Source organism: Dipodomys merriami, unplaced genomic scaffold (genome assembly GCF_024711535.1).
Source record: "Dipodomys merriami isolate MVZ:Mamm:240054 unplaced genomic scaffold, mDipMer1.0.p SCAF_26, whole genome shotgun sequence".
Lineage (NCBI taxonomy): Eukaryota > Metazoa > Chordata > Mammalia > Rodentia > Heteromyidae > Dipodomys > Dipodomys merriami.
The window spans coordinates 2520537-2664715 of record NW_027204048.1 but is presented as its reverse complement, the minus strand read 5'-3'; the positions used below and the strand labels follow the sequence as shown (position 1 = coordinate 2664715).

Here is a 144179-nt window from a genome sequence, read left to right as displayed (position 1 = left end):
ACACATGGCTTTAACCATAATTATTTCAGTATAAGATTTAAAGAACACAAAATTAATACCACAAGTAGTTGTTCAGTAGAGTTACAGTTCAACATGTCCATTTATGCCTACACCACCTCTTGATCAGTGTCACCCTTCCATTGTTGTCTCCCTCTCTCATCCATGCCATCCCTACCTGTCTCTTCAAGTTTTGTAGTTCCATTTTCACATGTGTACACTGAGTGTGATGACTGCATTCACTTGCCATTCTTCTTTCTATCTGTCCACCTGCTTGCATTAATCTCTGCTCACTGTGGTCAAGACACATTTCAGTTTCCTGAGCTATGTATGTATTTACATGTTTGGAAATGTGTGCTTGTTTTTCTGAGCCTGGTTTACTTAGCTAAGTATGATATTTTTCTAATCAATCCATTTCTCTGCATATGATGTAATATTCTTCCTGAGATAAATACACTTCCATGATATATATGTATATGTACGTATACATGTATGTATGTCACATTTTCTTAATCTATCTGGGCTATTTCCATGAGTTGGAAAAATATTTAACAATAGTTCTTAAAAAAAAACAACAACAAACAAAACAATAGCCAAGAGCCAGTGACCCATACCGGTAATCCTAGCTACTCAGGAGGCTGAGATTTGAGGACCCAGGTTCAAAGCCAGCGCAGGTAGGAAAAGTTCGTGAGACCCTTATATTCTTCGCGCCAGAAGTGGTGCTGTAGATCAAGTCGTATAGCACTAGCCTTGAACACAAAGAGGCTCAGGGACAGTTCCAAGACCCTGAGTTCAAGGCCCAGGACCAAAACCAAAATGAAAATCTATGTGAGCTGGGTGCCAGTGGCTCATGCCTATAATCCTAGCTACTCAGGAGGCTGAGATCTGAGCATCGCAGTTTGAAGCCAGACTGGGCAGAAAAGTCCCTAAGACTCTTGTCTCCAATTAACCACGAGAAAACTGGAAGTGGAGCTCTGGCTCAAAATTGTTGAATGCTAGCCTTGAGTGAAAAAGCTCAGGGATGCACCTAAGCCCTGGGCAACACTTATTATCTTTAAGTAGATGTGCAAAGGAGTTAGCATTCAACAAATCAATTTATGAATATAACACTCCTTGATCAATATCACCTTTTACATCATTCTTCCTCTCCTTCCCTTACAATAGTTCTTAAAACATTGTTAAGTATCTCATCATTTAAAGAGTTTCAATGGTTTCAAGAATGGTCACATTTATGAAAATAACTGAAAATTTGAACTCTGATTTGAGAGTTAAAAATATGAAGAAAATATTTTCATTTTGTCTTAGATAGAATAGTTATTCTTATTATGCATAAATATATATTTACACCAAAATATTTATGCAGGAGATAATAGACTTTATGAATCAGTGATCATGGTAAGTGGGTGGGGTTTAGGTGGAATGAGATTACTGTGAATTAATTATTATTGTGTGGCAGAGATGTGGGTGTTTATTAAAGTGCTCTATTAACGTTCACATATATTTGAAAATTTCCATAGCAAAAATAAATAAATAAATGAGTAAATGACACAAAGTTGAAGTATACATTCTAGCCTCCAACACACAGCTCACATGCAGGGAGGAGCTTCTCTGGGTGTGAATACTGGAGTGCTACTTCAGCTTTGCTAGGTAGCACCAGGTTGCTACCCCCAAGTCCATTGGCAGCCTTGGAGAGAACAGAGGTTGCCACATGTTGAGGACTATGAACCACATGTGTGGGCACAGCCTTTCTTGTGCTTTTTATTTTGTCCTATTGTAGATGACGAAGAAAGTGATTACAGAGATTACAGAGAAGTGGGAGAAGGTGTAATTGGGCCAGGACAATAGTTTCTAGAACTTTGTCTATTGCTTATTGTCATATGCTTATGTCATTTGTTGTAGTCTGCACCAATCAGTTTGCAACAGTATACATACAGCTGTTATTTTTGTTTTGTTACAAAAAGGAAAACAACGTATTTACCACAGAAACTTAAGACATTACAAATCAATAAAAGAAAGACAATGAACATCAACCTAACGTATCATAGACTCTGCATCTGTCCATATCCATTATTTTCAGTCATGTCCCCCCCCCACATTGTATATTTTTTGTTTTCTTTTCTTCTTCTTATTTTTTTCTGTTGGTCCTGGGGCTTGAACTCAGGGTCTGGGAGCTGTTCCTCAGCTTTTTTGCTCAAGCTTTTTTATACTCAATCACTTGAGCTGCAGCTGTATTTCTTTTCTTTTCTTTTCTTTTTTTTTGGAGGGGGGGCAATGTTTAATTGGGGATAAGAGTATCACAGACTTTCCTGCCTGGGCTGTCTTGGAACCATGATCCTCACAACTCGGCCTCCCAAGTAGCTAGAATTACAAGTGTGAGCCACTGGCACCCAGCCTATTTTCTTCTTGAAATGTATTTTCTTTCTTTTTATTAATACATTTTTTAATTGTGAAAATACCATACAGAAGGGTTACAATTACATGAGCAAGGTAATGAGAATATTTAAAAATTTTTCACTTTAAAAATTTTAATTTTCATAGTAAAGGTGATGTACAGAGGTATTACAGTTACATAGGTCATGCAATGAATACATTTCTGTCTTTTTTTTAATTGTGAAAATACTGTACAGAGGGGTTACAATTACATGGGCAAGATAATGAATACATTTCTTATCAAGCATTGTTGCCTCCTCCTTTGTTTCCCCTTCCCATCCCTTCCCATCTTCCCCCACCCCACCAGCCAACGTTGTAAAGTTCATTTTTCAACATAACCATTTGTACATCTCATTGTTGCAATGGGTCCACCTGTATCCCTATTAAACGATTTGTTTTTTCCCTTCTCCTCCACAAATTCTACCCCTGCCCTCCCATTCCCCCTCCCCCCTGCCAGCCAAAGTTGTAAAGTTCGTTTTTCGACATAGCATCTTTCTTTACTGAAGACTTTTTTAATACTACTGAGTTTTCTTTTACAATATAGTTTTTGATGAGGGGGTTGGGTGTTTTGTTGTGTGGAAATGACATGGTTTATTTAAATAATTCCCAATGTTCAACACAGATGGTTTCCCATTTTTAAAATTTTTGTTTTTTTTTTAAATTTTTGTTTTGGGCGCAAGCTTTCATTTGTCTCCAAATACAACCCACTCATTGTGAATGAGAAGGTGATGTTTCATAGAAACCAGTAGAAACTCAGGATCACTGGCTGCTTGGAATTAGTATTTCTTCTCTTTGTTCTTTCTGGACAATAGCCACTTCACTCTTCTCAGACATGGCTTCCAAATGCCCCCATGATGTCTGGAGTTCCATCCCTTCTCTCTGCACACTCACTCTGCAAAGCAAAAAGGTCTGTGATCAGCAGAACTAACAGTTAACTGTCTTGATACAGTGACTCAAGGGTCATTTATTTCAGCTGAGACATGTCTCTTGAAAATTTCAGTCATGATTGATCTGTAACTATTCCCTTGCAATGAATTCTTTGGGGTAAAAAGGCTGGGTCTGAGAGAGTACTAAGAAGTGTGTAGAATTTGATGACTGTTAGGAACAGGGTGTGCTGATTTGCCCTCTACCCATAATCCTGAGTGCCGGACTGACCAAGGTAATGAGCTGATTTAGACTGGGAGTAATATTTCTGTGGTTCATTTGTCATTCTATCTCTTATCTGCTCACATAAAAACAGAGAATCAGAGTTCAACCTGATAGCAGGACCATTATGTGGGGTGCTATTCATAGTATTTAGTGAGGTTTTAAGGGAATAATTAGGGTGAAAGGTCTTGAAGATGGGGCCACATGATCACACTGGTTGCTTTTTAAGAAGCATGAAGAGGAGGAAGAGGAAGAGAAGACAGGAGAAGAGAAGAACAAAGAAAAGGATGATGAGGGAGAGGAAGAAGAGACCCACATCACCATGCTTGCTCCATGATGGGCTCCTTAGCTGCTTTACATCATTTTATGCAGCAAGAAGGCCCTCACCAGATGTCAGCATCATTCTCACACACTTGTCCTTTTTAATCTCTTGAACTGTGAGTCAAATCAGCTCCTATATTAAAAAAAATAATTTAACTTTACAACTTTGGGGGGTGGTAGTTGTGGAGGTGGGAGGGAAGGGATGGTGGGGGAAAAACAAAGGCAACAATGCTCTATAGGAAATGTAATCATTACCTTGCTCATGTAACTGTGACCCCTCTGAACAGTATTTTTGCAATTAAAAAAGTACAAAAATAATTTACCTGGGATAGGAAATTTTGTCATAGCAACAGAAAATAGATTGAGAAAAGTGTTATGGAATAAAAGGGCTGTATAGAGACCAGACTGCATCATTGTGGATTTCTATGCCTAATGGCTGCTATTTATCCCAAAACGAGTAAACCTCCTTCTTATTTCCCTCATACACAATCTCACATTGGGATCATATGAGGAAAAGGGAAGGACTTGGGTGGGAGTGGCTGGAAGAGGTGCCTTACTTTCAATGTAGCTAACTTGACACAGCAGAAATGCACTGTGTATAGGACTCAGGGTCTTAACTTTTATGCCAGGAAAGAAAAGTGAATGCATGTATGAAAATCTATATACTCAATCAACAATAAGAAGCCACTGACAATGAAGGTGAAACTCGTCTGTGGTAAGAAGCACTTCTGCAGTTGCCGCAATTGAACTTAGTCATTACAGAATTTCCCTCTACAGCCCACCGCCTCGATTTCCTCCTCTTGTGGGTATTCGGCACCCAGTCCCGAACAGGCAAAGCACGTTCTGCTCTAAGGAGGACATTATGTTCAATGAGGTAAGTCAGCCACAAAAAGCCAATACTGTATGTTCTCATTAGAAAGTAGAGAATAGAAGCTTATGTAATTCAGGGACTTTGGAGAAGGATAATACTACAAAATTACCAAGATTTAGTTGTTAAATACTTAAAATTGAAAGAAAAATGATGACAAAGTACAAATTCAAATAAGCTGATAAATATTACAGACTTCACCAAAGTACAGGAAGTAACCTGGTGTGCTGTTAGTTGTGTGTTAGATACTCTTTTGTTGTTGTTGGTGGTGGTGGTGGCGGTTGTAGGGCTTGAACTCAGAGTCTGGGCACTGTCCCTGAGTTTTTTTGCTCAAGGCTAATGCTGTACTACGTTGAGCCACAGCACCACTTCTGGTTTTCAGGTGGTTAAAAGTCTCCTGGACTTTTCTGCCTTGGCTAGCTTGAACCATGATCCTCAGATCTCAGCCTTCTTACTAGCTAGGATTATAGGTGTGAGCCATCAGTGCCTGGCTGGATATTTCTAACACACCTTTCCCACTATTTTTGCTTACACACTACTAAAAGCAAGTGGCAGAGTCACTGAATCCATGAAAACCTGGCAGCTCTGGTCCTCAGGCTGTCCCATCCCAGCCTGTGTAAATTACACCTTCTCTTTTAGTAACCCCCATCTTTCCTTCCTCCATTTTAGTGTCTCCTGTCTCCTAAGCACCTAGATCTTTTCTAATTTTCACTTGCACTTTATTAGTTTTTGTGATTGGTTTAATAATCTGTCTTTATGATTTTGCTTTTGGCAATTATTGGCTTTCTGAACTCAGGGCCATTTGTACCTGCATGTCTCTCATTTGAACCACATTCCCATACACCCATTGGTGTCAATATGGAAGCTTGAACTCAGGGCCTGAGCATCATCACTTAGCTTTTTTTGCTCAAGGTTGACATACTACCATTTGAGCCACAACTCCACTTCTAGCTTTTTGGTGGTTGATTGAAAGCAAGAGTCTCACAGACATTTCTGCCAGAGCTGGCTTTGGACTGTGATCCTCAGATCTCAGCCTTCTGAGTAGCTAGAATTTCAGGTATGAGCCATGAGTGCCCCATTCCCCCTTCTCTTTCTTGCTTTCCTTTTTTAAATAGGGCTTTAAAATTTTTTTTTAAGGGGCTGGGAAGTTGGCTCAGTGGTAGAGCCCTTGCCTTGCATGCCTGAGGCCCTGGGTTCGATTCCTCAGCACCACATAAGCAAAAAGAAAAAAAACCTGAAGTGGCGCTGTAGCTCAAGTGGTAGAGCGCTAGCCTTGAGCTAAAGAGCTGAGGGACAGTGCTCAGGCCCAGAGTTCAGGCCCCACAACCGGACCCCCCCCCCAAATTTTTTTAATTAAGTTTTTTATTGTGAAAATACTGTACAGAGGGTTACAGTTACATTAGCAAGGTAATGAGTACATTTCTTATCCAACGCCTCCTCCTTTGTTTTTTCCCCTATCATCCCTTCCCTCCCACCTCCTCAGCTACACGCTGTCTCCCCCCCGCCCCCCGCCCGCTTAAATTGTAAAGTTCATTTTTCGACATAGCGTCTTGTACATCTCATTGTTGCAATGGGTCAATCTGTATCCCTTAATAGGGCTTTTATGGTGTGGGGGGGTGGAGGGTTGGCGGGCTTGGACTATTATATTCTTATTTACATCCTGAATAGCTGCGATTATAGGAATACACCACTATGCCCAGCTTTTATTAGTTGACATGAAAGTCTCCTGAACATTTTTGTCCAGATTAGTTTCAAATCACAGGCCTTCTGAGCTCTGCCTTCTGAGAGGCTAGAATTATCTGTGTAAGCAACCATGTCTAGATATATGTCTTTATAACTTTAAACTATTGAAGAATTTAGTACCCAATATTTTATAATAGCAAGAAAATTTTGACAATTTGAAGCTTTTTACCAATTTTCATTTTTTGTGATTTACATTATTGGCTTTCATCAGGATGATTTCTTTCCTGTAGTATTTGTTTTGATGTGATCAGTTACTCTGAAAATAGTGTGTAAAATTAATCTGAAAATAAGACTTTCATGAGCAGTACAGATGCTTTTGGGAAATTGCTAAGTCCAATTGAGTTATGGAGTCAGGCATTCAAAGTACACATAAACTGTATCTACTGACCTATTAATAAATATGCATAGGAATTTTTGTCTCCCAGAACACTGTGTACTCTAGGCCATTTCTAAGCATTGGTGGTAAATTTGCATACCAAGTTTATATATTCCCTTCAGAGGAACTCGGATCTCCTCAGGACTGGATGCTTTAGCTACCTACATGATAACTGACACCTTGATTGGATAAAGATGGGAACCTCACACCACCAACTGTTTTAATTATTGTTTGTGCCTTAGGAACGTAAGCATTCTGATAACTTCCATTTACACCATTTTCCACAAACAAACGTTTTGAATGGCAGATTTATTATTGTACCAGCTTCACTGTGTATTTTCAATGAAAGGAATTTTACCTAAGTATCCTCTGTATACAATGTTACACATCTGGCCTTGGGAAGAATTTCTCACAGATTGACTTCTAGTTGTTTCCTCTACTCTGACCATTCTTTCAGTGCTGAGGACTGTGGGGCCTTTTCATTTCCCAATGCTCTGTGGCCAGGAGTCTTCATGTGTAAAGTATACTGTTCAGTGGTCAATAGTTTTATTTTTTTGTTTTTGTTTTTGTCGGTTGTGGGGCTCGAACTCTGGGCCTGGGCATTTTCCCTGGGCTCTTCAGCTCAAGGTGAGAGCTCTACCGCTTGAGCCATAGCACCACTTCCTGTTTTCTAGTGGCTTATTGGAGATAAGAGTCTCACAGAGGTAAGAAATGTACGCATTATCCTGCCCATGCAATTGTAACCCCTCTGTACAGTATGTTCACAAATAAAATTAAATTAAATTTAAAAAAAAAGAAAAAAAAAAGAGTCTCACAGAGTTTCCTGCCCAGGCTAGTTTTGAACTGTGATCCTCAGATCTCAGAGTTCTTGAATAGCTAAGATCACAGGTGTGAGCCACTGGCGCCAGGCAGTCAATAGTATTTTTATGCATGCGCACATACAAACTCATGGCTGTGACTGTGAAATGTATAACTATGTCCTGAGCTCAACCAAAGTCCATGGAACCCCAAGATCCACTCACTGGTATCCAAAGTATCTATGGCCATGCCCAAATTACCCTAAGTAAGGGGAAAGGAGAAGGAGTAACAATCAGAATAGAAAGAGAGTGGAATTGACCAATGGAAACTAAGAAAATATTATTTTTTGTAACCTTTGTAAAACATATACCATATAAAAGACATTGCTAGCACTCTTCCTTGGGAGCCAATGCGTGGACAATGAACATCCTTAGAGCTTAAGTTTTATTCACCTTGTGATAAACCTAATTTGCCTGACTCTGGTTTTAGTCTCTTCAAGTTTCAGAATGTTAAAGAAATAACTAGATACAGCCTGTTCCAGAAATGAGAAGTACTTTCAAACTTGTCAGGCCTTGAAACTGGGAACTAACTTCTTGAGGCTCAAATTGATACACATCAAGAACCTTAAAATACTCTAATTCAACTCAGATTATGAAGGTTATGAGATATCTGTAGAGAACTGTACAGCTTCTATCTTAGATAACAGCTGGATATTCTGTTTCTAAATACCCCACCCCCACAGTCCTTTCTCTCAATTTAGAGGTTCCAAACAAGTTGTTATTGTTTTTTTCATGCTCTTGCACTTTGAGCAGGACTTAGCTGAGCAGCTTGCCTCTGTTCTAGTTAGCACCCACTAGGCTGACTGGACTGGGGTCAGAGGCTTCCTTTGTTAGAGGCTCACTGACTGTTAAGTTGTGCTGGCTGTCCCCTGGAAGTTGACTTCTTTTCCTTGGACAATTTAGGCTTCTTCGCAGTATAGTAGATTCCAAGAGTTTTAGTTAGCTTTCTGCTACTGAGACAAAATAATCAAAGTGATGTGTATGGAGGAAGTTTATTGCAGAGATTTCAGTTCACAGTTAGTTGGCCCTGTCACTTGTGGGTCTTCTGACAAGAGCACATGGTGGAGCAACCTACCTATCTTCTAGGAGCCAGGAAGAGAAGACACACAGGAAAGAGCCAGGGTCCCAATAGCTACTTCAAGAGCACATATATCCCCCATCACCTAAAGACCTCCCATTAAGCCACACCTCCAAATAGTGCCAAGATAAGAACCAAACCTTCACTCATGAGACATACATAGGGTGGGGGTATTCCAGATCCAAATTATAGCAACATCCAAAGAGAACAAAGTAGGAGCTGTGTATCTGGTATGGTTTGGATTTTTAAAATCCTGCAATGGCTCATGTGCTAAAAGATTTATCAGTAGGTTGATGCTACTGATAAATTGGAATTTTTAGAGGTGAGGCCTGTAAGAGGTATTTAGGTCCTAAGAATGCCAGTGATCCTTACTAGACTTAATTGAAGATATTTCCTGACCAACAAGAAATGGGCTGTTTATCCAGCAGTATGTAGCTTATGGATTCCTTTCATCCACTGCAGGGTTTTCAACATTGTTAGTCTTTGTTTTATTCTTTGACATGAAGGAAGTCAATTTAGGGACGTTTTTAAACATTAATTTTAAGTGTCACTTACAAATGGGTTTTCCCAGGCTACATTGGGTGGAGTGGTCAGATACCTAAGAAAGTGAGGATAAGGGCAAATATGGCCTAAGTATTATATGTGCATATGTGAAAATGGAACAATGAATCCTTTTAAAGTTTAAGAAAGAAGCAGTAAGCCAGGTGCCAATGGCCCACGCCTGTAATCCAAGCTACTCAGGAGGCTGAGGTCTGAGGCAGGAAAGTCTGTAAGACTCTTATTGCTAATTAATCACAAAAATGCTGGAAGTGGAGCTGTGGCTCAAGTGGTAGAGTGCTAGCCTTGAGCAAAGGAGGCTCAGGAACAGTGCCCAGGCCTTAAGTTCAACCCCAGAATCAGCAAAAAAGAAAGAAAGAAGGAAGAAAGGAAGGAAGGAAGGAAGGAAGGAAGAAGGAAGGCAGGAAGGAAAGAAGGAAGGAAGGAAAGAAGGGAGGGAGGGAAGGGGGAGGGAAGAAAGAAGGAAGAAAAAATGAAAGGGAAGAAAAGAAAGAAAAAAAGAAAGGAGAAATGGGGATTATGGAGAGGAATAGAGAGAGTAAGTTTGGTCAGAGTACATTTTATGTTTGTATGAAAATATACCAATGAAACTCTCATGTACATTAATATGTGTTAATAAAAATTGTTAATAGCAAAACAACAAAGATTTTCCTCTGGGATGAGGGGTGACAGATGGCTTCAGGGGCTGATGAATCTCCTCCATGTGTTTCAGTGTCCTGTAACTACCCTCACCTCCATGCATAAACCTAGAATTATAGGATTGACAGCCAGAGGGAAAAACCACATTGCATAGAGCTTGTGCAATTTTGAGACCCCTATTTAAGGGGAAAATAAATTCTTTTGTGGTTTTGAGGATGTAGCTCAGTGGCAGAGTACTTGCCCAGATGCTCAAAGTTCTAAGGTTCAATCCCCAGCACTTCAAATAATAATAATGATGATGATGATGATGATGATGATGATGATGATGATGATGATGATGATGATGATGATGATGATGATAATGATAATAATAATAATATAGTAACAAAATAAATCAGAACCCCAAACCCTGAAAACATTTATTCAGAATAAGAAAACAGATCCCAGTGGATTGTGGATATAAGAAAAATGAGACAATCCCACTTACTAATTAGAGCATGAATAAAGGGTTACACCTTTAACATGCTTCTGTAAAGCCTCACATCAGTGACTCACACCTGTAATCCTAGCTACTCAAGAGGCTGAGATCTGAGGATCACAGTTCAAAGACAGGAATGTCTGTGAGACTCTTACCTCTATAACTACCAGAAAGCTGGAGATGAAGCTGTGGCTCAAGTAGTAAACCACCAACCTTGAGCAAAAAAGCTAAGATATAACACCTAGGCCCCGAGTTCAAGCAAATCCCCCCTTCCCCACACTGGTATACTCTCTCTGTCTGTCTCTGTCTCTGTCTCTCTCTTTGTTCATGCAAGTGCCAGCCCCGAGCTTTATTTGTTTCACAGTGAAAAGATAATTTCACTCTGACGTCCATATACTCACTCCTTTCCCCTCCTTTCCCCCATCAACTGAATATTTCCTACGTTCTTTGAGTTTCCATTAAGGAATGGGAAGTTTTGTGGTTTAGGGGTGAGCAGCTACTGGTGATGGGCAAAGAGTTAGACTTGGCTCCTTTCCCCTTCCCTTGAATGAACACTTTTCATGGAAATTAACTTCTGTGGGCTTTGAGCTATTTATTTGTACAAGTAATTATGGGATGGGAGAGCCTCCCACCTGTAATTATGTACACGAAAGATTTTTTTGGTAGCTAAAAGTCTGTAAAAAATGATTCTTGGTATGAGATTCTACCAGGTTCTATCCTATTCTAGGTGTTGGTAACTCATGTCTATAATCCTAGCTGCTCAAAAGCCTGAATCTGGGGATCGAGGTTTGAAACTAGCCTGATTAAGAAAGTCTATATAACAGCAAACTGTGGGAAGTGGAGCTGTGGCTCCAGTGGTAGAGCACTAGCCTTGAGCAAAAGGTATAGGGACTAGGCCCTGAGTTTAAGCCCCAGGACCACACACACACACACACACACACACACACAACACAGACACACACACACAGAGACACATAGACACAGACACACACACACACACACACACATACAAAACACAGACACAGACACATAGACACACACAGACACACACACACACACACACATACACACACACACACACACACACACACACACACACACACACACACACACACACACACACATAATTGCCTGGTGCTCCTGGTAGCTCACACCCATAATTCTAGCTACTCAGTAAGCTGAGAGCTAAAGTTGACAGTCTGAAGTCAGCCTGTGCAGGAAAGTCCCTGAGACTCTTATCTCCAAGTAACCACTAGTGGAGCTGTGGCTCAAGTTGTAGAGCATCACAATGCTGTCAAAGAGACAGTGTTCAGGGCCCTGAGTTAAAGCCCTAGTACTGTGTCGACTGGCACAAAAATAAACAAATAAAAAATTAAGGGAAGTAAAGTAGTCAACAGGTAATTTAAGACATGGAAAATATGCTATACATCTAGGGACAAGTATTAAATGGTTTTAAATGAGGACCAGTGGGTTTTCATCAGTGGGTAGGAGCAGTTTCATTGATGGCTGTTTCCAGATACTAATTGCAAACTGGCTGTGAGTAGGTTTTGTGTCTCATCTGTATCTCCTTCCTCTAGCATTTTTCTGAGCTTATAACCAGCCCCATAAACATTTGATAATATAGATGGTACCTAAAAATGTTAGTGAATGAGCTCCCTTCCGTAGCTTAGTCCACGCCTTCCCTTCTCCACAGCTTAGCATGCTCCGTGCCTAGGCAACCCTAGGCCTATGGAGTAAAGGCAATAAATAATCAACTTCCAACCCCCTTTACCTTGGGATGGCCCTTCTTTGGGGGCAGCTACCACCATATAAGGCAACAAGAGCCCCTTAGAGTAACCTTCAGGTCTGGGCAGCTGCAGGACCCCTTATCTACTATTTGGATAGCAGCCATAAATCCTAGTCTGCCATGATGAAGCCCCTGGCCCATACATCCACACCAGGGTCTCTGCCTCTGAGCCCCTTCTAGCCCCTCTTAAACCTCCTAGGTCATATAGGTGACCCCAGACAATAGCCGGTGCATCTTCTCATTCCTCCCTTGTGAGAAGGAGTCTTGCTGACCCTCCCTCTCCCAGCAATAAACCTTTTTTTGTTCTCTGTACCTGGATGTCTGTGTGGTTCTCTGGCAGAGTCTATTAATCTTTTTTTGTCTTAATTTCTTTTTTTTAATTTTAATTTTAATTTTTATTGTGAAAATACTGTACAGAGGGGTTACAATTACATGGGCAAGATAATGGGTGCATTTCTTATCAAGCATTGTAGCCTTCTCCTTTGTTTCCCCTTCCCATCCCTTCCTATCCTCCCCCCCCCCATTAATCTTAATTTTGCTAACAAATATCATTCACATTTTACCTAAACCTATCTTGTTCCCTACCCTTCCTCTCTTAAGAAATAGAAACAACTTTCCCTCATTCTGGAGTCTAGAGTCTGGTACTTTGGGACCATCAAGTGCTTCTTATTGGTAATTAAGCCCCTTTATTTAGAAAAAAGAAACTAATAGCTTTGTATTTCCAGGGTTGGTGGGCTGGGCCCTGGGTGGGGACTGGATTTTAATTTCTGAAGGAAACTGGGAGCCTGGAAGACTTTCCCAGACTTGCCGGGGACACTGGTTGTGAGCTTGTGCATGATAGAGCAATGGCAGTGGGCAGATGGTGACCCCACCAGACCCCTGCAAGGAGCAAGGCAGTGGAGAGGCCATATGCTGAGAGATGCTCCATCCATCCAGCTTCCCTAAAGGCTCTGATAATTGGAGGAAAGGGAATGATGTTGGAAAAGGCATGGACAGCGGACTTCCCACCAAGCTGGAAAGTAAATGCCTGGGAAGGGGGAAGGGCGGGGTATAGAATTTTATTTGAGTTAGGCAGTAAAGACTGTGATGACACTCAAACCCTAATTCCAAGCACACTGGGAAGAGTAGACATAAGAGCGCTTCCTTCTTAGGAAGCCTCCTAATTGGAGGCTGCTTTGTTGTTTGGAAGGCGGAAATCTCTGGCTTGGTACAGCAATCCAGAGGTGATGGAGGAAATCCTGTGTGGTGAGTCAAGCATTGGGAGTGGGTGACAGGGACAGACGTGAAGTGGAGGAGTGGGGCGAGAGGGCGAAGCCCTTGGCAAGACATGAGAACTTGATCCAGGGTGCAGGGAAGAGTCAGGGAAAGCTTTTAACCAATATCTCCCAGGACCTGAGGGTCTCTGGAAGCAAGTCTTGGAGTGCTGGGTTGTTCTGATCTCTTACAGCTTGTACCATGAAATCTTTAAGATGGATTTATGCTATGGGAAGTGATACTACTTTATTTTGGGGGCCTTTGAGGTTCCTCTGCCCCTTACCTTGTCCCGGGACCATGTGAGTCATCATGAAAAGACCCTTTTGGGCAACGTTTTATAGAAACACTAGAGGATGTTTCCAGACCCCTCATCCAAACTCCCCTAGGAACATGCTCTTGAGCGTTAGACCAGGCATTCTGGGGAACTATCCAAAATTACGTTTTCACTCTAGGCAACCTACTAGGGCTGAAAGACACTAATCTTGGGTGTTCTCAAAGTCTCCCCTAATTTTGGACCATGCTGTTGTGGGGTGATTTGGGAAGTATATGAAGAAGACCAGACATGAGCCCTCTATTTTGGTAATCCTTGGCAGACACTCTCTTGGTGCTGAGATTCTGTAACCCCAGAGCTATCTTCCTGTTCTTCCCTCTCAGGACAGAGGTTGTCTTGCCCTTGGTGGTCTGTGGGGTGTTGGGCAGTCAGACTGGTTTTGTCATAGCACTTGTCAGCTGTGATTCCGGCAACCTTCCATTTGGAGAAATGGCATTACTCTAAGGCTCTGCCATACAATGACACGAGCTGATAATGTATTTTTAAAGTACTTAAGAGAAAATTATAGACACAAATGAGGTCACATGTGTTAATGCTGCATCGAGCAGTTGACTGTCTACATTAAGGCTTTTGTCACTGAAATAAATTACAAACAAGGGAACAGATTCCATCAAGTCATTTACCCACGTGAAATTTCCTACAGTACTCAAAGGAACCCAGGGCCTTGGCAGCCTAAGCAGCTTTAGCCACTCCCCCAGGCCTTTCTTTGTATTTTGGCTGGCTTCAAATTTGAGATTCTCCTACCTCTACCTTTTGATGTAAGAATAGTCTTTACAAAACCAATAGGCTTTTATTATTATTTAATTATTACTATTATTTTATACAGCTATACAGTATATGATGACCACATCCTATCAGTGGGTTCTACAGTGATTAATTTTATTTTCCAAAGAGTCAATTACATGTATGTGTGTGATAAAGTTTGCTCACCACTTCTCAGCCCTGTAGACCTCTCTGAGACTTAAATCCTTTAGCTCCTTATTGGGCCAGCTGTATTGAACACAGGCACATTAGGGCTATGCTTGACACCACTGAGAGACTTTTCTGGGCCACTCTTCTGGTCCTGTTTTCCTGAATCTCATGTCTTCATTCTCAGTTTAGTTTCTGCTAAGTTCTATCATGGACTTGCAGTATAGGAACAAATCAATGACGTGGTCTATGCTTAGTCTCCTCACCAGTAAAATGGAGTTATTAATTGTCTTTACTTCCTAGGAGTCTGGAGAAGTGGAGGTCAGTTAAAATACTTTGAACAGTGCCTGGTACCCGAAGTGCTGTACACAAGTACCTATAGATTGTTAAGGCCCTGCTATCCATTAGCTTCTCTATAAGGAAAGAAGTCATGTCCAATTTCTTCCAGTTCCTTTCCTTGATCCCTAATCAATCCATTGATCCTTTGTCCTAGGTGAAGAACAAATTTCTTGAATTTTGAAGGCACTAGGTTTTCCATTTTCAAGCTGATGCAATTCTGAGAGAATCTTCTTTGCACAAGGTCATTCATTTTCTCTGGAAGCTATTGGAATCTTCCCTTCAGCTTTGGAATTCCATTTAGAATAAATTCTTTTCCATTCATTATGGTGAAGAATGTTCCACCTGGAATGCATTGCTATTATTGTCATGGTCATTCATAATTTTATCATCTGTACTTTTCTGTTCTCTTTTTAGAACGATTTATTTATGATTGTGCTGGGGATTGAATTTAGGGCCTTGTACTCTAACACTTGAGCTTTTTTGTGTTTTAGTAATTTTTTGGGGTGTAGGACCTTATGTATTTTTGTCCTCAGCCAACCTCAGACCTTGATTCTCCTATGTATGCCTTCAAACAATTAGGACCACAGGTATGCACCACCATGTCTGGAGTCTTGTTGACTTTTTGCCTGGGCTAGCCTTGAATCTTTTTTCTTTTGGCAGTACTGGAGTTTGAACTCAGGGCCTCATGTGTGCTAGGCAGGTGCTCTACCACTTGAGACAATCTTCCAGCACTTTTGACACTGGTTATTTTTTAGGTAGGGTCTTGAAAATTATGCCTGGGATACTCTGGGCTTCTATACGTGTTCCCCAACTTGCTGGGATAACAGCTACAAACTATTTCACCAAGCCATTGGTTGAGATAGAGTCTTGTGAATTTCTTTTTGTCTAGGCTGACTTTGAATTAGGATCCTTTCAATTTCTACCTCCTGAGTAGCTAGGATTACAGACTTAAACCACTGCACTCAGGAAAGAACCTCTTTTTAGAAGTATCAGATGGTTGGTTCTCAGGAACACTTATCCTTTGCCTTGTCTAATCCATCTTCTTAATTTTCTTTTTGGTACTCTGGGTAATTGTCATGACTCTTTCTGAATATTTCTGGTTAATTTTGATTTATGTTCTGATATTGTCAGCAGATGATTTGCTAAAAGCAATCTTGATGCCTGTAATCATGGGTGTTCCAGAGGCTGATATCTAGAAGATCAAGTTTCAAGGACATCCTAGATGGAAAAGTTTGGTGGACTTCAATACTAAAATAAATAGCAAAAAAGGTGAGCTGAAATGGTGAAAAACTAAAAGCATTTCCTCTAAAATCAGGAACAAAACCGTGTCTACTCTCTCCATTCTTTTTCAATATAATACTGGAATCCCTAGCCAGAATAATAAGGCAGGAAGAATATATAAAAAGGATCCAAATAAGGAAGAAAAAAGTCAATCTATCCGAAAGATTACTAGACTTTGCCACAGAACCATGAAGACATCCAGGTACAGAGAACTAAGGAAGGTTTATTCCTGGGAAAGGGGGCCGGGAAGACCCCTTCTAATAGGGAGCAGTGAGAAGAAGCATCAGCTACTGTCTGAGGTGACCTATACAACCTAGGAGGTTAGGAGGGGCTAGAAGGGGCTAGGAGGTAGAGACCCTGGTATGGACCTGTGGGCCAGGGGCTTCATCATGGCAGACTAGGATTTATGGCTGCTATCCAAATAGTAGATAAGGGTCCTGCAGCTGCCCACACCTGAAGGTCACTCTAAGGGGCTCTTGTTGCCTTATATGGTGGTAGCTGCCCCAGAGGAGGCCATCCCAAGGTAAAGGGGGTTGGAGGCTGATTATTTACTGCCTTTATTAAATGGGCCTAGTGTTGCCTAGGAAGGGAGCATGCTAAGCTGTGGAGAAGGGAAGGAGTGTACTAAGCTATGGGAAGGGAGCTCATTTCGTTAACATTATCCCTATTTGCTGATAATATGATCCTATATCTAAAGGATTCTAAAGGCCCTACCCCTAAGTTCTAAAGCTGATAAATGCTTTTGGTAATGTAGCAGGATATAAAATCAACCCATAAAAATCAATAGCCTTTTCTGCATACTAATAATGAGCAGACTGAGAAGGAAATAAGGAAAACAATTCCATTTGCAATAACTTAAAAAATGAAATAAAACATCTACAAATAAGCCTAACTAAGAAAGTAAAGGACTTCTACTGTAAAAACTATAAAAATTCGAAGAAAGAAGTTGAAGAGGACACCATAATATATTGTACTAATACCAATTCAAAATGGGTCAAAGACCTCAGTGTAACTTGAAACTACTTTAACTACTGGACCCATAAAGTGAAAGACCTCCAGGGTTCGTGGTCTGGTAGAATTAGCATAGTGAAAATGGCCATACTGCCAAAGGCAATCTATAAATTCAATGCAATACTCATCAAAATCATTCTTCACAGAAATAAAGAAAACAATTTTTTAAAATGCATATGGAACTACAAGAGGCCCCAAGTAGCCAAAGCAATCCTTACCAAAAAGAAAAAAATAGCAAACTTTACTATAAAGCCATAGTAACAAAACCACTTGATACTGGCACAAAAACAGACCTGAAGACTAGTGGGACAGACTAAAAGACCCAGAAATAAACTCATATACCACTTCTCTGATATTGGAAGAGGGAGCCAAAAATGTATGTTTGAAAAAAGACACCTGCTTCAAAAAACGGTGCTGAGAAAACTGGATATCCATATGTAGAAGACTAAATCTGGATCCCTGCCTGTCACCTAGTATAAATATCAGTGGGGCAAAGACCTTAGTATAACTTAGGACTACTAGAACTTTGGAACTATTGCAGGAAGGAATAGGAGAAACAGAACATAGAACATTGGCATAAGCAAGAACTTCCTGAGTAGAATCTTAGCAGATAGAAGAGAAAAATTTTAGTGGAATTATATCTAGGTAAAAAAATTCTGCACAGTGAAGGAAATAATTACTAAGCCAAAAAGATAGCCCATGTAATGGGAGAAGATCTTTGCCAGATATATGTCTGATAAGGACCTAATTCCACACTATATTCTGTTCTGTGATGAGCTCAAAAAACTAAACCCTCAACTAAATAACTCAATTCATAAATGGGCAAAGGAACAAAAGACTTTTTAGAAGAGGTAAGAATGGCCAATAAATGCTCAACATCTCTATCCATAAAGGAAATGCAAGTTGAAACAATGCAGAGATTCCATTTCACCCCAGTAAGAATAGCCATCATCAAGAATAAAAACAACTACTAATGCTGGTGGGGAGGGGAAGGAGGGAAGAATCCTATAGGTGGGAATGTAACTAGATCAACCACTCTGGAAGGCAATTTGGAGATTCCTCAAAAACTAAGCATAGAACTCCCCTATGATCCAGCAATACCTTCTTGGGCAACAGACTACAAGTCAAGATTCAGTAAAGACATTTGCATACCCATGTTCATTGATGCATATTTCACCATAGCCAAATTATAGAAACACTCCAGATACTATACAATGGATGAGTGTATCAAGAAAATATGATATGTATATGTGTGTATGTAGATATATACACAATGGAATATTACTCACCTGCCGAGAAGAATATGTCATTTACAGGGAAATAGACAGACTTGGAAACAATTATGTGAAGTGATATGTCAGGCTTAGAGATACGAAGGGTGGATATATTCCTTCATATGTGGAGGTTAGATCTGAATTATAAACATATACAGAAATATATGCCAGATTGTATGTAGATATACACAAATATTGATAGATATACACAAAAAATTGACTCATGTATGGTATATACAGGAGAAGGGAGGTATATGCAGGAAAAGAATGTAGTGGTGTAACTCCTAAGAATGATGAATTTACAGTTTAACAAAATGAATATCAAAAAGCAGAAGCATGTGTTGTTTGGGTGGAGGGAAGTCAAGAAAGGGGTCAGAAAATGGAGAGAAGAAGGATGGGCAAAAGCAGTCATAATATTCATCAAATGTATGTGAAAATGGAACAAGGCAACATTGCATAAGGGATGGTTGGAGAGAATATGGAAGGGGTAATATTAAGATACATTATACTAATAAACTGACATTGAATTGAAACCCCTCTGTACATATACTTAAAGATAACAAAAAATAAAGTGTATTTCTTCTTTTCTAATACTATAGAAATGAGAATTTTTTTTTTTTTTGGTGCAGTCGTGGGGCCTGAACTCTGGGCCTGGGTGCTGTCCCTTAGCAATTCAGCTCAAGGCTAGCGCTCTACCACTTAAGCCACGGCGCCACTTCCGGCTTTTTTCTCTTTTCTTATGTGATGCTGAGGAATCGAACCCATGGCCTCATGCATGCAAGGCAAGCACTTTACCACTGAGCCACCTTCCCAGCCCGAGAAATACTTTTTGAACTTATATTTGTTTGTTTGTTTTTTACCAGTCCTGGGGCTTGAACTCAGGGCCTGAGCGCTGTACCTGAAAATTTTTTTTTTTTGCTCAAGGCTAGCACTCTACCACTTGAGCCACAGCACCATTTCTGGCTTTTTCTGTTTATGTGATACTGAAGAATCAAACCTAGGGTTTCGTGCATGGCTAGGTAAGCATTCTACCACTAAGGCACATTCCCAGCCCGTGTGTTTATGTGTGTGTGTGTGTGTTGAGGCACAGAAATCTTTATTGGCACAGAAAGCAAGTGCGCTCCTCCAAACTCACCAACAGGTTTACAAGTCACAAGAATTCAGACCTCACACAATAAAATGGAAAATGGTCCCTCAGACTATGTTGGCTATAATACTGAGGTAATCAAATGACTTCTAACACAATGAAAAAATCAAGGAGTTATAACATCTAATTCCTGTATATACAAATATACATCTAATTCCTGTATATTCAGATATATTATATATAATATAATATTATACATATTATATATTATATATAAATATATATTATTTGCTTTAATGTATAGAAAGCTTAATACCTTAGTGTTTACAAAATAAAATTTTATTCTATTGAAAAAGAAAAAGGTAAGCTGGAGATGTGACTTAAGTGGTAGAACTCAAGCATGCTGAGCAATTCAAGGCCCTGAATTCAAATCATAATACTTCTAATACTACTACTACGAATAAAAAAATTATGGCTCATTTGTTTATCATGAGGGTAACTTATGCAAGATTTGTCTATTCAGGCATTCCATCAGTGGTTATTACTATTTTCAGTAATTATTATTTTTTGCCTAGTACTCACTCAGCTTGCTTGCTCACAGATGGCACTCTACCACTTGAGTCCAGCTTTTTGCTAGTTAATTGGAGATGAAGTATTATGGACTTTTCTATCTGAGCTGAGACTTTGAACCATGATCCTCCATGTTTTGGCCTTCTTTGTAGCTAAGATTATGGACATGAACCATTGGGGCCTGGCTATGTTTTTGCTTTTAAGTTGCACTTACACAAATCTGGAGAATCATCTGTATGTTTTATTTAACAATTGAAGTAGGAGTTGAAGTAATTGTGGATAATTAATTTAAATGCTAAAACCTGGAGAATGTCCCCAGAGGGGACAGCTATGAAAGCACACTAGTTAGCCTCTACACAGGTGATGAGAATGTGTGTAGCTAAACTTCTAGCTCCTCCTAGGCTTTCCTGATGCCTGTAGAGTCTGTCCCAGCTGACAACCAAGGGAGCTCAGCCTGCAGAAGCTGAGTATATAGGCTTTCTGAGCTAGGTTGTAGAGGAACACACTCACCACTCCTTCTATTTACAAAAAGTGCTGGGAAGGGGAGCAGAAAGCTAGTTTCAGGATTCCTGGGGTAGTCCTACTATTTCTCTAGCCTTCTAAGGGGGAGAGGGAAGGAGGGATTGGTTCATGTGATTATGAGGTGGGCCAGTTGGAGCTCCATAGGCAAGGGAGTGAGGAAGCAGATGTTTCAATTTGAATTGAAAGCAGAGAAGAAGCTGACATCCTGTTCAAAGCTGTCAGGGCAGAAGGATGGTCTCTTACTTGAAGGACAATCTGTCTCTCATTCTACTCAGGCTTTCAGCTGACTGGATGAGACCCACTCACAACAGAGAGGGCCAGTCTGCTTTACTCAGTCCACCTATTTAAATGTTAATCTCATTCAAAGCATCCTCAGAGAAACATTGAGAAAAACGTTTAACCAGAATATCTGGATACCTAACCAGAATATCTGGATACCTCTTAGCACAGTCAAGTTAACATACATAATTGTCATACCCTGGAACTTAAAAGAGTTGCTCTCTTCTTCCAGAGTTGCTGTCTTATGCCCAGATAAAGATCCCCAAAGACCACCAAGGAGCTGATACTGATGTAAGCACAGGAGAGTTGTTTATTACAAACTCAAGTCTGGATTCACAACCATCACCAAGGGAATAGGTCAGAGAACCTTCAGCAGGGTTTTTATAGGGTTTCAGGGCCATTCTATACACCATAGCATCACTTAGCAAATCATATCACACCGCTGGAAATTCATAAAATAATTCTAAAAGATGATTAACCAGTGGCATGAACCTACCAGGGACTGGCGGTTGGCTGGTTCATGGGGCTGATGCTCTTCGAAATGATTGGCTAAAGCAGATGATCTGAGCTGCGACCAAATGGTCTTTATCTTGCGGGAACATTTGGAACTTAGCTGTAGCTAGTGGAATCTACCCTAAAGGGGGTTGTTCCTGGAATTTGGGCTTAAGGGGAGTTGTTGATACAGTTCCTGGAGTTTCAGTTATAGTGCTTTAACAGGATGGAATCTAAACCTAAAATGGCTATATTAGATTTTGTTCGGGCTTCACAGCTGATGGCTCAGGAAGGAAATTTCCTTGTTCTGTGGGGTTAGAGGTACCAGGTGAGACTTCTCAGTTCACCCACTACTCCCACAGAGGAGGTAGCAGCTTCCATTCAGGCAAAGAGGAGGCTGGGTGGTGAGGGAAGCACCCTAGCCAGGTGGGAATCATATAACCGTGAAGGGGAGCATCATCTAGCACTGGGAGGACACAGAAGAGAGGAGAAGCAAAGTTCCCATGCCCTGAGCCAAACCAACATCAACTAGTTGCCATTCACTGAACCAAGAATATACTGGCTGAAGTCTTCACAGGGAGGTTGGGGATGGGAATGGCAGAGAGGGACCCACAGTCCAAAGGGCAGAAGCAGCTTTCACCTCTTTATCTGCACAGAGAAGCAGCAATGGCCAGCAGGAAGGGGACTGCACCCTCAAAATCACATGTGCACACATATCCAATAGAACTAGTGCTGGGACAGAGGAGTGGGGCATTTTCAAACAGCTACTCCTACATGAGGCACAAACTCAGAACTGAGACTCAGAAATAGCCAGTAGTAATTACACTTACTGGATTTCATTAAGTGTTAACTAGAAAGAGAGAGAGAGAGTTGGTGTAAACCCAGGGATGATTTACTTATTACTAGACCATTAAGTATTGCTGGTTGGGGTAAATGCTATCTTCCTGATGCAAAAGTAGATGAAATAGCCTATCAAAAAGAATAAACCAAAGCCAGTCGCCGGTGGCTCATGCCTGTAATCCTAACTACTCAGGAGGATCATGGTTCAAAGCCAGCCTGGGCAGGAAAGTCTGTGAAACTCTTATCTCCAATAAACCACCAGTAAACTGGAAGTGGCACTGTGGCTCAAGTGGTAGAGTGCTCACCCTGAGCTGAAGAGCTGAGGGACAGCGCCCAGGCCCAGAGTTCAAGCCCCACAACTGATAAAAAACCAAAAAAGAGCATAAACCAGTAGTATATATAAATGGAATTCTATGCTTCCACCAGAAAGAATGACACTGCCTCATTGTTAGGAAATGGAATGCCTTGGAAAAAATCATATTAAGTGAAGTAAGCCAGACCCAAAGAAATATAGGTCCCATGTTTTCCCTTATTTGTAATAACTTGTATACATCTAGGATAATCCTAGCAGATGAGCAGAAAAGCTCAAAGGTTTTATACATATGACCATATAAGATGATGCTAAATGAAATGAACCCCAAGATATGAACACAAGACGTTTTTCTTAGCTGTTCTTATTTTTAATATACTATGTGATTTTTTTTGTTTCTTTTGTATGGTCTTTCCCCTATGGTATATCCCCTGTTGTCACTGTATTTGATTTTGGTACCCTGCATCTTGTATATACATTTATCTAATTTGGGGAGGGGAAGGGGAATAACAAAATGCTGAAACAAGGACACAGGATGACCCATTGTAACAATGAGATTCACAAGACACTATATTGGAAATGATCTTTACAACTTTGCGGGGGGGCGGGGAGGCAAGGGGAAGAAATGGGGGAGGAGGGGGAAGGAAGGAATAGTAGGAAAAAAAAACCGGAGGGGTAACAATGTTTGACAAGAAATGTATTCATTTCCTTACTCATGTAACTGTAACCCCTCTGTACAATACAGCATCTGTACAATAAAATAAAAATTTAAAAAAGAAAGTCTATTTGGGGGCATATTCAGCTGTATGTAACAGAAAAAATAAGCTTGTTTAAATAATGCCAAAAAAAAGAGCATAAACCAAAGCCAGATGCTGGTGGCTCATGCCTGGAATCCTAGCTACTGAGGAAGCTGATATATGAGGATTTAAGTTTGAAGCCAACTCAAGTAGAAAAATCTAGGAGTGTCTTAGCCAGAAGCAGATCTGTGGCTCATGTGGTACAGTATCAGCCTTGAGCAGAAAAGCCAATTGAAAGCCCCAGGCTTTGAGTTCAAGTCCCAGTACTGGTGTGTGCACGTGTGCACATGCACGCGTGCACACACACAACACACATACACACACAAAATAAAAGAACATAAACCAGCTTCATGCTTGTTGGTTATCCAATGGAGAATATTCAACCATTCCAGAAAAGAAAATGCCTGAAGGAAGGGCTGGCACTGTGGCTTAAGGGGTGAATTGCCTGCCCAGCAGGTTCTCAAGTTCAAATTCCAGAACCATCAAGAAAAACGACAGAAAATGCTCAAAGAAATGTTCAGATTGTTCAGCAAACTATAAACAGTGTTTATGTGCAGGAGTGTGGAAAGTTACAGGAGCCTTTTAAGTATTCAATCCTATGTGCTACTTTTTTGGAGGAGGAGAGAGAAAAGAATATGATAAAGAGGGTGAAATTACTTTGCTACAGTACTAACATGTGTAACAAGGAAATCCTCACCCCCACAAACTGTAAATAAGCCATGTAAGTCTTTTGATTCAACCCTATAGATTATTGTAATATTTTATTTTTATAATCACATGATTCGTTTCATAATTAAGCAATGCTAACAACAAAGTGTAATTTTAAAAAGTCAATTAGCCAATCCCTTGGCCTGTGGTCTGTAGAGTTGGGTACCACAGCCAGGGGAATTCACTGATGGAGCGATTACTTATCAGGAGAACAGGGAAAGGCCCAGGGAGTGGAGTAAAGATCAATGCAAGCTCATTACCACTACTAGAAAATCAATTGGAAGCTCTTCTTGGCAGATGATGAGTGAGAGGTTTCATCAGCACATACGAGATGTGAGTAGGGTGGCTGTTTAATGTATTATCCAAGCTGGGCATTTTGAGGGTGAGTAGGAATGCTAGTAATAATTCAATCATGAGCAGACCTAGGTCAGACAGATAACCCTGAGAATCTACCACAGCGGTGTGTTCAGGAGCAGGGGTTACTTCATGGCTGATCTTGTACTCGTGGGAGGGGCTGAATACCTTGAAGTGGATTAGATAGAAAGGTCATGTAGGAAACAATTGGACTTTTACAGTTCTCTAGCAGATGCATTGAAAAAGAAAACCGTGAAAGGATTAGTTTTGTGCCTTGCCAGAGTCAAACTCATGCAGCAAGTACCACATCCCCTGCTCTGAAACTAGTATTAATGACACATTGTGTATAATCCAACCTGTCCATGTGGTAAGTAGAATTCTGGCCTCCTAAAATGTGCTGCTTCAAACAATGATCCTCAGATCTCAGCCTTCTGGGTACCTAAGACAACAAAAGTGAACCATTGGCACCAAGCACCCTGTGTAACTTATACTCAAAGTACGTCTCAGATCTCAATTTGAGCTAGCTACATTTCAGATGTTGACTGTCCACTGTGGCTTCCACACTGGACAGGACACTTGCCCCAGGATTCTGAATCCAAACTCCCCAGGGTTGATTCATCCCAACTGGAAGCATCCTGCCTGCAGAGTATTCCTGTAAGGTAGTCCCATGCCCCACTGTTGGCTTTTTGAGTGTGGATTTGTGCATGTGCATGGCCTTCTATGTGGAGAGGTGTATGGGGTGATTTCCATGAGCATTTCTGCTGGGTTGGGCAATGTACAGTGCCAGTGGCCTCAGGAGATGACTCAGAAGTGCCCTGGGGACAGGAGATGAACAGCTTTGATATGTGCTAGTTGTCCCCCTACAGGACCCAGCTTGCAAATAAACTCTTACTAAAAAGACCCCTTACCTCTACCCTTAGTTTTATGGACTTGGTTAGCAGCTGCTTCTGGGTCTCCACAGACGGTGGCTGATTTGTAGAAGGTTGGCACTCTGTTTTGTCTGCCTTCCCTTGTAACTCCCACAGATTCATGTATGAAGTCAGGAGGGGAATTATTCACACAAAGCTGGATACAAGCATACAGATGGCTCTTCCTGTCCTCTCCTAGAGTATGACCCACCATGATCAGATCACACCAGGAACATGCCAGCCTGGCAGCAGGAGGAGACTGCTACTATATCTCTGTTGAATTTGTTGGCCTTCCCTCTGTCAGGAAGAAAAATCAGTGGAGAATAGTGGGTGTTGTATTCCCCCCTTTCATATAATGGCTGTTGATAATATTAGATGTGCAAATAGTTCATTCAGGAAGTATTGCATTTGCCAAAGATTGCACTGCTATCAAAGCAAGCACAACAAAACCCTCCTTCCTACAACCTCCCCTAAAAAGCATACACTCTTCACTTTTAATTAGATTTCCTGAAGAAATGACCCATCATTGAGAAAGTAATCCCACCATCCACTTGTTTCTCCTGGTTCCAATTCATTTATCTATGGCATATGTTGTTGTATATTTTTTATTAGAGTCAGGTGAAAAATAGAATGGTGTTGAATTTATTGATGCGTTTTGCACCCATAATTCCTGCTGTGGGTGATTCTGAAGTGTATTTAGAGGTGTCAGCCTCCTATTTACTCATTCCCATGGGATCCTTTGATATGCAAATAGACAGCCAGTCCATGGGAGATGGGTTTGGGGATGGAATCTCCCTATGGGGTGCAAGTGGTGGCAGAGTGCTGGAGATTCAGCTATTATGACTGGAGAAAGAATGAATGATTCAATTAGTACTTACTGTCTGGTCTTTCCCTGAGAAAATTATGAGGAGTCTCAAAAGAATTATATGCAGGTCAGTACATATAAACAAAAGTCCTTCATTAAATGGTAGGGGAAATTTTCATGAGGGAAAACCTAATCTTAACACCATTGTGGAAGGGTAATGCTCATCCTGCCAGCTGATTATAACTCTGGGAACTTAAATTTTGACTCGGTGTGTGCATTTGTTTGTGTGCATGTCTGTATGTGTATGTATGTGCATGTGTGTATGCATGTGTGTATATGGATGTGTGTGTGTGTGTGGATGTGTGTAGATGTGTGTGTGTGTGTGTGTGTGTGTGTGTGTGTGTGTGTGTGTGCTTGGAACACCCTTGGAGAAGTAGCTGAGTTCTCAAGAGGATAAAAGTGTGAGAGAGTGAAGTCTTTTCTCCTCCTCCCATCTCAAGGAGCACTTACAGGTGCTGTGGTACTGAGACCCAAGGGTGAAAGCTCTGGTCCCTTTTGTCACTAATGGAGCTCTGCAAGGCAAGGTGTGATCTTACACTGAGCATCTTTTAAAATTTATTTTTTATTGTGAAAATACTGTACAGAGGGGTTACAATTACATGGGCAAGATAATGAGTACGTCTCTTATCAAGCATTGTAGCCTCCTCCTTTGTTTCCCCTTCCCATCCCTTCCCATCCTCCCCCCCCCACCTGCACCAAAGTTGTAAAGCTCGTTTTCGACATAACGACTTGTACATCTCATTGTTGCAATGGGTCCACCTGTATCCCTATTTAAATGATTTGTTTTTCCCCTTCCCCTCCACAAATTATACCAACATCAAATACAGTGAAAGCAGGGGTTATACTGTGGGGGAGGGATATACAAAGCAACAAAGAAATAATCTTATAAATATATTAGAAACAAATGCATGAGAGAAAAAAAATTTGAATACGTATCTTAGGGTTCATTTCCCTAACATCATCACATTATCTGACCTTTTCTGCTTGACTCAGACATATACTAGTTATTGCAAATAAAGGAAACCATGGGATGTATGTTTCTTTGGGCCTGGCTTACTTCACTTAATATAATTTTTTCCAAGCCTTTTCATTTCCTAACAAATGGGGCAGTGTCATTCTTTCTGATGGAGGCATAGAATTCCATTGTGTATATATACCACATTTTTTTGATCCATTTATCTACTGAGGGGCATCTGGGTTGGCTCCATATCTTAGCTATAGTAAATAATGCTGTAATAAACATAGTCGTGCTGGTAGCTTTAGTGTGGTCTTGTTTGTAAACATTTGGGTAAATGCCCAAAAGTGGGATTGCTGGGTATAGGGGAGCTCTATGTGGAGTCTTTTGAGGAACCTCCATACTGCTTTCCAAAGTGGTTGAACAAGTTTACACTCCCACCAACAATGCAGTAAGGTTCCCTTCTGTCCACATCCCCTCCAGCATCTGTTGTTATTAGAGTTCTTGATTATAGCCATTCTAACTGGGGTGAGGTGGTATCTCAATGTTGTTTTGATGCTGAGCATCTTATTTTGAGGAATAAATGGATGGGGCTCCAGGTTGGACTGCAGGGTTAAGGGATTCTTATAGGAAAAGTAGGTTTTCTTTCCTCTCCTGGGCAAATGCCCAGAACCCACAGTCTTTTCATTCCCCATCCCTGTCAGGCCCTGAGAAATCATTTGGTTTAGGATGGACAGACACGTGTGCTTCTTGTTGGCTTCCCAAGTATTCTGCATATATTGATAACATTGTATGGCTGGTCAGTATGTGATAAATATCCAAATGGTGGTAGGATATGCAGAATTTGGAATGTGTATATATAAATATATAATAATATATAAATGTATATAATACTTAAATTTGTAAAATCTAAATGGCCCTTTGTAGTAAAAAATAAATAAAAATAAAAAGGTTCTTCATGCTGGGCTGCCTGCTTAGAGAGGCAAATGGTGACTAGTTGCAACATTGCTCACAATTGCCCTCTTTTCCTGGTAGACACCGGGCTCTTCCTGGTGACCATCCTTTTTTGGCTGGAAGAATATCCTGCAGGGTCTGGCTGCAGTGCCAGGCCCACAGGCTCCTGTGTACTCTGTGGTTTGGGTGTGGTGGCTTTCCCACAGATGTGTGTTTTGGAGACTCAATTCCCAGGTGGCAATGCCATAAGGTGGTGGGATCTTTAATGTTGAGGCAAGGTGGAGCATCCTTCAATCAGTGAAGGACACGCCTTTGATAAGAGATTAATTAATAACCCTCAAGAGGGGGTTCTTACAAAAGCTGGCATCTGAGCCCAACCAGCTCTTACTTCCTGTCTGGCTAGGTGATCCCTTGCTCCCATTTGCATTCCCACCAAGATGTGGAGAGGGCCCTCCTCTGAACTGAGTGCATGCAGACAGTATACCATTGAACACCAAAAATAAGTGCTGACATGAACCACTTTTTCTTCATAACTAGCTTGCCTTGGGCATTTTGTTATAGTCACAAAAACCAAATGCAGGAGTTTATGGGAATTTTGCCTACCTGATACTCCACTGTCAACAGAGAGCATCTGCCTCCGCTTTCAAGCTCTGCAGTGCAAGTTGAGATGGATATTAGTTGTGATTTGTAAGATGTTTGTCATTTGCAGAGAATCCTTCTAAGTAAAGGACCAAAACATACTCCTGGGAGACAACTTAATTTTTGTGTGTCTACCAACTAGTCTAATTCCAGCTTCAGAGAGGACCTGTGTTAGAATTCAAAGATCACTGGTTTATTGAAAAGGATCAAGTGCTCTCTTATTAATTACGAAAACATTTTTAAATGAGCAAAGTAATTAGAGAAAGTCACCTAGGCTGTAGGTCTCAGAATTTTAAAAAAAAAGTTCAGTTGGGAATCAAAAGTAAATATATACTATCTGAATGATTATTTTAAATGCTTATGAAAATGTCATTAGAATCAGAGAATGCGTTTCTGGGGACTTAGGTAACTAAGAGAACACTCTAATATTCTGTACTGATTTTTTGCCAGCTATGTTAAACAAGTATAAAAGACATCAAGGGCTGGGAAGGTGGCTCAGTGGTAGAGCACTTGCCTTGCATGCCTGAGGCCCTGGGTTCGATTCCTCAGCACCACATAAGCAGGAAAAAAAAGCTGGAAGTGGCGTTGTGGCTCAAGTGGTAGAGCGCTAGCCTTGAGCTGAAGAGCTGAGGAACAGTGCCCAGGCCCAGAGTTCAGGCCCTACCACCGGACCCCCCCGCAAAAAAAAGACATCAGGCTTTTGTTGTTTTGTCTTTTTATGCCTGTGTTAGGGGTTGAACTCAGGACTAGGGCACTCTTTTCTTAGCTTTTTTGCTCAAGGCTGGCATTCTACTACTTGAGCTACAGCTCCAATTCTGACTTTTTTTTGCTGGTTAATTAGATATATACTCTCTTGGATTTCTCTGCTCAAGTTGACTTAAAATGGGGATCTTCAGATCTCAGCCTCCTGAATAGCTAGAATTGCAGGCATGAACCACCACTCCTGACTAAGAAATTCTTTTTAAAAAAGTTGCATCCTGCAGGGCACTGGTGGCTCATGCGTGTAATCCTAGCTACTCAGAAGACTGAGATCTGTACTTCAAAGGCAGCCTAGGCAGAAAAGTCCATGAGACTTTTATCTCCAATGAGACACCAAAAATCGAGAAGTAGAGCTGTGGTTTAAGTGGTAGAATGCCAGACTTGAGGGGAAAAAAATGAGAACCAAGTGAGAGCTCAGGATTTAAGTCCTAGTATAAACACGCACCTGCGCATGTGTGCACACACACGTAGTATCCTTAGCTATACAGAGAGAAAGGAAATCAAAAGTAAATCACGGCTGTTTACACAAAAAACTTTCCCTATAGAAAAATGGTTAGGGTATCAAGGCAAAAAGAGACAAATGCTTTAAAAACAGCAGTACACTTGGCTGTCACTATTGTTTAGAAAGATAGTGATCTACAAGAGTTAAGCTGCAGCAAAAAATGACTTCATGGGCTGGGAAGGTGGTTCAGTGGTAGAGTGCTTGCCTTGCATGCATGAGGCCCTGGGTTTGATTCCTCAGCACCACATAAGCAGAAAAAGTCAGAAGTGGTGCTGTGGCTCAAGTGGTGGAGTGCTAGCTTTGAGCTGAAGAGCTGAGAGACAGTGCCCAGGCCTAGAATTCAAGCCCCACAACCAGCAAAAAAATAAAAGAAAAAAAGAAAAAAAATGACTTCAGGTTCTATTTTGAGCTCTTCCGCAGGTCAGAGTCTGCTAATGTGGGCTGTTGGCAAGGCAGCAGGCATACTGCACAAAGCTCGTCTACTTTAAAGGGGAGGACACATGAACTTCCCAGAGTTGAAGTAACAGGTGGAACAGGCTCTGGGACCTATTTTCTTAAACAACTTGATGTCCATTAGGGGAAAAATTACTGCTGGATCATTCATTTCTTTATGGTTCTGGGGAGTGACCTCAGAGCTTCACATATACTAGGCAAGCACTTTACCACTAAGTTCCATTCTCCACCTTACCCTTGGATCATTCAGGTAGAATTATTAAATTTCACTTGACTAAGGGCTGTGTGTACACCAGCCATGCAAATGCAAATGTCTCTTTTCTTTTCTGTTTCCCTGTTCTTTCTTTCTTCTTTCCTTCCTTCCTTCCTTCCTTCCTTCCTTCCTTCCTTCCTTCCTTCCTTCCTTCCTTCCTTCCTTCCTTCCTTCCTTTCCCTTCCTTCCTTTCCTTCCCTCCCTCCTTCTCTCCCTTCCTCCCTCCCTCCCTCCTTCCTTCTTTCCTTCCTTCCTTCCTTCCTTTCTTCTCTCTTTCTTTCTCTCCCCTCTCCCCACTTTCTCCCTCTTTTCCCCTCCCTTCCTCTCTCCCTCCCTCCCTTTCTTCCTTCCCTTCCTCCCTCCCTTTCTTCCTTCCCTCCCTCCCTCCCTCCTTCCTTCTTTCTCCTTCCACCTCCCTCTCTTCCTCCCTCTTTCCTTCTTTCCTTCCCTCCTTCCTTCCTTCCCTTCCTTCCTTCCTTCCTTCTTCCTTCCTTCCTTCCTCCCTCCTTCCCTCCCTCCTTCCTTCCCACTTTCCTTCTCCTCCCTCCCTCCTTCCCTCCTTCCATTCCTCCCTCCTTCCATTCCTCCCTCCCTCCCTCCCTCCCTCTCTTCCTTCCTTCCTTCCTTCCTTCCTTCCTTCCTTCCTTCCTTCCTTCCTTCCTTCCTTCCTTCCTACTTCTTCCTTCCTTCCTTCCTACTTAGAATCAAACTTACAGCCTTGTGCATGCTAGGCAAACACTACCACCATGCTATATTCCTAGGGGGGCTTGAAGTCAGGGTCTAGGTGCTGTTCCTGGGCTTTTGTGCTCAAGGCTAATCCTCTACCACGTGGACCACAGCTCTACTTCCAGCTTTTCTCACAGACTTTCTTGCCTGGGCTCACTCTGAACCACAGTCCTCAGAACTCAGCCTCTTGAGTAGCTAGGATCACAGGCATAAACCACTGGTGCTTGGCTTTTTTTTTTCTTCTGGAAATCTCACTAAGTTGCCTGGGCTGGTATCAGACTAGAGATCTACTTGCCTCAGCCTTCAGAGTAGTTGAAATTACAGGTATGTGTGTCTCCAAACCTAGCTTAAGAAGTCTCTTTCTCTCAGCACTGAAAAGATCACTTCAGTCTGTTGTCGGCCATGTAGGTCTAGGATCCCTTTTATGTCTTTCTGTGTGGTAGAGAGGATGGAGATGTTTGTGGACCTTCCTTACATGCTTCATTGGGATGGAACTGTCTAAGCCTACATTGCTGGACTGAGGATGAATCCAGGCTCTCTGTGTGTCTGTGTTTCTGTTTCCTTAGAGACAAGCAATACTTCTTTGATTTCCTTTTTGCCCTGGGTCAGTTTGCTGTAGGGGTGCATCTTAGGTATTCTTTGGGAAGCTGAGCCATCCAGCAGCCCCCCTAGCTCTAATCAGGATTGCAGAGGCCAAGACCTTCAGATGCATGTTTTTGTTCTGAGTCCCATAGAGGACTAAGAAGGGCAGAACTCCTGTCTGAAATACAGTGTACTTTGCTCTAAAAAAAAAGAATGGCATCCCATGGATAGAGCTGGGTTAATGAGATCATCAGGTCATGATGGTAATCTGATGATACATGGCAGTGTATGTACACCAGAGAGCCTCACTCTATGTCTCAAAGGACACCTGCATGGGGTCCCTGTCACAAAGTCTCCATGGCCCTGGGTGGGGAGAGATTAAAGCAGGTCAGTGGAGAGATGGGTCAAAGCCCTGGATACTGCTTAGTTGCCATGATAATACCCTCCCCTATGGGATTTCGGCTCCAGCAGACTCTCAGGTCAGTCTCCAGAGGAGGATCAAGTCAGTTCAGTTCTTATTTCTTGCACGTGTGAGCCTGGCATTATGACTGGTGAAATTAAAAAAAAAAAGCGTTCAGAATCCTGGACGGTCTCTTGGGAAGAACTTTACAGGAAAAAATTTACAAAACACTCCGTGCTGATTTACCAGCTGGGCTCTTAAATTTACACCAGACTTTACAGAGCTACTAACACTTCAGAACCTAGAGGGAATTTTAATTCTTCAATATTCCTTCTTCTGGCCACTAATCAAAAGCTTTTTTGGAGGGCTGGGAAGGTGTCTCAGTGGTAGAGCGCTTGCCTTGCATGCCTGAGGCCGTGAGTTCGATTCCTCAGCACCATATAAGCAAAAAGAAAAAAGCTGGAAGTGGCGCTGTGGCTCAAGTGGTAGAGCACTAGCCTTGAGCTGAAGAGCTGAGGGATAGTGCTCAGGCCCAGAGTTCAGGCCCCACGACCGGACCCCCCCCCTAAAAAAAAGCTTTTTTGAGAGCCAGTGGCTCACACTTGCAACCCTACCTACTCAGGAGACTGAGATCTGAGGATCATGGTTCAAAGCCAGCCCCAGCAGGCTCTCTAATCATCCACCCAAAAGAAAGTAAGCTATAGCTCAAGTGGTAGAGTGCCAGCCTTTAGTGAAAATGCTGAGTAAAAAAGGCCTTCAGTTGAAGCCCCATATTGACACAAAACCAAAATACAACAGTGTCCTAGAGATGAAAAGAATTTTTTTTTCCAGTAGTGGGGCCTGAACTCTGGGCCTGGGCACTGTCCCTGAGCTCTTCAGTTCAAGGCTAGCACTCTACCACTTGAGCCACAGCACCACTTCTGGGTTTTTCTTCTTATGTGGTGCTGAGGAATTGAACCCAGCACCTCGTGCATGCAAGGCAAGCACTCTACCACTAAGCCACCTTCCCAGCCCTAAAAAGAAATTTTCAGCAACAAATAGAAGAAAAATAATAGAAGAAAAGCAATAGAAGAAAATTTACTGATGTGTAAAAATATGGACACACTATGCATAGTATTATATACAGTATATTTGTAGTATTTTACATACAGTATATTATATACAGTATATATAAATAGTTGATTTGTGCAGAGGGAAAATAGAGAAGGGTATATACCTGGATAGCAATTGTGGTAATCTTAGGAATAGGATGCTTTCATTTTTCTTTCTTCACTAATAAATATGTTCTCACTATTTTTAACCTTGAAAAAATACTCATTCTATGATCCAAGAAATTACTTTAAAATAATAAAAATAATAAATATTATTAATAATAAAACTAGCATTATTTGGGGCAGCAATAATGAAAAAGCATCTTGCCAGGATGCAGTGTGGCTGGTATGATAACACCAAAGGTCTGTGTATATTTTCCTTCTATGAGTGTGGAGAAGAAGACATATCACAAAATCACCAGTGGAAACTATAATTTTATGCCATGTAGCCTCACTTCTTCCTATTGGAGGTGCAGGTGAACTATTTGCAACTGGCCACAATATAATTGAATGGGCAGAGAGGCTGCCCTGGGATAGTGGTTAGAAAGGAGAGATGAAAGGGGGCGGGGCCTGCTGGGAGGGAGGTGCAGGCTTTCCATTCAGGCCACTGTTCAGCTCTGCATGGGAAGTAGCCTCTTGGACTGACAGCTCTGCTGCTCCCCTTACAAATCCTTCTGATGGGACTTTTCATTTATTTTTAGGTTTTAAGTTTTCCTTCATAATTTTTATAATTTTTATTTTTAAAGAAAGAATCACTGATAATTTTTATTTTACTTTTTTACCTTTAAGTAGCTGCACAAAGGAGTTGCCACTTAACCAAGCAGTTTATGAATACAATGCATCTTGATCAATGTCAGCCCTTTCAACATTCTCACCCAACCCTCCCAACCCACCCCTTCCCTGACCTTTCTTAATTTTGTATACACTGAATTCCTTTCTTTCCTTCCTTCTTTCTTTCTTTCTTTCTTTCTTTCTTTCTTTCTTTCTTTTTTCCTTCCTTTCTTCCTTCCTTCCTTCTTTCTTTCTTTCTTTCTTTCTTTCTTTCTTTCTTTTTTCCTTCCTTTCTTCCTTCCTTCTTTCTTTCTTTCTTTCTTTCTTTCTTTCTTTCTTTCTTTCTTTCTTTCTTTCTTTTTTCCTTCCTTCCCTTCCTTCCCTTCCTTTCTTCCTTCCTTCCTTCCTTCCTTCCTTCCTTCCTTCCTTCCTTTCTTTCTTTCTTTCTTTCTTTCTTTCTTTCTTTCTTTCTTTCTTTCTTTCTTTCTTTCTTTATAAAGTTGATGTACAAAAGGGTAACAGTTAGGGGGCTGGGAAGGTGGCTCAGTGGTAGAGTGCTAGCCTTGAGCTGAAGAGCTGAGGGACAGCGCCCAGGCCCAGAGTTCAGGCCCCACGACCAGACCCCCCCCCCTGCAAAAACAAAAACAAAAAATAAACAAAAGGGTTACAGTTACATAAGTAAGGAAATGAGCACAATTCTTATAGAACATTGTTACTCCCTCCCTCATTTTCTTCTACTGTCCCTCTCCCAGTCCCCCCCCCCCGACCAAGTTATAAAGTTCATTTCCAATATAGTGCCATGTGAGTATCGCTGTTGCAATTGGTTCACCCTTTGTCCTTTGTCTCACCATTAATTTTTTAATTTTTAATTTTTTGATGTTGAATTCAGGGCCTTGTGTTCTCACATTTTTGGCTTTTTTGCTCAAGGCAGATGCCCTACCGTTTGAGTCATACCTCCACTTTAGGCTTTTTAACTGGTTAATTGGAGGAAAGAGACTCATGGACTTTTCTGCCCAAACTGGCTTCAAACTTTGATCCTCATATCTCAGCTTCTTGAGTAGCTAGGACTACAGATGTGAGTCACCAGCTCTGGCCTGAGATGAAATTTTATCAGCAATGCATTTCCTTAGTTGGGAAGACTATTGCATAAGGAGCCAAATATGGGGCTGGGAAGGTGGCTCAGTGGTAGAGTGCTTGCCTTGCCTGCATGAGGCCCTGGGTTCGATTCTTCAGCACCACATAAGCAGAAAAAAAAAGCCGGAAGTGGCGCTGTGGCTCAAGTGGTAGAGCGCTAGCCTTGAGCTGAAGAGCTGAGGGATAGCGCCCAGGCCCAGAGTTCAGGCCCCACGACCAGACCCCCTTACCCCCCCCAAGAAGCCAAATATATGGTATATAGTTTTGCTAGGTCCACATTAAACACGAAGTGACATTTGTTCTCTGAATGAATCACCAGGATGTTTTGTGCTGTGACTAGGATTGAGATTCTGGATGGTACTTTTGGAATATTCCAATGTTGGCCAAGCCCAGTGTGAGGGCAGTGTCAGATGGGAGGAGCAAGAACTCAGAGGACCCAGAGCCTACAATGGCTGGGGTTGAGTGTGTGTGTGTCTATAATTGTGTTTTGATGATACACATAAGATAAAAAGGAAGGAAGAAAGAGAGAAGGAAAGGAAGGAAGGAAGGAAGGAAGGAAGGAAGGAAGGAAGGAAGGAAGGAAGGAAGGAAGGAAAGAAAGAAAGAAGAAAAGGAAGGAAGGAAGGAAGGAAGGAAGGAAAGAAAGAAAGAAAGAAAGAAAGAAAGAAAGAAAGAAAGAAAGAAAGAAAGAAAGAAAGAAAGAACAAAGAAGAACTCATGGGGAAAATGTCTTGTTGCCTAGTAGCCAGTTCTGATTTATCAGATCATCTGCCGGAGGTGTGGCGGTAGAAGGCTATGGACACCTTGTTCCTTAAGTGAAATTGCTTAGGCACAAATCAGATCATGTGGCCAGAGCAGCTGAATCCTAGGACAGAGAAGGACCAGGTAGGCAAACTTGCTTCTAAATACTGTATCAGAGGTAAGGTTGCTTTTTTTTCTGTACACAATAGTGCTATTTGTGAAATAGTGCTTGGGGACTATTGAATCCCTTCAAAATGGACAGGGTAAATGAGATGATGAAGAAAACTTACATGCCTAAAAAATAGAATTCTCAAGGGAGAACACTGCTGTTTCCTCTTGTGGGAGTGTTTGGGATCCTGGGTTCAAGCTTAGTATTGTCTGTTTCAGCATGATATTGACAGCACTGAAGTCCATTTTTATCACTGAACAAAGATAGTAAGAAGTTAAGCCAGGTGCTGGTGACACCTGGCATCCTATACACCTGTAATCCTACCTACTCAGTAGCCTGAGATCTGAGGATGGTATTTCAAAGCCAGACTGGTCAGGACAAGTCTATAACACACTCATTTCCAATTAAACACCAAAAAGCCAGATGCAGAGATGTGGCTCAGTGGAAGAATGCTAGGCTTGAGCATTCAGAGACAGTGGTAAGGCCTTGGGTGCTGTCCCTGAGCTTTTGTGCTCAAGGCTAGAGCTCTATCACTTGAGCCACCGCTCCATTTCTGTGTTTTTGGTGGTTAATCGAAGAGTCTCATGGACTTTGCTGCTTAAGTTGGCTTTGAATCATGATCCTCAGATCTCCTGAGTAGCTAGGATTACAGGTGTAAGCCACTGGCACATGGCTGTTCTCAAGTTTTATACATTGCACATACACTGGCAGTGTAGTGGGGTTTGTTTGTCAACATCATCACAATCAGTTGAACAATACAGGTTGCTATGATATTAGGATGGCCATAATGTCTCCAGGAGACAGTTTCTCAACTGCATTATATAACCTTCTTGCATGACATTTGGAAATTTCCTTATGCACAACATGATCGTGTTGATGGACCACCATTTTTCTTCAAGAGTTGACTGGGGTTTTCCAGATTTAGCTGCACCCTCCCACGCTGAAGTTTTGTGCACATGGTGGATATTTAGATGAGAATAGTGAATCCCTGAAGGCAATTCCAAATAAGAGTCAATGTGTGAGCAGCTGCAGCCCTCCTCTGCTCCTCTGGGAGAACACAGGTCTAAGTTTCATGAGCTCTGCTTTGTGTTTCCTTTCAAATCACACACATTACCCTCAAGTCACACCCAGGGAAGGACTCTGGGCCCAGGGTCCCCCGAGAGGTACACAGCTCTGCTGTCTAAATTTTGCTCAGCCGCCTTTCCCAGTTGAGTCACTGCAACCTGGAACTTCTTTTTCAGGTTCTAGTTGAGCAAGATTTTCCTCTTGGTCGGCAAGAGGGCTTCGATTTTATTGTTAGGACTTGACTCCGTGTGTGTGTGTGTGTGTGTGTGTGTGCTACTGAGGCTTGAACACAAGGCCTGGGCACTGTCCTTGAGCTTTTTTGCTCAAGGCTAGTGCTTTACCACTTCCGTTTTTTAGGGTAGTTAATCGGAGTAAGAGTCTCACAAACTTTCCTGCTTGGGCTAGCTTTGAACCTCAACCCTCATATCTCAGCCTCCTGAGTAGCTAGGTATGAGCCACTAGTGCCAGGCAGAACTTGACTCTTGTAGCAATCATAAAGCTTCTCAAATAGTCTTGTGTCCAACTTGCCATGTCCAATGCAGAAGGGACCTGGGCTGGTCAAGATGCGCAGCACAAGGTTGACTGCTGTTTCTTCCTTTCCTAGTGGCTTCTGAAGAATACAGAGGAAAAATCAGGACTTTCTGGGCACAGTTAAATAAAAGAGAAAAGTTATCAAAAAGCTCAAAATCAAAAGTATCCTGAGAGATGACAGGTCTGGCTGTCACTCTTTAACTAACTTGCCATGTTATCTTGGGTCAAGCCTTACTGTCAGGTAACACCAGTCTCTTCCATGGAAAAATGAGTGTTAAAATAGACAATTGCCAATTTATTATCTGACTGTAAAGTGATACAAGTCTACATTAAGACTTTGGATATAATGAGGGCATTCTTTCAATTATTTTGACATCCTTAAACATTCACTTTTGTAGAACGGAAGATTGCTCAGAAATAGTTAAGTTGGTAGGAAAATTCTAGGTTTTAAAATGGTTGTGGTGTTGGGTGCCTGTGGCTCATACCTGTCATCTTAGCTACTCTAGAAACTGAGATCAGGAGAATTTTAGTTTGAGGCCACTCTAGGAAGGAAAAAAAAAGTCCATGAAACTCCATCTCAGTGTACAGGTTGTTATGTCGAAAACGAACTTTACAACTTTGGTGTGTGTGTCTGTGTGGGAGGATTGGGTGAGGGGGCGGAGGAGGGGAGAGGATGGGAAGGGGATACAAAGGAGGAGGCTACAATGCTTGATAAGAAATGTACTCATTATCTTGCCCATGTAATTGTAACCCCTCTGTACAGTATTTTCACACACACACACACACACACACAAAACTCCATCTCAGTAGAAGAATTTGGAGACAGGGGGTATGTCTGTCATCTTAGATACATACAGCTGAGAATGTGGCCTAGTGGTAGAGTGCTTGCCTAGCATACATGAAGCCTTGGGTTTGATTCCTCTATCACATAAACAGAAAAGGCCAGAAGTGGCTCTGTGACTCAAGTGGCAGAGTGCTATCCTTGAGCAAAAAGAAGCTCAGGGACAATGCCCAGGCCCTGAGTTCAAGTCCCAGGACTGGCAAAAAATAAAGGAAAAAAAGAAAATTATGGTTCAGGTACCAGTCTGGAGGAAAAACCAAGAGCCTATCTAAAATAGATTATCAGAGGATGGATGAATGAAAAAAGGGAACAGGGGACAAATACTGCAAGAATACTCATTGCACATATGTGATAAAGGAAGTGGTACATGTGAAATGAGTTAGGTTGGAACCCTACCCCCTTTTGAAGTTCAGAGCAAAAAACCCTCCAGAATTTAAAAAAATAACCAGCACATAAAAAAGTGTTAGAGGTACGACTCAGTGATTGAACACCTAGGCTTAGTAAGCATGAGGTTCAAATCCCACTAGTTTTGTTATATAAAAATGATTCCAATTGGAATATTTTAATTGATATTTTCCTCTAAAAGGGTTCCATGTGCTGTGTAATTAGCTAATGCTTCTTCATTCTCTTATACATTCCTGCCAGTTTAGTCATTAGTGTTGGAATAGGTTCATGGTCAACTTGAAGTATGTGATGCTTGATGGATAAGGTCTTTTTCAGGGTCTTGATAGAGCTAAGCAATTAGGCAGAATGCTATTCATGGAATTTTTGGAGCTAATGTGTATTTCCTGGGCTTCAGGCTGATGTTGATTAGAATATTTGGTTTGCCATCTTGGGTAAGGGGCAACTGTCAGCCCCTAACCTGGGCAAGAAGACTTCCTGTTTAAAGGGCCTCACTGGTGATATCCTGCCACCTTGTGGCCAGATGTGGACTTGCACTGAGTGTTGTTTCCTGGGCTCCCACTCCCTACCAAGTGTGCCTGATGCCTTAGGGTTGAGTGGACAGACACTGCAGAAGCAATAAGAGACGGGTACTTCCACACTTCAGTATCAACATCATCATACTGTGGGTTCAATTCCTTATTTAGACTTTTGTGTTGAAGTTGATTGTGGTGTAGCCCTGCTCCAAAGGCGAAGCCAATTGCTCCTCTTTAAAAGAGCGCTCAGGGCTGACAGCAGCGTAGAAACAGAAAAGTTAAGTGTTGGAAGCACTAATATTTATGCCCCTAAATCCCATTTTTGCTTCAGCTAAGCCTTAGATCTAGAGTTGAGAGGCAGCTTCTCCCTGGTTCTGCAAATTAACCTGTTTATCCTTGAGAGATCACCAAAACCCCTCTGTTCTCAGCAGAGATGGCATTTTACCAGTGGTACTTAATTCTCTTACCAAATTTTTCAACCTCTGTCTGTGGTAGCTACTATTCTCTTCTTCATTTACTAGATTTTTGATGTTCAGAGACATTAAGTAACATGTGCAACAGCACTCAGGTGAGAAATAGAAAGGACCCAAAAGGAAGAGAAGAGTGATACTCCCCTCCCCACCCCATCCCCACTGTGCATGTGCTGGTCCTGGGGCTTGAACTCAGGGCTTGAACAATGTCCCTTAGCTTTTTTTGCCCAAGGCTGGTGCTTTGGGAACTACAGCTCCATTTCTGGCTTTTTCTGGTGGTTAATTGGAGTTGAATCTACTGGAGCTGTGTGCCAGTGGCTGTTCAGGAGGCTGAGATCTGAGGATCACGGTTTAAAGCCAGCCAGGGCAGGTAAGTCCGTAAGACTCTTAGCTCCAATTAACCACCAGAAAACCGGAAGTGGCCCTGTGGCTCAAGTGGTAGAGTGCTTGCTTTAAGCTGAAGAGCTGAGGGACAGCACCCAGGCCCAGAGTTCAAGCCCCCCCCCCCCCACCACCACCAACAACAAAAAAGAGACTACTCGACTTTTCTTTCCCAGCTGGCTTCAAACTTCCATCCTTAGATCTCAGTCTCCTGAGTGGCTAGGATTACAGGTGTAAGCCACCAGTGTCTGGCCTAAAGAGTGACTTCTTGAGGGGAAATATCCAAAATCAATTGAGGTCATTTTATTTGTGCTGTTCTCTGAACCTGTTGTGTTCCCATTTGTAGCATAGATTCAAAGGAAGCTGATCTTAAGGAGGAATTCCATTTGTGGGGAAAATACAACACATTCATGAATTTAATCTATTCATGCAAAGGAGGCTTGGGTGGTTGAGGAGATAGCAACTAACCTGTAAGATCAAGTTCTGAGATTCATCTGTTCATGGCTTCCTAGGTGAATGGAGAAGCTGTGAACAAGGAACTCTCCTCGGAGGATAAAATCCACTCTGCTTTGTGTTCTGTTTGGGTCGGACTGGCATTATGTAGAATGACTGAGGGCCCCATAAAGTTCACATAGCCATCTCTCCTGGTAATGTAAATCAGTATTTGCATCAGGAAAATAGGTAATGTTTAGGGTACAAGGTAAACAAAAAAAATTTAGTGTATCCTCTTCCTAAAACCCAAGTTTGGTTAGGAGAAAATACGGTAATGAAACACAACTTGTAAAGGGATTGTATTGAATATGAAGTCTCTGACCATCTGTCTTAGGTGGTGTCCATTCCTGTGCAGCTCCTACCCAGGATGCTCGTGAATCACCCCTATCAACATACAACTCCACAAAAAGACCCAGCTAGGACTGGCAGTGCCTGGGTCCAGTTTGAGAAGCTGCTGAGTTGATGGAGTGAGCCATCTGCTCGCATCACCCACAGTGATGACCGTGCCTTGCGGCCTCTGTGGGAGACACCATGCCAGTTTACTTCATGAGGTATCAATTGCTGAGATTTGCTGCTTTGTATTCACCGCAGAGAGGAATGATTCATGAATTCAATATTTATGTTTTTAGTTCCTATGCCTTATATATCTGAATTTTGTCCATTATCTATCTGATTTGTGTGTATTCAAAGACAGTCAGGATAATCCATTGAAAAACACACATTGAGTATTTCTCCCCCATCTTTACACATACACACACACACACTTTCCACACACACACTTTCCACATACACACATACACCCCAATAGTTTAAGACATCACCCCTTCTGTTGGCTTTCCCACTCAAGGCTAGCCCTCTACCACTTGAGCCACAGCCCCACTTCCAGCTTTGTGCTGGTTAATTGGAGATAAGAATCTCACAAACTTTTCTGCCAGGGATGGCTTTTGGACTAAGATCTTCAGATCTCAGTCTCCTGAGTAGTTAGGATTAGTGTGAGCCACTGGTACCCAGCTTAATTTTGATTTGTGTGTGTGTGTGCTCACGCGTGTGTACAAATGTGCCTGTGCATGCATCAGTACTAAAACTTTTTGAGTTCAGTGCTGTCCCTTAGCTTTGTCACTCAAAGCTGGTGCCCTACCACTCTACCCACACCTCCACTTTCAGTATTATCTCTTCTCAGGGCCTGGGCACTGTCCCTGAGCTCTTTTGCTAAAGGCTAGTGCTCTACCACTTTGTGCCAAAGCACCACTTCTGGTTTTCTGATGGTTAATCGGAGATCAGAGTCTCATGGACTTTCCTGTCTGGGTTGGCTTTGAATCATGATCTTCAGATCTCATCCTCCTGTGTAGCTAAGGTTATAGGCATGAGCCACTAGGGCCCTGCTGTATTATTTCTTCTTATGAATTAAACCTTGAACAATCTGAAGAAAGCTGTCCAATCCCACAGCACTGTTGGATAACGGAGGCAAGCAGATGGGTCAGCCATGACTGTCCTCTTAGTAAGTCACATGATTGAAGTATGCACAGTTATCTCTCAGTTCCCACTGGGCACTGATTGTGGGACTTCCAGGATACACCCCTATTTGTCCCTTCCTTACAATGGTGCAGTATTTGTCTATAATCTATATAACCCTCTTGTATAAATTCTCTCTAGATGACTTATATTCTCTAATCCAGTCTAAATGCTATGGAAATCATGAGTATAATAGTAATTGTTGCACTTGTTTTAGCAGTACTGGACAAGAAAGACAAGGTCAATAGAGACTCATACCCTTCCCTCCCATTATTTCCTATTTGAGGTTATTTGCATAGAGGGAACATTTCTTGCTAATACACAGAAGTAATGGGTAGCAGCTAGGATAACAGGTCTAAGCCACTAGTGTGTGGTTGTTTTTTTTTTTTTGTTTTAGTTTTAGTTCTTGTTTTTGACAAGGTCTTGCTTTGTGAGAGGCTAGCCTTGAATTTCATCTTCCTGTCTTAGTCTCCATAGTACTGAGATGACAGGCGTGTACTACCATGCCTGGCCACACATGATTTCAATAAACTTTAAATGATCTGTAATGTGTATTAAAGGAGTAAACAACGGACAAAAAGCTAGACTGAATGGGTGTATGGAAGGGTGGTGGTGATAGTTTTCCCTCAGTGGTAGTGATGTGAAGGTCGACAGTATAGGCACGGATCAACTGTGTAACTGGCTTTTTAAACTACCATCTTATCATACCACCATTTTTTTCTTTGTTGTTGTTATTATTGGTCCTGGGGCTTGAATTCAGGGCCTGGGCACTGGTCCTTGACCAGTTTGAGACACAGTTTAGTTTCTGTTTTCCTGGTGGTTAATTGGAGATTAGAGTCTCCTGGACTTGCCTGCCCAGGCTGGCTTTGAACCACGATCCTCAGATCTCAGCCTCCTGAGCAGCTAGGATTACAGGTGTGAGCCACTGGTTCCTGGTCCAATTTCTCCTTTAAGTCATGACCAGGTGATGTTGGTGAGAGCTGGGGGAAGGTGCATCAGGCAAATTCACATTATTTACACTTTGATTCTTCTGGCCCATATTGGAGAACATCATGAAATGTGTTGTTCCACTACTGGGGTTTGAACTCAGGGCCTTGAACTTGCTAGGTTAGGTGTTCTATCTTCCAGTTTGTTTATTTTAGGTTATTTTTCAGAGAGGTTCTTGAAGTTTAGGCTAGGCTAGCCTCAGACCTCAGTCCTACTTACACCTTTCCCATGGCTGAAATCATAGGTGCATATTACATGCTTAACTTATTAGTTGAAATGAGGTCTCGATAACATTTTCCACCCAAGCATCCCTACGTACAACTCTGCCCTGCCCCCACTTAAATTTACTTTCTACGTGACTAAACCTAGAACTGCACCTGGCTGTAAGGACAGTTTAGAAATGTGGATTGTGGCTGGGCACTGAAGGTTCATGCTTGCAATCCTATCTGCTCAGGAGGTTGATATCTGAGGATCTCAATTTGAAGCCATCTCAGGCAGGAATGTCTGTGAGACTATTAACTCCAATTAACCATTAAAAAACCAGATGTGGAGCTGTGGCTCAAGTGGTAGAGTGCCAGTGCCAGCCTTGAGTGAAAACTCTAAGGGACAGTGTGCCAAAGCCCTAAATTTAAGCTTCAGTAGTAGAAGAGAGGGGGGGGGGAGAAGGAATCACTGAGGGAGGGAGGGAGTCAGTGACAGAGGGAGAGAGGGAGAGAGAGAGACAGAGAGGGACAGACATAGAGAGAGAGACAGAGACAGAGATGGAGAGAGACAGAGAAACAGAGACAGAGAGATAGAGAGAGAGGGGTGGAGGGAGGGAGACAGAGAGAGAGAGGTTTGACTTTTAGTCTGTAGACTCTCAAAGCAGGCTGTGGTACCTTGGGATCTTTGACAGTTTCAGTGGATCCTAACCTGGGACCCCTAGATCATTAAGATCTCCCGAACAATCTTCTCTATCCCTGAAAGTCTGATGAGCAATGCACATTCACCTGAGCAGAATCTCAGAGACAGATGATTGTCTCCTGGTTTGAAACGATTTTATCACTACAGCATTTTAACACTGTTTATCTCATCTGGTCAGGTGGGTAGTAATGTCAGTTTTTTATTTAAAAATGATGGCAAGATTTATTATTATTCAATAAGTACAAGTTATTTGGCAAATAAATGGGCTGCTTGGGGGTGCTGTGGGGAAGGAAACACATGAGAAGAAGGCTGGGGAACAGGGAAAACTTAAGAGGCTCTTGGCTAGAGCTGATGTTTTTCCATGGGACTGTAAAACTGCGTAGACTACAGCAGTGTTTTTCCAGCTTTGGTCTGCCTGGAAGTAACCTTCATTTGAGAGGTAGTTAGAATTCCAGATAGCTGGCCTGTACTCTCACGGGTTCTCATTGCCTAGGTGGCATGAGCAAAGCATTGTGACAGATATTGGACTAATGAATGCTAATGGAGCTAAACTTTGTAAGAAAGACTATGAGAAAGTCATTGAAATACAGGGTTTGCACCAGGCACTGGTGGCTCATGCGTGTGATTACCTAGGAGGCTGAGATCCGAGGATCAATGTTCAAAGTCAACCTGGATGAGACTTGTATCTCTGAGACTTGTATTTTCAATTAACCAGCACAAGGCTAGAAGTGGAGCTGTGGCTCAAGTGGTAGAATGTCTGTCTTGAGCATAAAAGCTAAGTGAGAACCTGAAGCTCAGAGTTCAAGCTTCAGTACCAGCACAGACAAACGGACAAACAACCCCCTTCAAGCCCCAAAACTGTAGGTTTTGATTTAGATACTTTATTTTCTAGGCTGCTGGTAGGACCCGCATCTTCTTTGTCGCTTCTCATTTTGTAAAGTAAGGTCTTCAGACCTACCGCACACACTTGAAAGTGAACTTATCATATGATAAAGTATACAGGATTCTAGACACTGACACAGTGAGACCAAAAGAGGATACTTTTAGGAGAAAAACATAAAGGCACAACACTTACATGCTTCTTTATATTTATATAAAATCATATATATATGTGCATACATATTTTGAAAAGAACTCCAAGATATGGAAACAAGAGATTTTTTTATTTTAATCTTTTGAAGATTCTGTCTTTTCTTTATGGATGGTGCATTCATGTGGATATCTTTGGGAAAGGATGGAGAGGGCACAGAACTGGAGGGGAAAAGGGTGTAAAAGTGCAGCAGTGAAGCTCACTGGACAGTGATGAAAGTGAACTACCCATGTGACTCATGTAATTGTAATTCCTCTGTATATAACCTCTATACCAGGAAAGTAAAAAAATTTTTTTTAAAAAACTAATGGTTGTAGAAGAAACCCACAAACAACATATGTGTAGCTTGTGGTGTTCAGGAAAGAATCAGTTAATTTTGAAAAAAAAAAAAAAGAAAGAAAAGCAAATGAACTTAAATGCAATGATTTGATGAAGGACCCTTAGCACTCTGGCAGCTTGGGCCACCTGACAGGCCGGCACCAATGGGCATTGGAGAAAACCTTCTCCGGTTTCTTATCACCATGGCAACCAGCACATACAGATCCCTCTCTGTCGGTTTCCAGGCTAGCGTCTCTACACACCTACACAGCGTCTACCTGTCACATAGCAACAAGAGAAGGTTGAAAATTACTTTGGGTTTCCAAAACATTCTGGCAACAGGGCTTTCCATCCCAGCGCCCCTCTGTGCTGTTTCCTGGGTGCAAAGCTGTTGGGACTCAAGACAATGGTTGCTAGAGAGAAGCTGGGTGGGAGGGAGAATCTGGGGCATGACCGGTGTAAGTGACAGGGTGTGTGAATGGCCCTGTCATTTGGGCCAGTTGGAAACGAGAGGTGTGTCTTTAGGGAAGGTCATGGATCATATTTGTAAAGGCAGCTTTGAAAAGTCTGGGAAGTGAACGGCAAGTGCTTTGCTCTATGGAAGTAGCAAGATGAAAGAAAAGTCAAGCAGGGTTTGTCTTGGGGTGTTTGGGGATGTGGAAATGGATGCTTAGTAGCACAGCACAGCTCCATGGTGCTGAAATTTAGAACTTATGGAACTATCTGAACCTAACACTACATATCTCTTTTCTTTTTGAGACAAATTGTGTAAGATAGATATAATCCCTGCGTTAGTGAATAATCAGGAATGCTCATTGCCTTAGATGAATCAGTGAAGACTTAGGACTTTATCATGTGCTAAAGACTCTAACGGCATCTCTACCTGAATAGATATGGAGGAAGAATAGGAATTCATTGTTCCTAGAAGAAATGGCTTGTACACATATGGAAACATGAACAGCCTCATAAAGCAAGGAAATGCAAATTAAAACAATGTGGAAATATCATTTTTATGCATTTTCAAAACCCCATAGTTGTATAACATACTGCCCCATGGGTGGCTGCTAGAAGTGTCAATCAGGAGATCTCTCAGAGGGCATGTTGCTAGTATCTCCTCAAATTACAAATGTACATGCCTGAAGTTTCAAGAAATGTTTCCTCCAAATACGTTTGCACATGTGTGAAGTGACCTAGATAGGGCTGGTTGATACTGGCATTTTTTTTTTTTTGCAAAGAAATGGTATCCAACATAAGTAGATGACTACTAACTAGATGATAGCAAAGAAATATGACATATAAAAATAATAAAAAATAGTTTCTGTAGTGATTTTCACAGAACCCCAGGCTGTATTACTAGGAGAAAGGAGAGAGTATGAAACAGAGTTTATAGCATGTGCCATTTGTGATCTAGGAGTTCAGGGAGGGCCTCCATCTCCCTGCAGAGAAGGGTCTGTGGTTCCTTCTGGGAATGCAGTGGGATAGGACACAAGGGTCTGTGTTGACATTTCTGAGCATCCCCTGGTTAGATGAGGAGACTCAGCTTGACTCTGGTCTTCAGGTACCTCTGTGGAGTGTTTGCCCCAGCATCGATGTCAGTCCAGCATCTAACTGTGTTAGTAGGAACTCTAATTTGGGTTTCTCTGTGAGCCAGATTTCCGGCAACCCTCCACCCCCGCCCCCCACTTCCCAGCCTGACTCTTGATATGTCAGGCATTGGCATTCCAATTTGTTTCATTCATATCCAGTGACTCTGTGTCAGTAGAATAAAAGTTGTTAAAGACAGAAAGAAACCACATTAGTGCCAACTAAGAAACCAGGCAATTCATCTTTATTCAAATGAAGACATCTGAGATGTCATTGACAAAGCAGCTATCTATAAGACTAACCAGGTATGAAGTCCTTAACCAACTAAGGCTTGTTGACATGTCTCCACTGCCTTCTTTCTATTATCCATGGAACCTGGACTTTTGATTTTCTGGGGTAGACTTTATATTGCTGTTGTTGCTGTGATGATGATGATGAAGAAGAAGATGATGATGATGATAATGTATTATCTTTGCCCAGAGTCCTCACATAAGATAAGAAACATATTGATAAAAGACAAAACATTAGTTATCATTTACATTTCCTTTTTTTTTTTTTTAACATTTTGAAAGTTTACTGTAGAGTCTCAAAAAATTTCCTGACCATGCTGGCTTTGAACCATGGACCTCAGATCTCAGCCTCCTGAGTAATTAGGATTATAAGCATGAGCCACCAGCATGTGGCTTTAGCTTTTAATTTTTTTCCTATATGTACACACATATCTCAGTTACATTTACTTTCTAAATTATACTCTCTCTCTCTATATATATACATACATACATATACACACATATATGTATATGTATATTTGCTGGTACCAGTGTTTGAACTTATAGCCTTATGCTTATTTGACTTGCTTGCTCAGAACTATGCCTCCAGCCCAATATTTTACTGGTTAATTGGAAATAGAGTCTAGAGAACCTTTCTGCCTGAACTGGCTTTGAACCTAGATCCTCAGATCTCAGCCTTCTGTATAACTGAACTATCAGTGAACAGCTAGTGAACAGCTAAAAGATGCCGCCACCACCCCTTTTGGTGCCAGTACTGGGGCATGAACTCAGGGTCTGGCCACTGTCCCTGAGTTTTTTGTGCTCAAGGCTAGCACTCTACCACTTGAGCCTCAGCACCAGTTCCAGCATTTTGGTGGTTAATTGAAGATGAAAATCTCGTGGACTTTCTTGCTGATTTCAAACTGTAATCCTCAGCTCTCAGCCGCCTGAGTAGCTGGGATTACAGGCATGAGCCACCAGTACCAGGTTAGAAGATACCACTTCAAACAAGAGCAGCTCCAGAGGAACTTGGAACTCTAATCAGATGTGCTCCTGATAAAGAGCCAGCGCTCCTGATAATGAGCCAGTGCACCTATTTAATTAAAAGCAGCAGCACAGTACGGCCAGTGCTGCCAATGTGTTTGCCTGCTGTCACGCATTCATAGTGAGGTACTCTTCATTCCTGCTGGCGTTCCTGGAAATATTCATCAAACATAGAGGAAGACTCAGCTTCTTGTCCCTTTGGTTCTTTAAATTCCAGGTCCTCTCCATACTGAATGGCAAAATCGATATTCTGTAAAGGAGTGTTCATGCTCTGCTCATCCGAGGGATCATAGGGTCAAAACCGCACCATGCTGTAGTCATCAATCAGTCCACACATAGCATTAGTCAGTTTTTAAAATTTTTTACTTCTTAAGCCACTTGTGGAATCTTGTAATCAAGAATACATATCAAGATCCAGCAACTTCTCAATTATCTTCTTCCCTTTCTTGCTCAGCAAGTCCATTTTGGTCATGATGTTCACTTGAGGAATTTCCAGAGAGATCATAGCACTCAGGGCCGCCAGGACGCCAGAGATGAACTTGAATGACTCCATCACGAACTGGGAATCGACCAGAAGAACTCCACAGACTCGGGACTCCCACCGCTCCAGCTGCTGGAACGTCACAGGCAGCTGCTTCCTCACAGGCCGATGTGTGCACAACTCAAGCTGACCTGGACAGACAGTCAAAAAGGATGTAGTGGTCCTCCACATGGCCTTCTCCAGCCAGTCAACATTATTGGCCAAGTACTCCATGCAGAACACCAGTCCTCCGTTGGGACCAAGCCTCAGCGATGCATCCTCCATCACATCATCCTCTTCAATCACCTCCCAGATGTCTTCCCGCTGCCCGCGGGGCCCATGACAAGCTGCGCGAACTGAAGCATGGCCGGTCCCGGGGTCCCCGTCGGCTCTCGCAGCCTCATTTACATTTTCTATATGATATATTGGTCAGTTTCCCATTCCTCTAATGCAATACTTGTGTCAAAGTCCTTATAACGAAAAGAGGCTTTGCACCAGAATCAACTCCAAATGTATCAAAGACCTTGGAGTCAGAGCAGACACTCTGTAAACATTACAGGATGGAATAGGAGAAACCCTAGGTCTCCTTGGCTCAGGCCGAAATTTTCTTAATAGAGACCCAGAAACACAACACATCAAAGAAAGGTTGGACAAATGGGATTACATGAAATTACAGAGCTTCTGCATGGCAAAGGACATAGCTAGCAAGATCAATAGAAAGCCCACGGATTGGGAGAAGATCTTCACTAGCCATACAATGGACAAGGGTCTCATATCTAAAATATACCTAGAACTTAAAAAATTAAATCCCCAGCAACAAATCTTCAAAGAAACAACTGCCCAATAAATAAGTGGGCTAAAGACTTAAAGAGAAACTTCTCTGAAGAGGAAAGAAGGATGGCCAATAGACACATGAAGAAATGCTCAACCTCCCTAGCCATAAAAGAAATGCAAATCAAAACACATTAAGATACCACCTCACTCCAGTTAGAATGGCAAAAATCAAGAACTCTAACAACAACAGATGCTGGAGGGGATGTGGACAGAAGGGAACCTTACTGCATTGTTGGTGGGAGTGTAAACTTGTTCAACCACTTTGGAAAGTAGTATGGAGGTTCCTCAAAAGATTCCACATAGAGTTCCCCTATGACCCAGCAATCCCACTTTTGGGCATTTATCCAAATGTTTACAAACAAGACCACACTAAAGCTACCAGCAAGACTATGTTTATTGCAGCCTTATTTACCATAGCTAAGATATGGAATCAATCCAGATGCCCCTCAGTAGATGAATGGATCAAGAAAATGTGGTATATATACAAATGGAATTCTATGCCTCCATCAGAAAGAATGACATTACCCCATTTGTTAGGAAATGGAAAGACTTGGAAAAAATTATATTAAGTGAAGTAAGCCAGGCCCAAAGAAACATAGGTCCCATGGTTTCCCTTATTTGCAATAACTAGTATATGTCTGAGTCAAGCAGAAAAGGTCAGATAAGTTGATGTTAGGGGAATGAACCCCAAGATAAGTCTTCAAATGTTTTTTTTCCTTTCATGCAATTGTTTCTATCATATTTAAAAGATGATTTCTATGTTGCTTTGTATGTCCCTCCCCCACAGTATAACCTATACTTTCACTGTATTTGATGTTGGTATAATTTGTGGAGGGAAAAGGGAAAAAAACAAATCATTTAACTAGGGATACAGGTGGACCCATTGCAACAATGAGATGTACAAGTCGTTATGTCGAAAAACAAACTTAGCAACTTTGGTGTGTGTGGGGAGGATTGGGTGGGGAGAGGGGAGGAGTATGGGAAGGGACGGGAAGGAGGCAACAATGCTTGATAAGAAATGTACTTGTTATCTTGCCCATGTAAATTGTAACTCCTCTGTACAGTATTCTCACAATAATAATAATAAAAAAAGAGGCTTATTGAGCTCAAGGCTCTGGAGGGTTAAAGGCATGGTGCAGGCATCATCTCAGCTCTGCTAAGGATGTTGTGGATGATGGTAAAAGGAGGGGCAAGAGAAATAGCCAAGCACAGAAGGCCAGGGAGCAGGGGAGGGAGTGGGGGCTGGCTTGTTCAACAATAATCCCTCTGCAGGTACACCCCAGTGTGCCAAGGACCTCTCACTAGATCCTGCCTCTTAAAAGTCCACGATCTTTCACAGCACCATACTAGGAATTAAGCTTTCAACGTACAAATCCCTGGGAACAAACCACATCTAAATTATAGCCTACGTCCCTCAAGAAACAAATCATGAATTGGCGGAAAGATTTCACTACATTAATTACATATTTGTTAGTGCAATGGCCAGCCACAGGGAATAGATTAAATTATTGTGTGCCATTAAATGGAAGATTCTGCAGTGATTTTTAGCATCAGGATGTAGAAGATTAGTTAATATGCAAAAAGGGTTATGATATATGAAATGGGTAGGAGGAAAAGGTAGCCTGAAATCACAATAGTGATCTCATCTAAAAGCGTTATATGCACTCTTCTGAAAATACTGACTAGCTATATATACAGATTATTACCATCCATTTGTTTCTTTCTTCTATCTGTTTTATGACATAGGGATCCGTGGTGTAGCCCAGGCTGACATCAAGATCCTGATTCTCAAACCTTAGACTTCAAGTACTCGGATTATAGCATGCACCACCAACCTAGCTTCAGTACTTAAAATTTTCTGATGGGAAATGGGAAAAGTCATACTTTCAAGATTATTACTCTTTTGCCCAGGGTGTTACAGTATTCTTATAACCCCTCCTGTCTCACTGGAATCTCAGACAGGAGTACCTCAAGTCTAAGGCTAGCCTGGGCTACATGATGAGACCCTGGATAGAGGGAAAGAAAGAGAGAGAGAGAGAGAGAGAGAGAGAGAGAGAGAGAGAGAGAGAGAGAGAGAGAGAGAGAGAGAGAGAGAGAGAGAGAGAGAGAGAGAGAGAGAGAGAGAGAGAGGCAGAGAGGCAGAGAGAGAGAGAAAGAGAAAGAGAAAGAGAAAGAGAAAGAGAAAGAGGAAGAGGAAGAGAGACAGACAGACAGACAGACAGACATAGAGAGACAGAGACAGAGAAAGAAGAGCCCAATACATGTATAGCATTTGGGAGGCCTTAAGTTCAATCCCCAGCTCTCAAAAACATATCTGTGGGAATGGCTCAAGTGGTAAAACACTTGAGTTTGATTCTCAGTACTACAAAAAAGGGTATCTATCTATCTACCTACCTACCTACCTACCTATCTTTTTTTTTTTTTTTTTTTTTTTTTTTGCCAGTCCTCGGCTTGAACTCAGGGCCTGGACACTGTCCTTGAGATTCTTTTGCTCAAGGCTAGCTCTCTACCACTTGAGCCACAGTGCCACTTCTGGCTTTTTCTGTTTATGTGGTACAGAGAAATCCAACCCAGGCCTTCATGAATGCTAGGCATGCACACTACCACTAAGCCACATTCCCAGCCCACAGTTATATTTTTCTACAGCAAATATGATTACTTTGCAATGAAGCATCTTATGAAAGCTACTATGTAAGCACTTTCCTGTGCTTCTCTCCTGGTTCAGTCCCAGTGACAACCCAGGGCACTGAGGGGTCACTCCAGAGCCCAGATCTCAGCTTTTCCTCCCAGACCACTCCAGCTCCATCAATTCCTAGAAAAACAGTCTACCTTGGCTCAGTAGATATCTCCGTGGTATCTGTACTATAAGCCTGAGCAGAGGTACATGTATAAACCTCTAACCTGAAAAGTCCCTTTAAATATATTCTTGGCATTACTGGCAGAAAGGAGGAGAAGGCTTTTAAGAACTTAATTCCATCCTCATGTCATCTAGAGGACCAGAAAAGAGCATCCCTACTCATTGCCAATTAGAAGTGGAATTTTGATTGGGTTCTTTCTAAATGCTCAGTAGCTTTTGAGAAAGAGGAGGGAGAGAGAGAGAGAGAGAAAAAAATCAACCAACTTTTTCAAGTATCCAGCTGCAGCCTCCTGTGAGCACATTGTGTTCTGCACATCTCCCTTTTGGAGGACTCCATAGTCTGTTGCCATGGAAACAGTAGTCAAGTGAGACTGCCGCAGAGGACCTCTCCTGAGTCCCTGAGAACATATTGTTTCCTTCGGTTTGGTTTTGTTTGGTTTAAGTAGCCAGGGAGACCTTTGCCTTCTAGATAAGTTGCTTCTGTGGCCAGACATTGATGAGTGGTTGTTAAAGAGAACGAATAACTGAACAGTTGGACATGTTCCTGTCAGAATGGATTACAAAGATTTCCTTCCCACACCCACTACCACTGGGGCCTGAATGCAAGGTCTGTGCACTGTCCCTTAACTTTAGCTTTTTGCTCAAGGTTGGTACTTCTCTATTTCTGTCTTTTTGATGGTTAATTGGAGATAAGTGTCTCTCAGATATTCTCACTCCTCAATCCTTAGATCACAGCTTCCTGAGTAACTAACATTATAGGAATGAGCCACGGGTGCTTGGCTACAGGTTGATGAGTGAATTCTCCATTTTTCCCCCTTTTGGTGCCTATCTTGTGGCTTAAACTCAGGTCCTAGGTACTTGACCCTTAGCTTTTTGGCTCAAGGCTAGTGCTATACACCACTTGAACCACAGCTACATTTCTGGCTGGCTAATTGGAGTTAAGAGTCCCACAGTTTTCCTGCCCAGGCTGGTTTGAACCTGTGATCCTCAAATCTCAGCCTCTTGAATAGCTAGGATTACAGGAGTGAACTGTGAGGGCCCAGCTTGAGGAGTGCATTTTAATGAGAATTGGGGTCTGTGTTTCCAGGAACTAGCTAAGCTTTCTCATAAGTAGAATTAGTGGAATTAAATTTATTGTAACTACTGATTAATAAAATTGTCTTACACTGGTATATGGCATAAATGCTAGAGGCCTTACCTGGTATGGAGTGGAGCTCAATGAGTTATATGTGTGCAACAGGCTTTTTTGCACAATACTTTCCAACTCCTGAGTTTTAACCTTTCCTTGTTTCCCCACTTTGTTCATATTCTGGTCCTTCCTATAAATATACAAGTTCAAATGCTAATCTGAGTCTTATTTGGGACTTAGAAAAGCCAAGGGATTTTTTTTCTCTTAAAATGAAATCAGGTGTCTTTGTGTACCTACTGCAGGAACCAGTTAATCACCTCCTATTCAGTGGAGTGACCTATAGATTGTCTGTTATTCCTCTTGGACGCTCGGTCATCACGGCTGTGACCTGAAGCCAACCATTTTCTAAACCTGTATGAAGGACCACAGGTAAGAAAAGAGTTTCCTTGAGGTTATGAGAGGAAAGGGAGGTAGAGGAGCAAGCTCTGCTATGGGAACAACAAACCTTCATACTTCAATTCGTATTTCTTCAGCTTGAATTCCTCTGAAATTAACCAGCTGCTGATGGTTCACACTTGTAATCCTGGCTACTTAAGAGACTGAGATCTGAGGATTGAGGTTTGAAACCAGCCTGGGCAGAAATATCAGAGAGATGCTTATCTTTAATCACCAAAAGGCCAGAAATAGAGCAGTGGCTCAAGTGGTAGACTGGTCAATCTTAAGCAAAAAAAGCTTAGGAGCAGCACACAGGGCCTGAGTTCAAGCCCCAGAACCAGTCCTTGTGTACACACATGGGCGCGCGCACACACACACACACATACACACACACACACACACACACACACACACAAACACACACAACTCTGAAATACATGGAGAATGTGTGACAAAAAATTTTCAGAAACATTCTACAAAAGCAGGAAATCTCAGTATCCATCAAGAGAAAACGGATGCATGATTTGTGACATTTTAGCAAATGAGATGCTCTACGGGAGAAAACTTCATCTAGCACCTTCTGCTGAATGAGAAAAGCCAGGGACAAATGAGCAATGGCTTGTGCAATCTACTTGGATGCTGCCTACCTGAACCATCTGTCTGTACTATAAAGCAAAGATAATCAGGCTTGCCTGGAAGGATGGGAAGGCGATGGCAAGACACTAAGGGGACTTTTCTGAATGATGGAAATGATTGGAGTGACAGTCAAAACTCATCCAACTATACACTTAGAATCTGTGTGTTTACTTTTCTTTTGTTGTTGTTGTTTTTGCCAGTCCTGGAGCTTGAACTCAGGGCCTGGGTGCTGTCCCTGAGCTCTTTTTATTTTTTCCTCAAGGCTAGTGCTCTACCACTTGAGTCACAGCTCCACTCCTACTTTTTGGAGGTTAATTGGAGCTGAGAGTCTCATGTACTTTCCTGCCTACACTGGCTTTGAACCCTGCTCTTCAGATCTCAGCCTCCTAAGTAGCTAGAATTATAGGTGTAAGCCACTGGTGTCCAGTATGTGTTTACTCTTAAGGAACACCTTGATGAAGAAAAAATGTATTTTTATAGACTTTTTCTGGTAAGTCTTCTTTCAAATAATTTCCTTCACTGTTTGGCTCTGAATGTCTTCATGAAAACTCATGTTGAACTTGAATCCTCTCTGGGAGGTATTAAGAAGCTAGAAACTGCTGGGCACTGATGGCTTATGCCTGTAATACTAGTTACTCAGGAGGCTGAGACTGGAGGATCACAGTTTGAAGCCAGCCTGGGCAGGAAAGTCTGTAAGATTCTTATCTTCAATTAACCCAGAAAACTGGAAGTGGCTGTGGGTCTAGGTGGTAGAGCACTAGCCTTGAGCAAAACAGCTCAGGGATATCACCCAGGCCCCTAGGTCAAGCCCCATGATGATGACTACCACCACCACCACCACCAACAACAACAAAAGACTCTAGAAACTTAACCTAGTATGGTATTTGGAGGTGAGGACTTTGGGATGTAATTAGGGTTAGATGAGGTCATGGTGATATTAGTGGTTTTGTAAGAGAGACCTGTGGTGGCACCCTTGCTCTGTCTCCCCCTGTACAACCTTGGGGCGAGGCAGACAATCCCCACCATTGAGAAAGACCTCATAAGATACCCACACATTGAACTTCCCAGCCTTCGGAGCAGTGACCTGAATAAAACTTTATTATTTTTATATTATTCTGCTTATGGTATTCTATGATTGCAACAGCAGAGACTACTAACACAGTGCCTTACATAATCCTCACAACAACTTGGAGGAGGTGGCAGACTTGTTAGTGTTTTGCATGTGGAAAAACAAACCCAGGGAAATCACATAAAATACCCATGTGAATTGAATTCCAATGTGAAACAAATAGTGAGTCCAAGATTTGAACCCTGCAAGTCCAGCTTCAGAGTTGGACTCCAGGCTGCTTAACCCACCCATGTCACATACATACACGCACATACCCAAATGACAGTAGAAGAGTTGCTTGTATAAGCAGAATAAGTATTAATGCTTAAAAATGTACTAAGTTGGGGCTGGGAAGGTGGCTCAGTGGTAAAGTGCTTGCCTGGCATGCATGAAGGCCTGGGTTTGATTCCTCAGCACCACAGAAGCAGAAAAAGCTGGAAGTGGTGTTGTGGCTCAAGTGGTAGAGTGCTAGTCTTGAGTTGAAGAGCTGAAGAACACTGCCCAGGCCCGGAGTTCAAGCTCCACAACACACACACACACACACACACACACACACACACACACACACACACACACACACACACACACACACACACACATCTCAAGTTATATTGGTTATTAGGATGCTTTTAGTGACGCCACTTAGAGTTAATGTAGTCAATACTGCTAAATTGACTTGCTTTGCAGATGATCAAAAAGGCTAGGCTCCGTCAGAGTAATTCAGTCATTAGGTTTGAAGGAGGATTCATTCAGCCCATTGTGATGATTTATAATTTACTGTATTGTCATTTATAGAGAAGAATTAACAGGGGTATCAAAGTATTAACATTTTTGTGCATGCAGGTACTGGGGCTTGTAGTCCTGGCCTAGGTACTGTTTCTTTTTCTTTTTGTTATTGTGAAAATACTATACAGAGGGGTTACAATTACATGGGCAAGATAATGAGTACATTTCTTATCAAGCATTGTAGCCTCCTCCTTTGTTTCCCTTTCCCTTCCCATCCTCCCCTCCCCTACCAAAGTTGTAAAGTTTGTTTTCGACATAATGACTTGTACGTCTCATTGTTGCAATGGGTCCATCTGTATCCCTATTTAAATGATTTGTTTTTTTTCCCTTCCTCTCCACAAATTATAACAAATCAAATACAGTGAAAGCAGAGGTTATACCTGGGGGAGGGACATACAAAGGAACAAAGAAATAATCTTATAAATGTGTTAGAAACAATCGCATGAAAGAAAAAAACATTTGAATACATATCTTAGGGTTCATTTCCCTCACATCAACTTATCTGATGGGTATTGTTTCTTGTTCTTTTTCCACTCAATGCTGGTGCTCTGTTACTTGTGCCACACCTTGACTTCTGGCTTTTTGCTGGTTAATTGAAGATAAGAGTCTCATGGACTTTCCTGCCCAGGATAAACCTTGATCCTCAGATCTTAGCCTCTTGTATAGCTATGATTATCAGCTTGAGCAACTCACAGCTGGCAGGAAATATTATTATTCAAATATGTTTGGCCTTTAAAACCAGAAAAGGAATGAGCAAGTATATACTTCTTTGTTTAAAAAATTATAATTTTAGCCAGGCACCTGTGGCTTATGCCTATAATCCTAGTGACTCAAGAGGCTGAGATCTAAGGATTACAGTTTGAAGCCAGATGGGGCAGGAAAGCCCATGAGACTCTTGTCTCCACGAAGAAAGCTGGAAATAGAGCTGTGTCTCGAGTAGTAGATATTTGCCTCGAGCTAGTATCTAGTAGGGACAATGTCCAGGCTCTGAGTTCAAGCTAAGGGACCTGCACAAAAAATTATATTTGTATTATCTTTAAGTAGTTATACAAAGGGCTTACAATTCTACATGTCAGTTTGTGAGTACAATACATCATCACCTCTTTCATCATTCTCCACTATAAGTGTATCTTTGCTGCATTAGCTTAAAATGAAATCACCAGGAAATAGGGTGCCTTTTCAGAACCATAGTGCTCATTAGCTATCACTATAAAGTGCACCTGAGCCAAGGTTACTCAGTGTCCTGTTTTCCTGTTTCCCATTGAGAACCTGAGTGCTTGCCTGCCTTTCCTCCACTCCAGTACATTCATAGCACTTTCAGCCTTTCTGGCATGCAATGTCCTCACTGATTCTCAATCTCTTTAAGAAAAGTAAAATGAAAAAGCATGCCCAAGTTTTGGAATTGTTCTGTAATGGAAGTCAGCCTCATTGGACAAGTGCCTATCATGGGCTCTTCCCAGTGCCCTAGTGGCTACCCCCCCTCCAATGCCCAAAAGCAACTGGGCAAGGGCATTTTGCAAAATGAGTACATTTTAGAAACCTGGTAGTCAGAAATCTAGTTTCTTACACATAATGGCTTGGCTCCATTGATTTTACAAATGGAGTTAAAGACAATGTCCTCCATGTCTCAGGACACCAATCTATTCCTGTCTAAGACCTGAAGTATCTTGTGTGTGGTGGGGGGAGTATCCAGAGAATTAATTTGTTTGTCCAGAGAATTCTCAATTATTTGGGAAGCATAGTTTCTTGTTTGAGTGAAGGGATGCCATTTCTGCCCTGCTCTGCATCTCTCTGCAAATCAGTGCAAAAACCTGGAGAAGTGACAGCAGGGAAGAGATTGCTTTTTCATTATACTGTATATAAAAAGGAGCTCTGGATTGGCAAAGGGCAGACAGATAGCGGAGCCTGAGGACCTTGAATTTCAGGGATGCAGAATTCTCCGAAGTAAACAGCTTAGAACAAGGTGAAAGTGCTTAAGCCCAGAACAGTGTGCTGTCAGCAACCCATGAGAACACAGGATGGGTGGGTGAGTGGAGGATGAGTTGTGAAGACAAGCAGCCTTCTGGCTTCTGTATCTCTGCAGAGGGGGTGAGGAAACCAACTGTGCACCAAAACAAAATTCAATTGACGGGGCAGGAATGTGTGTGGCTCAAGTAGTAGAGCACCTGGCTTAGCAGATGCAAAGACCCTTGAGTTCAAACTTCAGTGTGGCCATCTTCTCCCCCAAGCCCCTCCCAACCAAACGCCGCCATGTTGTTTCACTAGGAGGTGGGAAGCAGTCATACCAGCACTCAGCCTGCAAAGGGTCTGATGATCAGGAGACTGCCAGCTCACTTACCTCATCCCTAGCCTCACTATTCTTTCTCAGTGGCTCAAGAATATTTTTTTCTCCTCTCAGTTCAAGGATAAACAGGCTTAAAAAAGGAATCAATGAAGTATGGTGGCTCAAGCCAGTAAACCTATCTTTTCAAGGATCACTCTTTGAGGTCAGCCTGAGCAAAAAGTTCAAGAGACCCCGTCTTAACCAATCAAAGTGATGTAGAGGTACATATCTGTCATGCCAGCTATTTTGTAAGTTTAAATCGGAGAAGGGTCGAGGTTATCCCAGGAATAAATGTGAGACCTTATTTGAAAGAAAACCAAAAGGGCTAGGTGTAGCTCAAAGGATGGAGCACCTACCTAACAAGCTAGAGGGCTTGATTTCAAGCCTTGGCACTGCTGAGAAACAAAAGGTAAATATGTATTAAAAGCCAGGTGCTGGTAGCTCATAGCTACAATCCTATTTATTCAGGAGGATGAGATCTGAGGATTTAGGGTTGAAGCCAGCGTTGGCAGAAAGACTGTAAGACTTCTAGCTCCAACTAACCACCAAAAAGCCAGAAGTAGAGCTGTGGCTCAAGTGGTAGAATACTGGCCTTGAACACAAAAGCTCAGGACATTACCCAAATCCTGAGTTCAAACCCTAGGATGAGTGTAATATATAAGTAAATAAGCCAGGTGCTGGTGCTCATGTTTATAATCCTAGCTACTCAGAAGACTGGGATCTGAATGATCTGAGTTCAAGACCAGCCTGTGTAGAAAAGTTAATGAGACTCCACATCCAAAATAAACAGCTGAAAGCTGGGCTGGAGAACTATCTCTCACTGAGCACAGTGGTCCACACCTGTAAACCCAGCACTCAGGAAGCCAGTGTGGATTACATCGTGGGATACTGTTTTTTAAAAAAAGACATCTTAGACTTTGAAGAGTGTAAAATGTCCCCTTTGATGTGCTACCCTTCAGTATATCGGGTTAAATGTATTATGAAATGAATCTCATCCTTTCCTTTTGCTCTTGCTTTTTAATATGTGGCTACCAGGCCATTGTAAATTCCATGTAATCTGCACCTTTTTTTTCAGACATCATGGCTAGAGAAAAGTAAAAAATACTTCAAGATACATTGTATTCATAAACTGCTCTGTTGAATGGCAACTCCTTTGTACAACTACTTAAAGATAAGTTTCAGAAGTTCTAAAGAAAAAGAAAATAAAAATAATAGCTTATAAGGAAAATGTGTACTCATTGGACAAGTACAAGAAAATACCACTCTCCCCGCCCCCCACCTGCCTCGCAAATTAATAAGCCCCAGAATTAAAACCTGGAAGCAAAGTGAATATATGTCTATAGAGGAACAACTTGTTTAATAAAGACACATATGTCACAGGCTAGAATGAAGTTTTCCTAATAGGATTGAAATCTACATAAAGATTATATAAGAGAAACACGACTTGCCTAGAAAGGTCAGTAATATCACTTCTGTAAAACTACCATCTTAGTCCTCAAAAGAAGAACACATCCAAAAAGCAGTCTGAAATTGAAGGAATACATTCCAGGTCATTTAACCCGGAATGTGCATGTGTGGAATCAGGGACCATGAAGAAGAGGAAAGAAAGTAGAAAGATCATAAAATGCTTTGTCAGTCTGCTTTTTGTTAAAAATACCTAGGAAAATAAACCCTGGTAGCTCACATCGGTAATCCTAGCTACTAAGGAGGCTGAGATCTGAAAATGGCAGTTCAAAGCCAGCCCTGGCAGAAAAGTGTCTAAGACTTTTATCTCCAATTAACCTCCAAAAAGTTGGAAGTGGAGCTGTGGATCAAGTAGTAGAGTCCCAGCCTTGAATGAAAAACCTCAAGGGGACAGGGCTCAGGCTCTCAGTTCAAGTCCCAGTACTGACAATTATACATACAAATACAGGGGAAACTTTAATAACAAAAACAAAGCAAAAATTTATTTTTGTTATTTTTCTCATAATTTCAGAGATTTCAGTCTGTGATCCCTTACTGCTCTCACTTTGGGCCTGTGGTGGCACAGTACATCATGGTAGCTGTGTGTAGTGAAGAAGTCCTGATCACTTTATGGTGGCTGGGAAGTCGAGAGGAAGGGGAGGGGCTGGGGTCCTATGATCCATCCCCTTTGAGGCCACACCCTCAATGACTTCTTTGTGCAGGTTCTACCTTCTACAGCAGCACCACAGTCAGGCAGCTGAGCCTTCAAGTCTGCCTTTTGGGAACGTTCAAGATCCAGGCTATGGCAAACACCTGACTCCCTCTCTGTCCAGTGTGCATGTTATCTCCTTTATGTAGGATTATACACACATGTGTGCATTCACATGGAGTTAGTGTGGAAGGGAGAAGAGAAAGCTAATGCTACAACTAAAATAATGATGTGGAGGAATGCATAAAGCATTATTATAGCCAAAAAGAAGGAAGCTGAAGGTAATATGCAAATAAACATTTTCTTTCTGTGTTCCAATAACAAAGTCCCCACATTCTTTTTTTTTTTTTTAGTCCCCACATTCTTATATGTTTTGCATGAGCAAGAAGAAAGGACTGTGTGCTAGTCACCTAGAAGTGACAATCAGGTGTGAGAAAGCCATGGCAGGGAGAAAGATGTTTAGTCTTTTTTGCACATGTATTTTTGCATTTTTCTATTTTATTTTAAAATAATCTTAAATTTTTAAAATTTACAAATAGCTATTCCTTTTTTATTGTCTGAAAAGGAAAACCTAATAATTATAGGGTAGCAATTGTTTTCCTTAAAAAAGCAAATAAGTTGAGAAGAATGACAAGGATTCAAGGCATATATGTGACCAAAAAGCAGAAGTTAGGAATTAGTTGTCAGCCCCAGGTGGCTCATGCCTGTAATCTTATCTATTCAGTAGGTTGAGTTTTGAGGGTCACAATTTGAAGTTAGCCCAGGCAGGAAAGTCTGTGAGACTCTTATCTCCAATTAACTACCAAAAAGCCAAATATAGAGCTGTGGTTCAAATAGTAGAATGCTAGCCCTGAACAAAAAATCTCAGGGACAGTACACAGGCCCTGAGTTCAAGCCCCAAGACTGGCACACACACACACACACACACACACACACACACACACACACACACACACACACACACACACACACACACACACACACACACACACACACACACACACACACACACACACACACACACACACACACACACACACAAAAATAGAAACATTCAAACAATTGGAAAGGATTAGAGAGAAAAACAGCTCGTGAGAACAAAGGAGAACCAACATATAAATAATTGGTACTCTTGACATGCTATCCATGGTTTGTAACAAAGTTTGTAAGGAAAAGGCAAATATACTAAAGACTGAAAGGGCACACTGAATTCCAAGGAACACTGACATAAATAATAAAATCCCTAGAATTTTGTTTTTCTTTATGTAATACTGAGATTGAACCCAAGGCTTGTGCCTGCTAGGCTTGTGCTACTGAGCCCTTTTCTTTTGCATTTTGTTTTGGAGATAAGATCTCATTAACTTTGCCTGAGCTAACCTCGAACTTGTGACCCTCCATCCTCTGCCATCTGAATAGCTGGGATTAAGAGAAACATGCCACAATGCCAAGTCTGAAAGCAAGAAATAGTATGCTTACTTCAGAGATAAGGAGTTATTTGTGTTTTAACCTTCCTTCATCACCAAACCCCAACCAACCAACTAGACAGCCAACAAAAAACAAATGAAACAAAATGAAAGACAACTTTTGACACCTAGTTTTTTTTCTTTGAAAAGTGATTTGTGCATGTACAGAAGAGCAAATATAAACAAAATAAATTAAGATTTGGAAGAACCGATTTCACTTTGAGTCTCTTCCTTAGGAAGCATGGCTCAGTTGGTAGAGTGCTAGTCAATGAGTGAGAATGTCAGGTGCCGAGTTTGAGTCCTGTTCTTGACCAAAAAAATATAAGGAAACAAAAGGAACCACTTTCTGACTCAGAGGCATTGAGGTTTTCTTCACACATTGTGGTCTCTCTGCTAAGAGCAATGACAATGAGGACTGCATTAAAGAATGAGTTCTCCACCAAGCTCTCCATCAAAATTTCTGGCATTTTCTTCAGAGATATTGACATCCAGTAAGCAAGCTTGATACTGACGCCTTCCAGGTCCATAGAAGAATCAATGAACTCAGTCAGGACTTATTTTTCTCCCTCAGTTGGCCCTTCCATGGCTGTGTGTGTGTGTGTGTGTGTGTGTGTGTGTGTGTGTGTGTGTGTGTGTGTGTGTGTGTGTGTGTGTGTGTGTGTGTGTGTGTGTGTGTGTGTGTGTGTGTGTGTGTGTGTGTGTGTGTGTCCCAGTCCTGGGGTTTGAACTCAGGACCTGAGTTCAAACTGAGTTCAGGGTGCTGTCCTTGAGCTGCTTTGCTCGAGGATAGCACTCTACCACTTGAGCCACAAGAATCAATGAACTCAGTCAGGACTTATTTTTCTCCCTCAGTTGGCCCTTCCATGGCTGTGTGTGTGTGTGTGTGTGTGTGTGTGTGTGTGTGTGTGTGTGTGTGTGTGTGTGTGTGTGTGTGTGTGTGTGTGTGTGTGTGTGTGTGTGTGTGTGTGTGTCCCAGTCCTGGGGTTTGAACTCAGGACCTGAGTTCAAACTGAGTTCAGGGTGCTGTCCTTGAGCTGCTTTGCTCGAGGATAGCACTCTACCACTTGAGCCACAACTCCCTGTCTGGCTTTTTGGTGGGTAATTGGAGACAGTCTCAAGGACTTTCCTGCCCGGGCTGGCTTCCAACCGTGATCCTCAGATCTCAGCCTCCGGAGTAGCTAGGATTACAGGTGAGGACCAAGGTGCCTTGCTAGTCCATGGCTTCTTGGATGAAAAGTCATTTTTCCAGTCTTGTCACCAGGATTATTGCACATGAATAGGTCTGCAATTATCCATTACTGGACTCCTTACTGCAGATGTGGATATTATGCACCTTTGTAGCATATCAAATTATTTTTATGAGATCTTCACTACTCCTTCATATGAAGAAGAATCCATCTGTGGTCACTGACCTCTCTCTTCTTTCTCGTGCTCTCTCTCTTTCTCTGTCTCTGTCTCTCTGTCTCTTTCTGTCTATCTGTCCGTCTGTCTCTCTCTCTTTCTCTCTGTCTCTCTTGCTCTCTCTCTAAGACTTGCATGCCCCACTTGGTGGAAGCTCCTTTAGCCTGGTTTCTGGAAAATGAAATCAACAAAATTGGCCATTGCAAACATGTAATATGAATGAAAGAGAAATTTATAAACTGATAAGGTTTGGGGGGCTGCTTGTTATGTAGCATAACATAGCTCAAGCTGACTAAAACTTCTCAAAACTTAAGGGACTTGAAACCTGATTTGGATCTATAAGCTTTTGCTGAAGGACTCAATTTATTAGGACTTCTGGAGGGTAGTCAGTAATTGCTGATTAGCTTTCCTTCATGTAAAATTCAAGTACAGGATATCTTAGGTAAGCTAGATCATCCAAGTTTAGCACCCTAGAAGTATGTTGAAAACAAGTTATTCTGGCTGGGTATGATGGTGTATGTCTTTAATTCCAGCCACTCTGCAGACTGAGGCAGGAAGATCTCAAGTTCAAGGTTAGTCTGGGCTACATAGTAAGACTGTTTCAAAACAAAAACAGGCAAAAAAATAAAGACAAACAGAAACAGTCATTGGAATGATTTAGACTCATTCAGCACCCTGAGTCTATGGTTGAGTTACAGCCTAGTACCTGTATTCTAGCTAGATGCCTGGAAAGAAATCTAAGGTCAGAAAACACTGTGGGGCGTGGAGTTGGCACTTCAGTATAAGATTCTTCAGAGTTCTCAGTGGAGAAATGGTGGAATGTCACAAAAGGGAAGAGGCTGCAATAGCAATGGCAGTTCTGAAAGGTTCAGTCTTGTTTTTCTTCTTTCCTTATGACTCAAGCTGGTTCAACAAGGATGGTTATTAGTCTGTGTACAGTTGCTTTTTTTTTTTTCCGGTGGTTGTTGTCTCTTCCTAAGCAGAATATGCACCCAGAGTTCCCCTGGAGAAATAGTTGATTTCAAAATGTGTTGGGAATCCAACTGCAATTAAGTGTTGATGGATTCACCAATGTGCAGCAGCCCTTCAAAGATGACAGGCTGTGGTTTCCTCCTGGGATGATCTCCCCGGGTCCCTTGGCAACAGTGCTGGTGGGAATGGAATGGAATAGTTAGTTGAATCTTGAATGGCAGATACAGTAGCTGAGTAAAAGTTGCATTAAAAACAGCCCAAGGCTTGGACTGTGGCTTAGTGGTAGAAGGTTTGCTTAACATGCATAAAGCCCTGGACTTTATTTCTTAGTACCACATAAACAGAAAAAGCCTAATGTGGCTCAAGAGGTAGAGTGTTAGCCTTGAGCAAAAAGAAGCTAAGGGACAGTGCTCAGGCCCTGAGTTCAAGCCTCGGGACTGGTTAAAAACAAAAAACAAACAAACAAAAAACAGCACAGAGGCTGGGCATCAGTGGCTCACACCTGTAACCCTAGCCACTCAGGAGGCTGAGATCTGAAGATCATGGTTCCAAGCCAGCCTCGGCAGGAATGTCTGTGAGACATTTAGCTCCAATTAACCATCAAAGAGATGGAAGTGGAGCTGTGGTTCAAGTGGTAGAATGTTAGCCTTGAACAAAAAAAACTAAGTGATAGTACCTAGGCCCTGAGGGCAAGCCCCAGTACCCCTTCTTACTCCCTCCCCACAGCCAAGAGCAAGAAATTGACTTCTTCCTTCATATTCTGGCTATCATACTCTAGATAGAGTAGGTTAAAAACAAGGGCCCCACAGAAATGATTCTGGTAATTCATTTGGGTGGCCTCAAGAGCTCTTCTTATTTCCCCCAGAATAAACCAAGAAGGATAAGCTCAGCCCCTATAAAACACTTTAACATTTAAGAAAACCACTAGGATGAAGATACTGTTTTTATGACAAGAAATTGTAGAGGGTGGAGGTGACTGGCAGGGTCATTAAGTGGTCCCACATTGTTGGGACAGCCTTGGCCCCTGGAAAGAGAGGCAGTGGAAGGTAGTAATTAAGAGTATTGCTTTTGTGGGCAGGATTTGGTATCTTGACTGTTTTGGGACTAATTTTGCTTTAGTGTACATAGCCTTTCTAGGTACCAGTATATTAAAGGCTAAAACAAAGACAAGCCAAACCAAATCAAACTAACCAAATCAAAACAAAAAGCCTAATTTACACAGTGACTGAAATTTTTTTTTCCATTGCTGGGGCTTGAACTCTGGGCCTGGGCAATGACCCTGAGCTCGTTTTGTTCAAGGTTAGCACTCTACCACTTGAACCACAGTGCCACTTCCAGCCTTTTCTGTAATTAATTGGAGATAAGAGACTCATGGACTTTCCTTCCCAGGCTGGCTTTGAACCTCAGTCCTCAGATCTCAGCCTCCTGAGTAGCTAGGATTACAGACATGGAGCCACCAGCACCTGTAAACTTTAAGTGAAATAATTCATGTGCCTAATGCACTGCTAAATCAATACTTGAGCACATGAGTAGTACTGCTGAATATTTTAGTTCCTGGTTTTATTAGGGAAAAGTAAAAATGAAAGGTTGTTAGAGTTGCTGTGTAAGGAAGATTGGGTGTGATGGCTTCTGCCTATGATTCAAGCTACTTGAGAGGCAAAAGTTATGGAGGATCTGGGCATTGAATTATGGAGACTCCATCTGAATCAGTAAGTTGAGTGTGGTGGTGGCTATTGTGAACACAGCTGTGTGGAAGGTGTGTTAGGAGGATCTTGGTCCTTGGGCACAAAACAGAGATCCTATCTGGAAAATATCCTTAAAGCAAACAAGGTTGGAAGTGTGGTTTAAGTAGAAAAGTGCCTGCCTAACAAGCCTGAGGCCCTGGTGCTTTAAACTCTAGGATGCCTAAACAAACAAACAAAAAACCCACACACATATACAAACAATTAATAGAGTTACAAAAAATAAGGAGATGGGATCTTTAGGTCAGATTTGATTATTACTAAGGGGTCATAATGAAATTTTTTACCGTGAATACCTGTGTAATAAACTTTGGCAACAAGATACTACATCGGTCATGTTGCTAGGGAAACTGGAGTTGAAGGTACTTTCTAGAATGTGGTGACAGTTGATGTCCACAGGGGTGTCAGAGAGCATGCCTGGAGATGAACAGAATAGCAGTGATGTTCATGATTGGCCAAATTTCTGAACTCTCTTATCCTTAGCTTTGTAGCTGTTTTTTTTTCTTTTTATCAGTTGTGGAGCTTGAACTCAGGGCCTGGGTGCTGTCCTTGAGCTCTTTTGCTCAAGGCTAGCACTCTACCACTTGGGACCACTGCTCCACTTCCTCTTATTCTTAGCTTCTCTACCCACTTACTCTACACCTTCCCCTTTACAGCATGCTTATCAGTAGCTCCAACACTCGAGCAGCTGTGGGCTTGCCATCCTACCTCCCTGAAAGCTACCCAGACTACCCAGGGCAGGACCCTGTACCTGCGATGCAGGCTGTCATGAAGCAGGCGATGGTTCCTGCGATCAGGGCTCTCACTGCTCCTGAAGCGATGTCACGTTTCCTGCAAGGTGCTATGGATGCTGGGAATTACGGAAAGAGTAGGTGAAATTCATGTTGAGGCTATTGATTAGAAATTAAATTTGTGGCCTTTGCAAATTGCCTCAGGGCTGGAGTCTCGTGTCAATGGACAAGAAATAAGCCTGCCTCTTTACATCTTTATAATAATAATTTAAATAATTTAAAATATAAACAAATAAATTACATTAATAAAAGAAATAAGCCCTAAGCTTCTTCCAAAGACCTCACAGAGCAGGGAAGACATGACAGAGCACATGCGTTGTAAGAAGGGACCAGCCAGCAAGATAATCCCCAGTACGGCTCTCACCACAGCAGACATTGAGATAAATCATAGCAGTTTCCCACTGGATTTCCATTGGCCCTCAATATAAATCTATTGACATTGGCACACAAGCAAAATCCATTTGCCACCCTTAGGTTAGGAGAGTATATTCTTCCTGAGGTAATTTGGGTGTACACTGGGAAAATACATTGTAGAAGAGGACCTTTGTTGAAGGGCTGTATTCTCCTTGACACAAATAACACTGCAGACCAAGATGGAGATCCAAAAAAGATTACATTATATCTGTTGGTAAAGAATATTCTTTTCAGGGCTGGGAAGGTGGCTCAGTGGTAGAGCGCTTGCCTTGCATGCCAGAGGCCCTGAGTTCGATTCCTCAGCACCACATAAGCAAAAAGAAAAAAGCCAGAAGTGGTGCTGTGGCTCAAGTGGTAGAGCGCTAGCCTTGAGCTGAAGGGCTGAGGGACAGCGCCCAAGCCCAGAGTTCAGGCCTCACGACTGGACCCCCTCCCCCAAAATAATATTCTTTTCACTTACTGAGTCCACCGATCACGATTCCTAGGGAACCCATATTGGCAAAACCACACAGGGCATATGTGGCAATCGTCTCCGATCGAATCTGTAAGGAAGCATAGGATACTGATGGATATGTGACCTAATCCAGCTAAAGGAATCAGACGGCCCAACTTGGCTTCATATTTTGCCTTCAGTATTAATGTTGACAAATAAAGGCACAGTGGGTAGTATCAATTATCTAGCATTGCCTCGAATCTCCCTTGTCTCTCTCCCCTTGACATGAAAAGGGGATGTGTGGATTTAGAATTAGTGTTTTTGACATCTGGAAATACTAATTCACACTCATTGATTCCATCTATTATTCACTATGACCTGGACATCTGCTTATATAACATTCCAGGTACAGTACTAGTTGCTGGTGATGTAAAATTGGTCCAAAGAATACAGTTATTTGGGACAACTTATCCAGAATATGTAAAGAACTGCTGTTACTCCATAAGAAAAGCAAACTCCAGGGAGAATAGATGAAAACATTTGAATATTTTATAAAAGATATGCAAATGGCCAATCAGCACATGAAAAGAGGCTCAAGATCATTAGTCACCATGGAAACAGAAAGTTAAAACACACTGAGCTACCACTATTCACTTACTAAAATGGCTAGAATTGAAAAAGACTGAGAAGATTAAGTGTGGCAAGGCTGTAAAGAAACAGGGACTCTTACATGTTGTTGGTAGGGACATTAAATGACACAAGCTGTTTATAAAAACATAATGGCAGATTAGCCCATACTGCCTTTCTAGGAGAAATAAAAACACATGCCCACAAAAAGACTGTTCATACATATTTATAGCAGCTTTTACTTATAATAGCCTCATGCTTAAAACAACTCAAATGACCTTCAATAGGAAAACAAACTGTATATATGCATAAAATAGAATACTGCTCTGTAAGAAAAAGGAAAGCAATATTTACAACAAGTGAGTCTAAGTGACTCATACTTGTAATCCTATTCAGTGGGCTGAGATCTGATTATAATGGTTTGAAATAATCCTGGGAAGACAAATCTGAGAGAGTCTTATCTCCAATTAATGAGGCAAAAGCCAGAAATGGAGACATGGTTCAAGTGGTAGAATGCCAGCTTTGGGTGGAAAAAGCTAAGCAAGAGGCTAGGCCCTGAGTTCAAGCCCCAGCATCATCATCATCATCATCATCATCATCATCATCATCATCATCATCATCATCCTCATTACACACACATACACACACACACACACACACACACACACACACAAGAGTCCACACTTTGAAAGTGAGCAAAATAACTGTATTTTGGATCTTAAATGTCTTCCAGTAACTCCCACGTCAAAGGCTTTGACCCCAATGTAGTAGTGCAGAGAAGGTGATTGAATTCTGAGGCTTGTGGTCTCATGATTATATCAATCTACTTATGGATCCATAGTTTATTGGATTACAAGATAGGGCTTAGTGAGAGTGGGCCTTCTCTTTCACTTTCTGGCTGCCTTAAAGTAAGCCACTTTCCTCCACCATGTGCTTCTACCACGATGCTCCACCTCATTACTAGTCTAAAAGCGACCAGACTAAGCAATCCCCTTTTTAAAGTATCTGAGTTCTTTTTAAATCTTTTTGGTCAGTTGTGGGACTTGAACTCAGGGCATAAGTGCTCTACTTGAGCTCTTTTTGCTTAAGGCTAGCTCTCTACCACTTTGAACTACAGCTCCTCTTTTGGTTTTCTGGTGGTTAATTAAAGAGTCTCATGAGGACTTTTCTGCCCAGAGAAGCAGATACTAGCTTTGAATCGTGATCCGCAGATCTCAGCCTCCTCAGTAGCTAAGATTACAGTCATGAACTACTGGCACCTGGCTTGATTTTTAAAGTATCTGATTTCTTCAAATAACTGGTTTACTTCATTTTTTTGTCATAGAGAAAAAACACCATCAGTAATGTACAGTATAAAAAAAATCAGTTACCTGAGACTGGATCTTCAAAAAGCTGTTGACTATATAGTGCCATAAGGGAAACTGAGAATTATATGAATCAAAAGAAAATTCCCAGACATCACAGGTGATTCTTTAGACTGTGGTCCTGGTGTGTATGTGCCTCTGTTTCTCAGCTCTGACCACAAAAGGGAATGGCCAGATGCCTACTTGGAAGTGAGAGAATGTCCCTTTTAATAGGGGGCAGATGGAAGATGGTTGTACGAGCATACATCTGGCCCTCTGGCTCATCCCAACAGTCAAGGGTACTGCTTAGGACCAAGCTCAGGTCCTAAGGATCTCAGGTCCTGCTCAGGACCATACTCCTTCAGATCAAAGGATTGACTATAGAATGCTCTGAAGATTCAGCAAGCTAGATTGTGCATCACAGGCAGACCTAATCTAGCAAAGGTATGCATACAACTGGGACAATAATTTTCCAATATCCTGAAAAATCCTGATGTGGTTAAAAATACAAACCAAACAAATGCTACTTTCACAGTTAGTGATTTTTTTCCCCCTCCCTTTGTGCTATCTGGAGTTTTGAAAGCCTACATTTAAAAATTGAGTGTTTGTGGCAAGGTTTTTGTTGATGACAAGGCCCTTCTTCTCCCTTGTGGTTTCTGAGAACTCTCATGTTGAATTCAAACTATGTGCAGATATCAGGCAGGAAAAAAAATATTGAGTGTTTGTGCAGTCCACAGTTCCTGGAAAAGTTCATCTTCATCTTCTACCCTTTCTAGTGCTTTTCATTTAGTTCAATTGGCTTCAAAGCTTATTAAGAGACTGGGGAGAGAGATGACACAAAGGGCTTTCATTTCCTCTTTCTATATGGGGATAGGGCTGCACAGATGTGGCCACATGTGGCTTTATAAGGAGAGGAAAAGGAGGCCATGGTGACTCCACTTAGCTTTTGTCCACACACATGAAGCATTATGTAATGGAAAGAGATGCACTACATTAGGAAAATAATATACCCTACAGCTCTCATTGTGGGCAATCAGTGATGCTATAGGAGAATGAATGGGCACTGGGGTCCTACTTCTAATGGCAAAAAATTGCTAGCTGTGTTTATTAGCAAGAGATGAGTTAGATGGATTTGTGGCATGCTATGCAGTAGAATAATATGTCACAGACAAGGATATGGAAACATTATTGAGTGAGCTGTGTGTTCCAGGAGGAAGAGCTGGGGACAGAGAAAAGGGGAGGATGACTTACTTTCCTGTCTATATCTTGTGGTATTATCTTGAATTCAATACCACAATACATATTACATGTAAATTAAAAATGACAGGGAAAGAGGGTGAGCAAGCACAGTCATTATATTCCATGCACGTTATGTTAAAAATTGAACTATGTGGCTTTAGGGTAGGGATGGGAGGGGGAAACTGAGGGAGAATGATTAAAGTGGTGACATTGATTAAGATGCATTATACTCATAAACTGACATGGAATTGTAATCTATTTGTACAACCATCTAACAAAAACAGTAGCAATAATCGATGCATTGCATTCATAAACTGACTTACAGAATTGAAACTTTGTATGACTACATCATCATCATCATCATCATCAAATGGAGTTGGATGCTGGTGGCTCATGTCTGTAATCCTAGCTACTCAGGAGACTGAGATCTGAGGATCATGGTTCATAGCCAGCTGGGGCAAGAAAGGCTGTGAGACTCTTATCTCCAATAAATCACCAGAAAACCTGAAGTTTCCCTGTGGCTCAAGTGGTAGAGTACTCACCTTAAGCTGAGGAGCTGAGGAACAGCACCCCAGCCAGGAGCTCAAGCCCCATGACTGACAAAAATAAAATAAAATAAAATAAATAAAATGAACACTCTTAATATTATCGTTTGTGTGTATGTGTGCTGTTAGTGGGGCTTGAACTCAGGGCCTTTTTCACTCAAGGCTTAGGCTCTGCCACTTGAGCTGCAGCTCCACTTCTGGCTTTTTGGTGACTAAGTCTCATGGACTTTCTTCCCAGACTGGCTTCAAATTGTGATCTTCAGATCTCAGCCTCTTGAGTAGCTAGGATCACAGGTGTGTTAAGAAAGAGCCAGTGGTCTTTGTTGCTTTGTATGTCCCTCCTCCACAGTAGAACCCCTGCTTTCACTGTATTTGATGTCGGTATAATTTGTGGAGGAGAAGGGGAAAAATAAATCGTTTAAATAGGGATACAGATGGACCCATTGCAACAATGAGATGTACAAGTCATTATGTCGAAAACGAACTTTACAACTTTGGTGGGGGGGGAAGATTGGGTGGGGGGCGGGGGGGGGGGGAGGATGGGAAAGGCTGGGAAGGGGAAACAAAGGAGGAGGCTACAATGCTGGATAAGAAATGTACTCATTATCTTGCCCATGTAATTGTAACCCCTCTGTACAGTATTTTCACAACAAATAAAAAAAAAAAAAAAGAAAGAGCCAGTGGTGGCATACACAGGGACTCAACGAAGCAAAAAGGAGGAAGCAGGAAGATCCTAAGTTTGAAACCAGTATGGACTAAACTAACAAGGGCAAAGTCTTGAGTTCAAACCTCAGTTGGTAGGGGAGGGTGGAGAGAGAGAGACAGAGGCAGAGAGACACACAGAGAGAGGAGTAATAAATTCTCAGTATGTGGGTACTAGGTATACATTCTGGCCCAGGTCAGCAATGGACCACAATTGCAGTGGATTTCATGGAGTTTTACCTCAAGGACCCACACGGGTGTTTTAGTCTTGTGGAAGATATTCTAGGGCAATGTTGGGATACATTCCAACACTCATTGGTAATCAGAAATGGCTGGGACTGGAGTGGAGATCAGAAATTTGGAGTCCTGAAATGCTGTTCCATTGTGGCTCCACAACAGCATTGGGTTTGTGTTTCCAAGGATGCCTGTTTCCATCACTGGGCTCACCCCCAAACTGAGTCACATCCTCAATTCTGTCTTCACCTTTCCCAAGGCTGGTCTTTTCACAGAACCACTTGGCACAGTCAGAACTGGCAACTTGCTTTACTCATTAACAAAACTATTTTCTTCTGGCAACTGGTAGTTGGGGATAGAACACATTTCACTTCATTTGGCCTATTGTTTATTTTTGGCAGGGAAAGAAACTGATTTAAGTGGCATCCAAATAATGAGGATAATTGGCTAGGTTCCACCATAAGCTTAGCTGAAGAAAAAACATGTGACAAAGGAGACCTGTTGAGACTTTATTCCTTGGAGATGGGCTGGTCAAAATGCCCCCAACCACAAAATAAAAGCAAGGATTGTCCTGCTGTAGGCTGTTACACTTGTGAAATGTACAAGAGAGTACTGTATTTGCTTACTTAATCTTGAGGACATTGGGATGGTGGTGCTGCTTGGGTCGTGAGGTTACAAAGCCTGGGCAGAATGCTTTTCTTCTCCTCTCTTTGCAAAACCCAGTACAAGCCCAGGACATTAGCATCCAATGGAGGCTTTCAGTGAGTAATGGTGGTGGTGAGGAATGTTTGGTCTTTCCCTTGGAGATTCCAGGTGGGATCATTCTGTTCTTCAGGGGAAAGAAGTTTCCAATTTCCTCATCCACCAGACTCAGGAAGATGCAGTGTATCTCTTTCCAGGCAATTGAACTGAGCCTTACTTTTCCTCTCAGCCTCTTGGACAAGAAGCAATGATGTCTTGCTTGCTATCTTTTGAGGATGGCCAGGACAACATAAATTTAGGCAGTTTCTCAGAGCTCATTAAAATCCCTTGACCTGGAAGGTCCAGGTCCACTTTCAGTTGACTATCTCAGGTATTTTGTCATTGTCATAGAAAGCTGACTAACAGAGAGCTGTATGGTATGTCCAGTGCTATGGTGTCAGTACCTACCACATTGTGCATAGAAGGGATTTGATAGATATTTGTTGATTGACTCTAGTCTTAGCTCGTATTGGTGTCTGTAGTTCTTTATTTTTTGTCGGTAATGGAGCTTGAACTCTGGGCCTGATTACAGATGTGAGCCACTGATGCCCAGTTGTAGTTCTTAAAACTAAATTATATCGTACTGGGCTATGGTGGCTTGCACCTATAATCCTAGCTACTCAGGAGGCTGAGATCTGAGGATCATGATTCAAAGCCAGACCAGGCTGAAAAGTCCAAGAGATTTTTATTTCCAATTAATCAGAAAAAGCCAGAAGTAGAGGTATGGCTCAAATGGTAGAGTGCTAGCCTTGAGTAAAAAATCTAAGCAAGAGCATGAGGCTCTGAGTCTAAATCCCAATATCAGTGTATACACCCAAAAGAGTAAATAATCACAGTAGTATGGTCTCTCTCCTCTCAGTGCATATATCTATCAACCCCCCCATTATCATTAAATCAATGTAACAGAAAATTATAAGGTCCTATGTACGTTATAAGCTCCACAAGAGTGGGGATTTGCTGATGGTTTGGTTCTGATATATCTGATATACCTCAGTGCCTGGTTCCTAGGGGCTGCAGTAGCCACGTGACGAGGGTGCTTCTGTGATGAGGAAGCACACTGGAAAATCAGACTGTGTACTCACCGACATATATTGCTGCACACCATCGACAAACTTGGGTCCGGCTGCTTTCCTCAAATTGATCAATTTGGAGAGGTGCTCATAAGCCACAAATTCATTGAAGAATGTCTTATAGCCAAGGAGCTTGGCAAGCATAAAGCTGTCTTGCCAGTCAACTCCCATCACGAAGGAAAAGGGCATGAAGAGGTAGGAACAGATGAGCTGTGAAAACCATAGGTGGATGCTCTATTAGAAGAATGATTTGCTTCTAGTTCTCCTCCCTCTTCCTCAGGGACAAGATGGTTCCTGTCGCCTCTAGCTTCTTTCAGGGACAGAAATGCCCTCCTACACAGCTGTTCATCTTTGTCTATCAGGAGTAGCTAAAATGCTTTCTTCACCCAAACTCACACTGCGCTTTGGTCCCCATTGTAATGACGTAGAGGGGTGGTGAGGCCCTGGAGGTGGACGAATGACTTTCTCATGAGATTGAATATATTTGTTCCTCTGGAATATATTAGTACTCAAGAGAACAGGTGGTTATAAGGTGAGCCAAATCCTTTGTCCCCCAGTAGCCCCTCCTTACTTGTGCCCATTTGCCTTTTCTGCCTTTCTCCCATGCATGAAATAGTACATGGCTCTCACCAGAAGTCAGGTAGATGCAGCCACCTGAGCTTCCTTTCTCTCCTTTCCTTCCTTCTCTCCTTTCTTTCCTTCTTTTTTTCCTTCCTTCCTTCCTTCCTTCCTTCCTTCCTTCCTTCCTTCCTTCCTTCCTTCCTTCCTTCCTTCCTTCCTTCCTTCTTTCCTCTCTCCCCCCCCCACTCTCTAATTACCCAGTCAGGTATTCTATTATAGCAACCTAAAACAGACTTGGTCAGAAGTTAAGACTGGAACTGGATCCCTTAGAACCTGGATTCTTGGGGAAGAGGTCAGAAAAAAAAAAAAAAAAGAATGACTGGGGGAAGGAAAAGCTGAGAGAAACTACTACAATGTGTGAGAGTAAGTACACCATAGGTAGTTAGGGAAGTCTGTCCACAAACTTATTTATGTATTTTTTCTGTGCTCCAGTTCTGCGGCGTGAACTCAGGACCTGGGTGCTGTCCCTAAGCTTTTCTGCTCAAGGCTAGCACTCTACCACTTGAGCCACAGCTCCACTTCCGATTTTGGTGCTTAATTGGAGGTCAGAGTCTGATAGGCTTTCCTGCATGGAGTGGCTTTGAATTGAGATCTTCAGGTCTCAGGCTTCAGAACAGCTAAGATTATAGGCATGAGCCACCAGTGCCTGGCACACATACATATTTTTAAGCAAAGAAATGCAGGAACAAGGGGCTGGGAAGGTGGCTCAGTGGTAGAGTGCTTGCCTTGCATGCATGAGGCCCTGGGTTCGATTCCTCAGCACCACATAAGCAGAAAACCCAGAAGTAGTGCTGTGGCTCAAGTGGTAGCCTTGAGCTGAAGAGCTGAGGGACAGTGCCCAGGCCCAGAGTTCAGGCCCCACAACCAACACCCCCTCCACCCCCCCAATAAAAAAGAAGGGCAGGAACAAAACAGAGGGTAGAAGCATGGTAGAAATTATACCTCAAAACTCAGCTGTGGGTAGTCAAACATGTTTCCAAACCAGGACAGGGCTGAATTCATGAAAGACAAGAGGGCCAGGAAGGCAATCAGATTGACAGCAATGTTTGCCACCAGAGGGATGGATGAGGACGCTCCTTGCGTTGCAGCTTCTAGGAGGTTCCTGGAGTCACTTTACCAAAAAGTAGCAATTCCAGAATTACTAAAATGTTGTTGGTAGGTGGAGGCCACAGGGGTAGAAATGGGAGAACATGAGGTCATTGGGCGAGAGGCCAATCTCAGGCCTGTACCTTGGTCCAAGTGCTCATCTGATTCGTGAAAATCATGACAGGATTAGAATTGTTGAATTTATGTAATGGGAAGATGGGAATCAAACTGTTCCATTTTTTTCTTTTATTAGGGGGAGGGTGGTACTGGAAATTGAACCTAGGACCTCACACCTACTAAGCACCTCAATCAACCACAATGTATACCCCTATCCCAAGAGTATTTAAAAAAAAATTGAAGGCATTGATAATCAACTTGGGTAAATGATTTAAAAATAGCATAGGTTTAAAATTTTATCCATTAAAAGTAGATTTCAAAGAGTGACATTATTTATAAACTGATTTGTTGAATGACAACCCCTTTGTACAACTACTTAAAGATAATAACAATAAATAAGTTTTATTTAAAAGGTAGCTTTCAGGGAATATAAAATATGGCATAAAATTTCTGAACAATGTATGAAAAGCTTGTATTATCAATACCTCCTTTAAGAAATGTAATGTCAGCTTGGGGCTGGTGGCCCACTCCTATAATTGTAGATATTCAGGAGGCTGAGATCCAGAGGATCATGGTTTGAAGCCAGCTGGGGCAGAAAGTGTCTATGAGATTCCATCTCTAAAATAACAAGCAAAAAGCTGAGTTGAGTTGAGGTGTGGCATAAGTGTAGAGTGCCAGCTGAGCAAGTAAGTCTAGCAAGTGCAGGCCTTCAGTTTAAACACCAGTATCAGAAAAAGAAAAGTAGAAAAAGAAATGGAATGCCACATCATTTTTGAATCCCTGTGTGCTTCACTTTTCACTTTAACCTCAGAGGTGCTTATCTCCCCTAAATTCTGCTTATCATTCCCCTTCTTTATAGTTCTCCTACTTGGTGGTATCCTTAAGTAATACACTATATAAATCAGAATGGTCCCTAACTTTATAAGTGGATATACAGGTTTAAGATCTCTTATCTGCTTTCAGATTTCAGATTTTAGAGTACATGTATTAGAAGATATCTTAGAAGTGAAATAAGCTTATGTTTCATATATACTGTCATTTTGTTTTGAAGCATTTTGGACTTCCTGAGTTTGGGATGCTCAACCTTTACTTGTATCCATGACAACTTGCTATTTCTGGTCATGACTAATGATGCTATTTCTGTAAGAAAATAAGGGGTGATTCTCAGACACATGTTAGTGGGTGAATTGTTATTTAATGAAATACTTCCTTTTTTCATTCACAGGGCAAAAGAAAACAAGCAGCTTCCTTATGCTATGAGGCACTTCCACAAATGGTCATTCTAGGACTTTCTATCGGTCTTAATGAAACTAAGTGTAGATGAACTATGCTGTATTTACAATGAAGTATTTATCATAAGCACTTAAAGAAATGTATCGATACTCACGAATTTAGACAGGGTTTCCCTCCAGCTTTGAAACAAGATGGTTTTGGTAATGTCTAAGTAGTTACTGGGAAATTAAATTTACTCAAATACCTTGATTCACTGTGGTTTCCGGTGATGGAACTTTTGCTGTCCTTGGACTTTGTGGTGTGGCTCTTAATTAGTCTGTCCCACTTACCCATTTTCCATTTTCATGGCATTCTTGAGGGTTATTTTGGGTTTCTCAGTCTCAGGCCAAAAGAGTTTGGCAACAGCTAGTGACGCAGGTGCTGACATGACTGAGGCTGTCAACAAGTGGGTAGATGACACCTGTAGTTGCAGAAGAAAAACAAGGAGCATGCTTGGCTTTTCCCCTGACTTAGGGAATGGTCCAAAAGCCTCACAGAGAAGGAAGAGATAGGGCAGGACAGACAGAGGATATGGGAGGAATATCTGTCAATTGAAAAATCTGAGGCAAAAACACCAAGCCATTGTATATTGTAAGATCTTTCAAAGACGAGTTTTCAGCCTCTCTTTTATTATCTCTTTATTTTCTTTTGTGTGTGTGTGTGCCAGTATTGGGGCTTACACTCAGGGATATATCCTCTCTTGGCTTTTGTACTCAAAGCTGGTGCTCTACTACTTGATCCACACCTCTACTTCCAGTATTTTGCTGGCCAATTAGAGATAAAAGGCTCTCAGATTGGTTTGCCTAGGCTGGCTTTGAACCTTGATCCTCAGATCTCAGCCACCCACAATCTAGAATTAGAGGCATGAGCTACCAGTGCCTGGCAAGGTAATTTCATCCTATGATGTGATTGAATATAATTCACACTTTGGTGGCAAGAACATGAAAGTGAACCCCAAACTCTTTGGGCTCACTACATCCAAATGTCAAAGCAACTGGAAGCAACTTTTGTGAGCCATATTGCAAAAGGGGTGTCTTGTGACTTCCTTTTCTACCGGCAATGGGAAATCAAAAACAAAGAAAAGAAAGAATAATAGTAAAAAAAAGAGGATGAATTTTGCATAAGGTAAGTCTAGGACAGACTTACCCCAAAAGAGATATATGCACCCAAGACACTTCCAGCAATTGTGGCGAAGCCAGCTGTCATGATGGCATGGAGTTCTGACTTGGTCACGTGTGGTAGATATGGTCGGACCAATAGTGGAGACTCTGTCTGGGGACCAAGAAGGTGATTAATGTGACTAGATTAATGCTATCTTTATTTATTAATTTTTGTGCTGGTCCTGGGACTTTAACTTAGGGCCTTGGGTGATGACCCTCAGCTTTTTTGCTCAAGGCTAGTGCTCCACCACTTAACCACAGCTCCACTTCTGGCTTTATGGTGGTTAATTGGAGGTAAGAGTCTCACAGACCTTCCTACCCAAGCCGGCTTTGAACTGTGATCCTCAAATCTTAGCTTCCTAATCTTAGCTAGGATTACAGGTGTGAATGCTAGTGCCTGGCAGGATTAAATCTCAGGGGTTTATCCCAGTCTACTCAGTATTTCATTTTCTAAACAATATTTGAGAAGCAATCTCAGAATAGCCCAGAACAGGTATGAGCCACTGGCACTTGTCTTACTATTACTTATTTGTGTGCTGATACTGGGCTAGGACTCAGAGTCTCATAATCTTGCTTGTTTTGCTTTCTAATTCTTTTGTTCCAAGTTGGCACTCTACCACTGGAGCTACACTTTCACTTCCAACAATGGGGTCATTGTAAACTTAGGTCAATATGACTATATAGTCATGGGTAAATCTTCCAATTTGTGAAGCTAGTTATGAAGTGTCTCTACTTTCTCTAGAATTGGGCTGTAGGAGGATGTGGTGCATGTTTCTAAGAGTTGTTCAAGATATAACTGCTGGTGGCTCATGCCTGTCATAATAGCTATTCAGGAGGCTGAGATCTAAAGATCACAGTTTGAAGCAAGCTGGAGCAGTGAAGTCCCTGAGACTCTTATCTCCAATTAACCACCCCAAAGCTGGAAGTGGAGCTGTGGCTCAGAGTGGTAGAGTGTTAGTGAAAAAAAAAAAAGTTGACCAAGTAACTGTCCAGTGTCCTGGCCTCAGGGTCTTTCCACCTTCCAGCTTCATCTTTACAATCTGTTTCCTGAGGCCTTGGGGAAACAGAGACCAGTGTGCATGCACATAGACACAAAATGTACCAGCAATAACAAAGATCAGGAGTCACGGGTTCATTTATAGTTGGCAGGCAGAGACCTCAGAGACCTCTCCCGCACTGGTATGTGGGAAGGAACCAGATAATTGTAAGAACATGAATCTTATCAGTCCTCAGTGTAGGGTTCTCCATCAGTTAAGAGCAGCACTTTTAGCATATTAAGTATCAAATGGAGCACCACAGGAGCCTGGGTACAATTTTATAATTTTATCTTCATTATTTCGATTGTTCTGTAAGATTGAATGGCCATGCCTCAATTTATAGACTCAACTGGAGCCCGCTATGCAAGCCTGCTTACCTATAGGTACCACCAATCAACTCAAGAGGGCAGCCTAATTAGTCCTGAGAGATTTTATGATTATAATTGTTACAATTTCATCTCCTACGGAAGGAAGTATGCTCTCCTTCTCCTTCCCACTCAGGACAGATCTGGGGCCAGTGAGCCAGGCTTCCCAGGAAGGTCACCCAGCCTGCCTCAAACAATGGTAAACCTGGGATATGGTGGCACGGGTGTTTCTGGGTGACCCTTGTTTTGCTTCAAGTCCAGTTCCTTTGGACAGTGGTACTGGCCACCCTCCCACGGGGCATCATTGGTGTGAGATCCCTTTCCCTCTGGAGCTGCGCGTCCTGAGTGACGCTCGATACCTTTTCCCATGTATCCACCTTTTTTTTTTTTTTTTTTTTTTAAAGAACTGTTGCTATTTTGAGGGACTGCTCTAGGCCTCATATTCTTTGCTTAGAGGCCCAAGAATAGTGATTTGTGTGGTGGGTCATGAATGTGGAAAAAGTGTAGCTTAAGAGTTTATTTTTTGATGAGAAGAAAAACCTGAAGGTGTTTTTCTTTCAGGTCAGCATAGGCAGATGGCCAATTCAGACAGCTGAGACTGTGAAGTATTTCTGCAGCCTATGGCTGCTGCTGGGAAGTTTTGTTTTTTTTTATGGGTTTTCACATGGCCACAGGCATTACAGTAAAGAAGGGGAGGCTGCAACTTTGAGATAAGAAAGACCACCATAGTAGAAGAGTTACTAGCTGCCAAGAAGCTGACCAGAGACCCCAGTAATTCAATCAACTCTGAAAAGTTATGGTGAGAATTTATACCAGGAAAGCCCTGTGCTTTAGTGAAATATCTCAACTTCTCCCTAGAAACCTTTCCTCTCCTCTCCCCTCCTCTTCTCTTCTCCCTTTTCCCTCTCCCTGATCCACTGCCCCACCCCTCCCCCCACCTCCCCCTCCTCTCCTGCATTTTGGAAGGAGACTATCCTATTTTGCCAGGTATTTTGTTCTTGTTTTTTTTTTTTTTATCTTACAACTTACTTGTCCAACAAATATATTACCAGCAGCAACTACAGATTCGATAGGAGATGAGCCCAGAGTAACTAGCATTACCCATCCGACCTAAGAAGAAAGAAATGGGTAATATCAGTGAAGAATTATTTGCATGTTTGTACACAAGAAAATATCAAAGTAGGGATAAAAATCTTAAAATACAGCAACATATTGAGGTCTATAATACAGGTTACTGATAATGCTAAAGGTATGTATAACTTATTTAGCCTATAGAGCAAGTCAATCAAATCCTATATGAGTGGTAAGTTTGAATATGGGTGTGTGTGCCATTCCTAGGGATTGAATTCAGGGCCTGGACGCTGACCCCGAGTTTTTTTTTTGCTTAATGTTGGTGCTCTACTATTTGATCCACAGCTCCCCTTACAGAGTTTTTAGTAGTTAATCGGAGTTAAAAATCTCATGGATTTTCCTGCCCAGGCTGGCTCTGAATTGCAGTCCTCTGTCTCTGCCTCTGAGTGGCTAGAAGTGTGAGGCACCAGCACCTGGTCTATTGTATATATTTCTGAACAATATTTCTTTTTTGCCAGTCCTGGGGCTTGAATTCATATCCTGGACACTGTCCCTGAGCTGCTTTTGCTCAAGCACTTTACCACTTAAGCCACAGTATCACTTCTGGATTTTTCCTTTCATATGATACTTAGGAATCGAACCCAGGGCTTCATGCATGCTAGGCAAGCACTTTACCACTAAGCCACATTCTCAGCCCCTGAACAATATTTTACAGATAATACATTTTTACAGATATATGGAAATTATAAATGAAAATTGCTACCCTCATGGGAAGCCTCTGTGCATTCTAGGCGCTGTTGTACCTTTACCTCAGTGATGTATTGAACTTTACTCCTTTGAAGTAGGTTCTATAATTATTCACATTTTACAGATGAGGAAAACCAAGTAGAGAAAGACGGTTATGTTCTCAAAGGTCACCCAGCTAGTGGCTACTAGGATGTAGTTCAAATTTATTATTTTTCTATTTAATTCTAATAAACTAGGTTCATTGGTCCCAATTTTTGTACTGGCCATTTGCAATAGTCTGGATCTGGAATGTCCCCCAAAAGGCTCCTGTATTAAAAGCGTGGCCCCAGCCCATAATGCTATTGGGAGCTGGTGAAGACTTTAGGGGGTGGAGCCTAGTGGGAGGAAGTTAGGTTATTGGGAACATTCTTGCAGGGAATTGTGGTACTTTAGTGCTCCTCTTCCCTTTCACATCCTGACCTTCACGTGAATCACTCTTCTCCACCATGTCCTCCCTGCATGGTGTGTCACTACAGGCCCACAAACCATGAAGTGAATAGACCATGGTCTGAAACCCCTAAGCTATGAGCCTAAAGCAAACTTTTCTTCTTGATAAGTTGATTATCTCAAATATTTGTTACAGTAATAGATGATTGACAAACATGCCTTTCAACCAGAAACAGTAGCACCACAGTGCCACCTCAGGTTGTAGATTCCTGTTGCATTTCCTCTGTGATCTTTTTGCTTAGATATATGACTAGCAGTTTTAAACCAATGATCAGAGCATTATGAGGTCTGGAACTCTTGATGTAATTCTGAGTTCCGTTGGTTCTAGTCAGTACATGTGTCTGTCTGTCAGTCTGCTTCTCTGTTTTTCTTTTTGTTTATACATTTTGATTTACATGGACTAAAGGAGGGCTGTGGCTGTTCCCCAAAGCCTGAATGCACTGCTTTGTTCTCATGTGCATCTATACTAGCTTAAAATCTTCCTAGTTTTCTGATCTAATGTGAGAGTAAGACTCAGTTGCTGGGAGCAAGACAGCAAGGATGAGATTATAAGATTAACCTTTCTCTCTCTCTCTCTCTCTCTCTCATACACATTCTTGCTCTTTTTTTCCTCTGCACTTGAGATTAAAGTCAAGGACTCACATTGCTAGGTAAGCACTCTACCACTAAACACATTCTCTCTTCTTTTTTATTGTTGCCTAGTTTTTGAGATAGGATTTCATTAACTTTGCCCAGGCTGGCTTCGAACTCACAATCTTCCTGCTTCTACCTCCTGAGAAGCTGGGATTATAGAGGTGTGTCACAATGCCTGGCTAACTCTTTTAAAATAGTTGTATGCTTACCAAACTCCCACCAGGGTAAAAACCAACTTCTTCTTGCTTTGATTTCTCTAGTAATTCCAAGATCAGGAATATGTCCTGAAGACAAGTGTGGATAACCATGAAGATGACTGACACTGCTTTCCCCTTGCAGACATCTGACCTCAATTCCTTGGCTAATGTAAATGCTATGGTTTCATGAAGATATCTAGTGGGATTCAGCAAATCAAAGCTCTGTTAGAAGTCCCTGAGTCCAAGTTCACTTTATGGACACATGATGGAAAGTTTTGAGTTTGACTCTAATAACTTGAGGGATTGTAGTGAATCTTGGTAGGAAGAGAAAGGCAATTTCGAGATGCCTGGATAAGAGATTTGAGACTAGATTTTTCAATAATTGGTTCCACCTGTTTCACTCACTACATCCCAATCCCAGTACCTTTCTGACGATCCACTGCATGAATCCCAGGTAATACAACATGGACATCACTGTGCTGAAGAAAACCACAATGGGCAGGATCTGCGTAGAAGTGATCTTTTGTCAGTGTTGAGCCCAGTGGTATCACATTCCTGTTAGGCCCTCTCTCTGCCTCCCTTTCTCCACCAGAGACATCCATCATGACAATACTGGAGACATCACTTTTGTCGGTCATTTTCCTTTTTCATAATCTCGTATTCTAATTGGGCTTGAAGATTCCAATTGTTTGAGTGTGCTCCCTCCCCCCAAAAGTTTATCTTTAAAAACTTAATCCCCAAATTCATGTTGGTTGTGTTTGGGGATAGGGGTCTTGGGGCAGTATTTAGGATTAGATGAAGTCATTAATTAAGTCATTAATGACCTTATTTTAATTAATGTACTATATTGGGGGTTGAATTCAGAGTCTCTAACTTACTTGGCTTGTGTGCTCAGCTAGTGCTCTACCATGTGAACCATATTCCCAGACTTATTTTTTTTTGCTGGTTTTTAATTTAATTTAATTTAATTTTTGTACTGGTACTAGGCTTGAACTCAGGGCCTAGGAGCAGGTCCTGAACTCTTTTTCTTAAGACTAGGGATCTGCTACTTGAGCCACGGCTCCATTTCTGACATTTTGGTGGTAATTGGAGTTGTCTCATGGACTTCCTGCCTGAGCTGGCTTGAACCCTGATCCTCAGATATCAGTGTCCTGAGTAACTAGGATTACAAGTGTGAGGCACTGGTGCTCAGTCTTGCTGGTTATTTTATAGATGGAATCTCACAGGGGACTTTGCTGCTTGGGACAGCTCAGCAGTGTGATATTCTGGATTTCAGCCTCCTGAATAGCTAGGATTACAGCTCTTGATACTCGGCTTTATTCTATTTAGAAAGATTAAATAGAATAAATAAGGATTTACTCTATGCTAGGCAAACACTTTACCATTGAGCTATACCCAGCCCCAGTAGTAGCTTTATGAGGAGTTAAGACTTGAGCTAGCACACTTAGTCTTTCTTCACCTTGTGATGTTCTCCTCCATGTCAATATGCAGCAAGAGGCTCTCACTGTGGTACAAAGACTATGATAGAAGATTTCTTAGTTTCTGAACAATGAGCTAAATAAAACCCTATTCTTTATAAATTATCCAGTGTCAGATATTTTGTTATAGTAACAGAAGAGAACAGACTAAGACAAGTGTATATGCTAAGAAACTTAATTCCTTCTTCTATAATGAGTTTCTCTTATTCAGAGAAAGACTGTGTTTTAGGGAGAATATACAATAACTACACTAACAATTGCTTTTTCACTCAAGGATAGTGCTTTATCACTCGAGCCATAGCTCTACTTGTGGCTTTTTGGTGGTTAACTGGAGATAAGAGCCTCAGATTTGTCTGCCCAGCCTGGCTTTGAACTTGGATCCTCACATCTCAACCTCTTAAGTAGCTAGGATTATAGGCATTGGTCTATAATCCCAGTTGAGTTATGGATTTTTGAATCACTAAAAAGGTTTATCTTTTGGAGAGTAGCTAATTCTGCCTTAACATGTATAGTACTTTCCCAAATCCTATTTTCCTGATGCTGTTTGGGAGCCTTCAGTAACCTGTGTGTCTGCAGGGAGCAATTTCCACGCTGTAGAGATCATTCAGATCTGGGGGTTGGGTCCCTGCTCACCCTTCCCCACCATTCCCTAACTAAATGACCAGAGACAAGCTGCCACCAAAAGCACAGAATGACCAAAGACAACTTGTGCAGAATCGAATTTAGAAAAAAATCCATTAATAATACACATTTAAAGATATTTTGTGTCACTATTTAGAACTCACTTACTGTGAAGCTTTTATTAGCTTTAATGAGTAGGTAGAACTTTCCTAAAAGCAAGAAGTTGTAAGTGATCATCCAGTAGTTCTTTGGTGGAAAAAGAAAAAGTCAGACCACTGCCCCAGGAGGAGATGGGGATGGCAAGCTCTGAGGATGCTGTTATACTCTGGGTAGCAAATTTCTCCTCTGCCACTTTATTTTTCTTCCTATTCTGAATTCACTTCACGATGGAAGCCTGTTTCTATTTCAGTCTATAAACACTTGACCTTTCTGCTATGGCTCAGTTATCTTGGCATTGATGCATCAAATCAGCACTTTTAGTAAAGATTCAGATCCTGGTATGATCATAGCAAGTTGAGACACGCACTAAAATGTCACACTGTACTCCAGAAGCATGGAAAATTACTGTGTCATTAAAATGAGAAAAAAATATATAAGATCTGGCATAAATGGCCTAACTGAAGCGAAGGTAATTTAGAGATAAATTTGGAGTCCTTGAGAGAGGAAACAACTTAGAAATGTAGGGACCATCACATCGCAGCATGCATGTACACACACACACACAGAAGCAGAAGAAAACTCCAAATGTATATTTCAGACTCAGACTCATATTTGTAGGGGCTTCTCAGAGGAGAGTGAGCTTTCTTTGGGGTTTATGGGATCTCTGAGAGGGAACTGACTACGTCCAAGCAGGAGCTAGGGTTTTTCTTGTCTGTAAAATAACGTCCCTTCTTTGATTAGGCTTATCGAGGCCTGCCTAGCAAAGGCTGTCCTGAAGAAATGAGGAGGAAAGTTTAGCATAGGGTGGTCCTGGGAAGCAGAGGCTGTGGTGGTTGGCTGGATGTCCCAGTTAGCCTGGAACTGAGTGGTGTTTTGAGTTCAGAGCTCTAGGGGTCCTGGATTGCAAATCTCATGCCTGTGCATTTCCAAATATATAATTACTTTTCTTTAGAGTTCCAAATACTATTCCCCTAGAGGGCTTTTAAATAAGTGTCTTAGGCAATGCCACTGTGCCCAAATATTTGACTGTTTTTTACCTTCTCTGGATATTTCCCTTAATCTTATGCATGAGGTGTGTCTATCCCACTGACTCCGGACAACATTGTAATTGAGAAAAAGGGTGATGACACTTTACTTTTCTATAACACAGACAGTATTAGACACCTGGCTTGGGGTCAGTTAGGTTCTATCTAAATATCTATAAAGACCAAGGGGTCAGTTAGGTTCTATCTAAATATCTATAAAGACCAAGGAGCTGCTCATAAAGCAGAGACAGGAGTAGAAAACTCTTTGCACAACTACAATAATAATAATAATAATGCAGAGACTGAATACCAAAAGGGTCTAGATTTACCTTAAATGCAAAGAAGTGGTCTGTGTACTTCTCGCCAAAGACAAATATAGCGCCAGCATCAGTGTACCCCAGAAAAGTCTGAGTGGAAGAAAGGAAGAGGTTATTCAACCAGTGGAGTGGTGTCACAAGTCACAGAAACACTAGGCTTTGCAGAGAATGAAGACTAGCAACCTGCTGGATAGGCTGTGAAAAAGTTCATCATCTTAACTTTGCTTATCCAATGATGGCATAGAGGTGAAGTGTAGGTTTGAATCATACCTGTATACCAAATTCCTGTCATTGCCAGTATTCAATCTGCTTCAGGATGCTAAAGAACTGAGTGTGATTGTTTGCTGCAGCAAATGGTACATGGGTGGCATTAGTTATCACCATATGCAAAGAAAGCCCCTTTCTCTGTATGGAACTATCTAGAAATGCAACCCCTCAAGGTGCAATGTAAAGAGAAGTGATATAGTGAAGTATACAGGGCAGCAGTAATAAACAAGACAAATCAGCATGTTTATCATAGACAGGAATTTGTCTAAATTTTGTTATGGAATTAAAATTAGGGTCAAATATTATATATTTAAAAAACAATTTCTTTCATGATTTGAAGTACAATAAGAACAAATTATTATTATTATTAGTGTTGGTCCTGGGGCTTGAACTCAGGGCCTGGTTACAATCCCTGAGCATTTCTGTTCAAAGCTAGCTCTTTATCACTTGAACCACAGCCCCACATACAGCATTTTGGGTGGTTAATTGAAGATAAGAGTCTCATGGACTTTCCTGCCTTGGTTGGCTTTGAACTGCAATTTTTGGATCTCAGCTTCCTGAGTAGCTAGGATTGTAGGCATGAGTCACTAGTGCCAGGCTAAGAACAAAATATTTTTTGACTCACTTACCTGAACTTGTCTGCCCAACCAATCAAAAGCAATAAATCCAGGTTTAGTTCTTAGAATTAAGAGCCCAAGAAGAAACTGTAATCCAATTCCCCAAAAGACAGGCCTCCAGTGAACCTATAAAAAGAAATAGAGATGATCACTTATTGTGCTAAGATGAACATTGGAATGAGGTTCAAATTAACAAAGGAAAAATACTAATGAGAGCAACATGACCTGGCACCATAAACCATGCTTATAGAAATTGCAACAGACCCTTTTCTGGGTACAGTTATTTATGAGAAAATTAACCTTGGCCTTAGCATAAATATTCCAAGAGCCACTGTTTCCTTGAGACATTCTGAAATATAGCCTGTGGCCTACCTTTTGTTGTTGTTGTTGTTGTTCATGGGGCTTGAACTCTGGGCCTGAGCCACAGCACCACTTCTGGCTTTTTCTGCTTATGTGGTGCTGAGGAATTAAAACCAGGGCCTCATGCATGCAAGGCAAGCACTCTACCACTGAGCCACCTTCCCATCCCCGGGATATCATTCTTTAATACTAAATCTGAGTGTGAGCTTTCACTCTTGGGAAAGTATGGGAACTACTAAGTCTTGATGAATAACGCAAACACCAAGTATAATGTAAGAAGCATCATTAGAGGAAGGACTGGCTAGCCTAGTCACATTGTAAATATTATATATACAATTATTCCTTTCACTTGGACAATGGAAAGACATGTGTTTAAGGCTCTGTTCAAGGCTCTTATCTGACAGCTGATGTGGGAATTCAATGAAATTATGCCTGAGTGAAGGCTTCTTGTTTCCTTATAAAAGGAGCCAATAACCTTGAATGCAGACCCAGAATGGACCCCATAAATGGACAATCATCTAACTTCTTTTAGTGCAGATGTGAAAGTCCTGCAAAGAATTCTTGGAAGGCACAGAGGATGGAGATATTCACCTGTACAAAACAAATGACTTGAATCACATCAGATGAACTTGGTCACTCTATGATGAATGCTCTCCTTGGATCCACCTTTTAGCCAGGATAAAGTCTTTCAGTGCTTGGCATTGTGATTCATTTGTAAGAGCCTTTAGCTTTCTGAGTTCTCACCTATTCTATGGGTTATTGTATCACACATCCATGAGGAAGAAAAAAAATCATAGATGGAACTTTGATAAAGGGCAAGATGTATCGTACAATTAAAGGTGCTGTATAGTCTGAGAAGATGAGTGAGTAGGTTTTCTCCTGCTTGTGATGGGGGACAGAGGTACATGAGTAGAAGCTGGATTTGACAGGTAAAACAAGTCCCCTGCTTGTGGAACTGGAGCTTACTGGAAAGAGAACTTGAGATGCAAATAGGTAGTACTTCCGGAGGTAGCATTCTAAAAGAAGGATACCCTTCTTTTAAATCACCACCTTATCATAAGAAGTACCTGGAAGAGGTAAATCTTTTCACTATTTTGAACTGCCTTCATCTGAGTAGAGAAGGATACAAACACAAAACAAACAGAAAACACATAACAACAACAAGAACAACAAACACCCTCCAAAAACAGTGAATTCCATACTTACTCTGGTTGGGTGCTTAGAAAACAGAAATAGCAGGATAATGTACGTGATGAGGCCACCGAAGGACACCAGTTGCTGTTTACCCAATTTGGCAGTGTCCAGAATCAGCCAGAAGATAACCCCTAGGATCAGTAAGCTCCAGATCACCCTAAGAGAACAGAAGGGAGGTAGAGCATCACTGATTGTGCTAACTGGAGCCTTCTAATGAGGCTTAAACTGGCAAACACAAAACTGCTAGTGAAATCAACACACCCTGGCTGATTCCCTCTGCCTGGCCTTTTGATTGAAAAAACAAACAATGACAAATAGATTTAAAAAACCCATATGTGCCCCTCACATTCTACAACTCAGGCCCTTTATAAGTACCAAGTTCTATAAAGGGGTCAGAGAAGAGAAAGGGTGTTTGGAGTGGGAGGTCTGGTGATTTCTTTAAGTGACCTACTAGAATTCCTCCTGACTGCCTGACCTCCTTTCCTCTCTCCCTGCCTCCCTCTCTTCTTCTAGAGACAGGATCTTGCTGTATAGCCTAGGCTTGAATTGAACTTGGGACTCTCGTGCCTCAGCCTCCTGAGTTCTGGGATTATAAGAGAGCACCACTGTGCCCAATGTGTTATTCTGATTCTTTTTGTTGTTGTTGGTGTTCCAGGGCTGGAGCTGTTACTTGACTTTTTTTGCTGAAGGCTCACACTCTACCACTTGAGCCATACCTCTACTTCCAGCTAATTTGAGACAAGTCTCATGGACTTTTCTACTTGGAATGGCAATCCTCAGATCTCAGCTGAGTAGATAGGACTACAGGTATGAGCCATCAGCACTTGGCTGTGTACTGGGATGCTTTATCTGGTTTGGGGATGGGTGAGGTGTTGTCTTCTTCCCTTTATGGGAGAACCTACAATATGCTCTCCGCAGTTGGAGGGTCCCAACAGAGGTAAACTTGAATTTGAGTTCTGCCTTGCCTGAGGAGTCTGGTAGGTCGGCAAGGCTGATTCATGCTGTGAATCAGCATGAATCAGAAAGGCCCTTGTGCTGGGGGAGGAGCAGCAGGGAATGTGCCTTCAGGTAGATGCAATGTAGGACTCCACAGAGACTACAGGTCCTAGGACTTAATCAGGTATGGCCACCTGAAGAGAGAAGATATTGCACAGAGACAGGCTAAGGGACACACCTTTGGCAGTCAGTGGGACTGAGGACTTGTTGGGGACAGCCTGCTTAAACAGTTCCTCTGGAAGGGGCCAGCCTCATGCCCACAGCACACAGTTACTCCCCTGAACCAGCACTGTCCTGGCCCTGAGCTCCCTATGGGCTTTGACGTAGACAGAAAAGGAGGTACGAGGGAATAAGGAGAAGGGGAATCCAAAGCTGGGAGGAAGGATGGGACATGTAGTTAGGCTTATACTTTTCATACTTGAAGGAATGGGACATCTTGTTATTAAAAATATGTCTGGGGGGGGGAGATGGAAAGGGATGGGAAGGGGAAACAAAGGAGGAGGCAACAATGCTTGATAAGAAATGTACTCATTATCTTGCCCATGTAATTGTAACGCCTCTGTATGGTATTTTTACAATAAAAAAAAGAAAGTTAAAAAAATATGTCTGGGGCTAGGAAGGTAGCTCAGTGGTAGAGTGCTTGACTTGTATGCATGAGGCATTGGGTTTGATAAGCAGAAAAAGCTGGAAGTGGCACTGTGGCTTAAGTGGCAGAGTGCTAGCCTTGAGCTGAAGAGCTGAGGGACAGCGCCCAGGCCCAGTCAAGCCCCATAACCAGCAAAAAAAAGTCTGTAGCCAGGTGTTGATGGCTGATGCTTATAATCCAAGCTACCAAGGAAGCTGAGATCTGAGGTTTGCAATTTGAAGCCAGCCCAGGAAGGAAAGTCTGTGAGACTCATCTCCAATTAACTACTAAAAACTTGGAAGTAGAGCTGTGGCTCAAGTGGCAGAACATTAGACTTGAGCACAAAAGGTCAGAAACAGTGCCCAAACCCTGAGTTCAAGCCCCAGGACTGGTGCATGCATGTGCGCATGCACATGCACATACACACACACACACACACACACACACGCGTGCACACACACACACTCATACACACTGTGACCATGTCTGTGACCATTACCTAAGAATGAGAAGAAAGGTCAAGGATTTTGGCATTTTTCTACTAAGTACAGAATAAATAGCACCTACTGAATGAAATATAAAAATGGATGGAAAAAAATTAAGCCATATTTTGATCACTATCTATGGGCCAATTTTAGTATGCTGTCTCTATAAAAAGTCAAGAACTAGTGGTTCTCACTATTAAGATAATACCTAATACCATTTCTTTCTTTTTCTAAATCTCTACTCTTTAATGAGTAAAAGGCATTGAAAGGAGTAAGGAGACCTGACAGCTTAACTGAAAAATGACTGGGCTCACTAACCACCAATGAGATGCCAGTTGACCTAAATTTATCAAGAATCAATGACCAAGTTTGTCACAACATTTAAAACAGCAAAAAAAAACAAAAAAAAAAAACAAAAAAAACAAGTAAATAAAATAATGATCCAAGGAAGTGGCGCTGTGGCTCAAGTGGTAGAGCGCTTGCCTTGAGCTGAAGAGCGCAGGGACAGTGCTCAGGCCCAGAGTTCAAGTCTCACGACCAACCAAAAAAAAAAAAAATAATGATCCACTATGTAGAATGTGCCTGGTGCTGTTGGCTCATGCCTGTAATCCTGGCTACACAGGAGGCTGAGTTTTGAGAATTGTGGTTCAAAGCCAGCCTACGTGGGAAACTCTGTGAAACTCTTACCTCCAATTAACCACTGGAAAAAAAAAGTAGAGCTATGCCTCAAGTGGCAGAATGCTAGCCTTGGGTATAAAAGCTCAGGGAGAGTGCCTAGGCCCCGAGTTCAAGTCCAACACACACACACACACACACAGACACACACACACACACACACACACACACACACACACACACACAACCCCCCCCCCCATAACAACAGACAAACCCTGAGATTTAATATACTGTATGATCCCTATTTTGTAAAATGAAATCTCTTGGCAGGCATGTCAGCAATCTCCATTGTTCTGTACTTACAAACCAATCCTTTAGCTAAGTGCTGAGATTGGATGGCATTTGTGCTGCCCATTCCCTGTCCTGTGCCAGGTAAGACACGATTGATTGATCATGATGACATTCTACTGACACTGTTTTTTTGGGAGGGGGGTTGCTTGGTCCAAGGTCTTGAACTCGGGGTCTGGGTACTGCTCCTGAACTTTTTCACTCAAAACTAGCACTCCATCATGTGAGTCACAGCTCTCCTTTCGGCTTTTTGGAGGTTAGTTAATGATAAGAGTCTCACAGACTTTCCTGCCTGAGCTGGCTTCAAATTGTGATCTCAGATCTCAGCCTCTTGAGTAGCTAGGATTCCAGCATGATCCATCAGCACCCAGCCTCTGACACTATTTTATAATCGTAACTGCTTCACGACACACAGTGATGGAGGTATCTCAATGATATAGCACATAGATGTGTATTGGTGTTTTTTGGATAACATTTTGCCTTTTCGTAGCATTTGAATTAAGGCAGTTAGAACATATTTCAAGTGAGTCATCACCTCATCTAAGTCTTGATTTTCTGTTTGTAAAATGAAAGTATTACAATGGATTGCTCCCAACCTTCTTCCTAACTCTGAAATCTCATAAATAAGGCAATACCCTTAGAACAGTGTTGGAAAAGACTTTCTTCAATTGCAAGAAGAGAATCAAATGCCTTTACCACTTCAGCCAGAACCAGTGGCTGTCCAGCAGTCTTCTGCCTGGAGACAGGAGCTCATCAATTCGATGCTCATATCTGGCCATCAGGTGATCCCAGACAACAAAGAAGATGACAGCTACAGTGATCACAAAAAGAGGAAGGGCTCTGTGAAAGTTCAGCACGCAGGCTGTGATCACCAGGGCCAGGAAACCTGTCCAGGAAGCAAAGCAGATATGTGATAGGTATCATGGAAGCCAGCTGACTCAATCTGGCTCAGTCAAGGAGAGGTATAACCAAGAATCCATTGAATGCTTCCATATGGGTACTGGCTGCTCTGGGCAAGGTTTTGCTTATTTTCCCTCTCCTTCTCTGCTTCAATCAAATTTCTACATTCTCACCATGTATGTAAGGGGGAAAGATTGCTGGATTTTAAAAAAATAGAACTTTTGAGTTCTTGAATCCTAACGCTTTATCACTGAGCTTCTCGGTGCTAACATTTTGTTTTAATTCCTCTGTTTTCCAATTCTTTAGGTGAACCATGGCAGGGAGAAAGGCCAGGGATCAAGGCAACTGCTGGCAAGAGGTATGGGTTTTCCGGCAGCTCAGATTTGGCCGAAGCTCAAATAGTAAAATAGACCTACGACATTCTCTATGCACTGCAGAATCTCAGAGGAAGACAGCCTGGCTATGATGGCTGCTATTGAAGTGCAGATTTTAAACTATGACTAAGGTTTCCTATTCTGAAAGATCAGCACACAAGGCTCTGCAACTTGGGCTGGGAAGGTGGCTCAGTGGTAGAGTGCTTGCTTTGTATGCATGAGGTCCTGGGTTCAATTCCTCAGCACCACATAAGCAGAAAAAGCCGGAAGTGGCACTGTGGCTCAAGTGGTAGAGTGCTAGCCTTGAGCTGAAGAGCTGAGGGACAGCAACCAGGCCCAGAGTCTGCAACTTAAGTCTGGCCTGACTCTTGTTTGCATAGGTGGTATATACCACTGTACTCACCAACTTGTACTTGTACCCTACCAATAAAGTCCTATTGGAACTTAGCCTTGTCTGTTGGCTTATATACAGTGGCTGCTTTTTATATGTGTATGTGCCTTAAACTCAGGGGTCTGGGCACTCTCCCTTAGCTTTTTCACTCAAGGCTGGCACTCTACCAATTGAGCCACCGCTTTACTGATGGCTTTGGTGGTTAATTGGAGATAAGAGTCTTACAGAATTTCCTGCTGAAGCTGGCTTTGAACCTTGATCCTAAAATCTCATCCTGCTTAATAATTAGGATTACAGGTGTGAGCTACTGGAGCAGGTCTTTAAATTTTTTTAAAGCTGCAGTGTACATAGTAGGCCACCCTAGTTGCATAATTTTGGCAGTATGCACAATATAATAATGAGACTAAAATACTATCTGGCCTGGTACAGCTGTCTGAGAAGGAGATCTAGAACAGGATATAGATGTCTTGGACTGGTGCCAGTGGGCTTAGGTGAGAGTTTCCATTTCATAGACAGAATTTTTGTTTCCCCTACTGGGGACTGAATCTAGGGCCTTGTCCTTGCTAGACTAGTACCTTAGCACCTAAGCTACATCCCTGGCCTTTTTGTTATTATTTTTGAGACAGGATCTTGCTATTTTTACCAGGGTTTGACTTGAACTCTACATCCTTCTATCTTTACCTTCTGAGTATCTGGGATTATAGGCATGCACAACCACTCTTGGCTATAGACAGAATGTTCATTATAGTGGGTTGTGGAGCCCTTTGCTTTGGAGGGGGCAAACACTGAAGGCATTCTTGCCTTGCCTTTAGTCAAGAGGAGTTGGCCAAATGGCCTACACTGATGCTCATATATTACTCTTTATAATTAGGGTTTTGTCTTTGCTATTATCACCATGTCTGTTCAGTTACTCAAGTTTTCTGTGCCTGCATTAACCAAGGCACTCTTAAAAATCCTGATCGCGGGCTGGGAAGGTGGCTCAGTGGTAGAGCGCTTGCCTTGCATGCCAGAGGCCCTGGGTTCGATTCCTCAGCACCACATAAGCAAAAAAGAAAAAAAAACGGAAGTGGTGCTGTGGCTCAAGTGGTAGAGCGCTAGCCTTGAGCTGAAGTGCTGAGGGATAGCGCCCAGGCCCAGAGTTCAGGCCCCATGACCGGACCCCCCAAAAAAACAAAAAATCCTGATTGCAAGAGTATGGTAGGTGCTATGGTTTGAATGTGTCCCTCAAAAAATTCATGTGCTGGGAACTTAATATTCAAATCATATGTTAGAAGTGGTGCTGTGGCTCAAACAGTAGAGTGCTGGCCTTGAGCAAAAGAGCCTCAGAGACAGTACCCAGGCCTGGAGTTCAAGCCCCAGGACTGGCACCAAAAAAAAAAAGAGAGAGAGAGAGAGAAAAAAGAGATTCCAATCTAGACTCTGCCTAGCTCATGTTGTGATCTCTGCTTCATGTTTTGATGTAATAATATGGCTCTTTTCAATGGTGACATCTTGACACTGGACCTTCAGCCTCAGAAATTACTACTACTACTACTACTACTATTGTTCCATGCTGGTACTGGACTCATGTTTGGCTTTTTAACTCAAGGCTGGTGCTCTACCACTTGAGCCACACTTCTAACTCCAGCTTTTTGCTGGGCATTTGGATATAAGAAGCACATGGACTTGTCTGTCTCCAGCTGGCTTTGAACTGTGATCCTCAGATCTCAGCTTTCTGAGTGGCAAGGATTACAGGTATGAGCCACCTGTGTCTGGCCAGAAGTTATTCTTTATAAATTATCTCATCTGTTCCAGCAGCAAGAATGGACCAAGGCAATTGGTGCCTCAAAAAAAAATCTTTTGGCCTCCTAAATGAGGCAGGGAAGCACCTTGTGTAGTTTTCCCCTGCAGGGATCTCTTCATTTATTTCTTTGGAAGACTCAGTGAAGTCCAGGGAGAAATGGAAGGCTTCTTCTCCACCCCCCTAAAAACCTAATACTTGGGAGGGTCCCCCTAAAAGATATTAGTTAATTTTCATTGTCTATTGGTATTTACCAGTTAATAAAGTGCCCCAGATGATGTAACGAAGAATGGTTTTGTGTTTCCTACAAAAATCACAAACTGTATCATACTTCTTTTCCAAATACCTGAAACATAAAAGCAAAAAGGAAGGCAGAAGTAAACTTTGGAAACATGACATAAACTGCCGTGCAAAGGCTTAGTTAGGTCATATAAAACAATGAAGCACATGACAAGCACATTCACAAAGCTATGTGTTACAAAACAGAAATGGGAAAACTCATCTCATTGACCAATAGCAGCCTTTGAGTGGTTAACCATGAATAATGCAAGAGATTAGAGAGATGCTGGAAGTGTGTTCTTAGGAGCAGAGCAGAAAGATGGACAGCCAAGCAGAAACTTCTAGATAAAAGCATCAGGGTGTCTCTCATGCACACAGTGACACACACCATTAGCATTGTCCTGTATGTGTGTGGTAATGTGCCGATAATCAAAATGCTGCTCTAGAATACTGGGTGAATCAATATATGAATTTGTTCAAAGTTTATATGTAATCACAGACATATCACAGTGAACCCTCTTTGTGTGATTAATATATGCCAATACAAATAAAAACAGCTTAGTTATGAGGAAGAAAAAAAAGGAAGAGCAACAGAAACTGTTTATACTAAAGGATGCATAATTCTCAAGTGCTTTCAAAGAATGGAATCTAGTACCACATGTTTAGCTTGTCACTAAGCTGCTCATAGAACTGTAATTTAGAGGAAGACCAAGTTTCCTGGTCTCCTTTAGGAAAAACTAATAATTTATTAGCTTTAGTTGCAGATCTAGTGTTTAAAAAATGTAGCACAAGCCAGGTGCCTGTGGTTCAATCTTATAATCCTGACTACTTAAGGAGCCTGAGATCTGGAGATCTTAGTTTGAAGCTATTTAGGGCAGAAAAGTCCATGAGACCTTTATCTTCAATAAACCACCAAAAAAGCTGCAAGTGGAGCTGTGGCTCAAGTTGTAGAGCATATCCATGAGTAGAAAAAGCTAAGGGACAGTGTCTGGCCCTGAGTTTAGGCCTGAGCCACGACCAACACAAAGAAAGAAAGAAAGGAAGGAAGAAAGAAAGAAAGAAAGAAAGAAAGAAAGAAAGAAAGAAAGAAAGAAAGAAAGAAAGAAAAAAGAAAGGAAGGAAGGAAGGAAGGAAGAAAGAAAGAAAGAAAGGAAGGAAGGAAGGAAGGAAGGAAGGAAGGAAGAAAGAAAGAAAGAAAGAAAGAAGAAAGAAGGAAGGAAAGAAGAAATCGGAAAAAGAAAGGATGGAAGGAAGAAAGAAAAAAGAAAGAAAGAAGGAAAGAAATAAAGGAAAAAGGGCTGGGAAGGTGGCTCAGTGGTAGAGTGCTTGCCTTGCATGCCAGAGGCCCTGGGTTTGATTCCTTAGCACCACATAAGCAAAAAGAAAAAAGCCGGAAGCGGTGTTGTGACTCAAGTGGTAGAGCACTAGCCTTGAGCTGAAGAGCTGAGAGACAGAGCCCAGGCCCAGAGTTCAGGCCTCACAACTGGACCCCCCCCCCCAAAAAAAAAGAAAGAAAGGAAAAAAAGAAAGTTGTAGCTATGTCATGTAATAGGAATATCCATCCAGGGTGGGGTGGCTTTATCCGATCTCTTAACTGTGTGTAGTACATTACAGCTATCTGACTTTATAAAGGGAATTATCTAGGAATTAGGCACTGTGGCCATTGGTGGTCTAGGTGGACAATTCCCAACCCACTGGGGCCATTTCAGTGCCATTAACATTCATGAAACCTGAGGACATCAAGAGGTTGTTTCCAGCTCCAATTAAACAACAGAAAACCTGGAAGTAGAGGTTTGGCTCAAATAGTAGAATGTTAGCTTTGAACAAAAAGTTCAGGGACTGTAGCTAGGACCAGCACTAAAAAAAAAGTGTGTGTGTGTGTGTGTGTGTGTGTGTGTGTGTGTGTGTGTGTGTATATTGTCTCAGCCCTCTCTGGGTCAGTGTAAAATGAAGTGAGCTTGAACTCAGGGCCTGGGTATGGTCCCTTAGCTTTTTCCACTCAAAGCTGGGACTCTACCACTTGAGCCACACCTCCACTTTAGGCATTTTACTGGTTAAGGAGTTTCAGTCTTTTCTTCCTGGACTGGTTTTGAACCTTGAACCTCAGATTTCAGCCTCCTGAGTAGCTAAGATTAAAGATGTTAGCTACCTACATCCAGCAAAAGAGGTATCTTCTGTTATACACAAATAAAGTTCCTGTGAGAGGTGGGGAATTAAATCAAATTTAAGTAAGAATTTATTAAATTGGGCTGGGAATGTGGCTTAGTGGTATAGTGCTTGCCTAGCATATATGAAACCTTGGGTTCAATTCAGTACCACATAAACAGAGAACGCTGGAAGTGGCACTATGGCTCAAGTGGTAGAGTGCTATCCTTTTTTTGGGGGGGGGCCTGAACTCTGGGCCTGGGCGCTGTCCCTCAGCTCTTCAGCTCAAGGCTAGCGCTCTACCACTTGAGCCACACTCGCCACTTCCGGTTTTTTTCTTTTTGCTTATGTGGCGCTGAGGAATCGAACCCAGGGCCTCAGGCATGCAAGGCAAGTGCTCTACCACTGAGCCACCTTCCCAGCCCTAGAGTGCTATCCTTGAGCAAAAGAAGCTCAGGGATAGTGCCCAGGCCCTGAGATCAAGCACCAGGACTAGCAAAAAACAAAAACAAAAGAGAATTTATTAAATGGACAAATCTTTAGTGTTATGATAAAACTACAAGTAGGAATAAAAGGCTGGAATTCCAAACTGGCTCAGTTTCTCTCTAGCTGTCTGATCTTGATTAGGTCACTTCTAGCTTCCTCTTCCTGGTCCCAAAATAAAATGAATAAAAATCTTGCCTTTCCTCTCCTACCTTATGAGGTTGTAACGTCTTAGATAACTTCAAGAAGCAACAAGGTAAGAATAACAACAGTTCTACGAAATTTAAAGTGGATTGAGTTTGAAGAGATCAATCGCTATTGATTGACATTGAGAAGATGAATGAACTACTCTTGTATAGACAGGAGCAATTAGTTAGTAATTTACACCTTTAATGAGGAGACTGTCCTGGGGAAATTTAAATCTAGACATTGGTTTCCTCGGACATCAAGCAGTTTGAATTAACCACATTGATCATTCTAGAACTCCATTAATATTTCTGCAAGTGGCATTGGGAGGTGACAATATCTAATGAACCATAAGAAATGTTAAAAATAGCTGGTAGAACAAAGAATGAAGCCTGGGGAATAGATTGGAGGCAAATATGGTTATTTCGCTAGTAGAAAAGTTGTACCCTTTTGGAATTACATCTTGGTCCTCCTCTGTGTCTTCTTTATTTCTTAGGGCATCCTGTTCTATGGCAACCTGCGCTTCTTCCCCCTGGAGACCAGACATTGGAGCAGAGAATAATGAGAATTCTGGGTATTATAGACCTCCTCTCCTTTGTTCAGAATACTTGCCCAGAAATTTCAATAAGACATTTTATGTTATTATGCAAGAAGATGGCTTCCTATTATCTATCACACATTTTCCCTTCTCATCACAAGAAATTAAAGATCATACTTATTTTTCCCTTGTCTCCCAGAGGAACTATTGGCATTTCCTCCTTTTATTTTTGTTAAAGAGAACAGGCTCCTATTTCTGCTTTTTGCTCCTGTCTCTACTATAATTATTCAACACCAACTTTGTATTTAGACAAGTACTATATGAAGTTAATACCAATACTGAAAGTTTAGCAAAGACTTGATAATACTAAATAGTATAGTATTTTATAATTAAATGTTAGTATTTAGTAATTAAATAAAATTTAGTAATAAAATTAATTAAATATTCATCCTTTTGCATGTGTCTAGTGGTTGTAAAGCTTGAACTCAGGGCCTGAGTGCTGTTCCTCAGCTTTTCTGGCCAAGGCTAGTACTCTACCATTTGAGCCACAGCTTTGCTTCTAGCTTTTTGGTAGTTGGTTGGAGATAAGAGTTTCATGGACTTTCCTATCCAGGGTAGTTTTGAACTGCTAATCTCAGTTCTCAGCCTCTGAGTAACAGGCATTACAGTTATGAGCTACAAGCACCTAGTTGATACCACTGATGGTTTCACTGCCTTAGATCTGACTTTTCTAGAATGTTATATATGGGGAAGGGCATAGTACTACGTCAGGTTAGCTTCTTTTGTTCAAGAGTATGGATGGAAGATTCCTCTTGTCATTTTCATGGCCTGATTGTTTGCTGTTTTGGAAATTTATTTAAAAATATTGCATTGTCTGTCTAGATCATCATTTATTTATTCATTGACCTACTGAAGAACACGAGTGGTTTCTAAGATTTGGCAATTATGAAACAGATAAAACTGCAATAAACATCTGCATGCCAGTTTTTAATGTGGACAGAAATAAGTTTTATTGATTCTTTTCTATAGACAGTGCTAGGGTTTGAAAATGGGGCCTTACTGCAATGCTTGGTAAGAAATGTACGCATTATCCTGCCCATGTAATTGTAACTCCTCTGTACAGTATGTTCACAAATAAAATTAAATTAAATTAAAAAAAAAAAAAGAAAATGGGGCCTCATTGGGCAGGCACAGTACTTTGAGTGATGCTTTCAGCCATCCTTTTTTTTTTTTTATTGTGCTGATCCTGGAGCTTGAACTCAGGGCCTGGGTACTGCTTCTGAGCTTCTTTGGCTCAAGACTAGTGCTCTACACTTGAGCCACAGAGCTATGCCTGGCTTTTTTCTGAGTAGTTTGTGCAGATCAGAGTCTCACAGACTATCCTGCTTAGGCTGGCTTTGGACTGTGGTCCTCAGATCTAGTCTCCTGAGTAGCTAGGATTACAGGCATGTGCCACCAGCCCCTGGCACAAAGGTTCTACTTTTAAAGAGTTATTGTCTTATCACAAGAAAATAGGCAAGAATAATAAAAAGGTAAAAAAAAATCAAAATTAGTTTTTCTAAAGGACCATCTATTTTCTTTTTGGCAGTATGGGGTTTTGAACTCAGAACTTTGTGCTTTCTAGGCAAAGCAAGCACTTACCCTTTGAGCCATGCCTCATGCCTTTTTGGTTGGTTATTTTTCAGATAGTGGCTTATGCTTTGTGCCCTCATGGACTTTGGACCTGACTACAATCTTCCTACCTATATATCCTATGTAGCTGTCATTAGAAGTGATAACTACCATGCAAAGCCCTTCAAAGATGATCCACAAGCCAGGCGCCAGTGGCTCACACTTGTAATCTGAGCTATTAAGGAAGCTGAGAACCAAAGATTATGATTTGAAGCCCCTCGAGCAGGAAAGTCCATGAGACTCTTATCTCTAGTAAACTATCAAGGGAAAAGAAAAAGCCCAAATGGAGCTCTGGCTCAAGTGGTCAAGCATTAGCCTTGAGCAAAAGAAGCTGAGGGACATCGCCCAGGCTCTGAGTTCAAGCCCCAGAATCAGCTCAAAAGCAAACAAATGAAAAAAAACCACAGCAAAAACAAAACAAAACAAAAGATCTACAAGCTAGATGCCAGTAGCACACACCTGTAATCCTAGTTACTCAGGAGGCTGTGAGGATCATGGTTCAAAGCTCAAAGCCAGCCCAGGAGGAAAAGTCTGTGAGACTCTCATCTCCAGTTAACTAGAAAAAAAAGCCACAAGTAGAGCTGTGGCTCAAGTGGTACAACACCAGTCTTGAGTAAAAAGCTAGTGGGACGGCATCCAGAGTTCAAGCCTCAGTACCAGTGCACACACACGCACCCACACACACACAGACAGACACACACACAGATGATCCACAAGAATAATTACTCTTTTGGGCTGGGAAGGTGGCTCAGTGGTAGAGCGCTTGCCTTGCAGGCATGAGGCCCTGGGTTCGATTCCTCAGCACCACATAAGCTGAAAAAAAAAAAGCCGGAAGTGGTGCTATGGCTCAAGTGGTAGAGCGCTAGCCTTGAGTTGAAGAGCTGAGGGACAGTGCCCAGGCCCAGAGTTCAGGCCCCACGACTGGACCAAAAAAAAAAAAAAAAGAATAATTACTCTTTTTAAAAACTGCAGTAGAAAGAATGTCTTAAATGAAATACTGTCCAGACAGAATCCAACATATAAATGAAATAAAGCAGAGCTCCTCAGACTAGTGCCTAGGCTGCCCATAAGACTCTAGGGTATGATGGCTGTAGTTTTAGGACCATGATAAAGCCTACTTCCTTTTTGAATCATACACCTGAAAATAGATGCTTTCTGTGTAGCCACCCATCTCTCCCTCCTCTCTTCCCTCAATTCCTCCACTCCTCCCTCCTCTGCTCTCGCCTTCCTCTCCTCCTTCCCCTCCCTCTTTCCTTCCATCCCTCCCTTCTCTTGAGATAGGGGACTCAATATGTTATCTAGCCTGCTAGGATCTCCTGAATTCACGTGCCTCTGTGTAACTGGATCTATTGGTGCATGCCCCCTTGCCCCCTCTAAGCCAATGCATTTTCCCTTGGATGGTGTTTCCCATCTGGGAACTCTGAGGACAAGTGTATAAAAACAGTCTCTTTAGTTGGGCAAAATGATTTCTTCCTGACTCTGCTTTACGCACTCAAACCTCCATTTAACTCAGTCCTCCGCCTGCTGCTGTTGGAACATCACACTTCACTTCCACAGCCAGATGCAGTTGCCACAGCATTGCCATGGTAACCATCCACCTCTCCACCATCTCCCCCACTCAACCTTACCTGTTTGGTATTTCCTTGTTCCCTGCTTTGCACAGCTCTGCTCCTTATCGAGTTGTTTCCTGATGCATTCTGGTTTTCAAGAATGCTTTCATCCTAAGGGGGAAAAAGGGGCAGAGTACACAAATGTCAAAGCCCAAACACAAATGTTCTTCAGTAAGCAATACCTAGAGGAGCCTGAGCGGTGAGACAAGTCACAGATAGATGTTTAGATGGAGCATTTTATTACCCAAACTCTAGATTCATTTTGGGCTTCTAAAAAGCCCAGACAAGCTTTGCTTTTATGCTTTTATTATGTTGCTTGTTTTTATAGAAGAGATGAATGTGTTCCATCTTGAAGAAGGAAGACAGGCCCTTGTTCAAGGCCTACTTAACATTCTTATAAGCGGGGACTAGTGAGCAGCCTTCATTTACTCTATGCCATCACGTAGGGTTCTTTGTTTTGTTTTTGGTTTTGTGCTGATACTAGGGCTGGAACTCAGTGCCTGGGTACTGTCCCTTAGCTTTTTCACTCAAGGCTAGTGCTGTACCACTTGAGCCACACCTCCACTTCCAACTTTTTGCTAGCTAATTAGAGACAAGTGTCTCATCAGTTTGTCTACCCAGACTAGCTTGGGATTTCCATCCCCAGATTTCAGTCTCCTGAGTAGCTAGGATTACAGGTGTGAGGCACCAGTGCCTAGCTCATATCATGTAGCTTTGCAACTTATGTTGGATTTATGATGTGGTCTTGTGTTTTGTTGAATACAAAGCAATCTCTGGTGGTAATGGACACATGAAAATGCATTGTTTGCATAACTGCCTTGGTTTTGCATTAAGGAACTCAGTAAGATTTGCTCCTTGGAGGGCTATCCTGATCCTTCGGCTGCAATACCTGGCTCATAATCCTTTCATCTTTTTTGGAGGGGAGAAGAGTGTGTGTGTGTGGGGGTGGTCTAGATTTTCACTCATCTTAACCTAACTTGCCTTTTTCTAGAGTTACAAAATTGATAACTGGGAATTGCCCTGTACTGGCCTAAAAGCTGTGAGCATGTCTTGGAAAAAGTGATATATATATGGCTTTTAAATTTTAGGTATTTAGATGGGCCCAAGTATCTAGAAAATTTCACAGTTCCAGCTGGTATGACATATTCTATACATGCAATATTTGAAACATATGAAATATATAGAAATACAAAACTATAATGACATGAATAAACTCTTACAGTGTATACATGATTTATGCACAAAAGCATTGTCACTTTAAAAAAAATCTTTATTTCCCAATACTTGTAAACACGTGGCTCACTCACCACTTTTTATTCATCAGGTGGTGAGCTAACCTAGAAAAAGTGTGTGTGTGTGTGTGTGTGTGTGTGTGTGTGTGTGTGTGTGTGTATGTGTGTGTGTGTATTGGCAATGGGCCTTCAAGCTCTCACTTGGCTTCTTGGGTCATTGGTGGTGTGCTACCACTTAAGCCATGCCTCCATTCTGCCCTCTTGCTGGTTAATTGGAGATGGAATTTCATGGACTTTTCTGCCCAGACTGCCTTTGAATCAAGATCTTCAGATTTCAGCCTCTTGATTAGGATTACAGGCATGAGCCACCAGTGCCTGGCTTAAAAAAACAAACTTTTTAATAACATAAATAAATTCTATGAAGAGGCTTAATTGTGATATTTACAACATGGTTTGATCAATATAATTGTCACTTTTTTTAGCACAATTGCACAATAAAAACACTAACTAACGATTATTTTTGAATTACAAATTGAATTAATGAATTGTGGTGGTTTCAATGTTGCACTAGTATAGCAAGGCAGTATCTTTGAGTATTTGGCATAAAATATGGTATGGAAGAAAACAATATATATACATATATATTATGGGAGATAACAAAATGTTGCTAATTTTTGAAATAGACCGATGGGTATTTAGGGACTAATTTTTTACTATTTTCCTACTTTGATGAATGCTTAAATTCACCTTAATATCAAATTAAAAATAAAAACAGACTGTTGGATGCTGGTGGCTCATGCCTGCAATTCTAGCTATGCTGGAGGTTGAGATCTGAGAATCACAGTTTGAGGCCAGCCTGGCCAAGAAACTCAGTTAGCCTCTATCTCCAATTAACCATCAAAAACTAGTAGAGCTGTGGCTCAAGTGGTAGAGTGCCAGACGTGAGCAAGAACATTAAAGGACAGCACCCAACTTTGAGTTCAAGCCTCGTACTGACGCCCTCTCCCTGCCCCCAACAAATAAAATAAAATAACAGACGAACAATAATGGCTGGAAAAACAGGGCACAAGTCATTGAAGGGCTAGTTCTTGGGTCCCTAGTTCCACACGTGATAGCAGGTTTTATCTTCCCAAGCCTCAGCTCCTGGGTTACTGCAACATCCTTTCTTAGGAGTGTGTTCTCATAGCCCCCCCCCCCCCCCAAAATCCTGACTTTTTTTGGCTTCATTAGATGCTTCAGCCTTTTGTTGTTGATTGATACTGCCACCTGGTGGCCGCACCTGAGACTTGCTCCTGCCCTTTTAAAGTTCATGAACGTAGAAAAGTATGTCTGTATGTTTTGGAGAACGCAAGTGTTGTTCCTTTAAAAGAAGACAGCAACTCCTCGGAATGTATTTTTCACTATATAAATGAGAGTGTTGCCAGGCGCCAATGGCTCACGCCTGTAATCCTAGCTGCCCAGGAGGCTGAGATCTGAGGATTATGGTTTAAAGCCAGCTGGGGCAGGAAAGTCCTTGAGATTATCTGCAATTAACCACCAGAAAACCAGAAGTGGCACTGTGACTCAAAGTGGTCGAGTGCTAGCCTTGAGCTGAAGAGCTCAGCGATAGTGCCTAGGCCCAGAGTTCAAGCTGAGAGAGAGAGAGAGAGCGAGAGAGAGAGCGAGAGAGAGAGAGAGAGAGAGAGAGAGAGAGAGAGAGAGAGAGAGAGAGAGAGAGAGAGAGAGAGAGAGAGAGAGAGAGAGAGAGAGAGAGAGAGAGAGAGAGAGAGAGAGAGAGAGAGAGAATTTGTCCTGATAGAGGTGGAGTGTAGCACTTGGCCTCTGTATCCTCACAAAAAATCCCTCTCTGGATTTACAAGAGAAATAACCGGACTATGAAGGGGGTTAATTAGTGCCTGGAAAATGACCATTGGCATACTGTTTTGCTTTTTTTTTTTTTTTTTTAATGTTTCTTTTCAAATAGGAGTCATGGGGCTATAATAGGGGCTGCTGATTATTTCATAGCCTACTTTTTCTTTAGTACTTGAGATGACTGAGTTATCAAGCAGACACCAACAGGCTGCGGTACTTATGAGGAAGTCCGGGAAGTGGCGGTAGGGCTTCAACACAGTGCTCAGCTCATCTGAGTCATCTCTCTACCTAGCTTGTGCCATAGGGTGGTTGGTGGTCTTGGACTGAGCCCCCTTTCTGGGACAGATCATCCTTGCTAGGTGTTCATGTGTCTGGGGGGACAAGGACATGGTGCACAGTATGTTCTTCTTCTCATTCACTTTGTAAATAGTGCCGTAACTTCCAGAATGCTGGGAATGACCAACATCAACGCCCCTTCCATTGGCAGCATCCCCTGACAAAGAATTTAGTCAATATGTGGCCTTCCCTGGCAACTAGGGTAATGGGAGTGCTCCCTACAGGATGGCTAGTGGGTGCTCTTGGTCCCTCCTGCCCATTCCCCTGTCTTGTTCCTGGTGTGTGGATGGTTCTGTCCAGGTTGTGAACATCAGAGCTAGCACCCTAGTGACATCAGAGTGGTGAGTTGAGAAAAGCATGCGTCCCTCAAAACCTTGAGCCGTCTGCTCACTTCAGCTCTGAAATGCCCACCTCCTGCTCTGTGAAGAAATGAAACTACTTTTCCCTTGCTGGTCTGGTGTTTGTCTTTACTTTGCCTGGATGATACAGTTAGTAGCCATAAAGCCTTGTGTTAAATCCTTTATAAGGCTTGATATTTGATCCCTGTAAAAGGACTATGATATAGTTCTAGATTCATTTTATAGATAAAGAAACTGAAGCTTAGTCTCTCTCTCTCTCTCTCTCTCTCTCTCTCTCTCTCTCTCTCTCTCTCTCTCTCTCTCTCGCTCACTCTCTGTTCTTTTCCTTTTTTGTGTGTGTTGATACTTGGGGTTGAACTCAGGGACTGGCATTGTCCTTGAGCTTTTCTGCTCAAGTCTAGTGCTCTACCACTTGAGCCACAACTCTACTTCTGGCTTACTTGGTAGTTAATTGGAGATAAGAGTTTCCTGGATTTTCCTGCCTGGCCTGCCTTTGAACCATGATCCTCAGATTGCAGCCTCCCAAGTAGCTAGGATTACAGGTGTGAGCCACCCATACCAGGCTTCCTTCTTTTTTTGTTTTTTGATGGTTGTGTGGCTTGAACTCAGGGCCTGGGTGCTGTCCGTGAACCTCTTTGTGCTCAAGGCTAGAACTCTAACACTTGAGCCACAGCTCCACTTCCAGGTTTTGAGTGGTTAATTGGAGATAACAATCTCATGGGGACTTTTCTGCCTGGGCTGGCTTCGAACTGCTATCCTTAGATCTCAGCCTCCTGAGTAGCTATGATTACAAGGGTAAGCCTCCGGCACCTGAATCTGGCTTCCTTCTTTTCCACCTTTCCTTTCTTTTTCCTTTGTCTCCTCCCTCCTTCCCTCCCTCCCTTTTTCCTTCCTTCCTTTTTTTCTTCCTTCCTTCCTTCCTTCTTTCCTTCCTTCCTTCCTTCCTTCCTTCCTTCCTTCCTTCCTTCCTTCCTTCCTTCCTCTCTTTCCTTTTCCTTCTTTTTGTCCAATTTATAGAACTCTGTACATTGTTTGAAGGCATTCTTAGATGCGGTTAACAAAGTACATTCTGAGAAGTAGCAGTGTCTTAAATATTTCTGAGGATATCAGGGCCCTGGTGGCCTTATGAGATGACCAGATTTCTCTTTTCATGAGTGTATTACTGTAAGCACAAGAGTAATGGATCTACGTGTTATCCTCAGAGTGGGCCTGTTATAAAAGCCATTTTGGGGGGCTGGGAAGGTGGCTCAGTGGTAGAATGCTTGCCTTGCACGCCTGAGGCCCTGGGTTCAATTCCTCAGCACCACATAAGCAAAAAAGAAAAAAGCTGGAAGTGGCGCTGGGGCTCAAGCGGTAGAGCGCTAGCCTTGAGCTGAAGAGCTGAGGGACAGCACCCAGGCCCAGAGTTCAGGCCCCATGACTGGACCCCCCCAAAAAATAAATAAAAAATAACAGTCATTTTGGCCAGGTCACTTATGATCTCTGTCTCTCACCATGCACTGCCTCAGGACACTGGTAACAAGATGGTTAGTACCACATGTAGTCCATTGGCCTTGGACCAAGAGCCCAAATAAACCTTTTTCCTTCATAATTCATCAAGTCTGTGGTATTTTATGCTAATAGCAACAGAAGATAGACTAGGAAGCCGGGCGCTGGGGGCTCATGCCTGTAATCCTAGCTACTCAGGAGGCTGAGATCTGAGGATCGCAGTTCAAAGCCAGCCCGGGCAGGAGAGACCGTGAGACTTCTATCTCCAATAAACCACCAGAAAACCGGAAGTGGTGCTGTAGATCAAGTGGTAGAGCACTCGCCTTGAGCTGAAGAGCTGAGGGACAGCGCCCAGGCCCAGAGTGCAAGCCCCACGACCAACAACAACAACAACAACAACAACAACAAAGAAGATAGACTAGGATAGTCTCAGACAGCTTTCCCTTTGTCTCCAAGAAGTTTCCCTGATATTTAAAGGATTAGACTTATTCCTTTGGATACTAACGACAAGGTATCAAAAATACATCTTAAGTTTTGGTTGTTTTTGTAAATTTCTACAAGAGATCTAACCTTTCTATAATCTATTTTCAGAACACAGGAGTAGAGAAGAGAAACTTCCTCAAATGTAACTTAAAATTCCATATGGAAGATGGGTGCTGGTGGCTCATACCTGTAATCCATCCTAGCTATCAGGAGGCTGAGATCTGAAGATTGCAGCTCAAAGTCAGTCTGGGCAGGGAAGACTGTGAGACTCTTAGCTCCAATTAATTACAACAAAAGAGTTGGAAGTGGAGCTGTGGTTCAAGTGGTAGAGCACTAGCATTGAGAAAAAAAGGCTAAGGGACAGCACCCAGGTTCTGGGTTGAGGCCCCAGGACTAGCACAATAAACAAACAAACAAAAACTTAGGTTCTGTGGTCTTATGGTCCTACGTGGGTAAAACCCTAGGCTTCATTTCTTGAGGCCTCAGACCCCATTACATGGGACTAGCAGCAATGTCTCCTTCGTGGGTTTTGTACAGTCCATCCACAGATACATGCTGAGATGCTGGCTGAGACCAGGAGTTGTACTGCATTTTTGCTTGGTTTGGCCTCTGTTTTTGTTTGTTTTTTTTGCACTTTTTATTGCAAAGATTCCGTACAAAGGGGTTATAGTTACACAAGCAAGGCAATGAGCACATTTCCCATTGAACATTGTTGCCTCCTCTTGTTTTTGCCTACCATCCCTTCCCTCCCACCTCCACAATTACCCGGCCCCATCCTTCTGATTTCTACCCCCTGAGTAGTTGAGATTATATATGTGAGGCATGATTCCTAGCTGTTTGGGTTTTTTTGTTTTTGTTTTTTGTTTAGTACTGGGGCTTGAGCTCGAGGCCTGGGTGCTGTCCTTTAGCTTTTTTTTTTTTTTGCTCAAGGCTGGTGCTCTACCACTTGAGCCACAGCTCCACTTCCTTCTTATTTATTTATTTTTGAAATAGGGTCTTACTAGGTAGCCCAAACTATCTTGGACCTCCCCATATGGACCAGGCTGGCTTTGAACTTGTGATCTTCTTGCCTCTAGTTCCTGAATGTTGAGATTGCAGACAAAAATTTGATCTCTAAAGTGTTTGGGATCACATACTTTCCCTGACTCCCCAATGTTTCATTTTTCCAATTTATAAATGTTAGGCATTTTAAGGCCACTCTTTTGATGCATGGTCTGTCTAGGAATGATGAAATTTTCAGAAGCCATATTCTAGAAGCCTGAATTCTTTACTCATTGCCCTTGGCCTCTTGGCACACATCATTTGTGGCTCATCCTTTAATGAGCAGTAGATAGACTCATGTTTCCTGAGCCATTGCTGACTTTCTAGCTTGGCCGTGTAGGTTTGGAGACTAGATAAAATGCAGCAGTGCTAGTGGAAGCCCCCAGCTGCTCAGCCTGGGCTCTGTCACAGTGACACAATCCTGTCACCTCTGAATGTCCTGGGAGGCATTCAGGACTCTGCATTTTGCTGTGTGTGGCAGTAACACAAACAGTGCCTGTGGTTTCTTATTGTGATCTTTGAATGCTCAGGTATGTGTGTCTGTGTTTCTGTGTGTGTGTGTGTGTGTGTGTGTGTGTGTGTGTGTGTGTGTGTGGTGTGAACTCTCAAGTGTAGGGATGTCAAAAGAAAAGAGAAGAGACAGAGTTCTGTACCCAAACAATTCAGGGAAGGCTTCTGAACAGATTCAAGACAGTTTAACATGGGTTTTGGGTCCTGCAGTACCCCTGCAGGTTGTTCTATGTTATGCACAGGTGAGTGCAGTCCAGTGGTACAGAATGGCTGTGGCAGGGCCGGGGGGGGGGGCTGGGAAGGGGGCCTGGAGATGGAGGCCAGTGTCTATCCCCAGGGAAGCTCATTCAGTCCTGGGCAACCTTCAGTCTCCTAATCTCTGGGGCTTGCTGATGACAGCCTGACTTTGAATGAATGGAGCAGCATGGATTGCAGGCCAGGGGCCCTGGGGGCCACAGTGCCATATGATCCTTCCATGTCTTGCTTCAGTGGCCTATGACAGACAGATAAGGTGTTTCTCAGCCAAAAGCTCGGGGAAGAACTCAGTGATCACTGAGCTAATCACACACAACAGCATGTGTGTACTTCAGTCTAAAGAATTCAAAGGGCTGTATGGTTTTGTAAGGATTCAAGTACTCCATTTCTCTTCTGCCTTAGAAAGAAAACAAATTGGTTAGTTCATGCTTTCTCTCTGTATTTTGCTATAAGAGAAGCGTGTTAAGGGCAAAAAAAAGTTTAAAGTGCGCATATGCTCGTGCATCAGCTTTCTTGAAAAAACAACTAGAGGAAAAAGTGGATGAAACAGAGAAATGAAGACAAAAAATGAGTAATAGTAATTTGAATTTATTTAATGAGTTTTGCCTCTGAATCCCAGCGATTGTGGTTCTAGAATAAATTATAGATATTATAATTTATGACAATCGAATAAAGAGGATCAGATTTGAAGGGAAGGAAAAGAAGAAAAGGAGAAAAGTAAACAACCTTCCTCATCATTTAGGTTTTTGGAGTTCAGAGATATAAAATAGCATTGTAAGATGAAAATGTATACACATATGTATTTAACTAAAATCAAGCAGGGGTGGAGAAGGAAAGAGAATAATAGAGGTGGGAAAGGTAATAATTTTACAATTAGTCATAGCCTCATACTAGTTAGAAAAAGAAAAAATATCTTCATAAGAAATCATATAGGAAAAATAAAAAAACAAAAAACCAAGGAAACAATACTGTGAAAAGACTAAATAACACATTGATTATAACAGAAGCTAAGAACACACAAACATTTGTCAGATCTATGAATGGACTTACTGTAATCATAGACTGAAAATGACTTACAGGCTGAGAAAGGTGAAAAATGCAGTAGTTACGAACTTAATCCATCTAGGCTGAACTGTGAACCAAGAGACTATTGTGTCCCCAAGAAGCAACTTTCATATTGGGCTCTGGTGTCTCTCGATTGTAATCCTAGCTACTCAGAAGACTGAGATCCGAGGATTATAGTTCAAAGCCAGCCAAGGAGGAAAAATGTGAGTTTCTTATTGCTAATCACCAAAAGCTGGAGTGGAGTTTTGACTCAAATGGTACAGCACTAGCCTTAAGGAAAAAAGCTCAAGGACAGTACCCAGGTCCTAAGTTTAAGGCTCAGTGATGTCACAAAAAAAGAAGGAAAAGAAAAGAAAAAAAATGAGGAGGAAGAGGAGGAGGTGGAGGAGGAGGTGGAGGAGGAGGAGGAGGAGGCGAAGGAGGAGGAGGAGGAGGAGGAGGAGGAGGAGGAGGAGGAGGAGGAGGAGGAGGAGGAGGAGGAGGAGGAGGAGGAGGAGAAGAAGAAGAAGAAGAAGAAGAAGAAGAAGAAGAAGAAGAAGAAGAAGAAGAAGAAGAAGAAGAAGAAGAAGAAGAAGAAGAAGAAGAAGAAGAAGAAGGCTTAGCTTTCAACCTCATTCTGGAGGTCCCCAGTATGGTTGTCCTTACAGTGTCCACTAGGTGGCACCACTACACAGGGCTGTCAACCGCCCCTCCCCCCTCCCCCGTCCCCCCTCCGCTGCCCCCAACCATTTATTGGCTCTGGAAGTAGAACTTGCTAGTACAACTAATATATGGTAATGAAAACAAGTATTAATACACTAAATATAACCTCCATATTATAATTTTAATCATTTGTATCATATATTCTCTGGGGTGATTATATCTAATAAATAAACTCAATCCTAGTCTGAAAGGACTCAAAGGCCCAGGAAAAGTAGCTCACACCTGTACTCCCTGCTACTTGGGAGGCCGTGATCAGGCAGATAGTGTTTCCAGGCCCATCCAGGCAACAAGGTTCTCAGAATTCATCTCATTGAGATCCAGGCATGGGCCTGGACAATAAGGAGACCCTATCTCAGGTGTAGAAGCAAGGTGGTGTGGCTTACACCTGTAATCCTAGCTACTTAGGAGGCTGAGATCTGAGGATTGTGTTTCATACCTAGCCCAGACAGGAAAAGTCCTTGAGACTTATCTCCAATTAAACACCGAAACAAAACAAAACAGAAAATGGAGCTGTGGCTCAAGTGGTAGAGTGTTAGCCTTGAGAAAACAAACGAACAAATCAACAACAACAACAACCAAACTCACAGACAGCACCTAGACCCCAAGTTCAAGCTGGATGACCAACACACACACACACACACACACACACACACACACACACACACACACACACACACACACACACACACACACACACACACACACACACGAGCCTTGTGCCATCATTGGCTAAATTTGAGACAAACTGAGATCCAAAATAAATAAATGAATAAAAGTATGACTAGTGCCTGCAACTTGGCAACAAAAACAACTCCCCCAACAACAGATGCTGGATTGATTATTGATTTGAGTGCAGCATAAATGAGAGTATAAAGTGAGTATAGCATGTGAATTACAGAATGCAGGGGGAGGGTGTATAGGTGTCCATTAGGAAACTCAATTTTTCTGTCATCTGAGTATTCTTATAATAAAACACTAGAAGTAACAAATGATGCTGGTAATTGATTATGTAAAATATTAATTAAAAGTGAATATTATAAACTAAAAATTACATCTCTCTGAAGTTAATGTTTTGTTTAAACTTCAGGCCCCAATACGACTGTGTTTGGATAGAAGACCTTATAAAGGTAAATGAGATTTAACAGGCCAAATAAATAGAAATAACAATTTAAATAAGATTAAATGAGGCCATTAGGATGAATCCTTACCTGAGTGATTTAGTGATCCCATGAAAAGAGATTTCTATGTCTGTTCATCTGTCTGTCTGACTGTCCAGCCTTGGAATGAAATTTCCTTTGCTGGCACCTTGAACTTGGCCTTCTTGAACACAGAAATAAATGTCTGTATTTTAGGCTACTCTGCCTTCGGTAATTTGTTTTGGCCAAGAGGGAACGGGAAACTTTTATAAATCTACTCCTTTCAAAAGAATGTGAGTTAATATTGAAGAAAGAAAATCATTTTTTAATCCCAAAGTAATAACTAATTCAGGACAGGCTCACAGAAGGCTACTAACACCAGAGAGGGAATTGTGCTGAGGGCCTGGCTAGTGCAGACTGAAGGCATGCTCAAATTCCTCAGTAATCAAGGCAGAAAACAGTCCCCTTCTCTTGGAGAGATCTGCTGACCAGCTGCAAGTCATCCCAATAGTGAGAGGAACTGACATTACTTGCCTCCTGCAATAGGGTGGTCATTAAACACACACCATCATCTACAAGATATGTTGGCACAAACATTGTATCTGATTCAAATTTAAAAAAAAACACTCAAATGTTGCAAGTGAGACTTCTCAACAAGCCATCTGACCTGAGCCTTTAACAACTAGTTGCAAGAGATAAAAAAGACACAAGACACAAGGCCTCAGAAAGCAGCTAAGGAGACTTTGGGACACTTCAGAAATGACAGCACTAAGAGTATAAAATGTTCTTTTGTTATTGTTGTTGTTTGGTGCTAGTAATAGAGCCTTCAGGGCCTATGTGTGTCCTTTAGCTTTTTCACTCAAGGCTGGCACTCTACCATTTGAGCCACTTCAGTTTCTGGATGGTTAATTGGTGATAAGAGTCTCATGGACATTCTGCTTGGGCTGGCTTTGAACGACAATCCTCAGATCTCAGCCTCCTGAATGGCTAAGATTACAGGTAAAAGCCACCAACACCAGCTTAAATGTTTTTGAATCCGTGTTCATTTTCTTGGTGCTGAGGGGTGGATCAGCTATTCTTGTGAAGGTAAACCCAAAAGGAACTCCATAGAGCTGAATTGATTAGAGAAAGATCACATGTGAGAGTTGTGCATGTACATGTGTATGAGTGTCTGTGTGTATGTATGCACACACGTGTACAGTAGGATGGGCTGCAAATCTGTGAAAGTGGTTGATAACCATGACTCTTTCCTTGATCAAACTCTAGTTAGACTCTTCTAAAACCTCATTTCACATTGGGCCTTTGTCTGGCCTATAAAAATGGCACTTAGTACAAATGACTTTCCCCTACCCTTCCAGGATAAGAGACCTGAATGAACACTCGCATAGTTTCTAAAGGGACAAGTTTTTCCTGCTAGGATGACACCACATCCCTGTTAGATACCTGTTTGAGAAAACTCAGTACTGCCTGGAGAATTTACTGATCTTTGTTCCAACTTAAGCCTTGAGAAAGGCAGACACCTGAACCCTAAGAGTTGTCACTTCACAAAGCTTATCATTGTAAATTCTTTCTCTGTTTCCCACCCCCCCTTTTTTTTTTTTGTTGGTCGTGGGGCTTGAACTCAGGGCCTGGGTGCTGTTCCTGAGCTCTTTTTCTCAAGGCTAGAGCTCTACTATTTTGAGCTGCAGCTCCACTTTTGATTTTCTGGTGGTTAGTTGAAGGTAAGAGACTCACAGACTTTCTAGCGAAAGCTGACTTTGGTTCTCAGATCTCAGCCTTCTGAGTAGCTAGGATTACAGACTTGAGCCATCAGTGTCCAGCTCCTCTGTGCCACCTTCCCAGCCCCCTCCTCTGTCCCTTTGAAATGAAAGTCTTCTGTTCCTTCTCACTGTCTCTAAGACTCTTTGAAATGCAAACATTCAGGAAGTTAACTCCTTCTTACCTGTCTGCCAGAAAGGGTAGAAGCTTAATAACTTGTGTAAGCACAAATTAGCAAATCCGGTGGGCTTTATACCCACCAGCCTCCTAGCTCTTTGGGCAACTTCCACACCTCCGCTGCCCTGCCCTGGCCCTCACTCTTCCTTCAAAAGGCCCATCCAATGACAAAGTTGGGACTAGGTTGTGCAGGGGCCCTCTTCCCCATGGAATAGTTTATTAATTAGTAAAATCTGCCACTACTGTCATGTCTGCCTTTGTATTTTAACATTAACAATATTTGATCTATGATCAAGTGGTCTGAGTTCAATTTCTTTTTCTTTCTTTTCTTTGTATGCCAGTCTTGGATCTTGAACTCAGGTTCCAGGTTCTGCCCCTGAGCTTTTAATTTTTTTCTTCCCTTCAAAGTTAGCACTCTATCACTTGAGCCACAGCTTTACTTCGAGCTTTTTTGTTGATTATATGGAGATAAGAGTCTCATGGATTTTCCTGCCAGGCTGGCTTCAAACCACAATCCTCAAATCTCAGACTCCTAAGTGGCTAGGATTTCAGATATGAGCCACCAGTTCTCAGAGTCAACATCTGATTAGGAAGAGGATTTATTCTTTGTCACCCAAGCTGGAGGATCAATGCAGGACTAATCCCTCCATAACATTAGCCTCCTGCTCCTTATAGAAAAAGCTCGTATTTGTGACTAGCATTTGCACTGCATAGTGTGCGATTCTTTCAGCCTGAGTATTGTTTCTCATGACTGCATGTGAGTACAGGAAGATGTCTCATGAGAATGTCCACAATGAAATGTGGAAGGAGAAAACTGGAGACTCCTCACCCAGCAGGGAGAGGCTGCCCCTCACTCCATGCCAGCCACAGTGCGCCAAGTTTTTCCACAAGCTATTGCTTAACCTTACTATTTGAATGTGTTTCACAGAGAAGCTTCATCCTCAGTGCAACAGGTTGGAGAGGTAAGAACTTCAGGAGGTGATTAGGAATAGAATGCTGAGGTCTAAGAAGAGAACCCTACTGCATTGTTGGTGGGAGGGTAAACTTTTTCAACCACTTTGGAAAGCAGTATGGAGGTTCCTCAAAAGACTCCACATAGAGCTCCCCTATGACCCAGCAATCCCACTTTTGGGCATTTACCCAAATGTTCACAAACAAGACCACACTAAAGCTACCAGCACGACTATGTTTATTGCAGCATTATTTACTATATAGGTAAGATATGGAACCAACCCAGATGCCCCTCAGTAGATGAATGGATCAAGAAAATGTGGTATATATACACAATGGAATTCTATGCCTCCATCAGAAAGAATGACATTGCCCCATTTGTTAGGAAATGGAAAGGCTTGGAAAAAATTATATTAAGTGAAGTAAGCCAGACCCAAAGAAACATAGGTCCCATGGTTTCCCTTATTTGCAATATCCAGTATATGTCTGAGTCAAGCAGAAAAGGTCAGATAAGGTGATGTTAGGGAAATGAACCCTAAGATATATATTCAAATGTTTTTTTTCTTTCATGCGATTGTTTCTAACACATTTATAAGATTATTTCTTTGCTGCTTTGTATGTCCCTCCCACACAGTATAACCCCTGCTTTCACTGTATTTGATGTCAGTATAATTTATGGAGGGAAAGGGGAAAAACAAATCGTTTAAATAGGGATACAGGTGGACCCATTGCAACAATGAGATGTACAAGTTGTTATGTCAAAAACGAACTTTACAACTTTGGTGCAGAGGAGGGGGTAGGGGGTGGGGGCTGGGGGGCTGGGGAGGATTGGGGGGGTGGGGGGAGGATGGGAAGGGATGGGAAGGGGAAACAAAGGAGGAGGCTACAATGCTTGATAAGAAATGTACTCATTATCTTGCGCATCTAATTGTAACTCCTCTGTACAGTATTTTCACAATAAAAAAAAATTTTAAAAAAAGAATGCTGAGGTCTGCCATGATGAATGGATTCATGTTGTTATTCAGACAGGTTTGTTCTTTTCCTTCCTTCCTTCCTTCCTTCCTTCCTTCCTTCCTTCCTTCCTTCCCTCCCTCCCCTCTCTCTGTCCCTCCCTCCCTCCCTCCCTCCTTCCTTCCTTCCTTCCTTCCTTCTTTCTTTCTTTCTTTCTTTCTTTTTTTCCTTCTTTCTTTCTTTCTTTCTTTCTTTCTTTCTTTCTTTCTTTCTTTCTTTCTTTCTTTCTTTCTTTCTTTCTTTCTTTCTTTCTTTCTTTCGTCAGTCATGGGGCCTGAACTCTGGGCCTGGCCGCTGTCCCTCAGCTCTTCAGCTCAAGGCTAGCACTCTACCACTTGAGCCACAGTGCCACTTCCGGCTTTTATCTGCTTATGTGGTGCTGAGGAATCAGGCATGCAAGGCAAACACTCTACCACTCAGCCACCTTCACAGCCCCTTCTCTCTCTTTTTTTTTTTTTTAAATCAGAAGAATGGGCTTCCAGTGCTAGCATAAATAAATAAATAAATAAAATTTATTAAAAAGAATGCGCTTCTTGTAAAAGTGAGTTCAGTCTCCTCTTGTTCTCTCTTCCTCTTTCTGCCATGGATGTGAAACAAGGTGGCCCTTGTTACATGCTGCTGTCTTGATGCTACATTTCCCACCCTTTACAACTGTGAGAAAGATATATTTTTTTTCTGGTATTTTGCTATACCGCACAAAATGCACTCAGCCTCTCTTGACTTTTCAATATTTCTATTATTGTCATTTTTTATTTCCCTGAAGCCAAGAATTCATAGATAGACTTGTTTACACATTGGAGAAAACAAGACAAAATATAACTGATCTTTCTGCACTTCCTCCCATTTTCTTTGCTTTGCTTTGCTTTACTATTGTTAGTTTTTAGTTCCCAGACCAGGACTTAAACTTGGTACCCGATATTTTTGCTCACTAGCTTGCATGCTCTCAACCGAGCCAGGCTCTCAACCCCCTGCTCCCATTTTGTTGCCTTAGTTGTACTCTTCAATTCATTCTAATTTGGCTTCCTCTCCCACCACTGCAATGACATTGCTCTTGCCAATGGTTTCCAGGTCCCTAAACCCGGATTTCAACATGTTTAGCAGGCCATATCCTCTTTTGTTTTTTTTGGGTCCGGTCGTGGGGCCTGAACTCTGGGCCTGGGTGCTGTCCCTCAGCTCTTCAGCTCAAGGCTAATGCTCTACCACTTGAGCCACAGCTCCACTTCCGGCTTTTTTCTTTTTGCTTATGTGGTGTTGAGGAGTTGAACCCAGGGCCTCAGGCATGCAAGGCAAGCGCTCTACCACTGAGCCACCTTCCCAGCCCTGCCATTTCCTCTTTAAAATGCTCTAGTACTTTAAGCTGGTGTCAGTGGCTCATGCCCATCCATGTAGCAACTCAGGAGGCTGACACCTGGAAGAACACTGTTCAAAGGTTGGGTAGAGATGGGTTAGGAGCATGGTGATATTGTTGTCAGACACCTTGGACTCATATACTGTTTTGTAGAATGGGAGCTTCTTTTACAACTACTTAACGATATAATAATAAAAAAATGTAAAAAAAAAAAAAAGGGTGGGTAGAAAGGCCTATGGGTCTCCACCTTGAATTGGCCAGCAAAATGCCAGACTGGAGGTGTGGCTCAAGTGGTAGAGTGCCGACTGGCAAAAATGCTGAGTGTTAGGCCCTAAGTTCAAGTCTCAGTACTGGTGTGTGTGTGTGTGTGTGTGCGCGCACGTGCGCGTGCGTGTGTGTGTGCTTGCATGTATGTGTGTGCACTTGCATGTACACACACATGTACACACACACACACACACACACACACACACACACACACACACACACACAACTTCAATGATACCACATATTGCTAGTTTCCTCCTGCTACCCAGACTGCTTCTTCCCTTGCTTATGCTTCAGAAGCCTTTTCTTTGCAACTTGGAATGTTATCAACAGTGAGTACCTTGGTACTCTCTCCTAGGCCTAACAAATATTTCCTCTGTGCTCCCAATGGGACACTTGGTGTGCAGCATGGTGGGTGTGGCAAACATGGGCCCTATTGTCCGAGAGCTTGGAAGAAAAGCTATCAACCTTAAATTACACAACTGATTAATTAATCGAACTTAGAATTTTCATATGCTACTTCTATAGGTTAATTGAAATTAAAAAAAAAATCTGTTTAGTTCTGGAGAACAGGAAATGCTCTTAGCAACAAATTGTGTTCCTACAGGTGAGAGAAAAATCAACAAGGTTATAATCCCTTTGAATTTGTCAACCTGAAGGCTTACTCTCACTTGAATTTAATAGGCAAAGTCCTGAGTCTGTCTTAGGAGACGAACGTTCATGTTGCAAAGGGATTGTTCACGAAAGCGCCTTCTCCCTAGGCATACCAAGCCAATGGTGAGAAACCTTTTCTTTTTTTCTCTTTAGAACTCCCAAGTTTCAGCTTATCATGTGCTATTCATGGCTTAATTAAAAAGCTACTAGGACATAAGTAACACCACCTTTCCATAAAATATTTCATTAGACAGGTCACAAAATGATTTCTAAAACTGGTAGGGAAATGGCACTGTGGCTTAAGTGGTAGAGTGCTCACCTTGAGCTGAAGAGCTCAGGGACAGCGCCCAGGCCCAAGGTTCAAGCCACACGACCCACAAAAATAAATAAATAAATAAATAAATAAATAAATAAATAAATAAATAAAGCGGGGGTAGGGAAACATGGCTTCCAGGTTTTGAGTTTTTGACATAGGGGCTCAAAAAGGTCAAGCCCAAGTTGGCTTTGAATTTGCTATCCTTCTGCTCCAACCTCCTGAGTGCTGGAATTACAGACACATACCACCACTCCCTGACAGAGCTTCAGTTTTTTGTTCTTTTTTTTTTTTTTTTTGGTCAGTTGTGGGGCTTGAACTCTGGGCCTGAGCTTGTCCCTAAGCTCCTCAGCTCAAGGTTAGCCCTCTACCACTTGAGCTACAGCACCACTTCTGGTTTTCTGGTGGTTTATTGGAGATGAGAGTTTCATGGACTTTCCTGCCCGGGCTGGCTTTGAACTGCAATTCTCAGATCTCAGCCTGCTGAGTAGCTAGGATTACAGGTGTGAGCCACCAACACCTGGCTTCAGTTCTTAATTCTTTTTTTGGCGGGGAGGGGTCTGGTCGTGGGGCCTGAACTCTGGGCCTGGGCACTGTCCCTCAGCTCTTCAGCTCAAGGCTAGCACTCTACCACTTGAGCCACAGTGCCACTTCCGGCTTTTTTCTTAAGTGGTGCTGAGGAATCGAACCCAGGGCCTCGAGCTTGCAAGGCAAATGCTCTACCACTGAGCCACCTTCCCAGGCCTCTTAACTCTTTACAAACACCTACTGTTGAAATAAGACAGAACCAAGAGAAGAACAAAGGAAGAAATAAAGATATCATTAAGAGGCATTGGTTAACACCCGTGACATCTTTATCAGGTAGGTGCAACTTGAAACATCCTTCAGAATCTCTAAGCTCTACAAATTGTGTTTTCTTCTGTCACTGTTGGCTTATATGGATAACATAATTTGGGCTCTTCCTACACATTCTGGCTTCAAGTCTGCATTTAGAGAAACACTATTTTGTGTAGGGGGTGTGGGGGCCTATGTGTGTGTGTGTGTGGTCTATGTGTGTGTGCTGGTCCTGGGGCTTGAACTCAGGGCTTGGGTGCTGTCCCTGATCTTTTTTTGCCCAAGTCTAGTGCTCTACCACTTGAGCCATACCCCCACTTCTGGCTTTTTCTTTGTGGGGGAGAGGTAGTTAATTGAAGATGAGAGTCTCATGGACTTTCCTGCCTGGGGTTGGCTTTGAACCACAGTCCTCAGCTCTTAGCTTCCTAAGTAGTTAGGATTACAGGCGTGAGCCACTGGTGCCTGGCTATTTTATGGGAATTAAAAACAAAAATCAACTTGGCCATCATATACTTCTTCCAAAAGGACACTGATTAAACAGCTGAAAGTTCATTAGAGACACATGGAATAAGTTTACAACATATGGAATTTTAAGAAATGTATTTATTAATCTCCCAAACTTCTGGAGAATGAGACAGCAACAGTGGGGGCCACTCTCGTGTCTGGGGATTGCCTGGACCTGAGAGTTCACAGTCAGCTGACATGATAGCCATCCAAAGCCGCACATGGTAGCTTCCAGAGGCTTTGTTCGAGTATTTGCTACCAGAAGAGAGATTTCCTACCAGGATCTCCAGTTTGGCTTGGCCTGTGCCAAAATAGTATCCACAATCAAGGGGTTTAATTAGTAGTTGCCTATATCTGAATATTAGCTGAATGCAGGAGAATTACATTGATTTCCCAAGAGTCTCATGATGTGAGATGTTAGTTTACTTATTTTCGGATGAGGAAAGAAGCAGACAGGGAGTGGGGGTGTGGCTCAGTTGGTAGAGCACCGGCCAATGGGTGAAAGCATCAGGTACCCCGCTCCAGTTCAGGTCTCAGACAAATAAAAAAAAAGAGAAGAAACAGGGAGAAGTTAAGGAACTTGCCTGGACAGTGGGCAGGCTCTGTTTTGCCCACATCACAGCAAGAATGTGGCTTTTAGCCTTCTCAGCTGGCACAGTGCTACCCACGCAGCTGGCCTTTTTCAGAAGCTCATGACTGTTTTCTGTCAGATTGCTATCTCCAGCCAGGTTGGACACACGCAGAACAGCCAGTGCATGGGCAATGGAGCCACTGCCCCCACTCCCACCTGGGCTGTGTCTGTCTTCTTCTTCTCTGAATCAGACAGAAAGGCTTTGTGCTTTGCAGGGGAATCAGGAAGTGGAGATATGGGCCAACAGGAAGCTTGGTATTTGGCACCTCTTTCTCTCTACCCCCTCCTGGTTGGATCCAACTTACTCTGTCCCTAGACCTTTCCTCCAACTTTTTCTCTTTCTCTTTCCTTAAGCAACTTTGTCCTCCAAAGCTGCCTGGCGGCACATTTCAGACCAGTGTTCTTCTCTATTTCCTTCTTGTCAGTGTTCCTGATCCAATGGACTCTGGTGAATGAGAAATGCCAGGGCTTGGTAACTTTAATTAGAAGCATTAAAATTCTTTAAAAACTGGCAAAACTGTACTGTAATAAGGTGAAAGTGAAGCAGGGCCTATCCGTCAGTAGACCGCTTCGCAGCTTAAGTTGCTAAGTGTCCTCCCGAAAGTCAGCAGGACCTGGGCTGTGGGTCGTTCATCCCTGTATTCCTAGCTACTCAGGAGGCTGAGATATGAATGATTGTGGTTGAAGTCAGCCAGAACAGGAAAGTGTGTGAGACTCTTATCTCTGATTAACCACCAAAAAGACAGAAGTGGAGCTGTGGTTCAAGTGGCAGAGTACTACTTTGAGTGAAAAAGCTAAGGAACAGTACTTAGGCCCTGAGTTCAAGTCCCAGTACCAGCACAAAAGAAACAAACCAAAGTTCAGAGGGAGTGAGGGAACTTCCAGTCCATGGTTTGCCAGTTTTAGAGCTATGCCTCTATCAAGGACCTGTTTTCTGATCATGCTTCATGAAGGATTTGTACTGTTACTTTATTTCTAACTCCTTACAATCTGGCAGGTTAATTTATTTCAGAATGTTCTTGAGTCCACAGAGTACCACAATTCACCCTTTTTTCCCTTTTTTTTTTTTGGTTTGGTACCAGTCCTGGGGCTTGAATTTAGAGCTTAGATGCTGACACTGAGCTTTTTACTCAAGGCTAGCACTCTACCACTTGAGCCACAACTCCACTTCTGTCTTTTTGGTGGTTAATGAAGTGTCTCACAGACTCTTCTGTCTGGGCTGCCTTTGAACCATGATCCTTACATATCAGCCTCCTGAGTAGCTAGGATTACAGGTGTGAGTCACTGGCTTCTGGAATTCAACACTATACCTATCAGTGATTTTGGATTCTTGGGACCAGAATTTTCCAGTCAGAAAGCACCCTGTGAAACATCAGTAAAACTGTTCTCTGTTCTCGTATGCTGGTCTTTGCCACTCTGTCTGTCTTATGCCTCCTTCTACTTCCCCCTCAGGACCCTGATTCCTCCACAAAAAACTAACATGGAAACTAGTTCTTGACAAGGCAGCTCAGGCAATTACATGCTTTGTGCTCAGCTGAGTATTTCTGTCTCACATAGAGTAAGCTGCTCAATAAAATTTGTTAAAAAAAAAAAAAAAGAAAGCTGGAATATTTAAAAATAAGCCCAGGGCTGGGAAGGTGGCTCAGTGGTAGAGCTCTTGCCTTGCATTCATGAGGCCCTGGGTTCGATTCCTCAGCACCACATAAGAAAAAAGAAAAAAGCCGGAAGCAGCGCTGTGGTTTAAGTGGTAGGGCGCTAGCCTTGAGTTGAAGAGCTGAGGGACAGCGCCCAGGCCCAGAGTTCAGGCCCCATGACCGGACCCAAAAAAAAAAAAAAATGAAAAATAAGCCCAGATTCGGTAAAGACACCTTCTAGGCCAATGAATAGCACTTTTCACATGCCGTGTTGTGTGAGGTTTTCATTGTTTGGTTTGATTTAGGGCAAAGGGTAGCTCTGTTTCCAGCTCCATGCAGATTAAATGCTTGGCACAATGTCAGAGCTCAATAATCTCCGTTGAATCAGTATGTCCTGCTTCACATCAAAATGTTTTGGCTCTCACAGGACAAGAAAAATGAAAACAAAGCTTTAAATGAATAGAATCAGTAGACTGTATGACTGACCATTCTCTTTCTTCTCTCCTTCTTCTCCCTCTCCCTTTCCTCTCTTGAACCTCCCCTTCCCTTTCCTCCCTCCCCTGCCCTCCTTTCTATTCCTCTCCATTTCTCTCTTCCTCTCCCCTCTCTTTCTCTTGCTTTGCTTTTCCCAGAAAAAAAGAAAAGAAAAATGAATCATGCTTCTGGGCTAATCACCTAGTCCTGTAGGGAGAGAAATTAGATGTTCTCCAAGATCCCAAATTGGCCATGTGCTTTGGGATCTTCTGTGGAACAGAAAGTTGGGAATTCATGGCCAGAATAATCTTTCCTATTTAAAATCCCAGGACACTCAACTTTTGTTTTGTTTGCAGTTTGATGAGTAACAGTTCAAGTAGCACTTAGAGCCCAGCTTCTTCATTCAATATAAGTTGCATCTGGACGAAATGACTCAGCAGGGACTACTACTTTTATTTTCAATTAAGGAGTGTGTGCCGGTGTCAGTGGCTCACGGCTATAATCCTATCTACCCAGGAGGCTGAGATCTAGGTTCAAAACCAGCGGGAGCCAGAAAGTCCACGGGACTTTTATCTCTAATTAAACATCAGAAAGCCAGAAGTGGAGCTGTGGCTTAAGTAGTAGAGGATTAGCCTTGAACAAAAAAGCTCTGGAACAGTGCCCAGACCCTGAGTTCAAACCTCAGGACTGGCACCCAAAACCAAAACCAAACAAAAAACAAAAAAAGCATCCGATCCCATCTCTCCTTGTTCCCCCTTTTATCATTAGATGACTAAATAATTCTTTCTCTATTTCCAGCAAATGGCACTCTTGACAGAAGATGATTCAATGCCTCTGAGCCTTGAGATGCATCAGAACTTAAGAACAAAATCCAGAGGTCTACAGCAATCCAGAGTATCTTTTTTCAAGAAAAATAAATGAACCTTGTGTCAGCAAGATCTGGGGTGTCTTCCTTTGGCCTAGCTCTAGTTCACTCTCCCCAGATTTGGAACAGTCGTGTATAAATGATCCTGCAACCATAATGAAAGCTCACTGTTTAGCAGCTGATGGAAGGCTAAAATGTAGGGGTTGGAACTCCCTCAGAGTTCAGCCCAGATAAATGCTATTATCTGATTTGTCCTAAACTTGCTTATAAGATGCTTCTCAGAATTCCCCCAGTACTAGTTCAGGGGAAGTGCCTGAGGTAGTGAGACCAGGTAAAGCTAACAAGCCAAGCCAGCACTCAAGGAGAAATCTGGTGAATAAAATGCTCATAAGGATAGCAGGCCACTGGTGGCTCACACCTGTAATCCTAGCTATTCAGGAGGTTGAGATCTGAGGATCACACCAGGAACAAACCAGCCCTGGCAGAAAAGCCCGTGAGACTCTTATCTACAATTAACCAGCAGGTGCTGCAGCTCAAAGTGGTGGAGTGCTAGCCTTGAGCAAAAGAGCCCATGTATGAAGCTTATGCCTGTAAAGGCAAGAACACAAGTAAATACATTCTTGTTTGTAATCCTTTGTTTTTTTCTCTTATATAACCTAAAGTTTCATAGAACAATAACTAGAAGACCATATTAATGGCATATAAAAGATAATAATGTAATTAAGCTTGAGACCCTGAGTTCCAACCTCAGTTGGAATCAAAAAAGGAAGTAAAATAAGTAATTTATATGGTGATATGAATACTCTTGAAATTTGTATGCCATAAAAGTAGTTGTATGATAAAGAAGGGAAAAGGAAAGTGGAGCAGCAGTGGCTCACTCCTACAATCCTAGCTTCTCAAGAGGCTGAGAGCTGAGGATTGCAGTTCTAATTCAGCCTGGGCAGGGAAGTTTGTGAGATTCTTATCTCCAATTAATCACAGAAAAGACTGGAAGTGGCACTGTAACTCAAGTGGTAGAGCATTATCTTTGAGCAAAAAGGAGCTCAGGGACAGCACCCAGGCCCAGTATTCAAGCCCTAGGACTGGCCAAAAAGAGAGAGAGAGGAAGAGAAGGGGAGGAGGGGGAGAGAAAGAAAAGGAATTTGGCCTGTATTAAATTTCCTGTATTAAGTTTTTATATAGTACAAAAATTAAGTTGCTATTAATCCCAATAAGTTATTTATAAATTGTGATATTAACAGTAATCCCCAGGAAAACCTCTAAAAATTTATTTTAAGATATATACTAAGAAACAACAAAGGAATTCACTGTTATACTAGAGAAAAGTATATTTAACACAAAGCTAATGAGGTAATGACATTTCATACATATCTTTCTATATGAGTTCTAAATCCATAGATTGAGTCAATCATGGATTGAAAATATATTGAACTTATGCAGGCTTATCATTTTTTTTAACCCTTTTTATTTTCTAAACAGAACATAACAATTGCTAACATAGCATTTATACTGCATTAATAGCCTAGAGATTAATAAAAGAATATAAGTGGAAAATATATCATTTTATATTAGCAACTTGAACACCCACAAATTTTGGTGTCTGTGGGTGTTCTGGAACCAATTTGCCACAAGTATCAAGGAACAGGTATAGATATGTGTGTATGTGTGTTATATACAAAATAGCAAATGTAAGTTCTACCTTATCAATAATAACAATAAACTAAGTGAATTAAGCCCATCAGTGAAAAGTCAGATATTGACTGAATTGAGAAAAAAACAGGATCCACCTATATACTATCTATAGGACATACTTTAGATTCAAAGACCTAAATAGGTTAAATAGGCTAAAAGAATGGGAAAATAAGTGAGTGCTGGTGGCTCACGCCGGTAATCCTAGCTATTCAGGAGGCTGAGATCTGAGGGATCTCAGTTCAAAGCCAGCCCAGGTAGGAAAGTCCATGAGACTGTTATCTCCAATAAAACCACCAGAAAGTTGGAATTGGCACTGTGGCTCAATCGATAGAGCATTTGCCTTGAGCTGAAAAGCTTAGGGACAGTGCCCAAGCCCAGAGTTCAAGTTCCATGACTAGTCCTTAGCAGAAAGAACAGTGTTGGAGGAATATCAATACCATACTTCAAAGCCATAGTAATCAAAAGAGCTTGGTACTGGCACAAGAACAGACCTCAGGACCAATGAAATAGAATTGAAAACCCAGAAATTAACCTACAGACATGTAGCCATCTAATCTTCGATAAGGGAGCTAAAAAAAATGGAATGAAAGGAAGACAGCCTCTTCAGTAAATGGTGCTGGCAAAATTGGTTAATCACTTGTAGAAAACTAAAGCTAGGTCCTTATATATCACACTGCACCAGAATCAACTCCAAATGGATCAAAGACCTCAGAGTCAAAGCAGACACTCTGAAAACATTAAAGGATGGAATAGGAGAAACCCTAGTCTCCTTGGCGCAGGCTGAAAATTTCTTAATAGAGACCCAGAAGCACAACAATCAAAGAAAGGTTGGACAATTGGGATTGCATGAAATTGTAGAGCTTCTGCATGGCAAAGGACATAGAAAGCCCACTGATTGGGAGAAGATCTTCAATAGCCATACAACGGACAAGGGTCTCATATCTAAAATATACTTACAACTCAAAAAATTAAATCCCCCAACAACAAATCCTCAAAGAAACAACTGCCCAATAAATAAGTGGGCTAAAGACTTACGGAGAAACTTCTCTGAAGAGTAAAGAAGGATGACCAATAGATTCATGAAGAAGTGCTCAACCTCTCTAGCCATAAAAGAAATGCAACTCAAAACAACATTGAGATACCACTTCACCCCAGTTAGAATGGCTATAGACTCTAAAAACAACAGATACTGGAGGGGATGTGGACAGAAGAGAACCCTACTGCATTGTTGGGGGAGTGTAAACTTGTTCAACCATTTTGGAAAGTAGTATGGAGGTTCCTCAAAAGACTCCACATAGAGCTCCCCTATGATCCAGCAATCCCACTTTTGGGCATTTACCCAAATGATCATAAACAAGACCATACTAAAGCTACCAGCACAACTATGTTTATTGCAGCATTATTTACCATAGCTAAGATATGGAACCAACCCAGATGTACCTCAGTAGATGAATGGATCAAGAAAATGTGGTATATATAAACAATGGAATTCTCTGCCTCCATCAGAAAGAATGACATTGCCCTATTTGTTAGGAAATGGAAAAACTTGGAAAAAAATTATATTAAGTGAAGTAAGCCAGGCCCAAAGAAACATAGGTCCCATGGTTTCCCTTATTTGCAATAACTAGTATATATCTGAGACAAGCAGAAAAGGTCACATAAGTTGATGCTAGGTGAAATGAACCCCAAGATAAGTATTCAAATGTTTTTTTCTTTCTTGCCATTGTTTCTAATATATTTATAACATGATTTCTTTGTTGCTTTGTATGTCCCTCCCCCATGGTATAACCCCTGCTCTCACTGTATTTGATGTTAGTATAATTTTGGAGGGGAAGGGAGAAAACAAATCGTTGAAATGGGGATACAGGTGGACCCATTGCAACAATGAGATGTACAAGTTGTTATGTCGAAAAATGAACTTTACAACTTTCGGGAAGGGTTATGGGGTGGGGGGTGGGAAGGGATGGGAAGGGGAAACAAAGAGGAGGCAACAATGCTTGATAAGAAATGTACTCATTATCTTGCCCATGTAATTGTAACTCCTCTGTATGGTATTTTCACAATAAATAAAATAAAATAAATACAGAAAAAAAGAGAGTCCCAACAGACTTTTCTGCCTGGGCTGGCTTTGAACCACAATCCTCAGATCTCAGCCTACTGAGTAGCTAAGATTACAGGCATGAGGCACGGGCACCTGGCTCAGGTGTGAATATTTTATCTTAATAAAAATGAATTTTACTGACAGTTTTGGTATTCCTAATATTCCAAACTTTCACTTATTTTAAAAAAGATAAAGATGGACCTGGCTCGGGTAGTAGAGCACCAGCCAATGAATAAATGCATCAGATACTGAGTTGGTCTAAAGGCAAAAAACTAAAGACAAGGCATTCTAGTCTCCAATGTTTCTAGTATAAATAATCTCATATCAGTCTAGCTGTACTTACATATCATACAAATAAGTTGTGAATTCACTAGTTTAAAGGGTCCTTAAGAGAAACATATGGACACTTGTGTTCTTAACTAGTCATATCAACAAACCTCTAAGTATTTGACATAGACATTTCATTGGTGTAGGCCCAACTCTATGGAGATCAAATTACATAAGTCATTTATTATAACCCTGACTTGGAAATTGAAATATGAGAATGGAGAATTAATCAGCTGAAAATGCTATGTTTATTACACACAGCACCTTATGAAAAAGAATACTAGAAGGAGATCCCTCTCAAGAATGACTTAAAAATTTCATTTTGTGTGTGTGTGTGTGTGTGTATGTGTGCGTGCGCCAGTCTTCAAGCTTGAACTCAGGGCCTGGGTGCTTTCCTTGAGCTTGTTTTTGACTCAAGGCTAGTGTGCTCCCACTTGAGCCACACTTTCAGTCGGCATTTTGGTAAGTAACTGGAGATAAGAGTATCATAGGCTTTCCTGCTTGGGCTGGCTTTCAATTGCAATCCTCAGATCTCAGCCTCTTGATGAGTTAAGATTACAGACATGAGCCACCAGTGCCTCACCTAAGACTTCATTGTTTAATTATAAATTCAATGAAGTATAAATATAGGCCAAGTACTTCTGACAAAAATTAGCATTACTATACACTTGATGGTATTATAAATGTAGAATGCACACTAGGGCATTACTGGATCATGCCTGTAGTCCTAGCTACTTAAAAGGTGAAGATCTAAGGATCCCAGTTCAAAGCCAGCCCAGGCAGACAAACCCAAGAAACTCTTAGCTAGTTAATTATGGCTCAAGTGGTAGCTCACCAGTGTTGCGTGAAAAAGCTAAGCAGGAACTTAAGGCCCTAGTTCAAGCTCCAGTAAATAAATACTCACTAGATTCCAAAGACTTGATAGGAAACAAAGAATATTGCATTAATTTTAACATGTTAGATTAAATAACATGTAGTTAAAAATCAATCACACTTGTTTTAATGGGCTTGTAGAAAATTGTAAATTGTATATGTAGCCTGTGCCGTATCTACTACATAGTTTTACCTCAGCCTTTAGCAACTATTTTCATCTATCAGGTTTGTTGATAATTTCCTGTTTTCTTTCAATGTCTCAACTGCTGATGAGTGAGTGGCTCCTCTTGGAAGGGAATCATTTCAGAAATGCTTGAATGCTTGTCCTCTAGGATGCCATGACCTGACTTTGGTCCTAGTGACCCAGGCAATTTTCCCCTAGAACTCAGTCGACGTAAGCTCGGTAAAGCACATTTGAACAAAGAGTAGAGTATGCATTTTTAAAAACTTCCTTCAAGCTAGGCATCAGTAGCTCTGGCCTGTAATCCTAGCTACTCAGGTCTTAATTCAAATCCAACTGGGGGCAGGAAGATTCATGATATTCTTATCCCCAATTAATAGGTGAAAAACCAGAAGTGGAAATGTGACTCCAGTGGTAGAACATCAGCCTGTAGCAAAAAAAGCGAAGGGAGAGCACTTAGGCCCTGAGTTTAAGCCCCCCAAAAGAACAACAACAACAACAAAAACCCAAACCAAAAATCTTCCTTCACTGAAGCAAATTATTGTGTGTTTCTTATTTCAGTTCACATGTGGAAAGACATGTTGGTAGCTGCAGGCAAGTGTATGCATGTGAAAACCAACTCAGTAACCTGATTCATGTGGGCCTCCCAGACTAGCATGTTCCAGAGAAGCAATCCTTTTCCTCTTTACTTTGCATAATGACTTTCAATCACAGCACTTCTATATTCAAACGATTTGGTGCAGAAGTTTGTGGGGGAGGGGACTCAAGTAGTAGAGTGCATCTGCCTGGCAAGAGAAAGCCCTAGAGAGAGAGAGAGAGAGAGAAAGAGAGAGAGAGAGAGAGAGAGAGAGAGAGAGAGAGAGAGAGAGAGAGAGAGAGAGAGAGAGAGAGAGAGAGAGAGAGAAACAGACACAGACACAGACACAGACAGACAGACAGAGAATGAGAGAGTCAGAGATGTCACAATTTATGGCAATGCTCCAGTAGGGGTGATTTTGTTTGTTTTTGGTGCCAGTCCTGAGGTTTGAACTCAGGGCTTAGGCGCTATCCCTGAGCCTTTTTGCTCAAAGCTATTAGTGCTCTACTACTTAAGCCACAGCTCCATATCTGGCTTTTTAATGGTTTATTGGAGATAAGAGCCTCATGGACTTTCCTGCTTGGGCTTCTCAAACCAAGAGTCTCGGATCTTCTGAATAGCTAGGATTACAGATGTGAGCCATTGGTGTTTGGCTTCTAGTAGAATTTGATCCCAGAGGGGGTTTCCAGGGTCTCCCCAATGTTGACCTCCACTGAGCAAGCTCTTCAGACCTGCTTAGCTGGCTCACCAGGCCTTGTACTGAGTCATCAGCCCTTCCTGTGTCCGTGCTGAGTGAAGGCCTCTTTCCCAACTCTAATCCTGTCCCAAGACTTTCCTAAGTGGGTTCCACCTAACTGACTGGAAAGCCACTGCGAGCTCTGGGCTTCCCAGGGCCACTCGTGGTCAGGCTGATGCTTAATGCTGGGTTGCTAAGAGACCCTTTAAGAAATGTGCCCTTGCTGGGCACTGGTGGCTCACGCCTGTAATCCTAGCTACTCAGGAGGCTGAGAAGAATCACGGTTCAAAGCCAGCGTGGGCAGAAAAGACCATGAGACTCTTATCTCCAATAAAAACCACCAGAAAACCAGAAGTGGTGCTGTGGCTCAATTGGTAGAGCGCTTGCCTTGAGCTGAAGAGCTCAGGGACAGCGCCCAGGTCCAGAGTTCAAGCCCCATGACTGACAAGAAAAGAAAAGAAAAGAAAAGAAAAGTGCTCTTTCAAAAAGGTGTCTGAGGGCTGGGAAGGTGGCTCAGTGGTAGAGCACTTGCCTTGTATGCATGAGGCCCTGGGTTCGATTCCTCAGCACCACATAAGCAGAAAAAAAAGCCGCAAGTGGCATTGTGGTTCAAGTGGTAGAGTGCTAGCCTTGAGCTGAAGAGCTGAGGGACAGCGCCCAGGCTCAGAGTTCAGGCCCACGCCCAGACCCCCCCCCCAAAAAAAAAAACCCAAAAAGGTGTCTGAGTTTTCTCCTTTAGAGATTCTGAGCTTTGTAGGATTGTCTCTGAGGTCAACAATGCTCCTCTCTCTTTTCTGTATCGATCCTTTTTTAACCCCTAAAAAAAAACTTACCAGCTTCTCTATTCCAAAATGCTTCTTAAATATGGACACTTGACATATGACACTGTATTTAACAGGTAGGGGAAACATTGTCTTTTTTTTTTACAAAGTGAAATAATTGGATGTCCAAGTGAAAAACCAAAACACTACCTGGGCATGGCGACTCATACCTGTAAACCTAGCTACTAAGGAGGCTGAGATCTGAAGATCATGGCTCAAAGACAATCTGACGGGGGGGGGGGGGGGGAGGAGGGAATCTATGAGACTCTTATCTCTAATTAACTAGCAAAAAGCTGGAAGTAGGTCTGTGTCTCAAGTGGCAGAGGGCTAGCTTTGAGTGTCTAAAAGTCATGTAAAAGTTTGAGGTTGAGTTCAAGCCCCCTCCCACCCCTCACATACACAGAGAAACCAAAACACTTGACTCAGTTTTATTTAGGGAGACTAGATCCCTTAGTGTCAAAAGCTTTTAAAAATGCAGGAGGGATTTTCATGATTTTTTAGTTTTTTTTTTTTTCCTGAGGTACTACTATTTAAGCTCAGTGTTCGAAGCCTTGCACTTGCTAGGTAGTCCCTTTGCCATTTGAATCATACCTCTAGAGTAGGTAGGTATGTGCGTGTGTGTGTGTGCGTGTGTGTGTGTGTGTGTGTGTGTGTGTGTGTGTGTGTGTGTGTGTGTGTGTGTGTGTGTGTGTGTGTGTGTGTGTGTGTGTGTGTGTGTGTGTGTGTGTGTGTGTGTGTACATACCGGTCCTGGTGCCTGAACTCAGGGCCTGGGTGCTGAACTTTTGTGCTTAAGACTAGTGCTCTACCACTGAGCCACTATTCCACTTCCAGTACTTTTGGGGGGGGGGTACTTAATTGGGGATAACAGTCTCATGGATTCTCCTGCCCAGGCTGGCTTTGAACTGTGATACTTAGATCTCAGTGTCCTCAGTAGCTAGGATTATAGGTATAAGTCACCAGCATCTGGATCCAGGGCAGTTTTTAAAACAAGATACTTAATACAGAAATACAACTGCACAGTCCACACTCTAGTTATCATTTGTCAAAACAAATCCTTAAGGGTAAAAGACATATTCAGAGTGATAGAAGACACTTGCAAATTATAACTCACAAAAGGTTTGTAATGAGGAAATTTAAAGACCTCTTTTAAATCAGTTAAAAAAAAAAGAAGGAAGTGGCGCTGTAGCTCAAGTGGTAGAGCCCTTGCCTTGAGTTGAAGAGCCGAGGGACAATGCCCAGGCCCAGAGTTCAAGCCCCACGACTGACAAAAAAAAAAAAAAAAACTATATATAAAAAAAAAGAAGACAAAATCTATTAGAGAAAATGGGCAGAAACTTGAATACGTAAAGTTAGTATTGAAGAATCAATAACATGAAAATTGAATTTATACTTCAATGATACCTAGTCATGTACTGAATAATGACTTGTTCCCATTTTCTTTCTTTTTTGTGGGGGTGGGTGTCAAGGTCTCCCTATAGAACCCAGGTTTGGAAACTCATGACTTTTTCGCTCAGCTTCACAAAGTGCTAAGATTACAGGACTAAATCACTATCCCTGGCCATAATGACATTATGGTCAACAAAACACTGTATATGTGACAGGGACTCCATACAATTACAATGACGCTGAGAAACTGCTGTCATGTGGTGATGTGGTGGCTGTTGTGGTGTCACAGGTGTTGCCAAGTGAAGTTACCTGTAGTGAATGAATGCTGAAACTGATTCCCTCTCCTTGTCATGCCCTAGAAGACACCCTTGAGTTCCATTCTCTCCCTAGTGCCTCCCATAGCCACTCTTCCTTGGGTTTAATTAGTGGTCAGTTTTCAGTTAGGACTTCCCTCTAGGGGCAGAAGTTCTAACCAAACTGAGGTACAGCACTATGGAACCTCTTGTGCCCTGAGCCAGACTTTTGCACAACAAACTTACTGAAGGCTTCGTGCCTATGCATTGCATCTCATTAATATAATGACAAACCATGCACTGGCAACACTGTACATAGCAGATCCCAAAGTCTGCCAAAACATGGACCTTCATTTCCCTAAGATCATCATTACCACGAACTCCCCTACTCCAAATCTGAGAAAGCTGAAATCTCCACAGCCATGGGTTTGCTCCTGAGCCATTTACCCAGCCTGTTGATTCCCTTAACAGTATACTTTCTGTTAAATTCCTTGTGTTGCCACTTTTGTGTGTGTGTTCATTCAAGTCTTTGTAAGAGATGCCAAGAACTGGGATCTTCACCTTTGTGATTACCCATCAGTAACAGTGTGATGTCACAAAGTGCTGTGACATCACATGTGTTATGGTGTCATAGTGCAATACATTACATTTATGGTGATCCTGCTATAATCAAATCCACAATACTGCCAGCTGTAGAAAAGTACAGTGCATAGAACTTTGCATTGTATATTAAACTGGATAATGACTATCTTATACTTTTTATTACTATTTGAGAGTGAAGTCTTTCTTCTTATAAAAAAGTTTGCTGTGCAGTGGTACTCAGTAGACACTATGTTGAAAATGAACTCTACAACTAGTGGGTAGGGCCAGGAGGAAAAAACTGGGAGAAAGAGAAGGAAGGGGTGACATTGTCCAAAACTAAATGTACTCATTGCCTGACTTATGAAACAGAAACCCCTCTGTATATCACCTTTATAATAACTATTTTTAATTTTTTTAATTAAATTTTTAAATTTCCACCCAGCAGTGGAGCTGGGTCCTAGTGGCTCACGTCTGTCATCCTAGCTACTTAGGAAGCTGAGATTTGAGGATTGTGGTTCAAAGCTAGCTTGGGCAAAAAAGACCTTGAGACTCTTATCTTCAGTTAACCATTAAAAAAGCTGAAAGTAGAGCTGTGGCTCAAGTAGTAGAGCACTATCCTTGAATAGAAAAGCTCTGGGATATTGTTTGTGCACTGAGTTCTTGTGCCCCAGGACTGTACATAGCAGATCCCAAAGTGTCCCCAGGACTGATACAAAAAGAAACAAAAAAGTTTTCTGTGAGACAGTAAGCTAGGTCAACACTGGCAGCAACCTTTTACAGATCATGTTTACGGAAAGCCACCAACCCAGAAGACCAATGGACACAGCCATGTACAGGAAAAGGAGTTTATTATCTGCAGAGCTGATAAGGCCACCTCCCTCCCAGGAGAGGGAGAAATGGCACCCATCCTTTGTTCAGGGTCAAATTTATAGTCAGGGGGCTAGAGGCAGTAAGTACGGGAAGTGTTCTTCATGCATGCGTGTGCATGTACAGCTGAGCACTAAAGATGGCACATAGCCTGGTCAGGGTTTTCTGCTTGTAACAGTTACAGTTAGGCAGCTGGGGGTTAGGGGTAAAATATGGATGGCAGAAGTGAAGGGGGAGGAATGGCCAGGGCTGAAGGCCAGCTGCAGTTAGGCCTGGCCAGATCAACTGGTTTTGTGGGAGGGGCGAATGACCTGAGATGGAGGGCATGCTAACATTTACTGCATCTCTTCACTGAATCAAGAGATCATATTGGGACCATACTACCCAAGTATACGCTGTGATGCTGGCTCAAAAATGAATCACCACGACTGGGAATGTGGCTTAATGGTAGAGTGCTTATCTATCATGCATGAAACCCTGGGTTTGATACCTCAGTACCACATAAACAGAAAAAAAAAATCCAGAAGTGGCACTGTGGCTCAAGTGGTAGAGTAGCCTTGAGCAAAAAGAAGCTCAGAGACAGTATCTACTCCCTGAATTCAAGCCCCAGGACTGGCCAAACAAACAAACAAACAAATAAATGTAATCACCAAGTGATGTATTTCTCAGGAGATTTTTCTATTAATGGAGACCTAACCCTACTACTAAGGGAGGCATGACCATACTGCTGAGCACCTACCAGGATGACTGAAATGAAAAGGCTAGATGAGTGTTAATGAGGATCTGGAGGAGAAACAAGAACTCACATGCAAGTCTACATTGGCACAATCATTCTGGAAACTGATTTCGCATTGTCAGTCAAAGTTGAAAATGTGTATGTATTGCAACCACCCAGTGATTCTACTCCCAAGTGTGACCCAGAGTAAAGTGTCCTGGGTCCTCTGGAAGCATGTACACAACTGCTCATTTCTGCATTGTGGGTAGAAGTCCCCCCACCTCCCAACTCTAAATACAGCAACACAAATGTCACTAAAGTGGATCTGCCTCTGGCTTAGTTTGAATGATTATACTAATTTATTTTCTCTTTTGTTTTATCAGTTGTGGGGGTTGAACTCAGGGCCTCGCCACTGTCCCTGAGCAAAGCAGCACTCTATCACTCTGGGCCACAGTGCCACTTCCAATTTTCTGGTGGTTAATTGGATATAAGAGTCCTATGGACGTTCCTGTAAGAACCTCAGTCCTCAGATCTCAGCCTGCTGAGTGGCTAGGATTACAGATGTGCGCCACTGGTGCCTGGTTTGATTAATACTAATTTTGAAGCCAGCCTGGGAAGAAAAGTTCAAGAGACTCTTACTTCCAATGAACCAGCAGAAAGTCAAAAGTGAAATTGTGGCTCAAATGGTAGAGTGAACAGCTTTGAGTGAAAAAAATCAAGTGAGAGTTCAAGGCTCTGAGTTCAACCCCCACTACTGGACACAATAATAATAATAAGAATAAGAAGAAGAAGAAGAAGAAGAAGAAGAGGAGGAAGAAGAAGAAGAAGAAGGAATAAAAATATTGTGAATAATTATAATTTGATCATGTAAATTTTTACTGATTTCCTCTCAAATGCGTTAGTACACACTGAGATCACATGACCTGGCACCTGCCTGTTCCCCTTCCTTCCAACAGACTTGTGTTCTTCTCTTTAGGTCCAGGACCTGGTCATAAACTCTCTGGCCCCTTTGTCTGCAGGGGGTAGGGTGAGGGACTTGTCTTAGAAACTTGCACCCATCCCCCAGGCTGAAGTGAAGTTTGTGCAGCCCTGTGATTATTATCATAAGCTCTCCAGTTGGCCCAGCTTCAACTACACATTTATATGTCCTGTACTTTAACATTACATTATGTTGTAATTGCTTGTTTCTTCCTGTTCTGTTTTTTGAGGGAAAAAAAACTCAGAGGCTCACTTCTGGCATTGGTATCCCTTCTAAGAGCAGTGACCCTATCTAAGGGACAGTTAATGATTCTATTGAGTAAATACAGCTTTCCAGAAATTCTTGTTGAAAAGTAACTTTGGAAGAAATAGCCCAGTCACTGTGGCTGGTCAGGATGTGGTTAGTGTGGGAGTCTGTCCATTTGAAACAGCCAGATCAGAATCTTGATGCCTTGGAGTGCTGCTTTGACAAAAGAGCATGAAAGTAGGAGCCCCACCATGTGTCTTCCTCTTTGTGAGCAGTGAGCATTGCTGGTGCCATGGACCATTTTCCACTGCAGACATGTTTTCTCATGTTGACTATATTCCATCTCCCCCCACCCACAGTCCCGTTCCCTTTTTATGCCAGTATTTAATGTTTCATAGTCTGAATTAGATTTTTTTCCCTCAAGGCTGACACTCTACTACTTGATCCACACTTCTACTTCTGGCCTTTTGGTGGTTAACTGGAGGTAAAAATCTCTCAGATTTTCTGCCTTGGCTGGCTTTGAGCCCAGATTATCAGATCGCACTTCCTAAGTAGCTAGGAGTCTAGACAAGAGCCACCAGCACCTAATGCCCAGGTACCTTCCATTCTCTTGAGTAATAATGGCTTTCATACTTAACACCCTTCTCCATTAAACACTCACATTGGGAATCAGAATATGACCCCTTGAAAATCTGACACTCTCTTCTAAGAATATTTTGAATGAAAAGCAACTGATAAAAAGCATACAAGAAGATTTCTCTGCCTTTGCTGTTTTCTTATAAGTAGAGCAGATTTCCAGGCCACAGATAACTCTTTCTTTTATACAAGGAAAGGGAGAACAACTATTGTCACTGGAAATGGACACTGAGGTGTCTTCATGAACAAGCCTTAATACATTATCCCTTAGCTTCCATTAATTATCTAGGCATTTACTTATCTTTTCTGACAATTTATTGGCTCCAATAGGCCCATTCCCCCTTTCCTTTGTCTAGTTATTTCTACACAATATATTTTTCCTTGTTAAAACAGTGTATTTGTTTCTAACTACTAATTTTCTGTTTTTTAAAACTTCTATTCTCTGAGACCCTCATATGTGTGAATTTAAAATATTAATAACAGGCCAGGTGCTGGTGCTGGTGGTGGCTCACACTTATAATCCTAGCTATTAGGAAGCTGAGAGATGAAGATCTTGGTTTGAAGCCAGCCCAGGTAGACCAACAAAGAGCTGGAAATGGAACAGTGGCTCAACTGATAAGAGTGCTAGCCTTGAGTAGAAAAAACTAAGTGGAAACAGGAGAGGCCCTGAGTTCAAGCTTCAGTACACACAAAAATACTAAAAACATTGTATGTTCTTTTCCTGATAGACAGCCTTTGGTCAGTTTCATTCTCAGGCCTTGGGAAGTGAACCTGAGAGGGTAGAGGAAATCTTTTCCTCCAGACACTCACAAACTATGAAATGGGCACCATCGTATTATTGCTCAGACAATCAGAGGAGTAGAGGGAAGCTATTGTGGATGGAAGTCTGGCTTCAGATCAAAGCCCCTTTACCTTTATCTTTTTTTTTTTTTTTTAATAGCACGTAGTGATCCTAAAGCCTAAATGCTTAAGGTCTTGTTTCCCTCCCAAATCTCTCCAGTGTCGAATGTCAGTTAGAAAAGGAAGTACACTCAGGAAAGCTCTGACAAATCCCCAAGTCTGTCACACCCAGGTGTCACCCCACCCTGGGGCTCTGGGTGTGGCTCCTAGTCCTGGGCCCAGCAGCATTATTAATCATTCAGTGAGTTGAGGTGATGAGACTGGTTTGCCTAACCCAGCCTTCCTGGGGCAGGCACTAGGGCCACCCACCCTCTGATAGGCGCTGTGTGACCTTGGTTAAGAGAAAGAAATCCTGAGCTACTAACTCCATCCAGGATCTAAATTCCGTCAATTCTTTCTGTTCTTTGGAAAGATGCCTACAGATTAAACAAAGACAACAACAACAATTAAAAAAAAAAAAAAAAAAAAAGCTTCACCCTGCTGCGTGTGTGAGGAAAAACCTGGGAGGAGAAGGCAATCTGTTTCACAAGGTTAGAACCAGCCCAGATCCACAGTTTCAGAGACTTGTCAGGTTTGTCAACACAGAAGAGCCACAAAACGGAGTGGGGGGTGGAGGGGAAGACGACCACACACACACACACACACAATGGGCTATTAAAATTCTCACTTGTGGCCCAATAATCCCACTGCTTTAGTTAAGAAACATGCCTTGTTTCTATGGACTTGTCTATCAGAACTAACTTCTGCTTACCTGGAATCCAGTGTTGCTGTAGCCCTCAGTTCTTGAGGTCCTAGCTGTGGCTGGACTCCTCATCTCCATGTTCTGATGTTGGCAGGGCTCTGAATTCGTTCCTGGGTCTGACCTGGAGGTCCTCCTACCTGGGAAAAGGAACACGGTTGCTATGGCTGTCAGGCCACCTGCTGTTGTGGAGACTGGGGCATTGTTTCAGTTGGGAAACTTTTACAATAATCTCCTGAATGACTTGGGCAGAAACCAGGTTGGGGTGGGGCCGGAAGGACCAGAGGGGCGGGGTGGAACCTCTTGTTTGGCCCCGCCCATCTCATTTATCTTTCCAGTGATGATTGGTTTCTTATGTTCACTACTGGGAGGAAGCGGAACTTTTGAAATGCAATAACATAAAAATGAGACATTCTCCATGGTCTTTTGTGAAATTGTTCATTTCCTGTCAACCGTATTGGGGACTGGGGTGGAGGGAGAGGAAGGGTTGTCTCTCATCAAGCGATCACTTCCTGAGTGCCAGACACATAGCAGGTACAATGGACACAACTCTATCCTCCACTTGAACAATGGGAAACGCAGCAAAGGAACAAGGAGAAGTCAAAGTCAACTCTGAAATAGCCCAAAGTCCTTCACTACATTATACCATTTTAGAATGTGTTGATTTCAAAATCCAACTTAGAGAAATACAGGGATGTGGTAAATGAATGAAACAGTTCATTCCTGGCTCCCCCTCTTAATTACAACAGATGATACTTTGAGAATCAAACCTAGCTCAGTGGTAAGAATTGAACTCAGGCCTTGTACCTGGTAGGCAAGAGCTCTATCATTTGAGCTATGTCTCCCAACCCCCAGCCCTTACTGTATGTTTTGATATGGCCCAAGAGCCAAGAATGCGTTTAAGATGTGTGTGTGTGTGTGTGTGTGTGTGTGTGTGTGTGTGTGTGTGTGTGTGTGTGTGTGTGTGTGTGTGTGTGTGTGTGTGCATACCTGAGTATTGGAGCTTGAACTCAGGGCTTCTGGCTCTTGCTTGGGTTTTGCTCAAAGTTGTTTCTCTACCATGTATGCCACACCTTGACTTTTGATTTTTGGCTGGTTAATTGGAGATAAAAGTCTCATGGAGCAGGGTGCCAATGGCTCACACCTGTAATCCTAGCTACTCAGGAGGCTGAAATCTGAGGTTAGCTGTTTGAAGCCAGCCTGGGTAGAAAAGTCTATGGGACTCTTATTTCCAATTAATCACCAGAAAGCCAGAAGTGGAACTTTGGTTTAAAGTGAAAGAGCACTAGCCTTGAGTGAAAAAGCTCAGGAATAGGGCCCAGGCCCTGAGTTCAAGCCCCACAACCACCACCACCAACAACAGAAAAAGTCTCATGGGTCAGGTGCCAGTAGCTCATGCCTGTAATCCTAACTACTCAGGAGGCTGAGATCAGAGAATCATGGTTCAAAGCCAGCCCCAGGCAGGAAAGTCCTTGAGACTCTTACCTCCAATATACCACTAGAAAACCAGAAGTGGTGCTATGGCTCAGGTGGTAGAGTGCTGGCCTTGAGCTGAAGAGCTCAGGGACAGTACCCAGGCTCAGAGTTCAAGCCCCACAATCAATCAAATTAGTGTGGTACTGCAAGTCTGAATGTTCATTAGTTCTGTGAGCCTCTTAAGTCCAAGCTTTACATGCATACTATTTTATAATTTATCTGAACATTACCTTTGTTTGGATATTTTAGGATCCACCTTCCTCTACTAAGGCTTCAATTTTCCCTTTTGCCCACTGGAGAATGGGAAGAAGTTTTTTTGGTTTTTTGTTTTGTTTTGTTTTTTCAGTCGTAGGCCTGAACTGTGGGCCTGGGCACTGTCCCTAAGCATTTTTGCTCAAAGCTAGTGCTCTAACATTTGAGCTCCCACTTCTAGTAATTAATTGGAGAAAAGAGTCTCTAGGACTCTCCTACCTGGGCTGGCTTCAAATCGTATTCCTTAGATCTCAGGCTCCTCAGTCAGCTACTGACACCAGATTAATGGCAGCCTGGGCAGGGAGGTTAGGCATGAATTCTGCAGAAATGTAGAAATGCCCTGGGTTACCAGATTCCATTCTAAAACCCAAGATGCCCACACTGTAGGCTAATGAGAAAGATAACGGTCCTATACCCTTATGGAGCCCACTCCCCACCTTGAAACTAAACTGGGAAGGTCGGGGAAGGTCAAATGCCTAGGCATAGGCCTTCCCACACTTGCACAGCCTCTGGGCAGTGGTGAAAGTATTAGGGGATGGGTTTTGGACCAAGGAAAACTTTTCCATTGGATGAAACCCAAACTCTACTTTCAGTCAGTCAATCCCTTCCTGAACTACCCATCTCTCTCTCTCTCTCTCTCTCTCTCTCTCTGTGTCTCTCTGTCTCTCTCTCTCTCTCTCTGTGTCTCTGTCTCTCTCTCTCTCTGTCTCTCTCTCTCTCTCTCTCTCTCTCTCTCTGTCTCTGTCTCTCTCTCTCTCTCTGTCTCTGGGCTTCAACTCAGAGCTTGATTCTCTCCCTTAACTTCTTCGATGAAGGCTGGCCCTCTATCATTTGAGGCACACCTTCAATTTTGGGTTTTTGCTGGTTAATTGGAGTTAGAAGTCTCTCAGATTTGTCTGCCTGGGTTGACTTCAAACTACGATCCTCATACCTTAGCCTCCTGAGTAGCTAGATTACATATGTGTGCCACCTGCACCTGGCTCCCATCTCATCTTTTGAGGTATACTTTTGCTTTCTTAATAAATACTTTTTACAGCCCAGGACCGGATGGATTTACAGCTGAATTCTACAAGGCCTTCAAAGCAGAACTCACACCAATACTCCTCCAACTCTTCAATGAAATTGAAAGTGAAAGTTCATTACCAAATTCTTTTTATGAAGACATCATAACCCTAACCAGGCAGGGACTCATCAAAGAAAGAAAACTATAGACCCTTTCTTTGCTGAACATCAATGAAAAACTTCTCAACAAAATTTTGGCAGATCAACTTCAACAACTCATCAAAAAAATCATACACCATGATCAAACAGGATTCATTTCAGGGATGCAAAGCTGGTTCAATATATGCAAATTAATTAACATAATTCATCACATCAACAAGAGCAAGGATAAGAACAAATGATTATCTCAATAGATGCAGAGAAAGCATTCGACAAGATCCAATACCTCTTTATGATGAAAGCTCTGGAAAAACTAGGAATCCATGGAACATTCCTCAATATAATAAAAAACATTCCTCAATATGACAAAACAACAGCCAGCATTATACTTAATGGTGAAAAGATAAAGCCATTTCATATAAATTCAGGAACAAGACAAGGATGTCCACTATCTCCACTGCTCTTCAATTAAGTATTAGATTGCCTAGCTAGAGCAATAAGACAAGATGCAAACATAAAGGGGATACAAATAGGGAAAGATGAAGTAAAACTCTCCTTTTTTGCAGATGACATGATCTTGTATTTAAAGAATCCCATGGACTCTACTCCCAAGTTACTTGAGCTGATCAGAAACTTTGACAAAGTAGGAGGATACAAAATTAACCCTCAAAAATCAGTGGCTTTTCTGTATGCCAATAACTAGAAGAGTGCGGCTGAACTCAGGAAAGCAACTCCTTTTGTAATAGCTCCACAAAAAATAAAATACTTGGGAGTTAACTAAAGAAATGAAGTACCTTTATGATGAAAACGTTAAAAACCTGAAAAAGGAAAGTAGAACTAAGGAAGTGGAAAAACCTCCCATGCTCCTGGATTGGAAGGATTAACATTGTGAAAATGGCAATACTGCCAAAGGCTATCTACAAATTCAATGCCATACCTATCAACAGCCCAACCTCATTTTTCAAGGAAACAGAAGCAATCCAAAAATTCATATGGAACAATAAAAGATCCAGAGTAGCAAAAACATTCTTTAGCAGAAAGAACAGTGCTGGGGAAATATCAAT

At 42.1% G+C, this 144179-nt stretch overlaps 1 protein-coding gene and 1 pseudogene across 1 annotated transcript; both read right to left on the bottom strand.

Annotated features, from left to right (window-relative positions):
• Positions 1-49062: 49062 nt before the first annotated feature.
• On the bottom strand, positions 49063-59498 carry LOC138836791 (GPN-loop GTPase 3 pseudogene; annotated as a pseudogene).
• Positions 59499-63303: 3805 nt separating this feature from the next.
• Slc28a3 (solute carrier family 28 member 3) lies at positions 63304-140419 on the bottom strand. The gene is made up of 18 exons (XM_070035438.1): positions 140239-140419; positions 103713-103805; positions 100322-100407; positions 97037-97128; positions 94034-94223; positions 90281-90425; positions 88727-88840; positions 87843-87920; positions 84655-84735; positions 82126-82206; positions 79681-79806; positions 78825-78955; positions 77002-77170; positions 75451-75648; positions 68965-69046; positions 68051-68149; positions 67596-67716; positions 63304-65733 (listed from the first exon to the last, which is right to left on the bottom strand). The coding sequence occupies exons 1-18, from the start codon at positions 140305-140307 to the stop codon at positions 65607-65609; spliced, it is 2082 nt and encodes a 693-aa protein (XP_069891539.1). The 5' UTR covers positions 140308-140419; the 3' UTR covers positions 63304-65606.
• Positions 140420-144179: the final 3760 nt, after the last annotated feature.

What these genes read in the sequence shown, in the direction of transcription:
- Slc28a3 (XM_070035438.1), bottom strand. Translation starts at nt 140,307, where the DNA reads ATGGAGATGAGGAGTCCAGCCACAGCTAGGACCTCAAGAACTGAGGGC. An exon ending in TTTCTAAGCACCCAACCAGA is followed by an intron (nt 88,841 to 90,280) that starts GTAAGTATGGAA and finishes TTCTTTTTATAG; the next exon opens with GTTCACTGGAGGCCTGTCTT. An exon ending in AATCGTGATCGGTGGACTCA is followed by an intron (nt 68,150 to 68,964) that starts GTAAGTGAAAAG and finishes CGTAATTCCCAG; the next exon opens with CATCCATAGCACCTTGCAGG.